Raw genomic sequence first — 124083 nt, 5'->3', positions numbered from 1 at the left:
TGCATATTTAAATAACTGAATGAATGGGTTACTTCGTTAGTAGTACTATGTTCTTATACATTCAATTGTTTGAATATTATGGGTAGCTAGTTTATATTCTAAAAATCATTCATCCTTATTTGTAAATTTGACTAAGACATAATTCAGCTGCATATTTGGACATTATTCCTCAGCAGGAGCTTACCTAAAACGAAAATAAACAAAATTTCATGATGACAAATTATAAAGCATTGGCCAAATTTTAAGGAAACAATCAAAATATTTATTAATTTAGGGTTGACAGATCGGCATATGTAATGATGAAAGTATTAGCCGCAAATTAAACTCACGTGCAGTCTCGTTTAAAGCAAATTTTATGGAAATCTAATTATGCTTAAGAATCATTTTGTTCTGTTAGTTGTCATGATTTCACATTAACTTTACCTTAACCATTTACATAATTATGTCTTTGACCAAATTTCAGCATGCATGTTGTTATCAAATGACACTTATTAAATTACTTTTCCACTCAAAGCTATTTTTGTTTTTTTCGAAACGTTCTACTGATCCACTTCCACACAATTTTTTTTTTTTTTTTTAAGGAATATTTATATATATATTGATTATTGACGGCTAAGTATTCCTATATTGGTTTTGTACGTATAAAATCCAATAACCCTTATTTTTCTTTACAATTTTATTTATTTTTCTATAGAAATAAAAATTTTATCTTTTATGAAATTCTTATATATATATATATGCACCAATAATTTTCGGAAATGCTTAAATTAAAAAATCAAGAAATTTCATCTGAAGTGTATCTGTAGCTATATAAATGCTTACAGCAACATCACTAGACACAAATAGAAGTGATGATTCAGTTGTTTAAAGTGGTCCAAAATGAAGATAGAAAAGTTTCGAGCGAAAGCATATGCTTTTTTTGCTATCACGAGGCTCCAGAATTTTATTTATTTTTTATGTAACAAACGGGACTTCGATTTAATTGTTAATAAATGAGTCTATATGTGCAATGGGACAGATATCTAAATGTCTCACTAAATGAGAGCGGCATAGTGAAAATGACATTTATCTTTGTTTACTAGAAATATTTGATTCAGTTAAAACTTAAATTACATTTGTCTCTATTTAACAGAATGAAGCGCTGAAACCTTGAATTAGAAATTTGCAATCATAAATTTTGTCTCCAAGTATTTAATAAGTGGAGTAGTTGAAAAACGTGTGTACAAATGTACCATGCATGTGGTAAATAATAGTAGTAGAAACTTATTGACCGAAATTAAAGTACTACTCAGTAGTATAAATATTTGGAAGTTGTTAAATCCATAAATGTAAATCTTTCACAAAAAGCTGTTTTCCGTCGTTGCAAAACTCATCACGCATGATATTCCATCATTGCAATTTCATTTAACAAACTCATCACACGATGGCACAGCGATGTCGCATCGTCGGTCTATCGTGGATAACCTTATATTCACAATTATTAAAACTTTGCCACTACTATTGACGAGCAACTTAGTCCGGATCAGGGTGGTCTACCGACCCAGCCTTAGACTCATGGGGCCCTCAAAACTTGATTAAATTCGGCTTTTGATTTGTCCAATCCATAAGGGTTGGGTTTGAAGGAAACGTCCCACTAATGGAGGGCTTTGTGGAACTCCATCAAGTTTGCCAATGTCTGATGGGTTTGATTATCTTCTACACGTTAAGAGGAAGTTGTATTATCTTGGAAAAAATACGTCAATCCGTAAGCACTAGCCGGGACGTAATTTATCTTGCGCGAAGAGGGTTTTATTCTACTTGACTTATAGTTTGTTACTCCCTCCGTCCCACTTTAAGAATCCCGGTTGAATTCGGAACGGGTTTTAAGAAATGTAAAGGAAAGTTGGTGAAAAAAAATAGTGGAATGTGGATCCTACTCTTTTATATTAGTTTTATAGTAGTAATAAAATGTGAGTGGGAAAAGGTTAGTGGAATGTGGAGCCTAATACCATTTATGGAATATTCCAACCGGGACTCTAAAATGAGACACCCAAAAATGATAAACCGGGACTCCTAAAATGGGACGGAGGGAGTATTATTTTTGTTATAGTATTCATTCCACTAATTGTTGTTATTTTTCTTTCGATTGTAATAGTTATATAGTACCGCTTATACAAAACTTAAAAATTTTATCCCAATATTTCTAACATGGTTCGGTGTTTCTCCATCATCCATTATTTGCAACGCTTTTATGATCATAGCAGACACGCCTTAATATGTGGTACTAAGCCCCTATCATTTTTTATTCATTTTTATGTTGTTATTTTTGTTAAAATTATCCAAAAGTATGTCCAGCTCTTACTAATTAAATGACGTAAATACAAACAAAATGTCAAAGATTGGATGCCTAGTAGGGACTGAAATTGGATTAGCAGTCGAAGAAATATTGCTACAAATAAATTAATTTTAGAAAAGAAGAAGAAAATGTCAAATAGAAGAATCGAAAAAAAAGTACTCCGTAATAGTCTTACATAAACATAGTTTTAAGATTAATAATTTAATAATTATTCAGCACACCAAAAAATAGTGTGTTTCAAAAGTATTATTGAAAAAATATGATTTCCTTATTATTTTAAAAAATGGGAGTAATGATTAGTGAAATAGATAAATTAAATTTAACAAATCCTTTTGCTGCACGTGAAAGACACATTAAAAAACAAAATAGAGAATGGTAAATAATGGTGGAATAAATAGTTAGAAGGGAGGAGAGAGAAAGTTGGAAAAGAATGGCATATAGACAAGGACAGATGAGAAAGGGTTTGGCTTTTTTAGCTTTTTAGCAGAGAGCTCAGACCCCCTCGACTTTTTCGCGGGCATTCCCGAAACCCATTTCTGCCTTCTCTGCCGCCGGTGGGCCTCTCTCTCTCTCTCTCTCCCATGCCCACTCTCACTATTTCATCGCATTCCCACGCTCACCAATATTAATACTCTACTGATTATCTCACCATTTAGATTTTAGAGTATCCACAACCCATGATCGGCGCAACGAACTCGCCGTGACAAGCGAGTACGTTTAGGGCCGATTCGGGTGTTGAACCACGAGTGGTGGTTGGACAAAGAATCCGTGAGGTGGCCCATGAAGTAATGACCTGGCAAAATATCCGCCGTGACCAACGAGGACGTTGGCCCTAAATAAGGGTCATATGTTACAGATTCAATCTCCCACATTGGTTACGAGAACAACTGATGTAGAGTATAGACTAAATAGGTCTTCTCTTCTAATAAGCTAGTTTGATACTTCCTCTGTCCCACATTAATATAGGCATTTCATTTTCTGCACTCGTTTTGAAAAAATAATACTTAAATAGTTAAAGTGGAGAGGGAGTAAAGTAAGAGATAGAATAATGTAACTCTTCGCCAATCGTCATGTCTACATAATTCCTAGTAGTTGAAACGTTATGAATTTGTTAAAACAAAATTTTACATATTTTAATTTTAAGTTAAACTGATGTCTCGAATTAGTGTGTTCGTAATCAAGTGTTGCTAAATCAATGTATAGTTGTTTAAGATATGAAGCTACGTTATTAAAATTTTTAGTTTTAAGAATTGAGTTAGAATGGAATACATATCTTAATGAAATTGTTTTTTTATTATTTCAAATAATCGGATGTGATTAATGATAATGTATATTTCTTCGATTGTACTTGTGATCAAAACTTTCATACACTTGTATTTATATAAGGGGAGTTTTGGAGAAAATAATAGAAATACCATAATGAATATTATGATAAAATAAAATGAAAAACATATGATAACCAAATAAGTACTACTATTAAAGATCATAAAATATTTATTTACACCATAATGATTAATATCAAACGACCCACAAGCACGTAGAAAACATCAAAATGAAATTTTGAGTAATTGTCACATTCTAGCCTCGTTTTCTAACCTACTGTAATTATCTCATTAATAATAATGTATTTATACATATTAATGTAGGGATGCATTATGATGGCACCAATTATAGGAAGCATTGTTTATACTCTCTTCGTTCCAATATAGTACTAGATGCGTTTCGTTTTGAGCATTTGTTTTGGAAAAAAAAACTTCAACAAATTATAACTAATGACATACAATTCTCCAAGTTTAACCTTAAAACTTGAAAGATGCTTATTCATATATATTTTTAAACTTTATTAAAGTTTGTTAATTTTGAATATCAAAATAGTAGATTTTTCGTCTAACTGAAAAAGATAGTTTTTAGACATTCATTTTAGTTATTTAACCATTTCTTTCTCTATGATATGCACACACACTGACACTGGAATTTTTAAATTATTTCGATATTTTTGTCAACTTAGCTACTTCAATTTTCTGCATATCGTTTTTAAAATGATAGCATATTACCCCATCATTCGAGTATGGAGCTTTTGCACGAAACATAGATAGAATTGGGAATTGTGAAGTAATTAAAAGAATGCTTCATATATCAAAAGCTAGCTCTTCGAACTCTCCCACTCGCCATCCTCTTAGACTCCCATCATTTTTAGTAGTATTAGATAAAAATACACCCATTTAACAAAAAAATAGGAGAGTGATAGGTTCAATTAAATGTTGTGTAGTGCTTATAGTCAAATTATAATAGGTTTGATGAAAAATACCGTATATTTAATTAAATGGGAGATTACTATGCCGACACGCCTAAGAGATGGAACTGCGCTATAAATATACACTAGCCGTTCTCTTTATAACCAATCGCTTTTGAAGTGATAGCACTTCAAATAATTAATTGTTACTAGTAGTTATGAATAAGAAAGCGACGTATTTGTACAACCAAAAGGGCCACACTAGTGTTCGTGTTCATTACTAAAACTAAATACTACCATAAATACTAAATGTGACAGTAAGCTTAATGTGATATAAATGCGATATAAATACAATCTCTTGGGTTCATTACCATGTTTGATGCATGTTAAAATGTGTTATAGGAGTATATAAAATACGTCGTGTCATATCACAATAGTAACATTGTTAAGGTCTTTTCCCTTTAACGGTGGCCGGCGATAGTGCTCGGCGGCTAGAGCAGTTCCGGCGCCCTACGTAAGGTCGGTGGAAGATCAGTTTCAGGCTGTGCGCGGAGTCTTTCCATCGGGCAGCGTGAGAACTAGGGTTTGTAAAATAATCAACGATAAGTTGGCCAAATAATATTTCCATTCATAACTGAGAATATGAACAAAAGCCCTATTTATAGACTAAGCACCCTATGGTCGATTCGACCTATTCCTATTCATCTCGGGAAAGAATTAACAAAGAAAATCCGAAACGGAGCTTATAATTATGCCCGACTCAAGCCAAAAATAAATAATAAAATATCATTGTCCAAAAAGGAAAAAGGAAAATTAAAAAATAAAAAAGAAAGCAATTAGCTAATTAAGTAAACTATTTGGAGACGTAATCTCCAAGCCTCTCCGGCGGTCGCGCATTCCTTTTAGGCTTCGACTTTGCAATGGAAGGTTGTTCTAACTGTTCTTGTTCTTCATTACTCCTACTCAGTGCACTTCCCTCGTCTACCGCCGGTTGAGGTTGTTACGTTCGGGTTGTAGGACCGTATCAAACATATTATCATCCTCTGTCAATTTATTCTTTTTGTTCCATGTTTACACAATTTTGGTTATATGGATTTTGTGGCATTTTATACTTAGGAAAAAAAATTGAATTCTGAATTTACTTCAGTTTCTAACATTATACTAGTAGTAACTATCTAAGCTCTTACCTGACGGACATGGTGGTTGTCATACACGTTCGGAAAAGTAGGACACATAAGGGGGGACGAAGGGAGTGTAGATCATCAACTATTCTTTTAATATAACATAAGCTATTTTGTCAATAACATATTAACAATCTTTTAATATAGCATAAGTCGAAGATTTATTGAAGAATGTACGGGAAATGGAAAAATACAAAGTTATTAAGAATTTATGATAATAATGCTCTAGAAATACAATGTCATGAGTTTAGATCAACCACCAAAGGACATTATAAATACAATGCAGTACAAATGTACAATCCTTTTATTTCGAAATTTATCAGAACTCTACTTTTGAAACACTCATTTTTGTCCCTTTTAGACAAAAAATATTAATGAAACAATATATAGAAGAAAAAGAGACTAAAATACACGAAGGCTTTTGCCTGTTGATATAATAATGCTGTGTCGCTAAAATAGACCTAACCTTCTATAAACTTCCCACGATTTATAAATTATATATTGTCCATGCTATGGCGATTTAAAATAATAAAAAGGTTTAATAGAAAATGTAATTTACTACTGTACTAATTAATTCTCTAAGTATGGTTTGAACAAGTATTCCTTATAATTTGGAATTTGATTTTCTAAACAAACATATAAAATTCATTGCAAGTCTTGAAAAGTCCAAACGAAATATATTATTTCTTCAATGCATTATGAAAAGACTCATATTAGTATATTATAGATATAGGTTGTAATACTCCGAACCTTATAAGTCTAGAAATTAGGGATTAGATAGTTAATTAGTGGTTTTATATTTTTGCATATGCTTTTATTAGTTTTATGCTATAGAGATATAGGAAATGGAAATATGAAAAATTAGAATTAAGAAAAAGAATGAGATAAAGATGGAAATTAGAATTAGAAAATAGATCAAAAAAAAAAATCCATCCTTCTTCTCTTCTCTCTCGACGCATGCTCCCTCCTTCACTGTAAAATTTCAACAGCTCTCTACTCCCTCCGATCAGCCACCGTGATGGTTCCAATCACCCCTCCGTGAAGCATGTAGTACCCTCCACCAATCCAAGCTTTCAATTCCTCCTATTTCCTCTTAATTTTGGAGCTCAAGTTGAAAACCACTTCTACTTAGCTTTGCAAATTAGTTAAAATTAGAGGTTAGACTTCTCCATAACCTCCTTAATCTTGTTTCTAAGCATAGTAGTGATGTTAATTTGATGTGATTCTTGTTGAGGGAGTCAAAATTAGGGTTCTTGAATTTGGGGGTTTTGTTATTTTGATGCTTGATATTGATTTTGTGTTGATGCATTTGAACCTATACTTTTATTTTAGAATCAGGAAATGAACTTTTAGAGTAATGTTTTTGATAGCCAATAAGTACACTGATTAAACAGTAGGTTTCTAGGCTTATTTGACAGATCAAAAGAATTTATTTTCGGCTCATATTTTACCAGAAGTTACTCTTAGATGTCTTCTACGTTGTCACCAAAATTCAGCCTAAACCGAGTTCATATGGATTTATTATGAATTTTCTAAAAGGACTGCCCTGTTTCTGGCGGGTTCTTAAAAAGTATTCATATATCCTAAACGAAAAGGAATTTCAAGCTCAAAATTAATCCTCATAAACCTGACTGTTATATGTTTCTTTTGCAATTGGTTTCATTGATTTTGGACTTATGAGTCGAGCGGAATGATTTTTCAAAGTTAGTGCTCTCTGCCGTAAATAGTAACTGATAGTAGGGAAAGTGATTTTTGTTAATCTTATTTGAGTAACCTATTGGTGCGAGATGATTATGAATTTGGGATGCACTTAAAATGATGTGAGTTGAATGAAATAGTATATAAAGTGAAATAGGTAAAGGTGATTATTTGATTTTACTTGTGTTATTTATAAATTGTATATATGATTGTTTGAAAATTAGGTGAACCGAGTGCGAGCTCAAGTGATAGGGGAAAGGGGCCGATGCAGGGTTAAGTAAACAAGTAGAAGAGTTTTGTTGGCGTGTACAGGTAGTGTACGCGTGTTCTAGAATTTAATTTCTTTAACTTTGATAAATATTACTACTTGTTTGTGTGGATTGTATACTTCAAGGTAAAGTGACAGAAACAGTGATATTGAAAGATGAGATACTAAAATTGTGGTTTGATATTCTTATGAGATGCAAGGTGATTTATATAGTTATATGTGTTGAATAATGTGAAAGTTGTTATGAAATAGTTGTGTTAAGCCCCATTGCTTGAGTGAATCACAGGGTATAGTTGGCATGCCATAGGACAGCAGTACTGCACACATGTTTGATCATTCGTCTTCTGGATAACCGAAGCGATGGTCTATATGATATGTTGATAGTTGACATGTACCCTATATGGGTAATATATGACAGTTGCCTTACGATGGGCCATATGGGAGATTACAGTGTCCGCTACGGACCTACATGATAGACGCCCTCATCGGGCTACTTATAGTGTCCGTGTACCCGTGTCCATCACAAAGCAAAACTTGGGGGCTGTATGTGATATTTGTTTTAGAACTAATATTTGGTGCTTTAAATTCTTTAAATAATTATGCTTCTTATCGTGTAATTATGTTGATTAAAGAAAGTACTTGTTGTAGAGGTGTGGTTTAATCGCAAGCGTTGTGTGTGATTCTTTTAAATGATTCAAACTGTCATGAATGTTTATATTTGATGATATTTATTTTGAACTTGTTTATTGATGCCGGTATAAATCGATTACGTGTTGTACGACATTACAGGTAATAAAGTGTTTCCATTGAGATAGCAATATAGATTGAAGTTTTAGAGGTTTTATTCTGGAATGCGATTACACTACGAGCTTGTTGAAGCTCACCCCCCTTTCTTCTCCCTCTTGCAGAGTATAGTAGCGAGTGGACTCGCTTGTTGGCAGCTGCACGTGTCGAGTCACTACCCTCCTTTTTGCTGGTATAGTTGGAGTTCTCACGTGGCATGCTTAGGCTAACTTTTGATTGTATATAGTTGGTTTAGAGATGTAAGGTTTTGAAACCTTCTTTCGCTAAAAGGGTTGTAAATAAGTATCAAAACCGGTTAATATTACTTTTGTCATGTATAGTAGAAAAAGGTTGTTTTAACATGTTTAGTTACTTATATAATAATGTTGTATGTTGGGTGTGTGTAGAAAAAAAAAAGTTTTGCAGGTTAAATAGGCTTTATCGATCGTACCAGAATGTGACACCACTTATTTGGTTAAAACTAACCGAGTAAGGGGTGTTACAAGTTTGGTATCAGAGCCAGGTTAGGTGATTCTCGGGCTTTAGTTGAGTTTTAATATGTATAGAAGCATGCCACATAGGTTTGAAATGTCTGTGACTTGACACTGCTGCCATTTTAATAGGATCGAGATGTCAGGTGGCGAAGCCTCTAGCTCTTTACAGGTTTCTTCTGAGTCTGAGTCTGAGGAGGTTCCTTTAGCCGACATTGCTGCTCCTATGGCGGGGCAAGATGATATATTACGCACTATGGCGGCTGCAATGCAACAGATTGCTAGGAATGTGCCACCAAGTCAATCTTCAATCGTTAAACAAATGCATGAATATCACGCTGAGGACTTCAGAGGTAGACTAGATGATAATCCAACTAAGGCTGAGTACTGGTTGGAACAGTTAGAGCGAATATTTGGCTGCATGACTTGTACACCAGATGAAAAGTTACAGGGTGCAACAACACTTTTGAAAGAAAAGGCTCACAGGTGGTGGGCCAGTGTGGCTCGTGCTACTCTCCCAGAAATGTTGACGTGGGATTTCTTTCTGAATAAATTTCGGGAGTGCTATGTTGGGGAGCAGTACTTAGAAGACCGACGACAAGAATTTCTACAATTAGTTCAAGGTAGGAGGTCTGTTCACCAGTACGAGATTGAGTTCCGACGTCTCTCACGATATGCACCAGAGATAAATTATTCAGATGTTGATATGTGTCGGAAGTTTAGAAGAGGTCTGAGGAGTATTATCCAAGCTGGACTAGTTGGATTGGAGACATCAGATTTGACAAAGTTATCACATGCTGCCAGGACTCTTGAACAACTTAAGGTTACTGAGAAAGTTGAAGAAGGCTCTATGAATCAGGAGAAACGACCTGCAGACTCATCTCACTCGGCTTCTCGATTCTCGGGGAAGAGATTCAGAGACTTTAGAGGTAACAGGGGTTCAACGCCTAGTCGATTCCAAGGCCAAAGACCCAGCCAAATGTCAGAGTTTAGGCCTAGGCAACAGGCAACTTCAATGGCTAGTACTGGAGGATCAGGATCAGACAAAGTACCGATGTGCCAACATTGTGGAAGACCTCACCCCGGTGAATGTCGAAAACTTCTAGGGACATGTTTCTTATGTGGATCCAAGGATCATTACTATAGAAATTGTCCGAGAGGGCAGAATATTCCAGAAGCTTCTGAGACTAGATCAGCGCCAGGGGTGCAACAAGGCCGGGGAATCGGAAGGGGTTTTGGAACAACACGAGGACAGAGGGCAACATCTGAGCCCATACAGAGGCCAGCCCAGAGAGCTCCTTCACGTTCTTATGCTATGAGGATTCGCGAGGACACTGATGCTCCTGATGTCATACTTGGTACCTTTACATTATTTGATGTGCCTGTTACTGCTTTGATTGATCCCGGTTCTACTCATTCATATATTTGTGATAGACTTATAGAAGAACATAGTTTGCCCTTAGAAAAGACTAAATATGATATCTTAGTGTCAAATCCCCTGGGTATGAGTGTGGTAGCGAATCGAGTTTATAGAAATTGTCCTCTAAATGTCCAAGGATGTCTCTTTTTAGCCAACTTGATGGAGTTATCGTTTCGTGAATTTGACATTATTCTGGGAATGGATTGGTTGTATGTTCACCGTGCTCTAGTTGATTGTTGTAAGAAGAGAATAATACTGTACACACTAGATGATCATGAGGTGATAGTGGTTGGTAAGAGATCAGACTACCTTGATAATGTGATTTCTGTTACTACAGCTCGTAAGCTTGTGGGAAAGGGTTGTGAGGCATATTTAGCCTATATTCTAGATACACGAACAGAGGGTCCGAAGTTAGCTGATATACCTATAGTGTCAGAATATCCTGATGTGTTTCCTGAAGAGTTACCAGGTTTGCCACCAGAACGTGAAGTTGAATTTTCTATTGAAGTTACCCCAGGCACCACACCGATATCGATGGCCCCTTACAGAATGGCTCCGACAGAATTGAAAGAATTGAAAGCTCAACTTCAAGAATTACTTGATCGAGGGTTTGTACGGCCGAGTGTATCACCTTGGGGAGCGCCAGTGTTGTTTGTGAAAAAGAAAGATGGATCCATGAGACTATGTATCGATTATCGACAGTTGAACAAGGTAACTGTTAAAAATAAATATCCTTTGCCTAGAATTGATGATTTATTTGATCAACTGAAGGGAGCAAGCATATTTTCGAAGATTGATCTGCGATCAGGTTATTACCAGTTGAAGGTGAAAGATGATGATGTGTTTAAAACAGCTTTCAGGACTCGTTATGGCCATTATGAATTCAAAGTTATGCCTTTTGGGTTGACGAATGCCCCAGCTGCTTTTATGGATTTGATGAATCGGGTTTTTCAACCATACCTTGATCAGTTTGTAATTGTGTTTATTGATGATATACTTGTGTATTCTAAAACCAGGGATGATCATGAAAGGCATTTGAGAACAGTCTTGCAAATATTGAGAGATAAGCAATTGTATGCAAAGCTTAGTAAGTGTGAATTTTGGCTGACAGAAGTTGCTTTTCTGGGTCATACTATATCAGCAGAGGGAGTTCGAGTGGACCCGAAGAAGATTGAAGCTGTTGTGGAATGGAAGTCTCCGAAAAATGTTTCAGAGGTTCGTAGTTTTCTTGGTTTAGCAGGCTATTATCGCAGATTTGTGAAGGGTTTTTCTATTATAGCAAAGCCAATAACTACTTTACTTCAGAAGAATGTGCCCTTTAACTGGAGCGATGAATGTCAGGTAAGTTTTGATAAACTAAAGGCGATTTTGACAGAGGCGCCTGTACTAATTCAACCTGAATCGGGAAAGGAGTACACTGTATTTAGTGATGCATCGCATAATGGTTTAGGTTGTGTATTGATGCAAGAAGGTAAGGTAGTAGCTTATGCTTCCCGGCAATTGAAAACACATGAGAGAAATTATCCCACACATGATCTAGAATTGGCAGCCGTTGTGTTTGCCTTGAAGATTTGGAGACACTACTTATACGGTGAAAGATGTTATATCTACACAGATCACAAGAGTCTTAAGTATCTACTTACACAAAAAGAACTCAATTTGAGGCAGAGAAGATGGGTAGAGTTACTTAAAGATTATGATTGTGTGATTGATTATCATCCAGGGAAGGCCAACGTTGTGGCAGATGCACTTAGCAGGAAATCAATTGCAACTTTGAGAGCGATGAATGCACGGCTAGAGGTATCAGATGATGGAAATCTTGTGACAGAACTTAGAGTGAGATCGACACTGATTCAGCGGGTTAAAGATTCTCAAAAGAATGATGATAAAGTGAAGATTAAGTTTGATGAGATCTCTCAAGGGAAGACACATGGATTCGATCAAAGTCCCGATGGATACTTATATTTCAAAAGAAGATTGTATGTGCCAGATGATAAAGAGTTGAAGAATGATATACTCCAAGAAGCGCACAACAGTTTATACTCTATGCATCCCGGAGGTAATAAAATGTATCGTGACTTGAGGGAATTCTATTGGTGGCATGGTATGAAGAGAGATATTACAGAATATGTGGCAAGGTGCTTAACATGTCAACAAGTCAAAGCTGAACATCAAGTTCCGTCAGGTTTATTGCAGCCAATCACTGTACCAGAATGGAAATGGGATCAAATCACGATGGATTTCGTCGTAGGATTGCCCTTATCACCTCGGAAGAAAGATTCAGTTTGGGTGATTGTTGATCGGTTAACCAAATCAGCTCATTTTCTTGCGGTAAGAACTGATTATTCATTAGAGAAGTTGGCTGAACTTTATATTAGTGAAATTGTGAGATTACATGGAGTACCTAGCTCGATTATATCTGACAGAGATCCACGATTCACTTCGAGATTTTGGAATAAATTTCAAGAAACTTTGGGTTCTCGACTACATCTTAGTACAGCTTTTCATCCACAGACAGATGGTCAATCGGAACGAGTAATACAGGTTTTAGAAGACATGTTGAGATGTTGCGTCATCAACTTTGAAGGTAGTTGGGAAAAATACTTGCCGTTGGTGGAATTTGCATATAACAACAGTTACCATTCTAGTATTCAGATGGCTCCGTACGAAGCATTGTATGGCCGTAAATGTCGAACACCGTTATGTTGGACAGAGCTGAGCGAGAACAAGATAGTGGGCCCTGAAATTATACAAGAGACGGAAGAAAAGGTCAGATTGATACGAAATCGACTAAAAGAAGCATCTGATAGGCAGAAATCTTATGCAGATTTGAAGAGGAAAGACATTGAATTCTGTGTTGGTGACAAAGTGTTTTTGAAAGTATCTCCTTGGAAGAAAGTACTGCGATTTGGAAAGAAAGGAAAGCTGAGTCCGAGATTTATTGGGCCCTATGAGATTTTAGAACGTGTTGGTCCAGTAGCATACCGACTTGCATTACCACCTGATCTAGAAAAGATACATAATGTGTTCCATGTTTCGATGTTGAGGAGATATAGATCAGATCCTTCTCATGTTATCCGGGCTGAATCGATTAAAATACAACCAGACTTGACCTACGAAGAAGAACCGGTTCAGATTCTAGCAAGAGAGGTCAAAGAGCTCAGAAATAAAAGAATAGCACTTGTTAAAGTACTTTGGCGAAGTCATAATATAGAAGAAGCCACATGGGAACCTGAAGATACGATGAGACAGCAGTACCCCTACCTTTTTGAGTCAGGTATCAATTTCGGGGACGAAATTTCCTAAGTGGGGGAGAGTTGTAATACTCCGAACCTTATAAGTCTAGAAATTAGGGATTAGATAGTTAATTAGTGGTTTTATATTTTTGCATATGCTTTTATTAGTTTTATGCTATAGAGATATAGGAAATGGAAATATGAAAAATTAGAATTAAGAAAAAGAATGAGATAAAGATGGAAATTAGAATTAGAAAATAGATCAAAAAAAAAATCCATCCTTCTTCTCTTCTCTCTCGACGCATGCTCCCTCCTTCACTGTAAAATTTCAACAGCTCTCTACTCCCTCCGATCAGCCACCGTGATGGTTCCAATCACCCCTCCGTGAAGCATGTAGTACCCTCCACCAATCCAAGCTTTCAATTCCTCCTATTTCCTCTTAATTTTGGAGCTCAAGTTGAAAACCACTTCTACTTAGCTTTGCAAATTAGTTAAAATTAGAGGTTAGACTTCTCCATAACCTCCTTAATCTTGTTTCTAAGCATAGTAGTGATGTTAATTTGATGTGATTCTTGTTGAGGGAGTCAAAATTAGGGTTCTTGAATTTGGGGGTTTTGTTATTTTGATGCTTGATATTGATTTTGTGTTGATGCATTTGAACCTATACTTTTATTTTAGAATCAGGAAATGAACTTTTAGAGTAATGTTTTTGATAGCCAATAAGTACACTGATTAAACAGTAGGTTTCTAGGCTTATTTGACAGATCAAAAGAATTTATTTTCGGCTCATATTTTACCAGAAGTTACTCTTAGATGTCTTCTACGTTGTCACCAAAATTCAGCCTAAACCGAGTTCATATGGATTTATTATGAATTTTCTAAAAGGACTGCCCTGTTTCTGGCGGGTTCTTAAAAAGTATTCATATATCCTAAACGAAAAGGAATTTCAAGCTCAAAATTAATCCTCATAAACCTGACTGTTATATGTTTCTTTTGCAATTGGTTTCATTGATTTTGGACTTATGAGTCGAGCGGAATGATTTTTCAAAGTTAGTGCTCTCTGCCGTAAATAGTAACTGATAGTAGGGAAAGTGATTTTTGTTAATCTTATTTGAGTAACCTATTGGTGCGAGATGATTATGAATTTGGGATGCACTTAAAATGATGTGAGTTGAATGAAATAGTATATAAAGTGAAATAGGTAAAGGTGATTATTTGATTTTACTTGTGTTATTTATAAATTGTATATATGATTGTTTGAAAATTAGGTGAACCGAGTGCGAGCTCAAGTGATAGGGGAAAGGGGCCGATGCAGGGTTAAGTAAACAAGTAGAAGAGTTTTGTTGGCGTGTACAGGTAGTGTACGCGTGTTCTAGAATTTAATTTCTTTAACTTTGATAAATATTACTACTTGTTTGTGTGGATTGTATACTTCAAGGTAAAGTGACAGAAACAGTGATATTGAAAGATGAGATACTAAAATTGTGGTTTGATATTCTTATGAGATGCAAGGTGATTTATATAGTTATATGTGTTGAATAATGTGAAAGTTGTTATGAAATAGTTGTGTTAAGCCCCATTGCTTGAGTGAATCACAGGGTATAGTTGGCATGCCATAGGACAGCAGTACTGCACACATGTTTGATCATTCGTCTTCTGGATAACCGAAGCGATGGTCTATATGATATGTTGATAGTTGACATGTACCCTATATGGGTAATATATGACAGTTGCCTTACGATGGGCCATATGGGAGATTACAGTGTCCGCTACGGACCTACATGATAGACGCCCTCATCGGGCTACTTATAGTGTCCGTGTACCCGTGTCCATCACAAAGCAAAACTTGGGGGCTGTATGTGATATTTGTTTTAGAACTAATATTTGGTGCTTTAAATTCTTTAAATAATTATGCTTCTTATCGTGTAATTATGTTGATTAAAGAAAGTACTTGTTGTAGAGGTGTGGTTTAATCGCAAGCGTTGTGTGTGATTCTTTTAAATGATTCAAACTGTCATGAATGTTTATATTTGATGATATTTATTTTGAACTTGTTTATTGATGCCGGTATAAATCGATTACGTGTTGTACGACATTACAGGTAATAAAGTGTTTCCATTGAGATAGCAATATAGATTGAAGTTTTAGAGGTTTTATTCTGGAATGCGATTACACTACGAGCTTGTTGAAGCTCACCCCCCTTTCTTCTCCCTCTTGCAGAGTATAGTAGCGAGTGGACTCGCTTGTTGGCAGCTGCACGTGTCGAGTCACTACCCTCCTTTTTGCTGGTATAGTTGGAGTTCTCACGTGGCATGCTTAGGCTAACTTTTGATTGTATATAGTTGGTTTAGAGATGTAAGGTTTTGAAACCTTCTTTCGCTAAAAGGGTTGTAAATAAGTATCAAAACCGGTTAATATTACTTTTGTCATGTATAGTAGAAAAAGGTTGTTTTAACATGTTTAGTTACTTATATAATAATGTTGTATGTTGGGTGTGTGTAGAAAAAAAAAAGTTTTGCAGGTTAAATAGGCTTTATCGATCGTACCAGAATGTGACACCACTTATTTGGTTAAAACTAACCGAGTAAGGGGTGTTACATAGGTGGTAGAATATTTGATTGGAAGAATTTTAGAATAAACATTAAACTCAAAAACACTTAAATACTACTATCAATTTGAAATTTTCAATTCTATACCTATTACTATTAATTATTTTCAATTTTATTAATAACAACTATAGTACTTATATAATTAATAAAAATTAGAGGGTTAATTTTATTTTATTTTGTGAAGTTATTTATTTTATTAAAATCATAAGCGAGGTGTTAATTTGTTATGAAACAACGCAGAAGAATAAACAAAAGTTGTACCCAATGTCGACCATATGGTTCTGGGTCAGCTATTTGGGTTGCAGGTAAATTTGGTGAGGGGTAATTTGATAAAAAAATTTATCAAGTTAGAAACTTATAACCATGTATGTTATTCGTATTAGTTTGCATGCTTTAGGTAACCTTATAATTGAACTCAAATACTCATTCCGTCCATGACAAATATTTTTGGTAGTGAACTGTAAGTATTTTAATAAAAAAAATTGATAAATAAAAGAGAATTGAAGAAAAAATTAATAAAATATTACTAGTATTAATAAAAAAATAAAATCCACTTTATTCAATGGAAATTTTTTATCTAAATAAATAGAAATAATTTTAATAGCCAAGAAAAAAGCATTAGATTGGCTACTGTTATTAATATTATCACTTATTTAATTATGAATTTCGATATGTCTTCAACATAAATCCCCAAAAATTAAAATAAAATCGGATAGGAGTATATAATTTGTTTTGCGGGGGACAGAGTTGGCAGCCGAGAGTAGGCCCATCACTTATATTTACAAACAATCAAAACCTTTAATTTTTCATTTATCAACTTTGTATACGTATCTTTCTTGCTACTTTCATTAAAATATTCTTTCATATTTCTATATTGTGTCTTCACAAATTCACAATATAAAAATTACTCCCTCCGTCCCAGTTTAGGAGTTACATTTAGAATCTTCCATATTTGAACATAAAATTTTGCCTAATTATTCATCAAAATTACACCCAAATGTCATTATTTGCATAAAAATAAACCAAAAAAAAAGAAAAATGTAAAAGTCAAATCATCGCACTTTCCACCAACTCACTTTATTTATTACACAGTCCATTATCTCACTTTATTTATTACACAATCCACAAATTTCTTAGAACTCGTGTCATAACTAATTGACACTCCTAAACTGGGACGGAGGGTGTATTATTCATAATACATTTCCAATCTTCATTTTAAAATAATAATTCCTCCATCTCCATGTATAATTCATTTTTATCATTTTTGATTTGCCAGTAAAAAAATATTTTATTTTGTTCTTAAAAACTTTTTCATCATTACAATAACATAATTTGAATTTCACTATCCATTGCTGTTTATACAACCTTCGAAAGTCGTAAAAGTAGGACAATCTGAACCTCATCATACTGCTTAAACGGGCAATTTTGATAATAGCGCAGACTTTTATGTTGAATTTTTCCCAACTAATCCGTGAAGAGGATAAAACAGTGAAACTGTCGGAATTATGTAATTATCCAACAGGAAAAATGAAAATCATTTTTTCCGTTGCTGAAAAAACAAAATAAAATGTAATTCCTCCGTCCCTTGTTTAGGAGTCACAATTTAACTGGACACAAAATTTAAAGAAATGTAAAGAAAAGTTGGTTGAAAGAGTTAATGGAATGTGAGATCCATTTTTTTATATTAGTTTTATAATAAAATATGAGTGAATTGAGGTAGTGGAATGTGAAACCTACTTACCATTTATAGTAAAAATGAAATTGTGACTTTTAATCGAAATAGAAAAGTGTGACTCAGAGAATGGGATTATAGTAAATGTAATGTCAGATTTGTCACGAAAAATGAAAACCCTGCTTTGAAACAGATAGGCATTGACTGTGTTTGCCCCTTCTCTAGAAGCTTATTTTACTAGCTATAAATATAGCGTAGCTGATGCTATTTTTGTACTTTTATATTCCAGATTGGCCTCATTATTTAATCATCACACATTTTCGTACATCCCTATATTTATTGCAAATTGCAATGCCCACTATTTTATAAATACAACTATTCATTACCAAATTTTATAACTATAAATTGATAATTTTAAAAACATTTATCAGTTAATGCTGATTGTAATATGATAAATTGTATGATATTTATCAATTTATAATTAGATATGGTAATTTCACAAATTGAATTTACAATTTGTTAGTTTCGATTTTTATACTAATAAAATCTTGCTAAAATAAATATTTTATAATTAGTTGTTAGTTTAATAATAAAATATAATCCGATGAATCACTATTTTTAAAACGTACTCTAATTATAAAACTTTTCAAATCTAACCTAGGGCAATAATTTGGCACCTCAATTTTGTTGACTTTAGTTAGATCTGAAAAAAAAAAATCAATCGATTAGGTATGTTTTTGTAATTGTTATAAGCGAATGAAATGTAGTCATGTAGTTGGATTACTATTTCACTTTTATTAGGTAGGTAGATAAGATAATTGTCACTGAGTTAGTTAAGATTGTGATATTGTAACTGTATGTATATAAGTATTAGGGAATGATTTTTGTCACGTAATGTCTTTACCTTTTTTTCAAAATCAGTTTCTATATCCAATTTTATGATTTTTATTTTTTTTCCCATAATTATATTTCATATCTTGACTAATGCACACTTATTATTTTTTGGAAGAAGACATAAACAATTAACATTCAACCCTTAAAAATAAAAAATCAATTTAAATATAAATTTTAAAACTGAGGCATCAATTTTATTTAATTGGTAGGGACCTTAATAAGTTTCTTGTGTTAAATCATTAAGATTACTCTCTTAATGACTTACTTTTGTGAATCTTCATTTCCATATTACTTTCTTTAACCAATTCTTTGTTGGTCTATTTATGCTACCCTTATTTGGACCCAGTGAGTTGAAAATGGGCCTTTAATAAAACATACCTACTCAGTTTAATGAAATGGGCCTTTAAAGCACCCTTAATTTAATGCCTCAATGTAAATTGGTGCCAATTCGGTAATAGTAATACTGTACAATACTGAATACTACTACTACATATAATCCATTTATTCAATATTGTTTATAACTATTTATTTATTTTACCCCTATATTAACACTTCAAATGTTTTATAAAATTAACATAGAAAAGAAAATTTCGAACAAAAAAAAAGACCTTCTACCAAAGATAATTATATGATTAATATAAATTATAAATGTATACAAATTACAAATTACAAACCTCTCTCTTAGCCAAAGACATTAATCTGTTCCCCAAAATAAAACAAACTATATAAATCAACGTACCATGCGCACGTTCCATAACAACTAGAACATTTATTTTTTTGGCAATGTGTTTGAAAATATAAAGGAACAATTAGAAATAAAAAAGGAATGCAGCAACTCTACATAGACGAGAGCAAATTAAGGAAGGTGATATTGTTGCCTAATTTTTCTAATGCATCGGTATTATTAATTAATCAACTAGCCAACTATGGCTATTGGAAATTAAACCTTACGTTGCACCCTTTCGAATTCGCCCTTTTCAGTTTCTGACTCGGCGACGGCGATAAAGTAGCCGCCGGCGACCTACACGACTCGCTCCGATTCAACGTTGTCGACGGGCACTTCAGTATTCCCTTTATAGGCTTCTTCGTCCCGCCTCCCGCCGACGACTCGTCGTCGCCTGAGTTTCCGCCTTTCTCGTTGTCTCCTTCCGACGTATACGCCGGAGACTCGTCGTCGCCGGCGAAGTAGTCGGAGAACGGATCGTCTCGGTGCTTGGCGTCGAGGAGATCCTCCATCCGGGCGCGAATCTCGGCGTCGGCCACGTCTTCGCCGGCGCCGGCGCCGTCCGGTTGGATTTTTTTGCTGGCGGGGAGCTTGAACCATCCCTCGGCGAGGAGTTGGAGGGAATTGAGATTTTTGGCGAAGGAGGGCTTTTTGGAAGGAGATTGGAGCCTCTTTTTGTGGAGCATGCCCATGGCGATGAGGCTGGTGACGAAGAGCTGGCAGATGGCGCACTTGATCTGCGCGTGGCGCTCGAAGGAGGCGGACTCGGTGAGGCCGATCATCCGCTTGATCCCGACGACCTTGCGGGCGAGGTCGCCGAGCTCGTAGCGCTTGTATTTAGGGTCCTTGTAAACCCTAGCGGCGATGTAGCCGATGTCTATTTGCCTCTTGCTCAGGCCTAGTTCGTGGAAGGGGAAGAGCTCGGTTTTCTCGGGAATGCCGAAGCCGACGAAGCGGATCCGCTTGTCGGCCAGGAACCTGTTGGGCAAGAATAGTTGGCATATGATATTAAAATGAGAACTTGACAATTCATCGGTTTACTGATTTATTAGTTGGTATCATAAAATATACTCCTACTATGTTTATAAATCAGCAAATTGATACTGATATGTTTTGTTATCTCAACTTATATTAATGAATGTTCTAAATATGATAGAATGAATAGAACAATACTTTTTTTTGAAACAACAACCGCTCGGGCCTACATTTGTGGCGAACTAAAGTATGATAGTCAAAACGTAAAAAAAAAAAAAAAAAAAAAAAAAAAAAAAAACCAAAACAAAAAAATCCTCCAAGGCAAAAACTAGCAACAATCTAACCAAAAGAGCAAATACAGAGAAACAAAAAAAAAAAGAATGATGCATGAATGTTGGAGGGAAGAGAACCTGTGGATGGGGGCGGGGAGGGACTCGCCGGCGCCAAAGCGGAGGATGACGCAGCCAGCGCCGAAGGAGAGGAGGAGGAGTATGATGGAGGGGTCGCGGGGATGGCACATGACATCGAGGCCAACAACGGGGGGCTCATCCCATGTCTTACCGTCGGGGAAGAGGAAGTCGATTTTGCAGAGAGATTCGAAGATCTTCTTCTTGAAGGTGATGCCTTGAAGCTTCACCTCGAAACGGTTAGTGCGCAGGTATACCACCCCAGCCGCCATTAATTCCAGATGATTGAGAAATTGTAATTAAGAAGAAGAAGAAGAAGAAATGGATCGATTAAACGCACGGTCTTTGCTAATTGCTAGCAATCTGTCAAAGACACTGAGATGGGCCAGCCGAGGGTGGTGGCCATCTGCGTGCGATCGATCGACTCACAACTTTCACACCACAAAAAAAAAATACTCAAACTCAAGCTCAACAATTGATTCAAGACGTAATATACAAAGGATCACCAGAATGAGGGGAAATCCTTCTTCTTTACTCTCTACCACCGTTGCCTTTTGCCTCCTATTTTTTTTCATTGGATAAGCTTCATTCATATTCTACTAACGTTTCTCCATGAATGTAGAGTTTTTCTTCTAAAAGTCAATGTTATGATTAATTTACAAATCATATTAGTAAAAGAAGAATAAAATATGAAGAAAAATTAAGTACAAACATAATAAATGTATTGATTTTTGTCATAAAAAATGACTCCATTATTGTTAGATAATCTAAAAAGGATTCCGAACAGAAAACGTTAGAACAAAGCCAATCCACCAAAATTCGGGTCAACCATACTTGAGCGGCGGGTTAATTGGATTACGCATCTAGCTAACAATTCCTACTTATCATACATTTTTTTTCGACTCAGGGATATAGTATGAACTAACAAGGACATGTTTATTTGTTAGCATTAAGTCTGAAAAAGCGATATGACTTTTTTTAATTAGATCGAAAAAACAATCAATTAGAAATCTTATTTTTAGAATTCATATTTCCAAGGAATTGATTAAATGAAAGTAATGTTGTTATAATATGAATCGAGGGAATATTACCTCCTTAAAATATAGGGCTGGGAATTCGGTCATCGGTTAACCTAACCGAATCACAACGGTTCTCGGTTAACCGATAACCGACATTCCGAGAATTTCGGTTATCGGTTCGGTTTCGATTCCAAATACTAGGCGACCATCGGTTCTCGGTTAAGGTTCTCGGTTTAACCGAGAACCGATCGGTTAGAACCGATTAGAACCGCCCAAAACTAATCACGCAACCCTTCTTTTCCTTCGCTATTCTACTCTCACGGAGCAGCACAGCCTCCTCCACACCGCGCAGCCAGCAGCCATAATTTTCGGCGCTGCTTTTCTTCACCCCGGCCGCTACTGCGACACTCCGCCATGGATCCGCGCCTTCGCCTTCTCTTCACTCTGGATTTTGGCATTTTCAGTATAATTATCAGTTCACCACTACAAACATATAAAACGTTAAGAGCAATTGGCGCAAGTGGTTGGCTGGCTGTTTTTCTCACCCATTGGCAAAGGATCGAATCCCAGCAACATGTTTTTTTTTTTTTTTTTTAATTCGGTTACATCAGTTAACCGGAACCAAACCCGAATTCAGTTCCGGTTCCAGTTCTTCATTTTCGGTCAATTGAGGACTCGGTTAACCGATCGGTCGGTTCGGTTATTTGTACCTTGAAATAAATAATGAAGGGTAATTCGATCATTTGTTAAAATCGATTTAGAAAAAAAAAAAAAAAAAGAAAGGGAAAGCGAGTTTCATATACCAACAATCAGGACTTGTTGGGCGAAATTGACTTGGCGCGGGTGATTCAGATCATCGCCAATCACACTCAGTGTTCTTCAATCATCATCATTCAAACTTGACAACCTTTTGATCTCCATTTTTGCCTTGCTTTACAAGAAACTCTGAACCACTCAACCCTTCCTCTCCGTTTATCCTTCCACAAGCATCAGTTTTTGTTACTCCATTGTTTTAGTTTATGTAATCATAAAATCAAAGTTGGAGCTTTCTTTTCTTGGTGAATAAGACTCCAAACCACAATTAAGAACGAACGAAGAATAGCGGTCATTAGTAATGCTCCCTCTATTGAAGCTCGGAACGCTTGCCCTAAAAACTCTCAGCAGACCCATCGCCGCTAGACTCAAGCAGCAGGCCGGGATTCACCCCAAATTCAGAAATACCATAGTTAGCATAGCCCAGGTATTCTACATTTTGAGATCGACAATGAAATCGTGCTTGTCTAATTTTGAAATTTTGTCTCTCTATTGATTAAATTCTGCCTTGTTTCGATTTTTACGCATCAGTGTTTTGCCCTGAAACCCCTTGATTTAGTAATTTTCGGCTCATTGCTGGGAGATTTTTTATTTTGTGCTGCTTATTTTGTGCCTAGATGAAGGTAAAAATAAAAAAATGAGTAAAATGTGATTGCAATGAGGAACTGGTTTGCTGCAATCGGAGTAGTACGTGTTATGAAAATTTTATTGAGGCCTCATTTTGTCATTCATATAGTTTAGCTTGTCTTTTGTTCAAACATGTTATTAGACCAAATTGATATCTGGACAATTCAAGATAGTTATGTAGTTCCTCTATAATTAGTTTCTGCATATGCCAAATTCTGTCAGCTATCTTGTTTGGCTTTATTTCTACCTTGATGATTGAGGAATAGGAAATTATTTAGTATATGACTGCAGAGCTGTGGCTCTTGGATGTTCATATTCCCATTGGCTTGTAGCTTTGGTTTAGCCCTATGAATCTGTAGGATTTTCTCTAATAGACTTCACTAGGCTTGTCTGTGGTATTATTCTGCTGGACACCGTAGTCATTGCATAAGACAAGTTTTGGTTTTTGTTGCTTTAATTTCAAACATTTGCTCAGCAATTCGTGGGATGATGACGTTTGTCCCACTCTCATCATTTTCTTTTTTGGTTTTGCCTTCTTTTAAAATTTCCATCTTTGTGTTCTCATCTGATTTTGTACACCACATAAATAATTTGTGCTGCATCGTATGTTCTGAATTACAGTCTTGAAGCTCTCTAGGAGTTGACATGTCTTTGTGAACTAGCAATGATTAGTTCAGGTGTCACCCAATGTGCTTGATCATCACCACATCTAGAACTAGAACTTGCTTATATCATTTATTGCTTGAACCAGGCTAATCACAGGATCACAACAACCATGCAAAGGCGCATATATGGTCATGCAACAGATGTGGAAATACGACCTTTGAATGAAGAGAAGGCTGTTCAAGCTGCAGTTGATCTCATGGGGGAACTTTTTGTCTTCTCGGTATCTTTCTTCCAGCTTCAAATTTTGTTCAGCTACTTATCTGTGTTGAATTTTCTTGAATTATTTTAGTTCTTTAATGTATACAAACTTGTTAAAAATAGCCCAGGAAAATGTCAAAAGAATACAAATTTTGCACAGATATCGTGTCTAATTCATTTTATTTCCAGCAGTTATTTACTTGGCCAAATCATGAAATTTTTGGTTTCCAATGAGAACTAACAAATCCAGTTAGTTTGAAAGCATCCTTTGCCATTGTTTTTGAGTTAATCTTCTTTTTAAAGGCTTATAATCTTTGATATTCTACTGATTTTGATTGGCATCAAGAACCATAATTATGCCTGTAGAATACTCACAACAAATCAGTAATCCAAGATTTGTTAGTCATTTTAAAAGTAACTGCAGCCTGCCATTCAAAACTGGTTTCATGGTCATCTACGGTCTACTTATCCTAAAAATGAGGAAGAAAGATAGTGCAGGCTCAGCACTTTCTGAACTGATATTTGTGAATTACCTAAGAAGGTTAGAGATAGGCCAAAATTTATGCCCATGGACATAGTTTATCACTCCATTGTTTTTAATTCATTACTGTTCGGTACCTGCCCTTACTGGTTGTTATCTGAGCTTTTCCAGAAAAAAGTCTTTCTCCATTCTATATTATGAATAGATTGTGTTGTGCTTTGGAAACTTTGAAATCTGTTACTGCATTCAAAGGTGTTACTGGTTGAACTTCTTCTATGAAATTATTGTTGGCGGCCTTATTTGAGTGGATTTAGAGTATCTGAAAATAATCGTAATGTTAATGAGTTATGCTGACAAGGAGCCATAGAACTACCTCTAGAGACTACAGACGACTCTTCTTCTACTTTCCCATTGTAATTTCAGAGTAATAGTTTCAATATTTGATAAATTGTGGAATTGAAAGGCATTTCCATTTTATACCTCATGACTAGCTTTGTAGCTAAGCCATCCATCTGTAAAAATTCAAACGCAATACATACATACTACTCCTTTTCTGATAATGTTCCAAATTACATGATCAGGTGGCAGTGGCTGCTCTGATCTTCGAGGTACAGAGAAGTGCTCGATCTGAAGCAAAAAAGGAGGAAGTTCGCAGGCATGAAATGGAGGTAATTATACTTTGGTTTTGTGCTTCTTTTTACCTTAGTTGAGTTTGCATTCATATGTGTGCGTTGAGTTTCTTTTGATTGACGAAACCTGCCATGCCTTATGTTCAATTAACAAGACAAAGCAGTCAAGCATTTCTTATTATTGTCCACATTTTCTAGCATCTGAATTGCTTAACGTACAAGCGAGCTGTCCAAACAATTTCGTATTCATACAGGTTACTTTAAAACCAGAACAACGAGCTATAGTGAAAAGCTCTGTTTCGACACATGTTTTGTATGAGAGTCATCACTACTAGTTCTGTTGACACATTATTCAAAACTGAATGCTTTCCAGGGAATGAGGCAACGGGATGAAGAGTTAGCGCAAGAGGTAGAGCTTCTGAAGCAAAAACTAGCAGAAATCGAACAAATGGCCAAGGCACGAGGCCTTGCCGGAGTGTTTAATTTAAGACAGGCCCAAGCTGAAGCCAAGCCCACACCTGTAGCTTGATCTGCTATAATCACTAATAATTCATCTAATACTGGGTGATATCAGTGGCCTCCCAGATTCACCTATTCCCTTTTTACCCATTTTTTCAAGAACACTGTAAAAGATAAGAAGATAGGACAAATTCTTGCCATATTTTTGGATGAAAAGTTAAAAAGCTGGGTGCGCCACAAGGAGTTTTTGGCATGGGTAGTTAGTTGATGGAATCATGAAAAATATTCGAAGAATTCTCTTTTGATAAATAGTGATGATGATGATGGTGGTGGAATGTAATTCCATTTTGGCCAATTGTTTAGTGATATTTGATGTCTAAAACAGGCAAAGAAAAACATTTTGAAGGTGCTTGTTGTTTGAAAGATTAATGGATAATTCGGTGGTGTATGTGAAGAGAAGGAGAATATTTGTGGGTGGGATTTAAGCTTTATGCGTTTCTTTCTACCCTCTTTTTCCCTCAATCACACATATTACAAACTTTTATTGGTGGATGAGATGCTCTAACTTTCTCCTTTAATGCAATCTGCTACATAATTATATATATTAAATGTTTTTAGACATGTAACTTTAATAATTGTAATTTTGCCCTTTCTAGTTAACTTAGAATATAAATGTGGTGGCTGTAAAACTGCAAACACGTTATCAATATGTTCGTATTCTATAATTACTTAATTTGAATAATTTCTAGGTAGGCTAGTTGTTTTCTTTTTAATCAAAGATGAATGGACCATGCTTTATGTAGCTTTCTGTTTAAAAGTCTTGAGTTTGTTTGTCATATTCAAATTTGGGTTTTACAGTTTGTTTTAAAAAATTTAATACATTTTTATGCATCGTGTTTCTGTAAATAGTGAAATGTTACTACTAATTTCTAAAACCACATGAAGACTACTAAATTTCATAGTTAACACTTAACAATAAATTATTAGAAATAAAAGGATGCAAAGTATGCATGGTCCAATGACGTTAGTTGAAATAAAAAGGTCGGTCCACTTGTTAAACAAGTCAAATTAAAATAGTTTTGATTCGTGTGAAAATCCAACCACAGATTTATCTAGTTAGATATAGGTATAATTTTATCTATTATAGAGAAATACCTTTATCAAGTTAATGACACAAACAACTAATTAAATATGCATCTTTTCCTAAAGGGATAAATTCTTTTTGATTGATAAAAAAAAAAGCGAAGGGCAGATAGAAAGATATATGAAGGGGTAAATTCGGAAGGTTGCATTGCTTTCACCAATTGCGCAGAGCATCAATTCTCTGTACCCCAATATATAAAATAGAAAATTGGTGATAAAAAGAGGAAAATAAAAACACCCTCTTCTTTTACCCACCTTTGACACAGTCGTCACGACAGTGCCCACTCTTCTCTATCTCGCCACTTCCAACCGGTAAATTCTCTCTCTTTCATCGCACATAGGCAAGGCAAATGCTTCATATCCTAATTTTTGTGATCTGATTTGTAATTTGGTATGTCTCTGTTGTTTAGGTAGAATTGTCTGGTTTGCTTGTGAATTGTTCGTTGTTACTTGTTAGAATTTGAAATTAATTTGTAGATTTAGCTTTAAATCGTTCATCACTTTGCGTGTTCTTTCCTTTTCCTTTGGAAATATGTTGGGGATTTTTTTGATTTGGTTTGCTGAGAGGGTTTGGGGATTTTTTGCTTTTACTTACTTGGATGGGTCTTTACTCTTTATAGTTGTTGCTCTGATCCGTTAGTGGCTGCTGCAGAAATTCTCTGGTATTAATTTGATGGGGAAGGGTTCGAAGAGCGCGGCATGCAAGTCCACATCACACCAGCTCTTCAAGGACAGGGCGAAGAATCGCGTGGATGATCTACAGGGGGTCTTTAGTGATCTCCAATCAGCTAGGAAGGAGAGCCGGTCGATTGATGTGGCTGTGCTTGAAGAGCAAGTTCACCAGATGCTTCGTGAGTGGAAGTCTGAGCTTAACCAGCCGTCCCCAGCTTCTTCTCTGCAGCAGGTATTCCCTGGCAAGGGGGCCTAGATTTATGCTTATATCTGCATCGACATTTCATAAGGTCGTCTCTTCTTGATTTCTGTGATGTATAACCTGGATTTTAACCGTTGAGTCAGGATGATGCCAGCTTGAGGACAATGAGTTATGCGTTTATTTCTTTCTCGTTCTTGGGATGGCACATGGCATTATCCCTTTGTTGATTGACTGATTCTCCAGTTTTCTGCTTTTATGTGTGCATTTTGGTCATCATGTAATTATTTTCACTTAGACTTCCAGCCTGCTGATCAGCGTATGGTGGTTTGAGTTAGGAGGTATTGAGTAGACTATTTCTTGTGCCTTTCATCTTCCAAATACGGTGTATTTGCAGAACTATTTTTGTCTTGGTTTTAGTTTATCGTGCAAATGATCAAAGACGTGCATTGATCACCCCTACAACTATTGAGACTTTGGGTTTGATTGAATTGAGTCAATTGATGGATGATCACTGTACAGGGAGGGAGCCTTGGTTTTTCATCGGATATTTGTCGGCTGCTGCAGCTTTGTGAGGAGGAAGATGACGCAACTAGTGCGTTAGCTGCACCAAAACCAGACCCTGATGCACAGAAGGCTGTTAATGGATATACTTCTCAAGAAGTTAGTAAATGTCTATTATTTTTTTGTTCATAGATGTCTTCTAATAATGGTTATCATGATAGTTTTGAAATATAGTATGTATATCTACCTATTTTCTAATCCGGAACTTTAGATAGGCTGCCAGCCATTTTTCACACTTGCTCCATGATATAAATTAAAAAGTTTGTTTTGTGTATGCCCTGAATGATAAAAACAGTTACTAAACCAAATAGTGTTGCTCTTGGATTATTTTAAAACTAAAAGCTAGTCCTTTTCCTACTATCTCTTCAATGAGAATATGTAAAAATTTACTCAGTATTATTCACAAATGATGTCTGTCTATTCCTAAATCTTCCTTGCTGCCTCAGTATGTGGATTTCAGCCTGAAAAGGGTCCGGAAACAAATCAAATTGCAAATTTTATGTGGTCTCTCTATCTGTAATGTTTTTTCTGATGAAAATCTGTTGAGCATATGATGCTTTGACTATTATATGTGTGACTTGTCTCTGCTGTTCAACAAGTATGTGTTTTTCCCTTTTAAATGAAGCAACATAATATTCGGGCTCTAATTTTTTCTGTAATTTTGAGTGAATACACACCTAGGAGTAGGACGCCACCAGTGCCTGGGATGCTATGATTTTTTTCAACTTTCCCCTACTATGATCTGGCTGTCCCTCTCATCCATTTTGCTCGTCCTTTTCTTGCAGAATTTTAATATTACCAAGGGTCTTCAAGAACAAGGCTTCCAGTTGGTGGAGCAATGCAAAAATGCTGCCATGGGAGTTAACATGGAAATGAACAACTTGAATGTGCCTTCACAGCTAGATTATCATTCATATGATTTCCATCAAGATTTTGAACAGCCGTATTTTATAGGCTATGATGGCACGGGGTTCATCGGTGAGGATGTTTTGCCTCAGATTTCTGGGTATCAACCAAATATCAGCCCCCCACCATCTGCTTTCTTGGGGCCAAAATGTGCCCTTTGGGACTGCACTAGACCAGCATTGGGGTTGGAATGGTGTCAAAAGTCTGATGACTATTGCAGTATCTATCATGCTGGGCTTGCACCTAGTGAAGGCTATTTTGGTAGGCCCCCTGTTGTTCGACCGAGAGGCATTGGCTTAAAGGATAATTTACTTTTTGCTGCACTTGGTGCAAAGGCGCAAGGAAAAGATGTTGGCATTCCTGAGTGTGAGGGTGCTGCTACAACAAAATCACCTTGGAATGCACCTGGTAAGTGGGTTGTTTTCTTTCTCTTATGTGCCTCCTGAATCCTGATCGTATATCCTTTTCATGTTATGCTTATTACTGGTTTAATTGTGCTGTTGGGCAGAGCTCTTTGATCTCACTGTTCTGGATGGCGAAACAATCAGGGAGTGGCTGTTTTTTGATAAACCGCGCAGAGCCTTTGAGAGTGGTAACAGGAAGCAGCGATCACTTCCAGATTATAATGGGAGGGGTTGGCATGAGTCCCGAAAACAAGTGATGAATGAATTTGGAGGGTTGAAGAGATCCTACTACATGGATCCTCAGCCGATGGAGAATTTTGAGTGGCACCTTTATGAATACGAGATCAACAAGTATGACGTGTGTGCATTATACAGACTTGAAGTAAAGCGTGTTGATGGCAAGAAGAGTCCTAAAGGGAAGTTAGGCAATGATTCTGTTGCTGATCTGCAAAAGCAGATGGGCAGGCTGAGTGCTGAGTTCCCAAATGAGAAGCAGCGAGTCGTCAAAGGAAGGGGAAAGAGCAATTTGAAGGAGGGAAGTGGGAGAATTTACTCTGGTTCGAACGCAATGGAAGCAAATCCAGGTGAAGGGCTTGAATATACAAGAGGCGCACCATACGATTATCTTGTGGAAGATATCAATGGGTACTACATAACATGATGATGGTTGTGGGAAGTGGGAACGAAAAGAGGCTCTCTATCCAAGTATATATAATTGCTCTTTGATTTCACTCGGCCTCGCCTCCAGGCAAGTGGTGAAGTTGTTTTCTTTTTTCTCTTCTTTTTTCCTGCTAAATTGTTACGTTTTTGTTGATAGGGAGTTGGTTGTAATAGGTACTGATAACATATTGGGCGACAAATGAGTGGGTTGGTTATGGTGGATACTAATTGCACTTCTTGTGCAACTTTGTAAGGAGAATTTGTTCAAGCCTGACAATTTGTAATTATTTAACCTCTTTTCACTTCTGCAATGCCTTTTCTTCACTTCTATAAATCTTTACATATTTTATGTAAATATAATTGTTAGAAAATTAAAATGATATGATTTCTTCCTCTTTACACCAGTGACACTCTTTGCAATACACGTAGAATTGTCACCAATCTTGAATTCGATCAAACTCTTGTATTTGCCGCTCTTCCTTCTCCTTCCCTTTCTCAGTATTGGCGGAGTCGATTTTTTCAATTCGTGAGTTGGCACCACTCTTCCTGCTCTTGAACGCTTAGGCAGCGTGGCAACGAGCTGAAATTGCTCAGGTTTGTATGAAGACGGCGAAGGATCAACGGGAGACGGGGTTTGCTGGTGTGATGTAGCGATGCTAGCGCTAAGGTTAAACCAGATCGGATCGAAGTCAATCAAGAGGTGTGACATGAATCGCAAAAAGTCACAACTCGGCATGACAGCGCAAAGAGGACTAGGGTTTATATCAATTTGGGGGAGGAGAAGCATATGGAGGCTTTTCTCTAAAAAAAAGTGCATACAAGAATTAAATTCTGTCATTAGAGGGCTTTTTTTTAATTCCAAGAATGCCAATGACGGGAAGACGCATATTAAGGGGCTTCACTCAAAGAACAAATAATTTGTTTGCCCAACTAGAGTTAAGTATTGCTGATGTTGTGAGTACCTCAGAAATTTATCCATGTTATAAAAGATAATTAAATATATTTGAATAAATATTATTTGACTAAATGTTGCACTGTATGGTTACACGGGGGATCACTCTACTACTTATCCTACACCATCCCTCACAAACATAAAATATGATGGTAGTGGGCCTATTACATCTAGTATGTAAAAAATTAAAAATTTGATTTAGCAATATTACCAAAATCAAGCCAAAGTTTATTCCTTGGATGTTGGTTATCGAATTCCTTATTTTTGGATATGTGTAAATTTTAAAATTTACTTTTAATATATAGATTACATATAATCAAACAAGCATAGTACTAAAAACAAGGATAAAAATCTATTCCTCAAAATAGCCTCCAAAACTCTTAAATAACGGTACACAGAGAAAGAAAAAGGAGAGGGTTGCTCGACATTCACCGCCGCTCCACTATCCTCCGCACCCTCTACAGTCGTTTCAGCCGCACAACCGCCACCGTGCCGCCTCCCCTCGCCCATACATCAATTATTTCTTCTATTTATTTCTCTCTCTCTCTACTTTTGGGATTTCAAAGTTTGAGGTTAAACAATTTTCAACCTAAAACTCAAGGTAAGAATTCCTCATTTCTGTAGCTATTTCGCCTCATATACCTAATAAGATAAGGAATTGAACAAAACATCAGATAATTGATAATTAGGAAACTTGATTGGTTGCTATTAATTAGCCCTTCCATCATTTTGTAAATTAATGAGAGTAATCTTGCTTTTGGAATAGATGGACAGAACATAGGTTTGCTGAAAACTAAGTTTATCATCATCTCGACCACTGAAGACATAAGTTACCTCTCTTTCCCCTATATTTCAGATAGAGTTTTTGTTGCTAAGTAGCTGGACAATAGGAGTTTTGGGAAATAATATTGTTAAATGAGTAGATTGGAGCTGAAGGGGAGAGTCCCAACAGAAAGTATAGTAGATTTTGCTTCTTAGTTTTTTTATTTTCTTCCTAGTAAACTGTATAAATTGACAATGTCATGTTTAGTGTATACAAATTCTAATCTTCTACCAGTAATAGTGCGTGCTCATATTTTCCAGATTGAACGGACTAATTCGAATGATTTTACAGATTAAATACTACATTTTCATGATTTCATTGACAGATCGGTAAATCGCTGATCCGGGCACGCGATTTTACACTACAGCTTTCATATTCAAGGCTCATCGTTGAACCTCGTAGCATAAACCCTGTCTACCATTTCCATGGCGTTTGCTCCTGCCATCTCTCTCCTCATCCCTCTTTCCCCTACCTTCTCTTTTCCCTATAGGCCATCTGAAAAGCCACCTCCCAAACTACTCTTTTGTCCTCCTAAATTTATTAACTCTGTCCTCTCCGCCGCTTCTTCCTCCAACAACCAACCGTCGCCCCCCTTCACTTCCGAGGAGGCCTTTCTCAATGCAATAGCCGGTTTCGGCGACTCTGATAAACTTCTTCCAGTTGTCAGGACTTACGAAAATGACTTGGCACGGCTGACCCTCGTTGGCGCCGTCGACTCTAGGCAAGCAATTACTGCCGCTGCTGCTGATGGTGGAAGCACCGCCGATGAACATATATCTGCCGGCATGGCCGCCATGGTTGTTGAGACCATATATCCTGGCCCAGTCGACGAACGCAGCACCGTTTCTACTCGATTGGTGAGTGCCTTGGTTTCAGTTATGTGTCTATGTATTCTGTTTTTATATGAATTACATTTGTAATTTAGGTATTGAATTTCAAATTTCAACGCATTATATTTTTGCTTGCCTTCCATATTCTATTATGTCCTCAATCGAAAGTAGTATATGTTAATTTGATCCATATATTTCTTACTTGTACAAATATCATTAGCTAAAGTATATTATGTTCCTCCTCCCCGTGGTCTTTTTAATTCCGTGAATTGTGGATTAAATTTTTTCTCACTTTTTCAGTTTTTGCCGACATTCAAAGTTAAAGAACAGGCTATAAAGCTCAGGAAGTCGATGGCAAAAGATATGTTTCAAGGCATCACACCAAAGAATATACTGTCGATGACATTTAGACAAGCAGTTTTGGAGCAGCTTTGGAGTCTTGAGCTGGCACTTTTTGAACCTGGAACTGAAAGAAATATGGCTGATCTTGAAAATCCAAGAGAGGTACATTTATGTATAAAAGTTCTCTTTTGTGGCATGATGCATTGAGGGTTCTTGTTTCCTGGTTGTAATATCAATATTTAATGTTTCTGTTCTGCAGGTGACGAGTTATTTTATTCCCTTTCCTATGGGCAGGTACCTGTGTTGTTAGCCCTCAGCTCATCAGATGAACATGTAATTTCTGAAATTGGAGAGGTTGTCTGTGCTGCTACCCTTGAAAACACTGGAAAACATTTTCTCTCTAATGTTGCTAATAGAGCATCCAAGAGATCATCAAGTTGGTTAGAGAAGCGTCAACATATTACATCAAAGAATTCTGCTGTTACTCTGTATAACTTGGTTGAAAATGAGGTACTTGCTAATGCCAAGACACTGCACAAGAAGTTCATCTCTGAAAGAGGGAAATATAACCTTAAGGGCTCGCAATTAAAGAAAAGTTGGTTGACATCGCCTGCATTCTCGGAACTGGAAAAAATTGGTGGTCCTGAATTTTGTGCTTGGATCAGTGAGTGTGTGCCATCGTACATGTTTGAAATTGATTCCCATGGACGTGACAATGTGAAATTTGAAGGGTGGAAGACGTTGGGGGAAAATAGATTGGGAGTTGTTGTCACTCATGCACAAATGGTAATTAGTTTCTTTCCCATGTTCCGTCGCATATCTATGTATGTGATTGCTTTCATATCTATTGTATATGATGCTGATGCTGATGCTGATAGTAGTTTTTCAAAATCTAATGTGTGTTTATGGATATTGCGTGCATTTATTGATAAACGCATAAACAAAAGGATGAATCTGCGGTCTAGCTTGTCTTACTAATTTAATGAAATCTTTATTGTGTGCATTATGAAAATAATTGCAACTTTGTTTAGAATCATTTAAGTTGCTCTTTTTTGTTTGTTGTATGTCACTAAGTTTTCTTTGTCAGTATGGATTTCTTTGGTTTGTATGTTCCAACTCAATCTGCTTTTTATACAATCTTCTGAATGCACTTTGGTCATATCTGGTGTGTGGAAATATTTTCACATTTTCCTTTGTCAATGTATTTCTTTTAGGGAAAATATCAATTTTATTTTGTTGTTTTAACCAAAATTGCATAACCTTGGGTAATTATATAAAGGTACCCAACATTCCAATTTTCGGATAATTTTGTCCTGAAAAATCTCTGGCCATTTGACATTTCTATGCAATCCACGAGGCTTTCTCAATCCGCATGGCGTTTTCTTCCCGTCCGAAACCCTAGACCGTGCCTACCACCATCCACACACTGGCCACTAGATTTGCTGTCCCTATGTCAACACACACAAACATGCAGTGGATCGTGAAATTGGCTATTCTTTTGTTCTGAGCATCTTCTCCTTCTTCAGTGGTGGCCTCATAGAAACAAAACCCTACCCTTAAATCTTAAACCTGCAATATTCTTGTCCTTAATCTTCCTGACCATTGCTTGGGCAGTTTTACTGTGCCACATCTTCTTCCAGCCGCACAAGAACAGCTTTGGCGGAGGCTTTGTTTCTAGCGTTGTTGGGAAAACTTGGGGTTAGGATTACTTTTCTAATTGTTTTACACGTCACCCGTATTTTTTAATTGATGTAAAATTCCATTTAAGTTGAGAAAGCTACGTACATTTGCCACAATGTACATCTGGGCTGGGGTGACGCATTAAAACTTGGTGGCCTGAAATATTTGTGGGATCAAAGAAGATTAACTGAAAATTGAAATGTTATGTACCCTATGCAATTACCCTAAGGTTGTGACATTTTCGTTAGAATGATGGGACAAACTTGAATATTTACCCTCATTTTATTTACTATGAATGACATTGAAGTGTTGCTAGGCTACTGATTACAAGATAGGACTTGGGAGTAGTTGAACTATTTTGTTCTTTTTACCCGATGCTGTTTTGAGTTAATTTTGGAGCGACTGTTGTCTTGACTCATACGATATGATTCCAATGGTTTGCAGGTTAGCTTGGTTGACATTCTAGATATGTTCTATGAGGATACTTTCACTCTGCCAGAAAAGACGCTCCCATGTTATACAGTTGCAAAACCATCCAAACTGGATATCAATAAGGTTCCTCATTGTTTTTTTGAGTTCCTTCAATTATCAGACAGAACACCTAGATATATGTTCTCCATCTAAAAATATGTTTAGGGCACAACACTTGCACTGAGGTGCTGTATGCACTTACACGGATGCATAGCTTGCTGATTTATACCGATATGTGTTGATTTTGTGCTGTATGCATAGCTTGCACTGAGGTGTTGTTCACTATCTACCATAGCTTGCTGATTTATACCGATATGTGTTGATTTTGTTTTCAGGGTAGTTTCATGTTGAAGACATTGTCAACTGTCCTTGTGAGTGGGATATTTTTTGTAACCATCAGTGTTCTGGGAAAACTTTGTTTACCTAAGCTGCTGCCTATCAGAAAGAGGTTTATTCAGCAAAATTCTCAATCCCCATTATGTGACATTGTTCATGTTCCAGATCATTCTCTAGAACCCTCTGAGGTATGCTAGAAATGAGGTTATTTAAATGTTTTCTATCATAGAAGCATACAGAATCTGCTTCATCTGAATTACATTCACTACCTTATGTTCTTGTGTTGATGATAACAAACCACTGTCTCCAGTTTTTGAGGTGTAAAGTTGATTATCATTTTCAATCTCTATAAGTCAAGTATATTGTTGTTGTTGCTGTAGTTGGGTTTTTTAGGACTTAGTTTTTGGTTTTCTGACCATTTTTTCTTGATTATCTGACTTCGCTTTTTACATTCAGTTGGAAACATGCTGTGTGTCAATTATTAGACGAATCAAGGATTCTTTTGGTTGGTCTGGAGAAATAAGCACACCATCTAGTGCATGTGCATGTATCGGGGAACTTCCTAAATTCATGAGTGAAGGGGATTATAAAAATTTCAGTACGTCGGACATGTCGCCCACATCTATGCCATTACAAGCTAGTGAAGAAGAGATGAAAAGACTAGAAGACATCGCTAGTTATCAGGTACTTTTTCTAATTACTTTCTTTTTGGTTCTTTGTTTCCATGTTGAATAAGAAACTTTGAAAAGATTTAGTTTTTCTGAACATTGTAAAAAAAAAAAAGGTTGGCAGAAAGAGTACTGTAACGTCCTTCAGGTTGCATTTGGATATCGAATGTATTAGTAATGCATGTGAAAGCTCCTAAATACCAAGGATATAAAATCCACACAAGTCACCCTGAAATTAGTTCAAAAGAGAGTGATGGATTTTAAATCCTTATCGCTACTATGCATTTTCAGGTCAATAAATCAAAAAATAGCCTTATAGAGCAGTTTTTTTCATGTGATTCATAATTACCAACGTTGATGAACTACTTGAATCAGGTAATGGTGTCGACGGATGGGAAAATCATAGGGTTCCAACCCGCTAATCGAGTCGCTGTTAATAATTGGGCTGCAAATCCATTGGCCAAAGAGCTGCATGGTGGGAAAAAACTATCTCCTGGTATAAACCATATCCCAATTCTCACATACTACTTCTTCCATATTGGTAACCATGTGGTTTGATTAAGTTTGTGTAACTTTGTTGCAGGATTGTTAGAACCTGGTCTCAAGATTCGCAATCCGAATGGCATGGTCGTGTTGGAGCTATTGATATCATTAAATCCTAAATCCTATTTTGCATTAGTTAGGGCTGTTGATATCAGCTCTACAAGTGTTGAAGGTTGAACTTCCTTAGTGTGATATTGAACCATTCTCAGATTTTGTAGAATATGTTTTTGTAGATTTTGCATTATTTCCATTGATTGTTAGTATTCAAATTAAATTAACGAGATTGTTTCTTTATTAGTTCCCGATGAAATTACAAATACCTGATAGTTTTGTTTTCCTTTCTTTGGTCAGGGCACAAATAAATTTACGTTGCCAAATAAAACAAATAAAAAATTTACGTTGCCGAATACTTTGCTACATAATAATCTTCCGCCAAAAATTAGGAATAACCTATCTGTCTATACATAAATTGAAAGGGAATTTTAGAGATATTCATATTCACAAGAATGCTATTTTATTCTTTTATTAATAGATCTCTTAATTTTGCAATTATATGAAGCAACATGATTTGGAAGGTGAAACAATTACTATGACACATTTATTATTGATTATATTTATATTGGGATCACTAAAAGTCATTTAGACTAAAATCTTCTAGTATAAATTACACTTTTATTAATTTAAGTGTCACTAACACGTGAATTAATTCTGTTCTGTTATAATCAAGTGAACACGTGTATTTTAAATGTGGAGAATAAAAATAAATTTCTGATACTAGATTCATTACAACAAAGGTTCCCCTCAAAAAGTAGTCTCACGCGCCCCCAATTCAGACTCACTTTCCTTATCTAGGGTTTTGCAAAAAAGCTCCCAGAATCCGATTCAATAGGTTTATCGAATCTGCTTCTCTATCTTCGTCTCAATAGTCGCTCATTATTCCTTTAAAAAGTTATAAGCACAGAACACACAGAGAGAGAGAGAGAGCGAGCGACATGGGTAGAGGAAAGTTTAAGGGCAAGCCGACTGGCCGTCGCCAATTTTCCACCCCCGAGGAGATGAGTAAGCTTTCTACTGCGATGCATATGATATTTGATTTTGACTGGGGAGGTGTTGTGTGTATACGTGCAGGAAAAAAACTTCATTATGATCCATGTTTCTTTGGCTATTTTGTATGTGAATTACCAATTAATTTCCTGTTCCTGGACTTTTTAGTTGCTTTGATGTGATGCTGCTATTTTGTGTGTGACGTTTATTTTCCCCGGAAGGAACATTTTCGTTTGTTTGATCCAATAAAATTTGAAGTCTTCAGATATTTAGATTGGAATATTTAATTTGAAGACACCTTCTCTCTTTAATAACAAAGAATGGTGCGGAAATTTGATGGATAAGTAGCAAAGACAAAGAGGCAGAGGAAATATGGGTAAAAAGTTAGTTTCCTTCTCATCGTATCATACTATCTAGAAAGCTACTGATAAATTCCTTACCAAAACGAAAAGGAAAAGGTTTGCACCAGTAGAACACTGCCCATTTCATTGGAGTTAGCCAATGTTGCAAGCTCACAATTGGTGCTGAATTAGTAAAAAAGTCTAGATCCATGATGTCTGCCAACCATACATGATGGGTTAACCACACTTAAACTAGGTGTGACAACTGACAAGCTCAAAGTTTAGCAGAAGAAATAAGATGTCTTTTCAACCGAAATCCTTGATTTCAGCGTAGTTGATGAGCTGGACTGCTAAGCTAGTGGAAAAAAAGTTACTTTGAACGATTTTTTTCCGTGTTTCAAAATACGGTTAACCAACATGTTAACTAATCGATTACGGTAAATTGGATCAAATTTTGCTTGTTTTTACCTCTTAGAGGCGTTATTAAACTTGAGACCGTTGGCCTCAGGAATACCTGGGGGACGATCCAATGTGTCTTCATGTTTTTTTCCTGTTACAGAATTGCTGTTTTTCCATGTACTGCTCATCTGCAAAAATTTCACCATTTTTTAATTCTCATTCTTTTCAATTACACAGTTGCTGGTAGTTCTGCTCGTCCCCGCACTTTCAGAAAGGTACTATATCTATTGTTTTCCCACAAGTTCGTTAGTATCACGCTGATGAACTTCACTCCTATAAATGTGCATTGTTGCAGATTTGGAGTTGTATTATCACATTATGAAATTTATTTGCAATGAGAAAGCATGGCTAAAGAGAACATAATGGTTATTATATTAGCTATCTGTTCACTGAGTTGCATCTAGTTAGTGTTAGTCAGCACATTCGTAGAGTTTCCGATTAATATATGTGCATAATGTTGTAATGAAGCTGATAAGGTGGATCTAATTGGTTTTATTATTTGATTTTTTTTTTGAAAACAGATAGTTGTTGCATAGTTGTGAATTGGGTCATGGATCCTTATGAGTTAGCCAATATGCTTTTAGATTTTTATGTTCATGTACACTAGCCTAGCTGCCTAGGTAATACCAATTTTTCTGTTTATGTAATATCAGGTTTTCTATTCATGTATTATATCCATTATTTCTTTGTTAATATATTTTGAACTAATTGGTGGCCACTATGTTGTAACTTGGAGTCTGTTCCTACTTTCTTATACGCTTGCCATTATAGTAAGAGCTTCAATCTTTTCTCATTCTGGGATAAGTGTTTTTTTGCTACAGGAAGTAGAGGATGTTGTAGAAGATGAGACATCTGATGTAGAGTCAGAAGAGGAATCTGAGGGTGAACCTGAAGTGAGTATAATTGTGCCCCTCTTTTCCTGCAAAGTGAAAAGCCATTCATTTTCGTAGCCATATTAATTTCAATAAATGAGTAGACAAGTAAACATGCTCACCTCATCTCTGCTAAATGCTGCTAACAGAAAGTGAAAGGTGCTGAGGGCGTCATTCAAATTGAAAATCCCAACCTGGTGAAGCCAAAGAACTTGAAAGCACGTGATGCAGATGTAAGTTATACATTGGAAAGCCATTTTTCTTGGATGAACTCATGAAATCTATGTATTTTTTATATTTTTTCCTCTCCGGGTATTATGATATTATCACTTCCTCATCAACCACTAAATTGGTTTTTCTCTGCTCTTGTGCAGTTTGATAAAACAACGGAGCTTTCAAGACGTGAAAGGTTACTTTCTTGAATTTTCTTTCTTAAAACTGAGGACTTCAGAAATCTTTCTCTAGTCATTTCATCCTCATTATTGACTTGTATTCACAAGTATTCATACAATTAGAAGTTATGTTGCTTGAGGGCTGCTCTAAGCTACTCTACACTACTATACATTAATGGGTTAATATTCTGATGGTTCAGTATTTAGAAACTACTAATTCAGTGCTTACTGAAGTACTCAACATTGCTCTTCTCTTTACATCAATGAAGTTTCATTCCTTGTCTATTGCTTTAGAGAGGAGATTGAGAAACAGAAAGCTCATGAAAGATATATGAAGCTGCAAGAGCAAGGGAAGACTGATCAAGCAAAGAAGGATTTAGGTAATGTTAAATTCTTTTAAGAATATGTTTCATTCATTGCATGCTCTTACACCTTCTCATAGGAGTGCAATCTGGCCAAGTAGTGGCAAGTTTGAGCTCTCCATTACATAATTCACATTTGTTATGTATAAATAGTCAAAAAATTATAATTTACAAATTATGAATATCTTGAAGCCTGTGAGCCTGTCAAGCTTGGTTGATCTCGACTCAATGAATTTGGTGTTGTTGATTGTCAGTTTCTTCTCATGCTAATATCTTGTTCTTTCCCAAACATACAGAACGTTTGGCTCTTATTCGACAGCAAAGAGCAGATGCTGCTAAGAAACGCGAAGAGGAGAAAGCTGGTAACTTGTTATTTCTATTTCTGTTTGCTTTCGTCCCAGTTTTACCTGTAGCTGATAATGGTTTGTTTCTGCAGCCAAAGATCAAAAGAAGGTGGAAGGTCGCAAATAGTTTTGACATGCTGCAGCTTCAGTAAATGATACTGATTCTAAGCTACTACTATGGTATTATGATACAGTTTTCAACTTTGATTCGAACACTATGTATTCTACTGTTTTATTTCTATCAACTTTGATCCACAATAGACATTCACTTACATAATCTGGAAATACACTAAATCTGGTGCTACACTTTATTACTAATATTCTCTAGTGTTCAATTTATTTCATTTGCTTATGATTCTAAATTACTACTCTCTGTCACACTATTACTTGTGAAATTCTTTTGTACAGTTTTATGTACATCTTCAATGTTATTAATTTTCGTTTTGATGAATATTCATTTCTAGTGAGTGTTATTTTAACCTAAAATAAATAATTTTTAAAAATTTACCTACATTTCTAATGAGTGCTTATTTTGTATTTTGACAAAAATGGATAAATGCAACAAATTAAAATCTGGGCTTTAACCGTATGATAGATTGATTTGGGCTAATATATTGGGCCGCTTAAGCCAGAAGAATGTATGTTACAGCGTAGCAAAGTTCTGAAATACAAGTATCTACGAGGGAATATGATAATTTGATTATTTTGTGTTTTAAAATAAAAAATTCAAAGATTATTTTAAATGTAGATTGTCGGTCTTGTACAATAGAAAAAGTGGTTAGATTTTGATGAGGTGGGTGTCAGGGTAAAATGTAGGTAGGGTGAGGGGGATTTCCTTTAATCAAATCCGAAATCACAAGTCATATAACCAAAAGTCTATCAGAAAGAGCTTTCAAACTTGTCCCATTCATGAACTACCCACATTGGGAAAATCGAAACCATTTGTCTCACCTTAAATTATCCACATCGCAACCCATAACTCTACTCCACTGTCCAAACAGACATCCCACTCTCTATCAATTTTTATTATTTATAGTACTTAGTTAAAGTACAAAAATTATCTTTTATTTTTTTAAGGAAATTGTAGCTAACGGTTGTTCACAATTTAGGGTACATCCCTCAATCATGATGGGGGAGTTTAGATGTTTAACAAATTGCACATGAATTAAGAAGATCCTCCATATCCAACCAAATGAAACCGAGTTCCACAAATTGATTGTTTTATGACTTAATCCAACACTCGGCCTTTCCTATTGTGTGAAGAAATTTTGTTACATATTCATCCGTCCCTTTGTAGCTAAATTGTAGGAGTATTTCTTTTTGAATTGTTCCATTGTAACTAGTCATTTCCTTTTTCAGTAAAAAAAAGCTATACATAATTAGCAGATTGCTGGGTAGGCAGAATGAACCCCCTGTCCACTGAGTTTGTTCTGGCCTGGTATTACCAACTCAATGAACTATTGGGTTGACAGAAAGAACCCGGCGGAATTCGGATACTGAGTTTGTCCTGCTTTTACCTGTTTAAAAAAAACGAGCATAACTTTCTCTACGTAGTTCCAATTGAGACATGCAAGATATCCATACAAATTTCTTTCAAAGACGAAGGGGGTGGTAGCTTTAAAAAATTGACAAAACTCATAGATTCCACCATGCACATTGCACATGTGGTCATCTCAAACAATCACGTGACATGTGTTGTACACTCGTTGGGAACATGACACAACTTAAATATACTCCCTATGTCCCATAGAAATAGGTTGTTTGAGATCGACACGTGTTTTAATGTATAATTGATAAATTAAGAGAGAAAAAGAAAAAGTAGTTGAAATTGTATAGTGGATTGTAGGATCCATAAATGAGATAAAGGAAAAAGAAAGAGAAAAAGGATTCGATAAATCGATATGGACTATTTCTATCAGACGGATGAAAAAGGAAATATGGTCAATTTCTATGGAACGGAGGGAGTAATTATTTTACCTAAAAAAGACAACTTAAATATAGTTGTTATATAGTTTTTTTTTATATTTTCAATCAATAATTGATTTTTTATTTTCTTTTTAAATGTTTGTTCTTCTCTTTGAGGCGGAAACCAACTATTCTTGTCTTTTTTAATCCCTTCTTATATATACTCTGCTTTTATACAACTATTTTCACGGGCAAGGATCCCCTATTGTGCACAATAGTCACCATGCTATTATGTACACACCGTAGAAAATATAGGAACGTCAAGAAGATTGAATCAGAAATATCGACAAATTCTCAAATTTTTTTATAATATAAGATGTTAACATTTTAATATTACAATTTAAATATTAAATAATACTATGAGTGAAATAGCAGCCCCTGCTATGCTATTAGCCAACCATGGGATCCAAACCCCTATTTTCACATCTCAATCATTTTTTTTCAAATTTTAATAATGTACTTAACTTTATATGTTTGATTAACTTCGTATTTTTCAAATTTCTAATATGCATTTAAGTAAGATATAACTATACACCATTTTGCAAATAAAATAGTACTACTATATACTAGTAAGAAAGAAAGAAAATTAAAAAATCTAAGAGGTCCTGATTATGGTTTTTTTTTGGCAAAATCCTGATAGTGTTTTAATCGCTAGTCTTAATTTCAAATTATGTTCATACTACTCCCTCCGTCCCCGATTAAGAGTCATACTTTTCCATTTCGGTCCGTCCCCAATTAAGAGTCACACTTCATTTTTACCATAAATGGTAGTAGGTCTCACATTCCACTAACTCACTTCACTCACATTTTATTATAAAATCAATATAAAAAAGTGGGTCTCACATTCCACTAACTTTTTCAACCAACTTTTCTTTACATTTCTTAAAACCCGTGTCCGGTCAAACTGTGACTGCTAATGGGGGACGGAGGGTGTAATAAATAAACCAGTACTTATTTATTTTGGGGACCTTATTTTAGGTCGGCATAGATAAATTTTCAAACCCAACAACTGCAACTGACGTAGATAAGAGAAAAAGGAATTTTTGCAGTTCTCATTGATGTATCAAACTCAAACCCTCAATCAATCACACAAATGTATTCGCTTTTTTCGTATCTGTGAGTGCAAAATCACTGTTGCTATGACACCATTGCACGTAATCATTCTGCACCACTCAACCCCTACCCTACTACTTTTAACACACTTCTAGTAGCATTTCTTTTATTTCCACCATGTTCCTCCTCCTTGCTTCAAAACCATCCATTTTTCCAAACAAGTAGTGCTCCAATTAAGTTTGCTTCAATTTTACACAATTTAATTATATACACATTCCACTACCATCCAGTTGTAAATACTAATTAGCAATTCATAATTCTTTGAAGGGGAAAAAAAGAAGAACAATTGAGTACTGGAGACTAGAGTTAACAATACAGTGTTGACAACTGACAGCAAGCAAACTAAACTAGCTTTGAATGACAACACAAATGCATGCTAAAACAGTTGAATCACTATTGATATATATAGTTCAAACTCCTGGCCTACAGCAAATCAGGTTTTATATTTATATCCAAATACCAACACATGATCAAGAGAGTGAAGACATTCTTGAGCAAGTACTCAAACATTGTCCCATTTGAGTTACTTTGATTTGAAAAGACACACATAAATAAAAACAACAAACAGTTTGGTTCCTAAAAACATGTAGAGAGATTGTTCCCAACATTGATGATCCAACAGTAGGTTCCATTATGAAGAAAATGATAAAACCTTACAAATCTAGAAACTCCCATCTACCACCCTTCCTCAGTTGCTTCCAAATCTGTGTCACATACCACAATACATAAATTTCACATTAGATGATAAATTAGGGGTAAAATTGGGAATTAGTACTTACCAAATTTTGAGGAAGGGGCGGAGGAGATAGTAGAATGCGCCGTGATGGAGGGGGTGGAGAGTGAGACCCCACTCGTCCGTCAGCACGGGCTGCCCGGACGAGTGGAAGAGCGTGGCGTCATCGCCAAACGCCTCGCGGACGTTGAACGGGCCGGCTCCGATCTCGAAGCAGACGTCGTTGATGAACACGGTGGATTTGGTGGGGCCGCATTGTTCCACACCTGCACCGTCACACATCAAATCACCGTCACCTCGTCGTGTGTTCTTTCATCTACTTCATCATCATTAAATACAAGTTTTTTTTTTTTTTTGTTATTAGAGTTAGTGTGGGGGAAAAGCAATGCATAAACAAACAAGTCCATGCAGACGTTGGGGTAAAGACAAATCTATCCTTGTCCCTTTCCATTTGTGACATTATTGTCCTTCCTACTCATGCCAAAAAGAGTGTTTACCATATCAATCACTTCCATGAATGACTTGTGTTGCGAATTGTCAATTGACATCAACAAACCCTAAATTGAAATTAAATTAAATTAAATTCTATACCTTGAAGAAGATGATGGGTGCTGGGAGAAGGGACACAGAGAGATGGAGGGACGAAGGTGTTGTTTGTGAAGCTGAGCTGTTGATGCATCTTCTCTTCGTCTTCGCGTTTCTTGGTCATTAGCATGAGCTCGCTGAGGAGAAAATTGGGGGTCTGATCCGCCACAGGGAAGCAAAGCTCTTGCGCGTGCTGCACCGGAAAGTAGAAGGGCTCGGCGAGGAATTCGGCCGGGGAATGGAGGAACGGTTGGTTGACGGAAGCGGTTGGCGAGTTGAGGAGGTCAATGACGGAGGAAGGGCAGACGGAGATGGATTTCTCGCTTGAAGACTTGTCGGAGGAGGAGGAGGAAGGAGGGGGAGATGGAGCGGGTGGCTGAGGCTTGGAGGTGGTTTGGAGGTGGCGCTGCTTGTGCTTGCTCCTTGATTTGCGGTTCTGGAACCAGTAGAAGACGTTGGCGTCTCCGACTTGGCCGTATTCCTGCAATTGAGCCCTAATTCTGCGTATCTCATCTCGGGGAGGATTCACCATCCCCGAGTTGAAGATGCCTTCCAGAATCCGGATTTGCTCGGGCCGAGGGTTCCACCGCGGCTTTGGCTCCGGAGTTCTCTCCTCGCAGGCGTGCCCTACTACAAAAAAATTGAACAATTAGGATTTTGAATTTGTGTATAGTGAATTAGTAATTAGGTGAGAATGTATATACCTTGTGCATAGGGGGTTTTGTTGGAAGAAAGTAGGGAGGAGTTGATGTCATGCTGCCATTGGAGATGAGGGGGTTTGGATTTGAACATGCTAGGCCAGTGTCGGTTTGATGAAGCCATGATTGGAGGAGAGGAAAGTGAAGGTTTTGGAGAGAGAAGGGATTGGAATTAAAGTGGTGCTAGAGTTTGAGTGAGAGTGTTGTAGTAACTTCTAACACAACATCTCTTCTTATAGCCTGGTTGAAATGATTTTGGTATCTATCACCTACTCCTCCTGCGATCACTTCCACAGCATTAAATACCAATGGTCAATATAATAAATAAAGAAAAGAAATGAAAAATTAAAAATGACAAAACCGCAACAAGAATAACCTGCAAAGAAAAGAAGCAAAAAGGGAAGGGAATTAAATAAAAAGGGAGTACAAGCCCATACCCTTTTACCATACGAAAATGCATTAAAATCTAATAGAATACTTGTTGTTTACTCATGCAAAGAGAACATTGAAAGAAGCACATGCTGGGGCTTATATTGGAATCTTCAACAAGAGAGAGAGAGCCCTAAATGCACGAGGGTGGGAGGGGGTGTTGTGTTGCAGCAGAACTGATGATATTCAACTGCAAACAACACACACATATATGAGAGAGAGAGGGGAGATGGGCTGTGTCTGATCACTTTGTCTCTTTGTTTCGGATTATATATATCTTGTACATATGTGTGGGTGTGTGCAGCTTTCAATGGAGGCCTGTAATTATATTTTGAGGTAGATTTTTTATGAAAATAAATACATGAATAATTCAATGGTGCAAATAAGATTACATGTATTGTAAGTATATTATGAGGTTGTTGGTGGGAGGACATCAATTAATTAAGATATCTGAGGACCTTGAAAAGTCAAAGCAGTAGTCATATAGGGTTTTGGGGATCGGTGGTCGAAAAAGAGAGACATATAGATAAGTAAAGGGGTAATTTGTGGAGTATTTTAAATTTTATATTTTCGATCAATTCTGATTCTATACGGGCGCGTATTAGTTTTAAGTACTTGTTGTAAATTATTGAATTTTGTTCTATTTTGCAATCAATTAAAATTTATGTGCTAATATAGTTTCGTGTCTTATTTAAATGGTAGTATTATCGGACATCAACCAATACGACGTCATGTTTGCAATGAAAAACAATTATACAAATAAGCTCATTTGTTGTATGATATATGGAGTATTAAACAATATTAGAGCCAAAATTTTGATTCGTTGCACAATTAAAACAGATTAATAATTTCAATGTACAGACTAATTTTAAAACAGTTATGCAAAATTGGAATTAGATTATTGGGTTACGAATGATTTATATGAAAATTAAGACTGATATCATGTAATATTATGTACTAAATACTATTGGATATACTGTTACACTTTCCCTATATGCAATGAATATCGCTAATATTATGGTTTCATTAACTTGCATTGGCGTAATCTAGAGGATATATTTTGTTGTTTTAATTGGTTATTAGTTGGAATTGAATGCAATAATTGCGTATATTGACTCAAGGGGAGGTGCATGGATAGAGGCAAAAATTATAACTTGACAAAGAAAGTTGGAAGGGCTTTTTTACTTTTTGGATGATCCAATAGTGATTGGTTGGATTTTGTAGAGAAGATATGTGAATGTGTGTGCGTTTGAATTTCCAGATATTTGTTTGCATACTTTGATGGTTATTTTGCACTTTGCAATTCCCAATGAAAGTGAAACTGTTAAAGTTAAGGGTAGTAATTGTTTGGTCAATTTGGTGTCCGTCTACTTCCGACATTCAATTTAACCTTAATCTTATGCAGATTCTGTATTTTTGTATTTCATTGTTACTTTGATGCATTATCTGCATACTATATTATTTTTTGTTTTAGGTATATATGCTGTTTAGTGTTTAGGTATGAAGAGCAAAATAAAAATATAAGTAATTTTAAGTTTTAACATTTCTTGCTCAGGGCAGAAAAACTACAATGTTAAAGATATATTGAAATTTGACTTAAATAAAAAAATTAGTCAATGAAATGCATGGGAATGAAAGCAATCACGAACTTCATTCAAACTACAAAGATAAAAAACAAAACAAACCAAAACAAAAACTAAAATACTAAAAATTAGTCATCATAAGTTGGTCAGAAGAAAGTCAAGCCTCTAAAAAACTATCGACAAAGTTATCTCACATTGAGACAGCTTTTCACCCATTCTTTATTAGTCCAAAATGTTACACATTCCCATTAGAGAAAGGAAAAATTTCCTACCAATTGAGTTATGTTTCGTCAAATATCTTTAATATTTTAACAATGAAATCATTAACCAATTTTCATTTTGTAAGTGGTTAATAACCACTAACTATAGCCCAAATTAAGCCATTCTCAAAAATTTAAATATAGTCAATTTCCCACAAAATCGAATTATTTGAATCGGCCTATATAGTTTTCATGTAGCTATAAATAATCAAACAAAAGCAATTTGTACATAGAGAAAAAAACATAGGACATGCGCGCGCGCATCAAATAAATTTGGTGGAAGATCTTGTGCACCATTAAAATGATTCAGTTGAGATGGAGCCCATTGATGGAGTAGAAAATTCAAACAAAAATAACTAAAAAAGTGAGAAATATAGTTTGGGTCAAAAAGGTGGCAGATTCTGGGAATGGAGATGGACAAGGAAGTGACATGGAAAAGGAGCAAAACGCACAATCCCATCACATACCCATCATCGCTGCAATTGTACAATACTTACCCACTTCTCTCTTCTTCTTCTTCCTTCTTCATTTTTTCTTTTTCAAAATCAATTACTCATTCAAACTCCTCTACATCGAATTGAACGTGTGCAGAACTGCAGTTCAATAATGTTAATGTAGACATTCATATATATTCAATTAATACTGTTTTTCCTCTTTCATAACGCTTGCTTCTTCCTATTCTTTCAATTTGTCTCCTACAAAAATAGACTCCAAATAATTCCATACCATACCCCCTTTCTCTCTCTCTCTCTTAAATTCAAGTGTGGTTTTATGTAATAATAATATTATTGCATTGTAGTAACATTAACTTGTGAAAAAGATTTACTTTTGTTCTTGTGTCTGTATATATGGTAAGCTAGTGCCTATGGTGCCTATGTCCCTCCCTCCCTACCCCTTTTTAATGCAACAAATTGACTATGCATCTTATCCTTCATTAATATTCAATCCTCTCCTCTTCTTCTATGGACTGATGGATGATCAATCCAAATTTCCATCTAATGGATATTAATAATTGTCCAAAAACTAGAATGGCAACTTATAAAAAATGTATCCAAATGCATAGCCATCTACATAATTTAAAGTAAAAAAAACACAGAAATGTATAAGAAGATGGCTATGTTTAATGAATATTGCATATTGGTATTTAGAATTGATTTGGATTATTGGAGTAAGATAAAATGGTGTGTTGCAAGCGCATAATGCGGCAACAGCCTTCACTAAATGCAAACGTGGTGTTAGTAAATGCTGAACAGGTCTAGTGAATTTGGTGCACATGCAACTCAGAAAAATATTGGCTTCTTTAATTTAATACTATAGTATTTGTTCATCTGTTCAAACACCAAATGCACATTAACTTGATCACAGTTAAGCTGTGGCACTGAAATTATTGTGAGCGACAAACAAGGATCAATCCATTTTTGTTTAATTGTTTTGGGAATTAAGAGCCAGAACTTGTCATTCTTCAATCTTCGGTTTCTATCGATCTATCTATCTTGCATTCCCTTGTAGACATTTACGGTTTGGTTTGTAAAATGAACATGTAATTAATGTGCTGTAGTTGCAATTTTATGTAATTGGATATTTTAATTCAATTCTAAAATCTTAATTGTATTGTAATTACAAATAATTTATACTAGAAACATCTAGATATTATGTAATACAAGTATGCATATACTACTATAGTAATCTAGAATTATGCAGTACAAAGTATATAGATATTTATAGTAAATATCTATAGGGGAGCATTAAGCTCCTTTTAACCTTTAAGATACTATTTCCTTCTTAATCACTTTCATTAGATTAGAGTAGTGGACGGTCAAGATTAGATTTATGAATTTAATCCCGTATTGCATTATGAGTAGTATTCTGTGCATTATGAGGTTATAATAGTAAAAATGTAATGTCTGGAAACGTTTCAAAACGGAAGGTCCGATAATTAAGCGGGTTTTTCATAGACCTTCCAACTTCTTACTCTCTCTCATTCTATCACGTCAAACCACGATCAAAACAACTTCTCTCCCTTTTCAAACCCATTCAAACCCTAGCCGCCGCCGACAACTAGTCTCCCATTCGATTCTCACTGTGAAAATCGACCGTGAGTGGACGATTGCGAGTCTCAAAGTTCCGATTTTAGTTCGCGGGCACCGTCGGACAACAATTCATCTCCGATTTTCATAAAGGGTAAGCTTATAAAGTCGCGATTTTTAGTTTGATTTCTTTGAAAAAATGTGGAACTGTGAGCATTAGAAGATGGGTTATGAATATTTGGATGTTTATTGTTGGTTTCTGAATTGTATTTGGTTTGATGTTAGTTTTTTGGGTTGAATTCGTCCTGAATTTGTCGATTTTGCTTTAGGTTTGGGTATAGGTTATATGTTTGTTGGTTCCGTAGACGAATGAGCTATCGTTCTGTGTAAAATCTAAAATGGTTTCTGTTGTTATTGTGTTTGTTAGCGTTGGGATGTCGAAAAGAGGTCGCCCATACAAAAGTCAGCCGACGCAGTCCGAAGGTGAGAATGTTGCGCCATTTTAACACTCTGCAAGTTTCTTGTCTTCCATTTTGGTGCATTATTCAGTTTTTTTTTTTGTGCATTTGTATCATTATTATTAGCATTATAAGTTTATTATATCTCTGTTCAATTGTTGCTTGAAGTGTTGTCCTTTGTTGTCACATTATTATGCACATATGTTGCATTATTTGGTTGAAAATAAACATTATTTGTTCATTGTGTTTACGGATAATAATATGTACATTGGTTACATTGAAACAGTTTCAAATATGTACATTATTTGGTTAATAATATGCATTATTTAGTTGAAAATGTACATTATTAAGTAATGGTGTGTACGTTTTTAAGTATAAGCTAAACTGTACTATTTCTAAGTTTGAATCTTTGTATTAGTTACCCAATTTGTAACAGTAAATATTTGCATTATTATGCTGATATTATGCATTAGATAGTAGACATTTTACATTATTGAGAAAAGGTGTCTATCTATGCATCGGATAAATTGATTTTTATGCATTATTTACTCATTTGTTAACATTAATGTGCAAAATTTTGTGCATTACAGAAAACTCATGGAATACATGTCTCTTTCTTTTTTTTGGTCAGCAAGTAAGCAGCGTCGCGTTGATTTTGATGAAGCAGTAGATGATGTAATTCTAATTGTATTAGCCCAGAAGCTTCGGCATAGATTATCGGAGGACAAAGCAGAGACCAGTACATCCCGTAAAGAGTGGATAGGATGTATGGGGTGGAGAAGTATGGGGAGTGATCGTATTGATACTTTATGGATATGATGTTTTTTGGGATTGGAACACTGTTTTTTTTTTTTTTTTTTTTTTTTTTTGTTTTGATAGCTTAATGTTGGAAGTGATAATATCAGACTTGTTGGTTAGTTAGTTGTGAACAATTTCAAGTTTTATGAACTTGTGCAAATTAAGCTTCAATTGTGGAGAACATTCTGGTATAACGAACACTACACATAAAAACAAAACAACATGCATATAAGAATTTATAGTCATTATATGCCATAAATCGTACATTACGGAAAAGAATGAATGCATTATACACTGATATTCGTACATTACATAAATCGTGAAATACAATACAGCAGGCCCTATTAGAAAATAAAGTCTGAAATCTTTTGATGGAGAAAATTAAGCTACTTACCATAACTAAATTAAATGTGAAAGACAATAAGGCCCTTTTCGATTATTTTAATGAATATAATTTAATTAATCAGACCCTATTTTGGGCCATTAGATCTTGCAAATGGATGGACAAGATTAAAAAGGAAAAAGAACAAAATATGGGAAAAGTATATGAATACATCCCAATATCTATATCTATATAAATATATAGATATATTGAATAAAAAAGAAAACACTAGAAGATTCAACAATCCAAAAAGAATGTATATATATGAGTTGTCGTAAATATTTTTTAGAAGTGAATGAAGTGTTTCTAAGTTAATGACCAAAATCTTTCCATGCCAAATTAAATCGAACATATATTTTATAAGTAAAAAATTAACTATAATTTGACATACACTTTTAAATGATTTTTTTTCATTTATATCTAACACTCCATATTTGTTTGAAAAAATAATATTTAGTTAGTTAAAATTGATCTTTATGAATTGTATAAAACGAAATCAAAACTTAATCATTTGTCACTAGATTACAAAGCAAAAGAATTTGTATCTATCTCACTATAAGAACGCTCATAAGATAAACAGTAATAAGAAAATAAAAGATCAATTGATTGGATTTTCAATTTAGCCTTAGATGTATTTCATTATGACAAGTATTGCATTTTTGTGTGGATCAGTAAGTGCTTTTATAGATGTATAAATGTATTGTCCGGGGATCATTGTGCAGAGTGCTTAGGAGAAGGAAGGAAGAATTCTTCCAACTATTTACATTTAGAAATAGTACTATAAAGTTTAAATTGATGAATGGAGAATTGGAACATAATTTAAAATGCAAACGTTCTCAATATTAAACAATGAATTTAAAATTGAAGATTCCATTTTCAATTTAAGTCTCCAATTCTATGATGTCAAACCCACTTATATTTTTGAATGATTCGTGTCTTTGATTAAATATTATTTACTAGTATAACTTTTCATATATAAATTGAGTCGAGTATAAAACCAATCTACTTTATGAAAATTAGCACAATAAAATAATATTTCATTCATGATCCATATATATTAGAGAATGCATTCCAAAATTGGTCTGCAGAATGCACCACCTTTTAAGTTCCTGAATTTGAAATAATGTCGCTATAAGTCTTTGAAAAATGCAAAATATCATTTTAGATATTTTTTTTTACCACAACGCTTTAAAGGGTACACATATCACATTTGCTACTTTATTATTTTAATTGAGAATATATATCTTTACATTAATCATATTTTTGCATACATAATTGGATAGAAAATATTTATGTTATAGATAGATTTATTATAAATAAAATATTTTTCATGTATCAATATTTATATACTCCCTTCGTCTCTGAAAAATATGAACTATTTCCTTTTTATTCCGTCTCTGAAAAGTGTGAACTTTCTAATTTCAAAACTCATTTCTCTCTAATGAGGAAAGACTCATTCTCCACTAACAATACTCTAAAAACTCTCTCTTTCTCTCTCTCTCTCACTCTTACTTTTCCAATTATGCATTAAACTTGTGTCGAACCAAATGTTCATACTTTTATTTAACTCTATAAGTAATTGTGTTAAATTTTCAAATTACTATAATTGCGTTATGATGCTAATATTTCTTAACTTGCTAACTAATCAATGCAGTGCATTAAAATGTCAACACAATCACATTAAAATGTTAACACAAATCACATTAAAATGCCAACACAAATTTGCGTTGACATTTAATATAACGTGTTGACATTTTAAATATCAATGTCAACACAGTGTATTAAAATATTAACTAAATTTATGTTGACATTTTAATGTCATCCTATTAGCATTTTTAATACACTATGTTGATAAGTTATCATAGTTAGCAATTTAAGAAAGTTATCAACATAATTTGTGAGAGGAGATAAAAGGTAAACAATTTGTGTCCTTTCAAGCTTAGGGGTAAAAAAAGACCACATGTAATAGTTTACATTTCCATAAATAGGTGATAATTTTTTTTTAAAATATAAGGATTTAAAAGGTGCAAAATGCATTTTCAGACATCAAATGTTCACTTCATATTTTTATGTTTATTATAATTAGTATAATATCCACATGATGAATGCGAATCCCCTTTTTCAACTCAACAATAAGCTTAGTTAATACTCCGTCCGTCCTTTAAAAGTTAACAAAATTGTACGATAAGAGTTTTAATGCGGAATTAGTAAAGTTAGAAAGAGATATGAAAGAGTAAGAGGGAGTGAGAAAAAGATAGTGGAAATAATATTAGTGGATTGTGACATTATTAGTAGTGTGTGTTTTGTTTAAAACTTTCTTTATTTAGACTTTTTCTAATTTTGGAAGACGTCCAAAATGGAAAACTAGTCTACTTATCTGTGGACGGAGAGTTTTAAATATTTTTTTTGTCAAATTAGACTTGTAAGATAGGAGGTAATATATTATTCTCTCTTTTTGAATTTTGTTCTTCAATAAAAATATTACTTCCTCCATCCGCCAGTAATTGTTATATTTTTCCTATTTTGTCTGTCCGCTAATAAATATCTCATTTTATTATATTTCGCATGTGAACTCCACATCACTCACATTTTATTATAAAATCAATATATAAAAGTCGGACGTATATTTCGCTACTTTTTCTACCACTTTCTTTTACAAAGTCAAACAGTTTCTTAAAACTCGAGCTATTCAGAAATGAGACAATTATTTATGAACGAAAGGAGTACCATGAAGAAAAAAAATAAAAATTACTATCACTATTCCAAATGTAATTGTATATATAGTAAACTTCTATTCGTAGTGACGCGAATTTTGTTTTCTATTAAGAATATTTTAAATATTTTTTACATCTCTTTTATTACAATGATTTATATATTAAAAATCATATCATCTATTAAAATAATTATTTTTATTGGTGAAGATGCAATATACATATTTCTACATGCTCAAATATCAAATTTAAATCTTGAAAAGCGAATCTTAATAAAAACAAGAAAATGGGAATAAAATTTGACTAGTTTCAATTCATGGAACGAGTCCAAGACCGAAAAACCATTGGTTGCTAATTGGGTCGAGCTGCAAACTTCAAAACAACATTAATGATTTCATACCACAATTTTTAAAATTTAAGAAGCTGTATCCCTTTTGTAACGGATCGTGGGTAAATTTAGTACTCTAATTTACCTTTTCATATCCAATTTTCCCTCCAAAGTTTTAGACGTTTCTTGTTAGTGCCACTTTTTATTGTCATCACTTCTCTCCTAAATTTTCTACGATAATTTTTGTCGTCCTAATTTTAATTATATTGTATAAGTATTTAGTGGACTCCAGATTCACTTTATCCTCTCGTTCTTTGGAATTCATACTTCCAATATTTATTTAGGAAATTAATGACCTGCCATGATCCGCAAAACACGGATTTCCCTTTATTAGACCTTAATAATATTTTTCTAATTACTAGGAAATTGAGATGCACCAATACATATACTATTCCGATGGTTTTTAATAATATGCAGGAACTGGGATCAGATGCCCATATAATTTATAGAAAATCTAAGAATTTTAAGAATCTTGTGAGTGTTTGATTAACTGTCATCAATTATATGTATATATTGGTAATAACAAATGTTAGTTATAAACCATTGTAATCAGTTCCTTAACAAATATACCTATTGACTAGAATATTTGTAACATAACATGTCTACTTCAAAGAGATAGGTAAGTTGCGACATAATTTTTAAACCAACTAGTATTTTTTATTTAATTTGACCACAAGGCACGATCAACCAATTTTATTGTTACTCAAAGAAAAGGCATATTTTTATGTGTGATGGAATTAATGGACAAAAATAGTAGGTACTCCATTTGATAGAAAAAATTCGTTGCACTTGTGGGCCTTGTGGCCACTTTTTTTTTTATGAAGAAAATGGACTAAATATATTGCTAATGTCTTAATTCGCCAATAAAAATTAAAAAAAACAAATATAGTGAATCAAGTACAGAATTAATTCAAAGAATATTGCATCTTCTGAATATTCCGGCCTTTTTCTTGATTTTCGGTGGTCGCAAAACCACTTTTATTGCTGTGTCAAATACAGCTTTCACGTTCTGCAACAATGAAAAAATGATTATTAAGAATCTTCCTAAATTAATTAATTCATAATATTTGTCATACAAATAGTAAAACATATTATAAATAATATACCTGCAAATATTGGAATTAAAAATTGTACTTATAGATTTTAATTTATCAATTTTAATAATTAAGTTATATTACTACATAAAAATGATAATAAATTCTAAATATTTAATTAGTTACCTGTTGAGTTTTTGCACTACACTCTATATAAGCTACTGCTCCGATCATCTTCTTCAATTCTTCTCCCTGTTTAAAAATTCAAGAAATGTCAAATTTGAAGAAATGAAAATATGGAAATAACTTTTGTTATACCTGCGCATTTGTTATAGGATGAGCAGCTGGATGGTCGATTAGAAATTGCTTATCCTCTCTCAAATCTGGTGGTCCAATTCAAGTATGCAGATTACATGTTTGTTGAAACGTCTGAAAGAGTCCAACACTCATTTCGAAAGGTCAGATTTATATCTTACCCATTTTGGTTCCAACAAGCACAATCGGCATAGTTGGAGAATAGTGCCTTAACTCTGGAATCCACTGTGATCAACACAAAATCATCACACACTGGAAAGACATAATAATGATAGAAATGAAGAAAAATGTCCAACTTTCTTGTAAATGTTCTCATAGCTAGCTTTGCTGATGAGAGAAAATGCAAGTATAAACACATCAGCTCCTCTATAACTTAGAGGCCGCAGCCTGTTGTAATCTTCTTGCCCTATTTCATCAAATCAAGTAACATGTTATCAAATTTCATCACTAAGCTTCATTCAACCAATATTGTAAATAATTAAATAAGCATCAAAACCTGCGGTATCCCAGAGGCCAATGTTGACTGTGTTTCCATTGACGACGACGTTGGCGCTGAAGTTGTCGAACACCGTTGGAACATAATCCTGCGACGCGACGAAAACAATATTATGGTTTAGAGCTATTAATATCTAAGTTTGTGGATGTATTACCGTTGGGAAAGTATTGCTAGTGTAAGAAATGAGCATGCAAGTCTTCCCGACGGCGCCGTCGCCCACGGTCACACACTTGATGAACTTAGCCGTACTCATTTTTCTTTTGTTTTAGGTTGCTTATGCATCTAACATGTTCTTGTTTATATATCACACTCGGTTTGATCTGAGATTACAAATTGAGATTGAAATGTATGATGATTTGTTAGTGGACAATTATAGGTATCTTTGAGTTTAAGGATGGAGAGGATTGGGTGCAATGGAATTAGTGGTGAGAGTTGGTTGATTAAGTGATGAACAAGCGATGGAGAAAAAACAAATGAGAAAAGAGAGAAGGTGATCAAAAATAGAGAAGGTTGCTTAGTCTATAACTAATTTGCCATCATTATGATCATTTCTCAACAAAAATGTATGAATTCTTAATTGTGAGTTATCAAGCCTGTCTATCTCATTTCGATAAGTCATCTACTTTAATAGATCACTTCATACAATAAAATTTACTAATAGCATATAAAAAATACCTTAATCTGTCATTGTTAGATTAATTTATTTTATCCCTCATTGTTTCTTAATCAATTTATATTTCCTATTTTATCACACATTTTGTATCACTATTTTGTGAACCTCACACGTCATAATTCTCTACTTTATACTACAAATGAAGAAGGATGTAAGAATTTTAGGGGATGAATTAGAAATGTGATTGGTGAAGGAACCTATAGAGGTTATTGGAAATTTAGTTATTTTGTATTTTTAAAAATATATAAAAAAAAAGTATTTGCATCAGCATGTCTACCAGGAAATCACAAAAATATATTTTCAATTGTAAAAAAAAAAAAGAGAATTAAAAACACAAAAAGAAACATAAAACAAAAACTTTAAAAAAAAAAAAAATTCGAAATCTGCGTGGGCGTGGTGTGGATGCACTGAGCTAGCTAGCTATACGCGTCTTCTCCTTCCAGCGTTGGGGCCCCACCTGCTACACCCTTTTTGGTTAGCAAATTTGCTTCATAGTTCATACTCTAATGATGGAAAAATGTCGCCATCTTCTATCACTATTGAATATCTCATTTTTTAGATTTTTCATATTGAAATTCCACTATATTAAGATTACAGACTACTACTATCTTTTTTTGATGATACCTCAAATTTTGATGATTGTTTGCCACCCGCTACTATAAAAGGGCATTGTTGATATACCTGAGCTCTGAAGCCGGCCCATATAGAAACCAAGCCCATATTTTAACGTGTCGTCTTTACTAAATGGACTTGATTTCTAAGGCCCTATTTGTTGCATAAATCCCAGGATATGATTATTTCATCGTCATTGGGAATTATAGTTTCTTTTATTAAAACTCTTCATATCCGGGGGTTTTTAATAAAAATAATTGATGTTAGGATTTTATTATTTATAATTTGGGCTTGTACTTTTTTAAGTTCGATTTGTAATAAATATTAATTAGAATTTAAAATATTAAATAACTATATAGGAGTACTTTTTAGATAAATTCTATTCAAATATTGCATTTAATGACGGGCATAGAACGTTATGGAACCGAGAAATTGCAACGTTTTGGTGTCATTGGGTCTTTTCCCTAGTAATCAACTCTTATATATTAATCGATTATATTAATATACTCCCTCCGTTCCCTCATAGTTGAGGCGGAACTTTTCGGCACGGGGTTTAAGAAATGAATGTTGAGTGTGTTAAATAAATAGATAAAAAAGTAAGAAAGAGAAAAAAGTAGAGAGAATAAAGTAAAAAGTGAATAAAGTAGAGGGAATAAAGTAAAAGAGATTAAAGTAAGAAAGAGAAAAAAGTTACTATATATGGAAATGACTCAATTATGGTGGAACTTTTCGAAATGAAAAAATGACTCAACTATGAAGGAACGGATGGAGTACTACTATATAACTATTGAAACATGATTTTACTTGAAAATGATGTACATTCCGAAACACATGGACAATGTATTACTCCATCCGTCCACAAAAAAATAGAATAATTTGTGTATGACACGAGTTTTAATATAAAATTGATAAAATAAGAGAAAAGAGAAAAAATAAGAGCGAAGGAGAAAAAGTAAGTGAGAAGTAGTGTTACTGGAATGATGTGTTGGGTTATTATTTGTTGAAAACTTTTCATAAATGAATGTGCTCTATTTTTTTTGGACGATCAAAAATGTTAATTGTGCTCTATTTTTTGTGGATGGTGGTATTTTTGTATAGGTACACTACTAACACCACGTACACTTGGGATCATATAATATAAATTCGATAAAATTTCACTTAATTTGTGGAATTACGTGGACTATATATCGAGTATCGACAAATCCAAAACAATCGTTATAGACTAGACAAGTTACTATTGTATATACATGAATAATTACTATAATTGAAGATACCAAAAACACAAAACTAATTCCATGTATGTTGCAATTGAATGAATTATATAATAAGTAGTATATTTCTCATAGTGAGCAGTACAAACTCTCCAAATAGTCATTCCCAAGATCCTCTAATTCTAAAACATGATCATGATCATAATCAACCCCTCTTGATCTCTTGTGCAAAGGCTGTTCGCCTTCTTCGTCATGTGCTGCCCTTTTCACGGTCTGGAGAGGGAAATTGAGACGAGTTTTGGGACCTCTAATTCGCAAAGCCGCCTTATCATACGCCAACGCTGCTTCCTCCGCCGTCTCAAACGTCCCCAGCCAAACCCTCGCCCCTTTCTTCGTCGAATCCCTTATCTCCGCCGCGTACTTTCCCCATGGCCGCCTCCTCACTCCTCTGTAATGCTTCCTGGCCTCCACCGCTGTGGCCTCGGTCTTGGCAGCAGCGCAGCCATTTAGTTCTTCGGTGGGAGGAGTGATTTCTTGTAGAAAGTGGTCCCACGCTTCGGCTCCCATCGATATCCATCTGCCTAAACTCGGAAGCCTCTCCAACATCTGCATCGATCCATCTCTCTCGAGGCTAGGCAAACCTTCCCACGCCTTTGAGGTTGATACGTCATCGTCTTCACCTTTCTTCGCCACGAAATTCGCCCATACATTTTCGAGAATTGCTTCAGATGATTCACTCTCCGCTCCCATAGTTAATAGTTTAATCTACGATTTCGGACTTTGAAAAAAAAATATGATCCTTTATGATACAACAGCTGTGGTTATATATATATATGTATATGACTTTTATCCACCTCGGGAAGAGTAAGAAACTTGTGTTGCAAGTTATTGGTAGCAAATTTCTAGGATGATTCTGAAGTTTTAGATAATCTAGTATGACAAGTCTGCGTGTGATTAATTACTTGGAACATTCGATGTATAGTAAACATTTAGGAGGATTGTTTGGTGAAGAAGCAATATTTTGATGTTAAGTACTTATTTTTCATATATGTAGCTAGGATGTTATAAATTGAAAAAGGTGCACGGGGTGACGTGCTGCTGCTTGGTTTTTATTAGCTAACAATTAACTGGACGATCCATCTGCTTAATTGTTAAGATTATAGATTGTGTGATGAGGAAAAAGTAGCTAGGAGAAATATCAAAAGTCAATCCCACGAATATACATGCATTTGCCCGTGTTCACACATAATTTAAAAACTGGTAATGTTGCTGACCGGTGTAAAATTCTAATCGCTATATATCTTTGCAGTCCCAGGGCGGACACAGAAAAAGTTAATAGTAAAACCTAGACCTGCCCAAGGTTTACCGAACCAAGCAACCAGCGGTTAAAACTAAAACCATAACCGCCGGTTACGGTTACAAACCGAAACCGTGAGAATTTATTCGAACGAAAACTGTCGATTTTTGAACCGTAGTTCGGTTTTAAGTTCAAATATTTTCGAACCGAAACCGTGCTGGAACCGCCGGTTCCGGGTGGTTCCAAATTGGAACTGTGAAAAATCGCCGGAAAACCGTGAAACCATGCCGGAACCGAAACCGAAACCGACGGTTTTGGAACCGGAACTGTTACCGCGAAACACCCTCGCGGTTCGGTTTCGGTTCGGCAATTTCCAAAATCGAAACTAACCGCCGGTTCTGGAATCATGGGCACCTCTAGTAAGACCATCTCCAAGGATACACTAAAACCTAAAATGAGATATGTATATAGCTTCAATAGTAGTACTCAAAAACCAATCTAATTTTTGGTTTTTTAGAAAAAAATACCTATCTTTAGGTTTACACTAAACCAAAACCTTAAAGTTTTGAGTAAAAAAAACATAATATAGAAAATATTCTTTGAAGTTTGAGTTTAGTGTAAATGGTTGGAGTAAAATAATATTTGATTTGACATTTACACTAAAATGAGTCTGTGTTTAGTGTAAATGGTTGGAGATGCTCTAAGAACTCCAAGTAGGAAGTTCTCTCCTAAAATGCTACTCCCTCTGTCCCGGCTAAGATGACACATTCCTTACCCGGCACGAGATTTTAGGAGTTATTGGTTAAAGTGTTTAATTGGAGAGAGAAAATGTGGGTGTAAGTATTGAAATAGAGAGATAAAAAAGATGAATATTTTAACAGGAGTGATAAAAAGTTGTTGGATGTATTAATTGGAGAGAGAAAGTTTCCAAAATAGGAAATGTGTCATCTTAGTTGGGACAAACTAAAAAGGCTTTCTCGGTCCGAGAAATGCATTATCGGAACTGGGTTGGAACGACAAGCAGCTCTAGATTCGGGGGCTCTTGCTATAGCTGAACGCGGGGGAAAGATCATTTATATAGATATTGACAAAATCCTTTTCTCGGGGAATGGAGATACTCTAAGCATTTATTTTCTTTCTTTATTCTCGAATAGATAGAATAAAGTACAATATTACTAGAATATATGGAAAAGGACTCCTAAATTGTTCCGTCTCGTTTAAGATGACACGTTTTCCTTTTTAGTTTGTCCCAACTAAGATGACACATTTCCTATTTTGAAAACTTTCTCTCTCCAATTAATACATCAAACAACTTTTTATCACTCCTATTAAAATATTCATCTTTCTTTATCTCTCTATTTCAATACTTACACCCACATTTTCATCTTAGCCGGAACGGAGGGAATAGTTTTTGTAGCTGAGTTCTCCTATTTGGTCTGTATCGTGAACCAATCAATCTTATGTCTTGATTTCTTGTATTGCAATAGGCACTTGATAAGCTATTATACACCCATATTGTAGAGATACATGCAGAGTGTAAATGCGATTCGGATGTCAATCAAGATAGCACATCGACTTATGGGTCGGTGGACTGATTAAGCTAGAGTTTTATCGAGTTAAAAATTATGAATTTGAACCTTAAACGTTCAGGTTATCTCAATTAGCTAATCGTGCTAAAAGCTCACAATGAAAGTAATACTCCCTGGAAGTATTATTTTAGTCCTCAATGTTCTCATAACAAAACGATGTTAAAATCTCATTCATTATGTGTCTCACAAACTATACACATATACCAACTGATATTAATGATCAGAGATCTGGTAGGATTTTCAATCCTCACAGTTTTCATTTCAAAACAAAATCTCATTGGAACCACTCCCAATTCAAAATATAAACAACCGTGTATGTAAAAATCAAAATATTGAATCAAATATATTAGATTTAAAACCTGCTACATAAAAGTTAATGAAAAATGCAAGGGATGCGGCGGTGTGGAAATTGGAAGGTTTACTGATTTGCATATTGCAAGCAATAGCATGGCATCACTTTGAACTTAAGCCTTCTGATACATATAGAATTACTGCACACGGTTCTTGGTGGACATTAATTTATTTAAATACAGATCACACGCTTATAGATAGTAGTATTAATTATACTTAATATCACGAATTATGAGTTTTGGATTTTAATATAACCAGCTCCCACCGGATTATTTGACGCAAGTATTTTGTACATTTTGAAAAGTCACAAAAACTTATAACCAACATGATCAGAATCAAATTAATACTCAAGTTTTTATCAGGTTAAAGAGATTTTTATGAAAAAAATTTAGAATTTGAGAAGGAGCATAAGAAATGTGGTAATCATATTTATTTCTGAAGCAAAATCTAAAAATCCTACGCAATCAAGACTCCAGTGATTGAGTCATGTTCACGCCAAGAAACCGTGTTTAAATTTCAACGGATTTTAATTCACTTAATTTTGGGTTATATTAATTTAAGCTTGCCTAAAACTCATTCTTTAAAAAATCCTAGATTCTAAATCATGAATCTAAAATATTGGCCAGTTTAGTATATGTAGCATGAATAAGATGTGACACATTATTATATTAATATATCAATTTTATAACTATAGTACGTAATTCGTGGTTTGATACAAAAATATTAAAATTAGTTATAATTAACCTTTTATTAGTTATGCAATCTGAGAGATGATATGCAAAATCCCACTTATTAATATTTACACACTTTTAATTTATAAAGATCTGCGTATTTTATAAATTATAATAAACAAGATATTATGGTATTATACTAGTATTATAAATTATAATTGATTAGTTCAACTTGAAGACATGACATAAACAATCCCTCGACAGCGGACAGTTGCCTTAATTTATTTAGCCAATAAAACTAATCAGCCTTTTTCAAGAACAAAATAAAATCACATAAATGGTAAGCATTCCAGCTGTTTTCCGCTGTCGTATTTATCTCTACATTTGAATTGAAGTAACATACATTATGATTGAAAATTAATTACACCTTATGTTCTTGCACCATAAAAAAAAAAGAATGATAAAATTGAAAGATAAAACGATGAATGTTCTGGAGCTAGGAATAGATTCAAAAAAACGGTATTTCCGAAATAATAATGGAAACAAAAGTAGGTAGAAATTATGAACTACAAAAAATGGATGGATGTTGCACATAAAGTATAGCCGTTGCATTTAAATGAAATGGGACCATTTCTCTGAGATTTTTAAATTTTATTTCTAATGGTGTGGAGTCATTTCAACGAGTGTGGACCTTCCTTAATTTATTCGTTTAACTGAAGGACTTAGTCAATCTTGTTACTAGTTTTCTACAGTTTAGCATTTTAGCCAGATAAAATTTTATGTGATAAAATTATATCTCAAGTGATAATTAAATCTATCAAAATGACTTTGTTTTGATGATAAATAGTACTACTACTGCTACTACTATTAGAGCATCCGCAATGGTCGGCTAGCGACCGGCTAGCCGATTCGTCGCGCTGGCCGATCGGCTAGCCGAACCATTGCAGTCGGCCAGCGTAAAATCGGCGAGCGGATCGGCGTGGGCTCGCCGATCGCTCGTCGCTGGCCGAAACGCTAGCCGATCGGCTAGCCGCCATTGTGGAGGCCCGATCGGCCAGCGCCGATTTTCGATTTTTTTTTTTTTTTTAAAAATCATATATAAACGCGATTTTCGTTTCATTTTCATTTGCACCACTTGTTTTAACGAGTTTTCTCTCTCTCTAACTTTTTGTTCAAGAGCATCATCGAGCGATGGATCACGCGGGTGGTAGCGGTAGCGGTAGTGGTGGGGATCCTGAGGAGTACGAACGGAGGATGAACGAGGCTATGGAGGCCTACATGAACCGCGGGATGGAGCGGTACATGCGTATGGTGGAACAGCAGGCGATACCTCGCCCTCCACGAGTTGTCCACCACCGAGCAGTGATTGATCGAGATCACGCTGCTGCACATCAGCGGCTGTACGACGACTACTTTTCAGAGAACCCGCGGTTTCCCGCCAACATGTTCCGGCGGCGTTTCAGGATGCGCAGGGAGTTGTTTATGCGCATCGTTAGGGCATTGGAGCGTCAATATATGTGTTTCCGCTTCAGGCACGATGCGGCTGGCAGACCCGGCCACACCCCTATCCAAAAGTGCACGGCGGCAATCAGGCAGTTGGCCTACGGAGGCGCGGCAGACATGTGGGATGAGTACCTCCACATCGGTGAGTCGTCAGCCCTGAAATGTCTGAAGGAGTTCTGTGGGGGCGTGATCAGCATTTTCGGTGAGCAGTACCTTCGAAGCCCTACTCCCGAAGATTGTCAGAATTTGATGCAGATGCACGGGAAGAAGCATGGGTTCCCCGGGATGTTAGGCAGCATAGACTGTATGCATTGGGAGTGGAAGAACTGTCCGACTGCCCAGAAGGGGGCCTACACGACCGGCTACAAGTCAAAGAACCCCACGATAATCCTCGAGGCCGTAGCTGATTACCGGCTGTGGATCTGGCATGCGTATTTTGGGGTAGCCGGGTCGAACAACGACCTCAACGTCCTGAACTCGTCTCCCCTCTTCAACGAGAAGTGCCAGGGCGTCGGTCCAGCCGTCTCATTCGTGGCCAACGGCAACCGGCATGATATGGGCTACTACTTGGCGGATGGGATATACCCTCGGTGGCCGGTCTTTGTGAAGACGATCCGACAAACAAGTGATGAAAAGAAGGCCTACTTTGCGCAACGACAGGAGTCGGCGCGCAAGGACGTGGAGCGCGCATTTGGTGTGCTCCAGTCTCGATGGGCGGCAATCAAGGGCCCAACGCGTTTGTGGGATGTCGGATGCGTTTCCGAGATAATGTACGCCTGCATTATCCTGCACAACATGATCGTCGAAGACGAAGGCGTACAACTGACTAGTTGGGTCAGTGACGATGAAGCCGGTCCAAGCCACGGAACGGTCACCCCTAGTGTACGACAGGGGGTACCCCTCGATGAAGCCGGCCGACTCAAGGAATTTGCCAGCATGCGCCAAGTGGATGCTCATATTCAACTACAAAAGGATATAATTGAAGAGATGTGGGCACGGAGGACTGCACGACGATAGTTTTTTTTCTTTATTATGCATGTACTTTTTTTTTAATCTATGTAACTTTTTTAAATGCAATTAATGAATTTTCCCGTACACGTGTCTAAATTTAATTCCGTATTTTAATCGTAATTTTAATTCCGTAAATGTAGTATATTTTGAATTGTTTTTATTGCGGCTGGCCTATGGCTGGCCTAAATCTGACGTGGCAGACGGTTTTTTTAGTGTTGCCGACGTGGCAGAGGAGAGAATGGCTGGCCTATGGCTGGCCTATGCACCATTGCGGATGCTCTTATACTACTTCAATTCGTGCCCTCTCCAATTTGAAATTTGGACGTCACAACGTCTCAAAAAAGAGCAAGAGGTAGAAACACAATTGTATATATGTTTAATTTGTAGTAATTTTTTTGCCAAATATTGCAACAAATCGTTAGCAATCGAATTGGAATAAGCATAATAAAATTGATGTTGAATTGCACTCGAAAATGACCAAGAATATGAATGAAATGAAATTACCTGCTACATAATCTCAAGTTTCCGAATCTCGTTTATTAAATCGTCCAAAAGTTGCCTTTAAAAATTAACAATACTGTCGATATATTGGCAACGAAAAATTCTATTACTAATACTGGAAACAAAAAGATATATCCTTAAGGGGATAGAATTATATCCATACTCAACTTTAAATTTTAATCGAAAACAACTACTACAAATAAATTCTCCTTAAGATGATATAATTTGACACAAACAAAATAATTGAAATTAAATAAAAAACTTAGAAAACAACTAAAAGATTAACTCATATTGCAGATACATCTTCATTGTAAAATGCCTCACACATGCATCAATCATGTTATACATGGTGTTGCAGACTATTTGTTACCCTTGCTAGCATTAGTAGATTGTGGAGCTTGATATAATTAATAAAATTGATAAAAGTGATAGTGGCGCGTGTATAGATTATTATTGGAATACTCATAAAATCCTGTGTCGATCTAAAAAGAAGTCATTTTTCCGGTGTCAAGGGAATGTACAGAAATTGTGCACCCAACTATCTTATTTATTTATTTAAAATTAAAGAATACATAAGAGCACGTCGCATGATTGATAGAAACCAAAATAACAGGAGTATATTACTATTGGCAAAAGTTATTTATGAAAGAGGGCTATATATACATACATAGAAGCAATGGTTTCCTGAATCCGGAAAAAAAACAGTTTAGATTCTTTTTCCAATCATGTCTCTCTCCGGTTCGTTCCGAACAGTTTCCGTGCTATTCCTTGTTCATTTAGTGGTTCTAGTCGTTTTCACACTGCAACCTGCAGAAACGCGGAGGTTGGCTGCGGTTAACACTACAACCTCTGCATTTTTTGTGTTCGGTGACTCTACAGTTGATTCTGGCAACAACAACTACATTCCAACTGTTAGTCGGAGCAACTTCCCGCCCTACGGCAAGGATCTTCCCGACCACATTGCCACCGGAAGGTTTACTAACGGCAAGCTCGTCACTGACTTCTTGTGTAAGTATTGTCCTATTTTTCATTCATAATTATGTTACAAAATTATATAACATACACAACTATAAAGCTCAACTCAGTTGGTAAGATTCTGCTACGCCCAGAATTGAGATGTACTATCAGTTTCTTTTTTTCTATACTATTTAACTTGTGATGTTAAACTTTCTTACAAGATTACTTAATTTGTAGTTATATGGTTAAACAAAAAGTACTACCAAATCAAGAAAGTTTTGAGTTATACTATATCAACTAGTTTGTACAAGTACATGAAGAAGTCCATCTGATGTTATATATGTGAAAGTGCAGCTTCTTATGCTGGGATCAAAGACATGATACCACCCTACTTAGACCCAACGCTCACTGTCGAAGACCTCAAGACCGGAGTTTGTTTTGCTTCTGCCGGCACTGGCTTCGATCCCCTTACTGCCCAAATCAATGTCTCTCTCTCCCTTTAATCTCTATCTCTCTCACACACACATGTGACATGTACTATATAGTTTTGACTTTAGTGGATTTGTGGAAATGCAGGGGGTGATTCCTATACAAAAGCAATTGAAATATTTCAAAGAGTACAAATCAAGAATGGAGGTGGAGATTGGAAAGGAGAAAACGAGAAGGCTGATAAGTAGTGCTTTTATTCTAATAAGCGCGGGTACTAACGATTTTATGGTTAATTACTATGGGCCCACCCAAATTCGAAGCAAAACCTACAATATTTCTGGCTATCAGGAATTCTTATTACAGCAAGGCCAACAACTCATTCAGGTACACTATACTATACTTTCTCCATCACATTTACATAAACAAATACAACTATCATTCATTCCAATTTCTTGTACTATATTATTCTATAAGTGTTAATAACTATAACAATAATTTTATTACAAAACAAGTCCATAAGTGCTGCCAATGACAGCTTTGCTTGATTAAAGAGTGTGTACTATCTGTTGGCCTGATCATCCATCATAATTTTCATATTTATGAGGTGGGCCATATTAAGTAGAATATGGTTATTTTTTTTTAAAAGGGAACGTGTTAGCTTGAAAACCAAAAATTTAAAGACCATAATAAATCGGAGAAAAGGGAAGAGAGTGAACAGAAAAATAAATAAATACTACTACCAACTATGTGGAATGTGGACACATAAACAGATTCAATAAAAGGTTTCAACCGCTTCATGAATTCAGATGAGGTTTTAAATATGATGTACTTATGTGGCATTATATATACGGCACGATACATTTTTTTTTATTTGTTGCGGAAATACGGCACTATAAATATGCATTCTCGATAAGGAAAGGAGATCGTCTATAGCCAGTCAAATAAAAAATACGGTTTATATTCCAATTTTTTAAAGTTTTAAATTTATTTCAGTATATCTAAAATATTCTATATACGCTTCATATGTTTTCTATACTTCAGTATCAAATATATCGCCCAGTATCAAATATATCGCCAAATTAAGAGTAAAGGTCAAATGTGGTCCCTAACATATGACTGTTTTATCAATAAGGTCCTTAACATTATCTTTTTGATTATTTGGTCTCTCATAAATAAACTCGGATTCGAATCAGTCCCCACTTAACAGAACCGTCAAAAAATAGACGATGACCGCAATTTGACTATATTAAATTACTAATGGTAATTAATTATACCTAATTATAATTCTTTTCCTATTAGCAAAATTAGAAAAAAGATAGTATCAGTTGCAAAATGAAATGAATAATTTGTAATTTAATAGGAATTAAGAATTATAAGGTATAATTAATTACCATTAGTAATTTAATATAGTCAAATTGCAATCACCGTATATTTTTTGACGGTTCTGTTAAGTGAGGACCGATTCGGGTCCGAGTTTATTTGTGAGGGACCAAATAATCAAAATGATAATGTTAAGGACCAAATTGATAAAACGACCATATGTTAGGAACCATATTTGGCCTTTACTCCCAAATGAAATAGCACTATTTCACACCAAATTCTAAAGTCATTAAGAGGTTTATATATGTGTAAATTCTCATCTAAAATATTAAAAAATCACATGTTTTGAATACAGTAATCTAGTGAAGAAATGCTGATACTTGCAGTTGTTGATGGATGTTTTTGTGACAATATATAGCTAAAAATCTTAATTTTATTGAAGTAATATTACAATTATTGAGCAACAAAAATGAAAAATTGGTTGAATTAAATGGTAATAGGAGTAATAAAGGAGGGTTGTTGGTTGGTGCAGGGACTATTGGGATTGGGAGCAAGGAAGATTGCCTTTGTGGGATTGCCACCAATAGGATGCGTGCCAGCTGTCATCACGCTTAATTCGGACAACGCTCTTACTCACCGCGGCTGCATCCAGCGCCTCTCCGCCGTCGCCCGCCGTTATAATACTTTGCTCCAAATCAAATTGGCGGCTATACAAAAGCAGATTCCCGCCTCCACTATCGTTTATGTCGATATATTTAATCCCATAGATCGCATGGTCAAAAACCCCAAACAATACGGTAACAATCTCTGCCCCATAGGAATCTGGTGCTCTGACATGATAATGAATTTGAAAAATTGCAGGATTTGAGAATGTGAACATGGGTTGCTGTGGAAGCGGAATGATTGAATTTTCGGTAATGTGTAATAAGTTCTCTCCAGTCTGCTTGGACAATTCAAAGTATCTCTTCTGGGATTCCGTACACCCAACTCAAGCCGCTTACTATTCTGTTTTTCTGGGCCTCCGTCCTCTTGTCGATCGATTTATGCACATTTAGCTATTTTTGTTTCAAATTTACATACTTTTATTTATTTTTGTGCACGTGTGTAAAGATTCTACTTAGCTTGTCCAAATGTAATATCAACAGCGTATTGTATTCTAAAATAAGGAGGTCTTCACAATTTAATGAAAATTGAGGGACAAGAAAATTCTTATACTTTAAAATCCAATCTCTATTTTTTCACCCTTTAAGAGATAATATTATCAGACCCCCTTATAGTTACATTGAAAACTATAATTCAGAAGGGTAATTCTAAAATTTGGTATCACACACGGATGGAGCCACATTGGTACCTAATATATAAACCCTAGCTGATCAGTTATTCAATACATACTGTATATTATGGAGTATATTGATTTATAGAGCATACTATTTGATTTTTTTTACTGTTTAACTACACACACATCTAATCTAATTCATGTTAGGCTTTATTGGGTTGGATCGCTATCAGATCAACCCGATAACGATTCAATCCGCATGATTTGCCACCCCTAGCTTTAAGATCAAATCTATACATTGTTATCAGTCAATACATTATATCTTTGTATCGAATAACATGCCAAATTCGTGGGATCCAATCCCTTTTTCCACAACGAAGTGTGATGATTTTTGCCTTAGATTTATGGTAAAGCGAAAATAGGTCTTTTCTCACTTTTCATACAAGAACATTTATCACTTAAAAGCGTGATTAAAGCCAGTTAGAGATATCCTATAATACTATTGAATAAAGCTTGATTAAAGGCAGTTAGAGATTTCCTATAATACTATTGATAAATTATTTAATAGTTTGGGATGATCTCTTCTTGATTCATATCCACTTAAAAGAAGTAAAATTAGATAAATTACACTATAGCATTAAACATATACTACCTCGATTCCTTAAAAATAGTAGTATTAATTATTTTTATTTTAGTCTGTCTCTTTAGTAAAAAAATTAATTTTTTTGTTCGAAAACAGACCCCACAATCTCTAACACTACGTCTATTATTTTTTTCCCTTCATCTTAAATTATCCATTTTTTCTCATTCTTTCTCACTATATTAATTCTTATCTTATTTTACAATTTATGTATTAAAATCCATAACGTTTTAAAAGTTTCTATTTTTTCCAAAGATGGAGATAGTACTCAATCATGAAAAGTAAAGTAGAGATTGCCTATCAAATAAGACGGTGGCAAGTCTGCCGTTGGAGAAGGAAATCGATCCCTTAAGGTAAATAGTTGGCCTTTGACGGCTGTTACCGGCAGATGTTGTGACTTGTGAGCAATTGGGTGTGTGACTCAGGTACGACAAAGTGGCGGCACAGATAATTGTAGTATTAACTACCAATATCATTCTGTAAGCCGACACCATGACCAATTTCTTTCAAGGGTGTTCAATTGATGTTAGAATTATATACAATATGTGATAAATTTGATAGGATTCAAAGTCCCTACTTATTATAACTAGCTACTTAGCAACTACGTATACCTCCAGTTCATATAAAGTAATTTAATTATTAACGGCACAAGTTTTAATGCAAACAATAAATAAAAAATACTTAAAAAAATACTAGTTGAAGTGTTGAAAAATATGAAGAGAAAAAATTAACTATAAATAAATAGAAATTAATTTTTTGAATAGTCAAAATCTTTTTTTTTTTAAAAAAGCATGATTATTTGTTATAGACAAAAGTATTGAATATGTTCGGGCGAGCATTCAATGTTTTGTGTCTCACAATGAATTACCTATAAGAATTTTACTAAATTATATGCATAGCTATTTTTAACTATAAATAGCTTAGGAAATACTCCACCCGTCCCAGATAATTCGTCCCAGTTTTCCATTTCGGTCCGTCCCACATAATTTGTCTCATTTCATTTTTACCGTTTTTGGTAGTGGACCCCATATTCCACTAATTCATTCCTACTCACATTTTATTATAAAATTAATATATAAAGATAAGACTCACACTCCACTAACTTTTTCAACCCACTTTTAATTACAATTCTTAAAACTCGTGCCCGGTCAAAGTGACCCCAATTATCTGGGGACGGAGGGAGTATATTTTAAAAAATGTAATTGTAATGCATCGTGATCGGTAGAAGTAATTTAGAAGGCCACAAGCCCATAATGACGAAACGAAGGTGTCGGTCAGTCGGAATATGATCCATCCTTACTTTTATATGCTTACACATTTTGATTACCTAAGCATTAATATTTTATCTAGAATTTGACATGGAAAACACATTTTGATTTTTTAATAATGCTACAGTGTTTAATGATAGATTAGTCCAATTTTAGATTGATGCAGTAGAAGTTAAAGCATGATTCCGTTGTAGTCTAGTTGGTTAGGATACTCGGCTCTCACCCGAGAGACCCGGGTTCAAGTCCCGGCAACGGAATTTATTTTTTTAATTTATCCCTTTTTATTGTTTGAGTCTAGAGTCTTCGTAATCTGAAATAGATGATTCATTTTTTTGATTTACCCCTTTTTATTGTTTGAGTCTAGAGTCTTCGTAATCTGAAATAGATGATGGAATAGGATAAAACTCTGGAATTTTATAAGTATATATAAAAGAAAATGAATTAAATATATGGAAATAGATGAATTAATGTCATTTTATTTCAAAAAATGAAGTTTTTACTTTGTATAGAATAAGATTTTGTCTCCGGGTTAAGTATGTACAATGCACGAAAATAGTTACTGTTTAGATATCAACCTTGGTCTGATATTAAAAACATTTCTTTAAAAATATCTACTTAGACATGCTAACATTTTCTACCCTAGATGATAGTACTTAAAGGCTACAATCATTTCCCTATGTTTTTTAAAATCATCATAGAAACATATACTATCAAAATCTTTTGAGTCAAATTCGGGTTGAACGGCGGTAGAAAATGTATATGCATATAACAAAAATATAGTTATATACATGAAAACTATAACATCCATATAAATTGTAAAGGTGTGAGTGTGATGCTATTCATTAACTAAAAACTATAACAAAAATACTCCTCAGATGTCAAAACATCACATTCTTTACATTGTTCTTGATTGTAGGTAGAGGTCGAATTTCTTTGTTCTGCTTCCTAGTAACACACTGGCAAGTATCTGAAGTCGATCCATTGTCTGAAAAAATTGTGCATTCAGTATAATAACATGCTTGAAAAGTAGCCAGATGCGCCAAATATAGATAACTAATTAGTACAGCCGTGAAGGTGAACACAGAAAATGAAGAAATTAATTAATTAAGGTCATTACTTATAATAGGATTATTCCAAAAGAAAAATAAGTTTTTATTCAATAGAGAATCAGATAATCCCTTCGTGCTTTGCAAAAATGCGATATACGTACGATGCACATAAATAGTTATAGTTAAAAATGAAACTTAAATATGGAATAGAACATATCATTAATTTCTGTTAATGAAAAAATATAAATATAATGGGATGTAATCACTAATATAATCACTCAATTTGATCAATTTTGTTAATCCAATTTTTTCCTATACGGCCATCCCCATTCTTCAATTTCAATGGAATCTTAGTTATGAACTTTAGCAGTCATTGAATTTGTGAACATATATATATTAACAGGCTGGTAAATCAAAAGAGGCAAGTAACTGAGTAGAAGATTAACAACTTTTATATTAAAATGTAATTCAATTGTCCTTACATTCAAAAATCAACCTCTTTTTTCATCTCTGTGTAAGAAGTAAGAACTAAGAAATAGATTAGAAATAGAAAAAAAATGAATTATATAGACAAAACTTGATTTCTGAAAGCAGGGGCTAGTATATGATAAAATCTTACTGTCATATTTAATACTTAATTTTTTGATATTAGAGGCTGGCAAGTATTGTCGTTGCTTAACATCTCTGCTTGATTTTGGGAGACTTCTATATATTGTTCCAACCGTAGCTACAATTTTACCTTCTTTAGATTTGTTCGTCGATCAAATCTAATTGATTATAAATTCAATTAGTCGAAATTAACAACTAATAGATTTCGCATATCCTAATTAATCATCAATTAATATATAATCAATTTACTATCAATTCATAAATTATTTGGCTATTATATTGAATACCGACCGAACTTGTGTACGCAATTTTTTATACTACTACCATAGATTTGAAGTAAGGACATTTTTATCATTTCAAGCCCTATCTATAATATAGTCTCGATAACTAGTAGTACTATTTTATTAATAATACCTATAAAAGTCCTATCTAACACTATCTTGATTACTGATCGTAAATCCTATCTTAAGCTATGCTGCTATAGTCATTCCAAAAAATCAATTGTGCCCCCATCTACCTTATTTATTTATCAAGAATACGTAAGAGTACGTCGAATGATTGATTAAAGCAAAAATAACAGTGTATTATTATTAGCAGAATTTATTTAGGCAGGGCTATATATATGCCATAGGTGGAAGCAGTGATTTCCTGAATTCGGAAAAAGCAGTTCAGTTTCCTTTTCCAAGCATGTCTCCCTCCGGTTTGTTCCAAACAGTTTCCATGCTGTTCCTTGTTCATTTTGTGGTCCTACTCGTTTTCACACTGCAAACTGCAGAGGCGCGGAGCTTGGCTGCGATTAACTCTTCAATCTCTGCATTTTTTATCTTCGGTGACTCTACAGCTGATTCTGGCAACAACAACTATATTCCCACTATTAGTCGGAGCAACTTCCCACCCTATGGCAAGGATCTTCCTGACCACATTTCCACCGGAAGGTTTACTAACGGCAAGCTCGTCACTGACTATTTGTGTAAGTATTATCCTATTTTCATTCATAATTATGTTAGCAAAAATAACATGCACGACTACAAAGCTCAACTCAGTTGGTAAGATTCTGCGACCTGTATGCCCAGAATTGAGATGTACCATCAGTTTCTTTTTTCTATTTAACTTGTGATGTAAAACTTTCTAACAAGATTACTTAATTTGTAGTATATGGATAACAAAAAAGTATTACTAAATCAAGAAACTTTTGAGTTATCCATCAACTAGTTTGTACAAGTACATGATGAAGTCCCTATCATGTTATGTTTGTGAAAGTGCAGCTTCTTATGCCGGGATCAAAGACATGATACCGCCATACTTAGACCCCACGCTTACCGTTGATGACCTCAAGACCGGAGTTTGTTTTGCTTCTGCCGGCACTGGCTTCGACCCCCTTACCGCCCAAATCAATGTCTCTCTTTCACCCTCTATCTCTCTCACACACAACACAAAAATGTGACATGTATTTTGAGTATGGTGGATTTGTGGAAATGCAGGGGGTGATTCCTATACAAAAGCAACTGAAATATTTCAAAGAGTACAAATCAAGAATGGAGGTGGAGATTGGAAAGGAGAAAACGAGAAGGCTGATAAGTAGTGCTTTTTTTCTAATAAGCGCGGGTACTAACGATTTTATGATTAATTATTATGGGCCCACCAAAATTCGAAGCAAAACCTACAATATTTCTGCATATCAGGATTTCATATTGCAGCAAGGCCAACAACTCATTCAGGTACTATTATACTATACTCTCTCCTTCACAATTGCATGAACAAATTATGACTAATTTCAATTTGTTATAAAACTATATTAATTACAAGATTTCAGTTCCATAGTGCTGTCGATGACAGCCTTACTCGAGTAATGAGTGTGTACTATCTGTTGGACTGTTCAACCATCAGTAGTAATAACATTCATATTTATGAGGTGGGCCACATTAAGTAGAGTGTGCTAGTACTTAATATGGTTAGTTTTTTTAAGGCAATTGTTAGTTATGAAAAACTATAAAGTAGGGAGTAGTACCTAATTTAATAAATTGTAGGAGTAGTACTAAATTTAAAGACCATAATGTTGTTATGTTCCAAATCAGAGATAAGGAAAATAATGAACAGAAAAGAAATACTCCCCAACTATGTGGAATGTAGAAATAGAAACAAATTCAATAAGATTAAGAGGTTACAACCGCTTCATGAATTCATCATATGATTTTTTAAATACATTTATGTGGCATCATATATACGGCACCATACATTTTAACTAACTTTTGTGGAGGTACGACAGTCCATACATTCTGGATAACGGAAAGAGATCGCTCATAGCCACTCAAATAAAAAATTACTACTCCCTCCGTCCCGGAATATTAGACTCACTTCTTTTGGGCACATGATTTAAGGAATTGATATTTAAATAGTTAAAGTGGAGAGAGTAAAGTATAAGAGAGGGAAAAATTAGGGGAGAGAAGAGAGAAAAAAGTAGGTGAATAATAAAATAAGATAGATGTTTTTTGCTAAAAAAGGAAATGAGTCTAATATGTTGGGACATCCCAAAAAGGAAAGTTGGTCTAATACCTTGGGACGGCGGGAATATCATTCAAGATTTTTGGTAGTACTAGATTTTTAAATTTATTCCAATTTTTTCAAATATCAATTTTATACATGTTCTCTAAAATCATACTCCAATAATCCAAAATCCACCACAAGATTAATCATTTGGCGTCATGTTATGGAGTTGACATGTGAGAGATTAATGTGTAAATTTTCTGTCGAAACGTCTCAAATATGATCAACGCATAAAATTTTGTTGCAATAGAACATACTCCACTTATTTCAAGTCAACACTTTGATTTGACACTGAAAATTAATCTAGCAATAGTACGTGATTATGATTCAAAACGTTAGGTAATTAATATTTTAGCCGAAAATTCTAGCGATAGTATTTGATTATGTTTCAAAACGTTGAATAGGTACAAAATTAATATTTTAGCAAAGAACGAGATAGATTTCAAATAATTATAAAAAAACAGATAGAAACTATATTGACTCTAGAAACACATTTTTCTTTGACTATTATTTTACCCATTTTTAGGGGTTTAATTACGAGTTATGAACAAGGATTTTTTTCTCAATATGAGTTGTCTTTCTTAAATCAATAGGGCGGGCGACTATATACATTCTTAAACATTCTAACGTTATAGCATAGTAAATATACTAGTATCAAGTATTTATAAAATAATTAATACTCCAAGACTACTATTCAATAATAATATAATAATATATGCAATATGAAGTGCTAAAAACATAGTATTATGACGGAATAGATAATTACTCTCCATAATAAAGTAATCAGCTAGCAAAAAAATTATTAATACATGCAGTTGCTGGTGGACGTTTTTGTGACAATAACTCGAAATATTAATGCTATTGAAGAAATATGATGCTACGATTATTGAATATTGAGCCACATAAATTAAAATTGATCTGAACTACTCCCTCCGTTAGCGAATAGGAGTCCCGTTTCTCCATTTTAATCCGTCCGCGAATAAGAGTCCCGGTTCACTTTTTTTTTACCATAAATGGTAATAGGGTATCACCTTCCACTAACTCATTCCACTCACATTTCATTTAAAACTAATATACAAGTGACCTTTATTCCACTAACTTTTTTCCACCAACTTTTGTTAATATTTCTTAAAATTTGTGCCGCTCATAAATGAGACTCGTAATGGTGGACGGAGGGACTAAATGTTAGTAGTAATAATTTGGTGGATGTAGGGGCTATTAGAGCTGGGGGCACGGAAGATTGCCTTTGTGGGATTGCCACCAATAGGATGCGTGCCAGCTGTCATCACTCTTTTTTCAGACAACGCTCTTACTCACCGCGGCTGCATCCAGCGCCTCTCCGCCGTCGCCAGCCGTTATAACACCCTACTCCGAAGCAAATTGGCGGCTTTACAAAAGCAGACTCCCGCCGCCACTATCGTTTATCTCGATATATTTAATCCCATAGATCGCATGGTCAGCAACCCGCAACAATTCGGTAACAATCTCTTCCCAATAGCCATATGGTGCTCTGATTAATTTTACATGATAAGGAATTTGAAAAATTGCAGGTTTTGAGAATGTGAACCGGGGTTGCTGCGGGACCGGAACAATAGAACTTTCGGTGTTATGTAATTCATTATCTCCAGTTTGTTTGGACGATGCAAAGTATCTCTTCTGGGACTCCGTACACCCAACTCAAGCTGCTTATTATTCTATTTTTCTGGGCCTTCGTCCGCTTGTCGATCGATTCATGCACATTTAGCTACTTTGTTTCAAATTTACATATGTGTGTAAAGATTCTCATTGAATGTGATTCTCTATATACTATGTGGAAATACTATTCTCTTCTCGTTTGTTATCTAACTCATGCAAAGTCAAGCTTTGTCTCGATTCAGATTTCAGAGATAACCGAATAGAGGGAGTGAGAGCTGGGTTTGGGTGTGTTCTGTTCTACTCATTTTGTCCACTTCATTGCGAGAGAAGAAAGAAGGAACGTATTGTTGTGGAGACAAACAATGATGATAAATTAATTAACTAATTAATATCTGATAGACGAGTTAATTGATTGATTAATTAATATGTGGTGGCCAATAATTAAACAGCTTGCATTTCTAATAATTTAATTTTATCAATCAATTAGTCATTTTTTAATATATTAATTAATAAAATATATTAGATATAATCTTAATTACCTACCAAACAACCAAAAAATCCCAATAGTATACTAAATTTAATCTTATACAAACCGAAAAACTTATCTTATATTAGTAATATAATTATCTACCACTATTAAACCAAACGGATTCTAATAGTACCAAAACATCTACTATCAAGATTTGACATGGCAAACACATTTTGATTTTTTTTAATTCCCCAAATATCAATAATTCTACAGTTCTGACTTCTGAATGGTAAATAAAAATCTCAGAATTACATTGACACAGTAGGAATCATAGCACAATTCTGTTGTAGTCTTGTTGGTCAGGATACTCGTTGTGAGAGACTTGGATTAAAACCCCAGAAAATAACTGCATTTTTATTTTTTATTTTATGATTCTTAATATTCTGATAATAGATGCTGGAATAGGATAAAACTGAATAGATGAATTAGTGCCATTATACATAAAAGGATTATTCCAGATTAAATATGTTTTTTTTTTTTTTTTTTGTTGAGAATCAGATTTTTTGTCTTCGTGTGAAATATTTGCAATGCACAATAATAGTTACGGTTAAAAGTTAAAACTGATTTAAATAGATTAATTAATGCCATTACATAAAAAAAAGTTATTCCAACATATGAATTTTTTTTGTTGAGAATCAGATGGTGTCTTCGTATGGTGCTGCATGTGCAATGCACGAAATTAGTTATAGTTAAAACTGATTTAAAGAGATGAATTAATGCCATTACATATAACAATTATTCCAAAATATGAAGTTTTTTTTGGTTGAGAATCAGATTTTGTCTTCGTGTGATATATGTGCAATGCACGAAAATAGTTATGGCTAAAACAAAATGTGTTGAATCTCTGTCTTTGATTAGATAAAATTTTACTTGAGTATGACAACTATGAAAAACAACATTATGATGGCCATATGACCACTGTGTCAACTATGAAAAGCATCAATGACGCACAGGATTCTTACAAGGATAGAGTGGTTGTCCTAGTGATTGGCTGCTTGACATCATTTCAGAAATTTGGAGCTATTAATACAAGTCAAGAGTAACAAGATTTGTGTTTAGGCTTCATTGAATTTCTAGAGTTTAGCTCCATGCAGAGTGCAATTAAGGCTTCTCCGATAGCTATGGTGATCGCCAAACTGTTGTGGAAATAAAGAGAACAACCACCCTAGGTGGTCGATTTAATCCTTCATGTGGAGGATGTCGTAATGATGGCTTCAAGGCTTGTGGGAATTACAATGGCGGCCGGATCTATGTCAGAAGTGATAGCTTTAGAGGTCGTGGCCGACGCAGTGGAGATGGTTACCAACAAGGAAGGAAGAGAGAAGGGCGGTTGTCGTTCTAGTCCAACACAAAATACTGCTTCAACATAAAAACTGTGGACATTGGAGGCAATTTGGACAGTGTCTGATACTTGAACCGCAACATGTTTTAATCCTAGTAGGAATATCGTAAATTTAGCAATACAGAGATATACCACATGTTAATCAAAAGAAAATTAAAATTTTACTTTATAGAGAATTAGATTATTTCTTCGTGCGCTACAAATGCGATATATGTGCGATAGCACAAAAAATAGTAAACCCTAAACTTAAACATGATAGGGTGAAGATAATTAATTCCTCTCAACAATAAAATTTAAATATGATGGGATGTAATAACAATATAATCACTCAATTTAAATTAAATTTTGTTAATAAAATTTCTGCCTGTATGGCCATAACCATCATTAATTTCTCTCAACTATAAAGTTTAAATATGATGGGATGTAATCACTAATATAATCATTCAATTTAAATTATTTTTTGTTAATCAAAGTTCTGCCCGTATGGCCATAACCATTCTTCAATTTCAGTGGAATCTTGGTTATGGTCTTTATCAGCCATTAAATCTAACAAACTGCGATGTTAAAAGAGGCAATTAATTTGATAGATTATTAACAACTTCCATATTAGTAAAACGTAATCCATTTAAACTCTATATTGCAAAAAATGCAAGTGCACTAAAAAACCAACCTCTTTTTTCATCTATTTGTAAGAAATAGAAAAAAAAAAAATAGACGAAACCTAATTTTCTGAAAGTATAGGCTGGAATGTTCACATCCAGTAAATGAAATTACTACAACAAGTATAGGCTGGAAATATATGCTACAGTGCTGAAGGATAGTATTGCTGAGTACTACAGCTAGTATCTTAGAATTCAACATTGAATGAAATTATTAATATTTATATACATTTTAAAGGTAAGATTTTAATCAGTAATCCGTTGTAGTCTAGTTGGTTAGGATACTCGGCTCTCACCCGAGAGACCCGGGTTCAAGTCCCGGCAACGGAAATGTTTTTTTAGTTTACTCCTTTTTATTGTTTGATTCTTCATAATCTGAAAGTAGATGATGGAATAGGATAAAACTATGGAATTTTATACTAATACGTTGGAATATGTTTTTATTGGTTTTATTCTTTTAGCAAAAAAAAAAAAAGAATATTCATTGGTAAATGTTTTGTTATGATTAACTTTAAATGTTTGTGTTTTGCACCGCACCAGCATTAATTATTTAATTTTGAATTAAGTAATTAACTGAAATATCTGTAAAAATATATAGTCCAAATCCCATAAAAGGCTTGTTACAAGAAAAATGAAGAAGTCTATTTGAGGTTTTTAAGTTTAGGTGGCCGACTTTAGAGATGAGTGCAAGAATGAGTAGATCTTGTGATATATGATCTCAGGTATCTCTCTGTCCAATCACCATTTGTACTCCTGAAAATATTAACGATGCATTAGACTCACCACAAATTTCAAGCATATTAAGAATACAATTGTGTATTCCACCAAACAAGACTTACTTAGATGATTCGAGCTGCATCGTCCCCGGACCATCATTCACCAACTTAACCTTTAGACAGAAAACAAGAATATTAGTGTTTTGAGCACACCCACACACTAGGGCCTAGGCCATGGTTATAATTATAAGTGATGACACAAAGCTATGGATCTTACTTCCATCATTGCTCCAAATACACCATCTGCATCGAATGAACAATCAGTGGTTAGTATAAACCTTGTTGAATTATTTCTGTGGAAGCAACACATTATAGCCACTCCTTAAAACTAAAGCAGAACTATGTATTTGCTTATCGATGGAGCGTGTGAAGTTAGCTAAGCTTAAAGAGTAGTACACAGCTTGCATTTCTAATAAATTGATTTTATCAATCAATTAATCATTTTATAGATATTAATTGACAATAAAGTAATATTAGACATTATAATTATTTAGCTAATTAACATCTTATAGACGAATTAATTATTGATTAATTAAAATGTGGTGGGCAATAATTACACAGCTTGCATTTCTAATAATTTAATTTTATCAATCAATTTAATCATTTTGTATATATTAATTGATACTCCCGCCGTCCCCTAAAATTTGTTACCATTTGACTCGTCACGGGTTTTAAGAAATGTAATAGAAAATGAGTTGATAAAGTTAGTGACACGTGGGTCCTACTTTTATATATTAGTTTTAAATAAAATGTGATTGGGAATGAGTTTTTTTTTTTTTTGATTGGGAATGAGTTAGTAGAGTGTAGGGTCCATTACCAACCAATTAATATTAGACGTACGAAAAAAAATAGGTGACAAATTTTCAGGGACGGAAGAAGTACAATAATATTAGACATAATCTTAATTACCAACCAATTAATAAAAGAGATATTGGTCTCTAAAATCATGAACTTTGCTCAAATTTTGGTATTTCTCATGAACTTTAAAATTGGCCTATAAAATCACAAACTTTACATTTTGTTTGTTATTTTCCATGGCGGCTCAATCATCATATCCAACCAACTTCCGTGCATTTTTATCCTACTTAGTACTACTAAATCAACTTGATTTTCGATATAGTCTTTTATCCTACTTGCCACGAACTTAAAAAGTAATCTAAAATATTATAAACATTTCACGATTGCCACGTATAATATGATTTTTGCCGAAGATTTCTTATTTAGGCTGCCATGGGAAATAACAAACAAAATGTAAAGTTTGTGATTTTTTAGACCAATTTTAAAGTTCATGGAAAATACCAAAATTTAAGCAAAGTTAATGATTTTAGGGACTAATATCCCTTAATAAAATAAAAGCTAAAAAGTAGTACTGATTTAATCTTATACAAATCAAAATGCAACTTATCTCATACTATATCTTGGTATAATATTACTCTCTTCGTCCCAGATAATTCGACCCAGTATTCCATTTCGGGTCGTTCCACATAATTTGCCCCATTCACTTTTATCATTTTTGGTAGTGGACCTCATTTCCACTAACTCATTCATACTCACATTTTATATAAAACTAATACTTTAAAAGTAGGACCTACATCCCACCAACTTTTTCAACTCACTTTCCATTAGATTTCTTAAAACCCGTGCCAGGTCAAAGTGTCCCAAATTATCTGGGACGAAGGGAGTACTATCTACCATACTAAATGGGTATTAGAAATTACCTAAACATCTATCAAGGATTGGTTAGGATATCATGGCACAATCAATATGGTTGATCTGCCTTTGGGTGCAACGGAAGATAGAGTTTGTGGCACAATCGACATTGAGAAAGCTCTCACCGAAGGTGTGAAGGCATTCGAGCTCGGCCTCCTGGCAAAAGCCAACAGAGGGATTCTGTATGTGGATGAGGTTAATCTTTTGGATGATCATTTAGGGGGTGTTCGGTATTAAATATGTATCATGTTTGGTTCATAAGATTGAACCCTACAACTTAATCCTAGATGGATAATCTTATGATAATTGGTCATAGTCTCTCGCCTTCAACTAAAATAATACAACAACTTAATCCTAGATGTATAGTCTCATGATATTAGTCATGTCAACCGAACACCACCTTAGTGGATGTTCTGCTAGATTGTGCTACCTCGGGTTGGAACACTATCGAGAGAGAGGGAATCTCAATTTTGCACCCAGCCAGGTTCATACTCATTGGATCTGGAAATCCGGAAGAGGGAGAACTGAGGCCACAGCTTCTTGACCGTTTTGGGATGCATGCCCAAGTTGGGACAGTGAGGGATGTTGAGCTCAGGGTCAAGATAGTCGAGGAGAGAGCACGATTTGACAAGAATCCTAAAGAATTCCCGGAGTCCTACATCGCAGAGCAAGAGAAACTCCAGCAGCAAATTGACTCAGCCAGGAGTGCCCTTTCCTCCTTTACAATAGATCATGATCTTCGAGTAAAAATCTCCAAGGTCTGCGCTGCGCTCAATGTGGATGGATTGAGAGGTGATATAGTTTCGAATTGGGCAGCAAGAGCATTGGCTGCTCTCAAAGGGAGAGATAAAGTTACAACAGAGGATATTGCCACTATAATTCCCAATTGCTTAAGACACCGACTTAGAAATGATCCTCTGGAGTCAATCGACTCAGGCGTACTTGTGATTGAGAAATTTTATGAAGTTTTTGGCTTGACGGAGGTAAATTTTCATCTTATTTTTCAATGCAAGGTTTATTTTTGGTATGAAGGTTTGTGTACTTGGCTATTCAATTTTGGAGCTGCAAAACAAACAGATAAAGCTCTAAGCATTTTGTATTGTATTGGTGAAACTTTGAATTGAATAGACAAGAAGTTAAGATGCTATAATCCAAGAATATATTTGGCGCACATAAAGCACAAGCATAAGCAATTTGAGACATAGAGGGTGTTCAATTTGGAAGATTGTATCCGAGGTAAAATTTATAGTGTTTTTGGTTCATGAGATTCAATCCTAGATGGATAATTATGGAATAATTATTCATAACTAACCCTATGACTAAAATAATCTCACAACTCAATCCTAGATTGTATTTTGGTATTATTTGATATTGCAAACCGAACACCCCTATAGAATTCATATATTCGTTCGCTTCCTCGAACATATTTGTTGGACAAAAAATAAAGCAATGAAGAACTTTAATCAAGAGCCTATAAAACAGTAACTTGCTTTGGACAACATATGAAAAACAAAAAGGAGTTAGAAAACTTATGTACATAATCAATTCTGTTGGAATAAAAAGTAATTAAACTTGATTTTTTAGTAGAATTATCTAGATTTGATAAATATCTCGACATTATATAGAATTCACTATTTAAGAAATATGTAGATTTTTATAGATAAAAATCTAGATATTTAGAATATAAAAGTATTAAGTAGATGATTCTAGAATAGGAAGTGTATGCCTATAAATATGGGTAAGTTGAAACATTTTGTATAAGTTGAGAAAATTTGAAAATTTGTATAAGAAGAACCCTTTTGATCCAGGACTCCACTTAGATCCCCGTTGAAAAGTGTATCCAAAGACATAATATAAGAGGGTATCTATGTTACTCCGTATAACTATTCCAATGAAAAGTGTTATATCACTTACCACTTTATCCATTTGAAGAATCAAGAATTGAAGAAATAGATTCTATTTAAAGAATAAGAATTGAAGAAATAATAATAATAATACAATTAAATTGGAGTACTCAATATTAAAATCAGCAGCCTATATTGAGTCTCATTTCTTGAAAAAAAATTAATAGTATACGAATTTTCAAAAGAGTAAAGATTCAAAAATAGCAAAAGAAGAATTCGGAAAGAATTTAAAGCTTCGAAATTCTATGAGTGCAAAAAAAATCAATAATATGAATTGAAGGAATTGAAGGAATAACTTATGTGAGATATACAAAAGAGTAGACACAAATGTAAACTACATACAATTTCATTTTTTTGAAAGGAGAGAAAAGTGAATATGGTAACAAAAAAAACATGTGAATGCGGTTAAAAGGGGAAGAAAATATAGGGTTACGTTCATTTTCCCAAATCTACGCAATATTACCTGTCATTTTCCAAAACTGAGATTAAATTAATAAGGGTCTCCTTGATTTCTCAAATCAACAACTAATAAATCTCCATTAACCCTATTTCAACAAGGTATGGTTGACCATAGACATGAGATGGTGGAGCATTAGAGAAGGTTGATCCAAGGGGGTGTGAATATCCAGTATTGAAGGGTAAGGTAGAGAAGCTAGCAACAGATTGGTAGTAGTATCCAAAACTCACAAAACCTCCATCGAATCCAGAACTCACAAAACCTCCAGAACTCATGAAACCTCCGTTGAATCCAGAACTCATGAAACCTCCTTCTATGTCGATCATAGATACATAAAAGCAAAATCAACATTTTAAACATTGAAATATTATGTGTCGACATCATAATCAACGAAACCAGAACTCATGAAACCTAATTCTATGTCGATTATAGATATGTAAAAGCAAAATCAGCATTCTAAACATTGAAATATTATGTGTCGACATCATAATCAACAAAACCAAAACTCATGAAACCTACTTCAATGTAGATCATAGATATGTAAAAGCAAAATCAACCTTCTAAACACTGAAATCATAACAAATGATTTCTGTGTCCGACATCATAAGATCTAGTGAATGAAAAGGAGATAAAAATTATGAAAAAACAGAAACAGACAGAATAAACCCTAACAATTAGCTGAAATCAGAAACAAAACCTTGATTTGGCTGCTGGAAGTTAGCGACAACGAGATTACCGAGATCATCAAATTTGAGAACATCATCAGCGAAATCAGCATCAGCATCAGCAGACTGATCTGATTTATCGAATGAAAACAAATGAAGCGATTAAATATTTGAAAAAAAAACAGAGACAATAGAATCAACACAATCAAATAGGAGAAATCAGAAACAAAACCTTGCATGAGAGGTTGATTTGGCTCCGCATTTTCCATCGAGAGTGAGATCGAGAGTGAAAAAGACGAAAGCAGAGAGAAATGCGGTGGCGGGTGATTTTCGAAATGTGAGAGTAGATATTTGAATGTGTGGAATTGCGCGACTATGTGTGTATGTAAAAAAGTGAAAAATATAAATAGTATATAACTGAGGAAATCAATCATTATTTTTAAATCAAATTGTACAGATGATTACTGAATAATATATTAACAGAAATGTATTAGAAAACAAAAATTAGTAAAGTAATTTACATTATTGACTAACTAGTAAGTATAAACTAATAAGTACTAAATAAATTAGTAAATAAAATAAAGTAAATAAAAACAGGCTCAAACCATCCGCATCCCTGTCTCTTATCCGTTTCTTAACCGTCTCATCTCTTAACTATTCATGGGTCCCACTGTACTTTTCAGCTCATCTCTTAACTAAGAGACAACACCTGCATCCCTCCATCTCTTAACTATTCATTCAATTTCATTTTTTATTTTTAATTCCAACAAATTCAATTAATAAAAAACACAATTCATTATATAAAATAAAATTACAATTTAAATACCTAAAAGAATAAAAAAGACATAATTAAAAAACTAGAAATTACAAATTACACACTTAAACTCAAATAAAAAAAACTGGAGGCAAAGAAGCAGAAAAAGGAGTTCTCTAGTGACGATCATCTAACGGTTGCCAAATTTTGCCCAAATGTGCTCCATTAGATCCTCCTGGAGTTGGGCGTGGGCGATAGAATCACGTGTCCTTACCCGAATAGACAACCGCTCTTGCAAAGACAGATGCACTCCCGTTCGAGGCGGACTACTTGCGGTTGAGCTTCCCGGGGTTTCAGGGTCGAACTAATTTTCCGCCTCAGGTCCTTTGTCGGCGACAATTATGTTGTGCAAGATTATGCACGTATACATGATGTCGACCATATTCTCCATAAACCACTGTCGAGCCGGGGCTTTGATAATGTTGAATCGAGCTTGGAGAACCCCGAACGCTCTCTCCACATCCTTGCGAGCAGACTCTTGCTTCTGCGCAAAAAGAGACTGCTTTTCATCCGCAGGCCTGTTGAACGTCTTCACGAAGGTTGGCCACTTCGGATAGATGTCGTCGGCAAGATAGTACCCCATTTTATACTGGCGATTGTTAGCGATGAAGTTGATGGCCGACGCTTTACCATTCAAAACTTCAGCGAAGAGGTCGGAGTTGTTGAGCACGTTGACGTCGTTGTTCGAGCCGGGGACCCCGAAATACGCATGCCAAATCCATAGCCGGTAGTCGGCGACGGCCTCGAGTATAACGGTGGGTGGGTGCCTTTGTGGCCGCTCGTGTATGACCCCCTCAACGCCACATGGCAATTCTTCCATTGCCAATGCATGCAATCGACACTCCCGAGCATCCCGGGGAATCCGTGCACTTGTTCATGAAGTCGGAGCAGAAACTGACAATCTGCGGTGGTTGGCTTCTTCATAAATTCGTCGGTGAAGGCTGCCCGGACGCCTTTGCAGAAGTTCAACAAACAAAGTCTCCCAGTGGATTCTCCGACGTGCAGGTATTCGTCGAACGAATCCGCCGTTTGTCCAGTAGCAAGCTGACGAATCACCGCAGTACATTTCTGGAGCGTAGTGTGGCTAGGACGGCCAACAGCGTCGATCCCTTCTCTGAAGTACTCTTCCCGTCCCGCCAATGTATTCGCGATATGCAAAAATAGCGAGCGTGACATACAGAAACGACGACGGAAGTAGATATCTCCCCATACCGGGTTCGGACTGAAGTAATCACGTTCCAATCTTGCGGCGGCTTCCTCCCGGTTATGATGGATGTAAGTCCGGCGTCGCCTTTCAGGAGGCGCGACGGCTTCCTCCTCCCTACGTCGATCTTCTTCTAGCGATTCTTCCATTGTTCGACGCATTTGCTCAAATGGACCCATAATAGATTAAATTTGGGAGAAGAAAAAAATAAAGGAATGATTATAGAAGTGATTGGAGAGGAAAGAAAGAGAGATGAGAGAATAGATATGTGTTTGTGTTTGTGCGTAAAATGGAGAATGGAGAAGAGTATATATAGAATTAAAAAAAATTAAAAAAATTAAAAATAAAATATGACCGTTGAACGGACATATTACCGTTTTTTTTTAATTTTTAAATTTTTTTTTTTGGAAAAATTGATTTTTTTTTTAAAAAAATATGAATTATGACGTCATAATTCCGACGCCCACTCGCGGGTCGGCGAGTGGGCATCACGCCAGCCGCCCGCGTGCGCCACATGGCGCCGGGACGCGTCACGCATCAAGACAGCTCATCTCGTCGAGACGAGATCGAGCTAGCATCGCGCAGCGTTGCGGATGCCCTCAAGCAATGAAAAACGCCAATCAGCGCTAACTAGAATCGAACTATTTACCAAGCAACTCAGCTGCATCATTTCTTGTATTTTTTTTCTATTAATATGTTATGCATACCCAAAAAAAAAAAGAAAGAGTCGGTCATCATGATTGGAAATTCTAATGACATAGTAAAATAGAATATGTAAATAAACAAAAAATTGATTAAGAAAAGTGGTGACTGCTTCCAAAAGTGATCACAAGCAGAGAGGGACCCACTGCCAACTACTTAATTTAGTCCATCCGCATTCATGTCTCTTATCCGTCTTTTAATCGTCTCATTTATTCACTATTCATGGGCCCCACTGTACTTTTCAGTTCATCTCTTAACTAAGAGACAACACCCGCATCCCTCCATCTCTAAACCATCTCATCCCTTAACTATTCATTCAATTTCATTTTTTATTTTTAATTCCAACAAATTCAATTAATAAAAACACACTTCATTAAATAAAATAAAAATTACAATTTAAAAGCCTAAAAAATAAAAAAAATACATAATTTAAAATCCTAAAAATTAAAAAAAATACATAATTAAAATACTCTAAATTAAACTATAAAAACTACTCCGCCGGCGAATCATCCCCCGAAGTCGGCGGTGCACCCAAGTTAGATCGATCCCGAATACCAAGTTGAGCTTTCAGATGCTCAATTCCGTCCATATGGGCTTCAAATTGGCGAGGATTCATTTTTGAAGTGTCAGCCACCGTGGCGACCATGTACATGGACATTAGGCTGTTGTAGCCCGTGCCCGCGCCGGGGCCCGAGCCCTCGCCCGTGCCCGTGCCGGGGCCCGAGCCCTCGCCCGCCTGGCTTGATTCGCCGCGGCCCCTCCCCATCCCCCTCTCTCTCCCCCTCGCTCTCGCCGCCTTCGCCGCCTTGGTCCCTTGCGGCCGACTCCGTGAACCGGAAGAAGACCCCCCTGCATCATCAGTTGGCGTGCTCTAACGTGAGGTGTTGCCTTCACCGCCATCACTAGACGAGTAGTGGCCACGCGCCGTGTGCTTCGTGCGTTTCGAGCCCGACTCGACACCGCCAGCCCACCTTTCAAGGTGGTGGACTTGCGACTAAACATCGACAAACTTGAAATCTTTACCAACGTCGTCTTTGAAGACTCGCAACGCCGCTCTCAGAATGTCGGCTCCACTGGCTCCGCTTTGATAATTCGCCTCTTCTACCTTGTATATCACGCAAAATTTTTTGACATCTTTGTCGCATCGGTCCCAATGACTGCGGAGCATCTTCACGTTGCGGGCAAAGGTGTTCTTCGGCCTTCGTGGGTTGTAAACTTTGGTGACTTTTTTCCAAAAACACTTGTTGGTTTGTTGATTCCCGACGACAAGATCGTACAAGACGCTGATCCAAGCGTCGTACAGAGCCAACGTCTCGTTTTGGTTGTATGGATGACGGCTGCCGTCCTGCACAACCTCGTTTCGGGGCTTTGTGGAGATGGGTTTTAATGGAGCCCTAATTGCAAATTCGATTTGAAATCCCATGTGGAGAAATTGTTGAGCTCAGGATTTGATTTTTTTTTTTAAGGGGAAAGGAGTTGTTTTTGGGTAAATTGAAGAATAAGCGAAAAGAGAAAAATGGTTTTTTTGCTCTTTGATTTGTGTTTGGGAATTTCTTTTTTCTCTTTAATTAAGGAGAACAAAATCATAATTAAAAGTTAAATTTGGTCAAAATCGGGATTAAACTCGTTGACCGTTAGTTTTTAACGAAAATGTTGACGGATGACTAAAATGATCAAATTTTCATATGTTCAAGACCACAAAATCCAAAAGATAATGTTTAGGACCAAAAACGTAAAATGACCATATATTCAGGTCTAATTTGGGCCTTTACTCTTTTTAAAAAATATTAAAAAAATTATGATCTTTCATAAAAATGGTAATAGTGATGAAAAATAACCCATTTGTCTTTCATGGAGTATAATTGTAAAATAATCCGGCATTTAAAAGAGTACAAAAAAAAGTCATACGGAGTATATGTTTTTTTGAATGTTGCATGCAAAAATAAACAAAACTTCCATTTTCAGGCAAACTCTTACAATAATTTATTTTGTTGGACAAAGGGTGAATACCGTTTTCAATTATCAAACTTAAATCAACATTGTTCTACAAGTCGAATAGAAATTTCCATATAATATAAAAGCAGGTGGTTCGTGACTTCGTCTTAATTTGAGCTCAAATATGTATTTTTATCAGAATAATGTCTTATTGCTTCTCTAGTGAATCATCATCTTATCTTTATCCTCGACATTTTCAATTTGCGCCTGTTCTATTAAGATGATTGAATTAAATCAGTTGACCATTGCCAGCCAATTCAAGCTTTTACCTCTAAATTCTCAAATCATCTGTTATTTGAATAAAACTTCATACCAGAAGGTCCAATACATGCGAGGTGCACTTAGAGCATGGTCTCAGATATGAAAATTAACTAATTGTACCATGCTTGAAGGAATTTCAACACTCCAAATTCAGTATTCAATAAAACAATAGCAATTTGTTAGTTTGCTCTGACCATATCGATAACAGTAACATTGAGGGATATTTTAAGTTTAGGTGGCCGACTTCATAGATGAGTGCAAGAATAAGTAGATCTTGTAATATATGATCTCAGGTATCTCTCTGTCTAATCACCATTTGTATTCCTGAAAATATTAACGATGCGTTGGACTGAGATAGCATAAATTTCAAGCATATTCAGATTATCACAGTTGGGTATTCCACCAAACATGACTTACTTAGATGAATCGAGCTGCATCGTCACCGGACCATCATTCACCAACTTAACCTTCAGACAGAAAACAAGAATATTAGTGTTTTGAGCAGAGTTATAAGTGATGACACAAAGCTACGGATCTTACTTCCATCATTGCTCCAAATACACCATCTGCATTGAATGAACAATCAGTGGTTAGTATAAACCTTGTTGAATTATTTCTGTGGAAGCAACAAACAACAGTATGGACAACATCTCATGGCTGACAATAGCAAGCGATCAACACGCAACCTAATTGGGCAGAGAAAGATAATCATTTTGCGATTTTTGTCCAAGTTCAGAAAATACTGTACTTAAAAATTATTGACAAGACTTTTGTTATGGTAATAGCATTCATTATAGCCGCTCCTTAAAACTATAGCAGAACTATGTATTTGTTTATCGATGGAGTGTGTGAAGTTTAGCTAAGCATAAAGAGTCGTACACAGTAAATAAGGAAAGCATTACAAGGCCTTATTTGACAATTCTTTTGCATGCTATCCATCACTATAAGAACCAAGTTAATAAGTAGTGATAGATACAAAGTTCACCTTTAACTGCATCTGCACGGTAAGCTTTCTGAAATCTTTCAACTAGAGAAGCATAGAATGATTTAGCTGCAGCGGGAGGCATCGCCACATGAAAATCAGGTTTGTTGCCTTTTAATACCCCATATAACGTAAACTGACTAACTGCACTAAATCAAACCATAGCGCCATCAGCATCCAACACGATAGTTATCAAACCAAACTGGAATCGGCATAAAAGGAGTGTTACCTAATAGAACTTTGTAATTTTTTTGCATAACCTGTCAATGAGCATCAAGCCATTAGCCATCACCCTTCAAGCAAATGCATAATAATCTCATGTTCTTCAACAGCTATTACCTTCTTTTTCTTTGTACAATATTGTCTAATGTAAAACAGAATGGCAAAACTGCCACACCTTCCCACCTATTGTATTTTGGAAAACTCTTCCACAAACATCAACTTAGACATTATTTTTCAAGTCATACAAACTTGCTACTCTCTCTGTTCTGCTAACAGTGATGCAAAATTAGATTTTGTTCAGCAGAGTGAATGTTAAACTTTCAAAGTAAAACTCAAAGCGAAGGGAGTGAAAATGTGTAGAATTCAACAGCAAATATAAGGTCAATGAAATTACATTTTGGTCCCAAGCTTTCCCAGTTTTTTCGTTTGGAAACAATCTCATATTCAGCACTTTGCGACATCTGCACCACACAAAACACATCAAAACGAGAGCTCCAAAAGTAACACTGAAGATAAAATAAAAAATTCATCTTTCCAATTCATACGTACATGTATTCAGCGTCAGATTCAACATCAGCCTCATGAAGCCCGACGAGGACAAGCAGGCCCGGCCCAATCGACGATATCAAGCGGCCTTCCACCTGCAATCGAACTGAGGTGAGCAATCGTAATCCAAGTACATACGACACCGTTTTGAGTGGGTGAAAGTGAGGGAGAATGTAATTGTAGGTAGACCTCAACGCTAGCAGAAGCTACGCGCTGAACCACGGCCCTCATTGATTTGATTGTTTGGTTTCTTCTTCCGCTGGTGCGCTTAGGGCGTAGGATAGCAGAGCGGCGTAGGGCAGTAAGGTGGTGTTTGGTTTGTAGACAAAATGCGGTTGGATGTTGGATTTGCATAAACCCGCCATAATTTGGGAACATACTTCCTAAATTTCTTCTTCCTAGTTTTCTAATTTCATTACTTCAAATGAAAATTTAAACGGCCCATCTATTTAAGCCCATTTAGCCTATTATATCGATCTATTTTAGTGGTGCCAATCCCTAAAATTTCGATCATATTCATTAATTAACATTGCTTCTCAAAAACTCTTTTATTTCTTTTCTCTTCTTTTGTCCATTATCGGTTACTAAATTACTCATCTTCTATGTTATTCAAAGATTCTGTTATTATTCCAACCGTCCTAACAAAGATTTTGTTATATGACATGAAATTTTATGTACCTTTTATTTTGCGTGCAAAGATAGAGAATAAAGTAAAACTGATTAATTAATAAAAATAAAAATATTTTTATTTTTAATAATTGATCATTTTTAATGATTCAAAGAGAATATATGATGATCTATTTGAATTAAATCATAAGATTATTTTAGTAAAAGATGATATCTACCACTTACTATTATATAATTATCTCTCTAAAATTAGGTTTGTATACTTAATCATGAACCAAACACAATGCATTTTCAATCAAGAAATATAATCTTTCAGAGAAATGATCACATGACTTGGATTCTAATTAATCAAAAACTAGTTAATAAACAAAATTGCTTTTTTGTTAATTTTGTAGATATTTAATTTAAAGTTTTTATATTTTCCTAAATAATAGTACTAAAATTTAGTATAGGTCTTGTGATAAAACAATGTCGAATCAATTCAATTTTACAATTGCAACCCTTGGTCATAGGATTGCAATCGTAATTATTTTCCGGCGGTGTTACTTGTATTTAACCAAATTATTTCAAAAAAAAACCCGAAGAGTAAAGAATGTCAAAATTCTGGAAGCCGGGAACAGAGAAACCTCGATTCGTCGAGGATGATGAAGGCGGCGTTTTGTTCTTCACCTCCGCTTCATCTTCTTCCTCAGGGTGAGTATCTTTTCTTCTGCTTTATTTCTTCCTTCCTCTTGACTATTTGTCGTCAGCTGGTTTAATTGCGTGCGAAATTAGGCACGGGTACGCGAGTGTGGAGAGACAGAGGCAGAGGCTCCCAGTGTACAAGAACAGGACTGCCATTTTGTATTTAGTGGAGACGCACGCCACCACAATCGTCGTCGGAGAAACTGGCAGTGGAAAAACTACTCAAATCCCTCAGGTTTTACTGTTTTAATTCACCCTTCTGCTTCAGTTTGAGCTTAATTAAGCTGATTATTGATCTTTCCTATTGTTGATTACTACTACATTTGGAGTTTTTGGTGTTGTGTTAGGCATTCTTCTTATTCTTGGGTATTGAATATGGAGTTGTGCTTATTGATGCTAATGGTTGAAAATACAATGAAACTGGGCAGTTCTTGAAAGAAGCTGGATGGGCGGACAGTGGACGGATGATAGCCTGCACGCAGCCAAGGCGATTGGCAGTTCAGGTATGATGCAGACTCCAGATTGTTTTTTGGATGCAAGAAACTCGGGTTTACTTGTTCACTTACATTATAACAATCGAGGTCTATATGGTGTTCAGTCAGTCGCTTCAAGGGTTGCGGAAGAGATGGGCGTTAAACTTGGGGAAGAAGTTGGTTACACAATTCGCTTTGAAGATATTACAGATGCTGTGAGCATTTATCCTATCCTTCTTGTGGTCTTATTTCTGTTGATTTGTTGTATCATATGTTGTTTTTTTTCATCACGCCTTTTGCTGATAAGGGAGTAGACACATAAGCTACGCCTCATTATGCAGCAGTTCCTCCAACTTGGTTTACAATCTACATATAAATTGACACTAACAATGACTTACATTTTCTGGGACCAGGAACTAACACGGATAAAATTTCTCACTGATGGAGTCTTGCTAAGGGAAATGATGGATGATCCTCTATTAAGCAAGTATAGGTAAGTTTATGCCTTTTAAAGATTGTATGCGAGCTTCACTAACTTGGCTAGGCAAAACACTGTGTGACACGCTGTGTTGATGAGTGATTAGACTTGAATGGCACTTGCTTGTATTTAAATTCCTGGGGCTCATCCATTGCTTCTGGATGCACAGTGTTATCATGGTAGATGAAGCTCATGAACGGTCTCTTTCAACCGACATTTTGTTAGGTCTCCTGAAAAAGGTACGTTTTTTATCCTGCTGGTTCTTATGTTCTCCACCTTTTTTCATGAGATACATTTTTCTGTTTGGTTTCATATCTTCTATTGAAGTTGAAAGCAACTGTTTGAAAACAGATTCAACGGCGTCGGCCTGAGCTTCGACTCATCATCTCATCTGCTACAATTGAGGCTAAATCAATGGCTGCCTTCTTTAATAGCAGGTTTTTCATTGCATCTGATCTGAATAACATAAATATAGCAGTTAGTTATGACTGTTTGGCTTCAAAAACATTGGTAAACCATATCTGTTGCCCCTTATTATAGTCATGATATCCCCTGCTCCCTATAGTATACAGGTGAACTTATATTAATTAGCTTCATTTTGTTGTTATAGATTTATTACACTTATCCTTATCAAGCAGAAGTTGTGTCACTTGATATGGCCTTATTGTTTAATCAATTGTGCTAGTAAAGCTTTTTGGGGTGAAAAATGAGTTTTGCATTAGTTGTTTTCTTCTGTTAGGAGGCATGTGCTCTTTCGAACCTAGTCTAGTGATGATATATTAGTATTTTATTTTGGTTGGAGTAACACAATATGCTCTGACCCTATTTCTCTTTAAAAAATGGCTCTAATCAGTTCTGATAGTATTTAGAAATATCAAAACATGTGTTAGTGCACTATTGTAGCTTTGTTGAGTAAAGCCTAATCATAAATTCATGAGAATACATAGATACAAGGTGCTCTTGCTTGGTTTTATTGCGTAAATCAGTCTGAATATGTAGTTGTGTTAAACTCCACAATTCCACTGTACCTGCTTGATGAGACCAGTTAATGCTTTTATGCCAGAACAACTTCCAAGTTCATTTCTTTAAGGGCTATTGTACTTTACTGCTTAATGAAAGTTGTAAATTGGTGGGTTCAAGATTTACAGGTCTGAGAATAAGATCATATGTAAGACGCTTTACCTTAAAACTTCTAAATTATTCTTTGGGTTTTCTTGACACTTTGACCTAATTGGTGTATGACTGCAATGATGCTAGTTTGAAGTTGCATAACCACATTTATTTGATCATGGAACTGTTCAATATTATATTTATATTAGCAATTCCCTAAACTTATCTTCTTGAAATTCTGAGCTTTATGCTTTTTAAAATTTGATCAAAACTAGCCGAAGGCTTCAAGGACGAGATGTTGAAGGACATGGACCAAAGAAAGAGTCCGCCATTCTCTCTGTCGAGGTATATGTTCTTGTAATCATGCTTTTGGACACACAAGAGCAGAGCTACCCTTTGCTACGCAGACACAAACTCAGACAAACATAAACATACACACATGCATACACACCATCTAATTTTTGGTGATTGTTGATATTTATAACCGGATGTCTCAAATTGGATTGAATATATAGGGTAGAGGATTCAATGTGCAAACCTCTTATGTTGAGGAGCCGGTTTCAAATTATATTCGAGCTGCAGTTTCGACCATACTTTCTATTCATGACCAGGTACGCCGAGGACTACCGCCAGATAATGTCTTAGCTGATTTGCATGAACATAGATGCACATGCAGAAAAGTAGAGAGTGGCTCAGAATAAAAATTTGTCTAGTTAGAATTGCCCTTTTCCTATATGTATGAATCTATATATCTGTTGTGAGTTATATTGGATAAAGGCTAAGCTGATTTTCTACCAAGGAAGATTTGAAGACTGTAAGGCAGGTTCCATCAACTTGAATTTATGCCTCACAAGATGCCATCAGTTCCTCTTTACAGTGATTTACTAAAATTTATTGCATTAATGAATTATAATTTGCATAAGAGAGATCATAATCGTGTGTCTTTCTAGGAGCCAATGGGAGACATTCTTGTATTTCTTACTGGTAAAGATGATATTGATGCTGCAATGCAGTTGCTTGCAGAAGATTCTCACCACAGAAACCAAGGTAGTTCATGTAGACAGAACGAATTGATAGGGTTCACTTGTTTCATTATGCACTTGAGGCCATAAATTGTTTTATCTAGAAAACTTTGTTTAAGCATTTGAAGAAGTGTGGCTTCTATGGAATTTTCTGAAACAAGAGATAGACATGGTTTATTTAATCATTCGCTCAGTCTCTATCATCTGATCTGTCTTAACTAACAACTTTCTTAGTGTATTATTTTTGAAGATAACTTCCGCTTGAATCATGCAAAATTTCCCTACCCCTGATCTTATTAACTGCTTGAAAATTTGTACCCATCTTCATTACTTAGATTGGTAAGTGGTTAATTTATCCTATTCATTTTCTTCATTCTGTTTTATTAATCTCGCTTCTGTTTGTTTGTAGGACTGATTGTTTTACCTCTGTATTCTGGACTGCCGCGTGCTGATCAGGTTATTGATTCTTCCTTTTCTGTTGAAAAGAGGGGAACATATTGGAGTCTCAGCCTTCATCTATATAACTGAATCTCCTAACTGTTTATCTTTTCTAATCTTCTCACTAGGATCTTGTGTTTTCTCCAACTCCTCGCGGGAAGAGAAAAGTGATAATATCAACAAATATAGCAGAGACATCCTTAACATTGGAGGTAAAATATTCATTCTAAAGGGCATTCCTAACACTCCCCTGATTCTAAGTAGCTACTGATCCTTGTTTCTACTCTTCTCTAATCTTATTTCAGGGCGTTGTCTATGTTGTTGACTGTGGGTTCTCAAAACAACGGTTCTATAATCCTGTATGTGTTTCCAGTACTCTCTTGATTCTACATGGAATATATTCTGACAAATCATGTGGTGCTATATGAATGCAGTAAATTTTAAGGGCTAAGAAGCAACCCATATGTTCCACTCATTGTCAAATGCAGAATTAAATAGGGAATATGGATAGGAAGCAATGAAAGTTAATAGATGTGAAGTATGCAGATAATGACAACCTGAGTGCATCTTTTGTCAAGCAACAATAAAATAGAAGTTTATGATTTTTCACCTCAAGCTAAAACTACATTGGCCTTTTCAACAGATAACTGATATTGAAAATCTGGTCGTGGCTCCAATATCAAGGGCTTCAGCCCGACAACGGGCTGGAAGGGCTGGGAGAGTTAGACCAGGAAAGTGTTACAGGTGCTGAACTAAACCCTTGTCTTCTGATCTAATACAACTATTGTCTAATTTAACTTGGGATGGATCTACTTACGGAAGAAAAAGAATAAATGAATGGTTTGAATGATTTCCTTTTCTTCACTTTAAATAGGCTCTACACTGAAGAATATTATGTAAATGAGATGTCTTCTGATGGTGTTCCGGAGATACAGAGGTCAAACCTTGTTTCGTGTGTTATTCAGGTATGTGTTTATTATAAATCATCTTGAAGCTAAATGTTGTTTGAATCATGAAAATTGGCTGTACATCTTACTATCGAGCAAAGTATCCTCATTTTAGATAGATAATAACATGAGTTACTGCACTCAATTTTATTACTTCAAATTGTTATATGTCCATCATCATCTACTAGTCATATACGTAAACGTTGCTTTCTCTTTTTTTTTTTTGGAGAGGGCAGGGAGTTGAATGATCTAGTTGGGTATAATTCTTTTGTGTTCCTTTTGTACTATTCAGTCACATGCCAACCCTGGCAGTGATTTCAAGAACTTCTGATGATCCCGTCATGCGTTGAATGATTTGAATCTTTTATGTTTTATCAATTTAAGGCTTCGTAGTGACGTTTTATTTATTTATTTTAATTTTCCTTGATAGTTAAAAGCATTAGGGATAGACAATATTTTGGGATTTGACTGGCCATCATCACCATCGCCTGAAGCACTGATCAGAGCACTTGAAGTGTTGTATTCTCTTGGAGTTATTGATGAAGATGCAAAACTTACATCTCCTACTGGATTCCAAATTGCTGAAATTCCACTAGTAAGTTTCTGAAGCCCAATCTCCTTATATTGCATCAATGATGATTTTGTATGCTACCCAATTTTGTTTTCCCCTTTTTCAAATTAAATTTGTGATGGAAGAATATAATTATTCTGATGCACAAGATGATCATTGTTTTATTATGTGAAGTGTACTGGAGTAGGAGGGTCATGTAAGGAGCGTTGTGATTTCAGTAAATTACTCCCTCCGTCCCACTCTAAGTAGAGCATTTTTAATCCGGCATGGTTTTTTATGCAGTTTTGTTTTGTGAATTGGGTAGAGAGAGAATAAAGTAGAGATAGTGACGTTTCTATTTTAGGAAATGTGTCAATTAGAGTGGGACATTGAATAAAAGAAAACTTGTCACTTAGAGTGTGACAAAGAGAGTATTATATATTGAGGGGAAGTCGTGTTGTAGAAAATTTTTTAGAAACTTTGAGTTTCATTTGCAAAGAGCAAGATTCTGGATGAAAAAGGGCAGGAATTATTAATTTATTTATTTTTTTTGAAAGAGAAAACAGGAATTCTGATGCATGAGATGATGACATAATCATTGCTATTTATGTAAAGTGAACCAAAGTGAAGGGGGACCATGTTAATTTTTGCTAAATTAGTGAATATCAAGGGTATATATTTTTGTCAGGTTACTGCGATCACTACATGAAGAATGATTGTTCTAAAATTGTGCGGGATTCTTTCTGGTGCTTTAATTTACCCTTCCGGTATCTAAGCTCATGAAAAATAATTTCAATTTCACATTTTTGTGAGGCTGCCACCTCTGGCAGAGTATGTATGTATGTATAAAGTAGTGTCTCGATGGTTTCGTCTAGATAGTTAACATTTTGTTGCATAATTTATCGTAATCTTTCCATTGCTAAGCAAATGTATATGCAGGATCCGATGGTTTCAAAAATGATTTTAGCTTCAAATGATTTAGGCTGTTCTGAAGAAGCCATCACTATTGCTGCTGTGTTGTCCTTACAGGTTTGTTTTCTTCTTTCTGCAACTTCTATTAAGTTAATATCTCTGCATTGCATTCTGCTATTATTTGATCGCATAATTCAGATTGCGAAAGATTCCATTTCTCACATTTCTTCCTTTTTGCTTCCCATCTTTCTTCGTCCCCATGAAGTCGATCTGGTATTCAACCAGGGGATCAGAAAAGGAATTGGATGAGGCCAAATTGAGATTTGCTGCTGCTGAGGTGCTTTCTTGTTCTGCTCATCCATCATATGCTCTGCACAATTTTTGACTTGCAGGTTTTAATATTTTGTATCTCAACAAGAAGTTCTGAGCTTTTGAAATATCCGTATAGTGCCTTCCAGTTACTTATAGTTAGATGGTTGTTATGGAAGATGGATGTACCATTAAATTGAACCGAAGTATCAGACTTTGTGTGAGAGTTGCTTATTTATATTGGTTATCCTATACGTATCTTGCATCATACGTATTGGATTGTGCTGTTCCGGATACTGACTACTTAAAATTTTAGCTTCAGGAGAAATCAGATATGCACATGCTGTACTAGTTATTATCAACAAGTACTCATAGGTTATTACATATGGAATTGTCCACTAAGTTATCTGATTGGCTAGTGTAACAGAAATACCATTAGTTAGTCATGGATTTGTTATACTTCTTTCTGTTTTTAACATTAATGTCTTACCTTAAAAAGAGACCAACTGTAATTGGTTTTTTACCATTCAGCTTTTACGGATCGGGTGAATTTATTATTTTCGTGTTTTTAAATTGAGAATTAACAACATATTTTTTTGCCTATCCTCTCATAACATTCTTACTCTCTTAGAAATGATTTTTCATATATTTTCTGGTTCTGCTCATAATTTTGCAGGGTGACCATGTTACCTTCTTAAATGTATATAGAGGATATGTTGAGTCTAATAAATCTTCGAGTTGGTGTCACAGGAACCACATAAACTACCATGCAATGGTGAGTATTGTAAATCGTATACATTAAAAAATTTCAAAATTTCAATGTGCTCGTCTTAGATTTTGGTTTGCGTTGCCTACAGAAAAAAGTTGACGACGTTCGAAAACAGTTGAGAAGAATAGCACAACGTTTGGGCATATCCCTTAAATCTTGTGACGACAATATGCAGGTTAGTACAGGGGGAACACCTGCTGATTACTTTGTCGCATAGCTTAAAGAACAATCAATTTTGTCTTACCAGCCAAAGATAAAGTCCCCTCACATAATTTTCCTGCACCTAATTTTCCTCATGGTGTTTGTATTGCTGGACCTAATTTTCTTAAGCATTGTTAATTCATCCACTCATACATGTGCTTGCATGATTAAAATAATAAATGATTGCTATGTCACTGGTAATAATAATATTGATTTCAACATCTTAGTACTGCTTGGAAGTGCAAAGTTTAAAGACAAACTTGGATTAATTTGCTGCTCAATGTTCTGTTGTGTTTGTTTCTAATAAAATGCAATACTTTCCTAATTTCTTTAATGGGTTATTGGATTCGGCAGGCAGTGAGGAAGGCAGTTACTGCTGGTTTTTTCTCTAACGCTTGTCGCATAGAAGTAAGTGTTATTTTTCTAGTTAACAGATCTTAATATCAAACTCACTTAATTGGCGAAAACTTGTTGGCTCTGAGCATAATTTGATTTGTGTCCCTTATCTGTTGCTTATATTTAGGCCTTCAGCCATAACGGCGCATACAAAACTATACGAGGTTCACAAGAAGTCTATATTCACCCTTCGTCTGTATTATTCAGGTTAGATGGTGTTATTTATTTTCTTACTATCTCATTGCTTATTTTTTACAAAATTGATTTGAGATACTATGTTATAGAAATTAGAAGAATAGAAGTATCACGTGTGTTCCATATTGAAGGGTTTTGGTATGTATTGTGCAGAGTGAATCCAAAGTGGGTGATCTACCATTCTATTGTCTCGACTGAGCGTCAGTACATGCGCAATGTCATCACTATAGAACCCTCGTGGCTGCCAGAGGCTGCTCCACACTTCTACCACCGCCAACAGCTTGATCCTAGATTGCATTCCTAGTGTTCCTTTGACAGTTAACCTTATGCCTGATCTGTGCTCCTTTCGGTTGCTCACTCCCGCCATTTGCGATGGTCTGCCTGAAGATGTATGCATCGCGCCTCAGTGAAAGAGCTTAGATAAACCTCATGCAAACTTGTTTCGTCGCAGACCTCTGTGAGATTGCTAACTCGGAGCGGAAGAGGCAGAGTGACAGAGTGCTGATTCCTTGAGGTGGTGGTGCTGTTACTTAGTCGGATTACCTTTACAATTCATCAAAATCAGGAGTGTCATCATCGTCACAGTGAAATCAAATGTATTAGGTGGAATGGAGTATCAAATGTGAGTTGGTATCAGTCAATTTCTCCAAAATGATTAAAAAAGTTATATTCGGGTTTCAAGTCTATCTTGATTCTATGTAAGAATGAGCATGCGCGTCACTGCTTACCCATTCATATTTTTACTCTATTGATCCACAAAAAGTAAGTCATTTTAGTTCGACTAACAAAACTAGACTATTTTCCTTAATAATTCTCTCAATCCACTAAAAATAGATTCATTTTGTTCCGATCAATCTATCAAAAATAGTCTAATTTCTATTTAGAAAAATATTTTCACTAACTATTTTTCATGAATATGAGAAATATTATTTTTTAATTATGTGAGAAAGGATCCTATAACTTAAAATTAAGATCATTATTCATTTTTTTATTAAAACTAGAGGTCTGCCCACTTGGATCTTTGTCGTCCAGAATATGCTCAAAGAATGACAGTTGGGGGCTGCAACAAAGTTATGTTTCCGAAGCAATAGGCAGAGGATGCCAATTGAGTCGTTAAATATTGCAACTTTGAATATTGGGGGTTAGGTAAATATCGCTTTCGGAGTTGCTGAGTTTGTTAAATAATGCAACATCTCACGCTATAATAAATACTCCTGCAGTATTCCCGCCTTACGTAGTCTTTGGTAGATTTTTCTGACCTGGCGGCTTAGACCGAACGCTGCATGCGCCAGCTTGTTGCACATAAAATAATGATAAAACCAGCGTAATTGGTAAGACGTTTTTCCTTTAATCCATATTTGAGTAAAAAAAAAAGGCATAACTCAATTGATAAGGCGCTTTGTCTCGACCAATAAATAAGAAATTCGGGTAACTTGTTGCATATAAACAAGTGGTTTAATGACGTGGATTCCAGCTAAGCTGCTGATTGATCAAGTCCAGCAGCCCATATATATAGTGGTTGATATCTAAATGGTTGGAGTGGAGATTAATTAGAAGTAGCTAGGATGGGGAAGATGAGCATAATTAGTGTGGTGGCTCTGGTTATAGTTGTGAGCATGCAGGTGGGTGTTGGTGATAGCCGTTTGATAAGGGAGATGGGTTTGGGTGCAACGGAGACGTGTGAGCCGACGTATGGGTTCTTGCCATGCTCGAGCAATGCGTGGGGGCTGTTCTTCCTGGTCATCATCTTCGAAATCCTGATAACCTTGGGCAGCCAATACGTTGGCGATGGATCGGACCTCTTCTTCCAAACCATCGGACCGGGCATACTTGGCGCCAGTGTGTTTCAGTTTCTTGGCACAATCCCTCAGATTGTCATGGTTCTTTGTCAGTTCCTTCTTTCATTTCCTTCGCCTTTATCTATTTCATATATTCTGTTTATGCCTACTTTCATCACCCATTAGATTTCTCATATGCCTACTTTAAGTAGAGTACATTTTATATGCCTGGCTCTCGTTTTGCTTTTGTATTATTTGACAAAAGTATTGAATCACATTCTATAAACTTCTCTTTGAATTTTCAGATATTTAATGCCAGGTGAATTTAAATAACAAAATTTAGGGAAATTTAGTCAATCTCAAAAGATTTGCAAAAAAAATATTAATTCACAAAATTTCAATTTTAATGAAATGATGTCATTTTGAACACTACTAAAAGACGTTATTTTGCATAGAGATTAGAGATGAACAATTGAAAGAAAATTAAAATTTGATAATTGATGTTATTACTCTTTATGACATAGACTGATCACAATTTAAAAATTTTCATGATCACATGGATTCGTTGACAGGATCTCAGTGCCGATTCGAGTAAATTTTGATGAATTTAAGTAATCCCAACTTGTTGCCATGTCACAAATCCTTTGATCTCCAAATACAATAGATTCGATTTCATTGCATGATTCCATCTTATAACGAGGGTAATAAAAATCAGACACTATATTTTTCTTTAAAAAATTGAATAATATTTTTGGGTGAGTTAGATCATTTATAATTTGCATAATATTTTACATAAAATTTAAAATAGAATTCAAAATATAAGTTTAATAAGCATTAAGCCCCTTGAGCTCCCCTATTTAGGTTCGTCCATGATTATATCATTTAACAAAAATATCTCAATGACTCAATCTTAGTATAATAACAAAAAAGTACACAACATTAGCTTAAAAATTATCAAGCCAGATTATGTACTAATAAACATGCATGTTGCAAATAGGAGTTCCGAATAAGATTGCAAACATAAAATCTGTTGTATCCATGTCTATTTGATGTCTTAGGAGCATAATCTTGATCTAACTATACAGAACCAGAAGCCATAGTTAAAATAACATTACATCTCAACTCAACCTAATGAAAAATTGAAAACACTCTGATTGTTGTAAAATAGAATCAAAATGCTGAAAGTAAATACTTAAATTAAAGAACAATGAAGAGCTGCACACTACAATGGATTGGCTTGTTTGAGCCAAACATTTCTTTTATAGGATAGTATTGATTCTAGGGATATTTTCTTGCTTAAACACATTGACTATTACATAAACCTTACTTACTTCTTTGGCTAAGGTTTACTCGATTATGTAGATTTGGGTTTTGTTTTCTTCTAATTTCTATCACTGGTATATGTTTGGTTTTGGATCAGCAACGGTGCTTTCGGGAACAAAAGAGGCTGCTCAAGAAAGGGCCGGTCTTGGGATGGGATTGGTTGCTGGATCAACCGTTTTGATTCTGACTTTCATATGGGGCGTTTCCATTATCCTTGCTAGCTATGATCTCTCAGAAGCTCCCACTCTCGACAAATCGGGAAGCCAGAAAACCACACCACAAGGTGCCATTTTTTCATCTTTGATCTAATCTTCTTCATGTTCATCTAATTGCTAAACTGCTCTCTCTCTCTTGAGCAGGTTATGGTATTGTAACAGATGTCGAAACGAGCTACACTGCACGGATAATGCTGATACCCTTGCTTCCATTTCTCATCCTTCTGCTAGCACAGGCTTTCAGTTCATCATCAGTGAAGAGAGTATTTCTTCTCATTGCACTCATTGTCTCAGTTTTGTTGCTTGTCGGCTTCATTTTGTATCAGGCATTCCAGCCTTGGATTCAGTCTCGTAGATTCGAGTACTTGATGAGCAAATATGCAAAGGACAAGCTGCTCAGACTCTTGTCCAGGAACGGCAGGCCTGATACTCGAAAAATACAAGAGTAAGTAGATCAGTGTAACTTGTATTAAGCCAACCTTTCCAATTCCTCATCAGTTGTCATTTGCAGCCTGTTTAACCAAATCGACAAGGACAGAAGCACGTCTGTATCAGCAGCAGAACTCAGAGTGCTTCTCTTGGGTGTGAGGCTGGATGAAGATGACTTGAGCACAGACAGGGATGTTGAGAATGTGTTGGAGTCTTTTGATACCACCGCAGATGGACGTATCAACCAGGAAGAGTTCATCGCAGGCATGACCAAATTACTCGATGATCTGGCTGAGGAGAGGCGAAACCGCATCAAAGGAAGTAGAGCCACCAATTCTCAGGTAAATGTAAAACTTACACTTCACTCATATTTCTATAAAAACTGACTGAAAATGCAGTTGCTGATCCTAAACTGTATAATGCAAACCTCAGGTAAGTGATCCATCACAACAGGGCTTGTTAGTTAACAGCAACAGCTCGAACGTAAGCAAAAGCCAAAGTTCTCAAACCACTTGGCTGAACTATCTGCAAGCTCTTTCCTTGGTGATTTTTGGGATTGCATTGATGTCTGCTTTCGCAGAGCCACTGATCACCAGTGTCGTGGGTTTCGCCACAGCAGCAAGTCTGCCTAATTTCTCTGTCTCATACTTGGCCATACCCTTAGCTACCAACTACCGAGTTGCAGTTCAAGCATTTGCTTCATCCGGAAACAAGTCACAGAACTCCATTTCTTTGACACTCTCTACAGTAAGTTCGTCACTTGTTCAGTCAATATAAATGCATACATACATGAAGATATCACTTTTTCCATATTCTGAAATTTCTATTTTTAATTTGTTGTGCAGCTTTACAGTAGCGTGTACATGAACAACGTGGTGAGCTTGATTGTGTTCCTTGCACCAGTTTATGCTCTTAATCTGTCCGTGGATGTCTTTGCAGAAGTATTGGTAGTTATCACGATGAACACTGTGATGACGGCTCTGACAGGCTTCCGCACCTCATTCCCTAGCTGGTTGGGTTATGTCGTTGTGATGTTATACCCGGTTTCTCTGGCATTAACCTATGTTCTTACTTATGTTCTAGGATGGCCTTAGAAAGACTGTGGTTATAATTATTTGTGTAAGATATACTCCATGTGTTTACTTTTAGTTTTGATGTGAGTAAATTTCTTCACTGTAATAATAATTAGTGTAATTAAGTAGAAAACATTCTACATTTGATATGCACTGGCTGCCATCAGTTATATGCTAATTGTCTCCCATCATATTTTATGCAAAGTAATCAAGGAATTGATTCTCTAAATTATAAAAAGAGTTAGAAGAAAAAGCTGTTATATTTCAAGGAATTAGTACCTCACACACCTTGGAATATAAATAAAAGTGAGGAAATTCCAATCTTTTTCTGCAAGCTCTCATAAGGCCAACCACGTGTTCTTCGCGAATGCATGCTTCACTTCTTAATAGTTAATCACATAAGAATTGTTCTTCATCCATGATTTTGTGTCCCTATTAACGAATAAAATCTAGATCTTAATAAATTAGCATATAAATCAGCTATTTGTTTTTGCTAAGCATATGCAAGCTGCTTTCACTAGCCTTTTAATGGCTATCCTCGTAGCATGTCTAGTCTTTTACATAATTTTGTCTGTAACTAATACTGTCACCGGTCGTATTCTGAGGCTTAATACTTTGGATGACTTAATCTCTGATGGGGTTGATGCTGATGTGATTCAAGCTCCCTTTTTGAACCCCGGGAGCTCTCCTAGTAGTCGATGTGTGCACAGTTATGGCTTCTTCCCATGTGCAGACAACATAGGGGGCTATATCTTTGAGATAGTTGTCTATCAGTACTTGGTTATTATTGGCGGAAAGCTAATCGGCCGAGGGAGCAAGAGACTCTTCAACATCTTAGGTACTGGTGTATATGGTGCTACTGTTTTTCGTATACTCACAGTGTTGCCAAAGATAGCTATGGTAATTGGTAAGTCATTTCTCATTCTTTCTTTCTTTTCTTTCTTTTTTTGAATGGGAAGTAAACATGGTTTTTTGTTGTTATTTTCAGTATCTGGAATTCTCAAGAGCAAAGAGGGTGCTCAAGATTCTGTTTCATTCGGGGTAGGCGTATATGCTGGATCTACCGTCTTCAATCTCACATTAGTATGGGGAATGTGTGTGATAATTGGCAGAAAGGAGTTTCTTGTGAAGTCTGGTGATGCTCATCATCATTCCTCATTCAAGGAAAAACTATCAGAACTGAAAGGTTTTTGTAGCTTTTCTTTAACATGAGAAGAAATTTTGGAACTAAGAACTAAGAGATGTTTCATTGGTGCAGATACGGGGACAACAATCGACAAAAAGACATGTTACACTGCTGGAATCATGCTTCTGTCTTTGATCCCTTACTTCATAGTGCAAGTGGCCAATATCTTCGACTCATCATTTGGAACGCGAATGGTGATCTTGATCGCCCTCGTGGTCTCAACACTGATGCTACTGTCATACTTCTTGTACCAGATATTCGATCCTTGGATTCAGGAAAGGAGTTTGGAGTATTCCAAGTATGAGAATCTGCTTGTTGGATTTCTGCAGCACGTGCAGAGGCACGCCAAGGAGAAGCTCGTTGATGACAGTGGCCAACCTAACATTACGGTTATCAAAGGGTGATTTTCATACACGAACTCATTTACTGGTTTCTGTATTAGTACAGATGAATAGATAGACTTATGCTTGCAGGCTGTTCAATGAGACGGACAAAGATGCTGACAAAAGCATAACGTTTCATGAATTGGAAAAACTGATTCACGAGATTCAGTCCGGGAAAGTAGAGGTGGAGAAAGGCTATGCTATTTCAGAAATGTTGAAAACATTTGATCTCAACAGAGATGGAAGGATTGAAGAAGACGAGTTCGTAGAGGGATGCTCGAAATGGATCAATGAAGCTGCGGAGCTAGCTGGAAAGGGTGACTCTGATGCAGCAGGATTCTTGCGAGAGGCAAGTGTGTATGCTAATACAACATTAGTCCTCTCATGATCTTGAATTTGTAAGAGTGTAATGTGCACATTTTGATCAGGTTGTTGAACCAGTTTGCAAGAAGAAAAGATTTGAAAAGGCTGATATTGAGCATTTAATGGCAAGAATATTGAAGCATGCACACAGTGAAGAGCTTGAAGCAGAACAGCTTGTAACAGATGACGGAAAGCCTAATATGGAACGAATCAAAGCGTATATATACATCACATATCTCCTCTATCATCTTTGCTCATTCTTATCCATTGCAGTATATTTAACTACTCCCTTTTCCTTTTCTTTCTGCAAAGTCTGTTCAAGCAATTCGATACAGACAGAAGCAACTCGCTGTCGCGGCCAGAGCTGGAGCAGTTGATCCACACTACAGTCACCAAAACTGGAGATTCTCAACTGCATCGTGAAGAAATGGTGAAGAAGTTCGTGGAAGATTTCGATATGGATGGTGATGACATTGTTGACGAGCAAGAATTCGTTCATGGCATGACTAAATGGCTTAACAAAGCCATGGACGTCACTAAATGCAAAGATGCAAAGAGATCAATCGATGAATTTGACAAGGTACAATAAATCTTGCATCAAATTAATCTAGGCTACTACTACTATTTATATATTAACACTAACACATGGAAAAAGTGCAGATTATGTGGGGAGAAGTTGACAATCTAGTGTATGAAGTTGGTCGGAATGAGGACAGCCGTTTGAAGCTATTGACATGGAGTTCCACAAAATCCATATTTCAAGTGATGTTAGGCATTGCTATACTGACCTTTCTCTCTGGACCTCTGAAGATCAGCATCCAACACTTGTCACATGCCATCGGCGTGCCTGCCTTCTTCGTCTCCTTCGTTGTTGTCCCCATATGCTTGAATGCACTCTCAGCAATATCAGCAATATTCCCAGCAAGCCAGAAGAGCTCAAGAACCTCTTCTCTGACATTCTCAGAGGTATCGATTCAGTGTGGTTTCTTTATGTTTTAGTATCGAATTTATTTCATCAGTGAATGTTTGATTTTGTGGCAGATATATGGTGGAGTGGTGATGAACAACATCATGGGATTGTCAACACTCTTAGCAATTGTGTACATAAAGGGACTGGAATGGGATTACTCAGCTGAGGTGCTAACAGTTTTGCTGGTGTGTGCAGTGATTGGAGTTCTTGCATGTTCACAAACTACATATCCACTGTGGACATGCCTCTTGGCCTTTTTCCTCTACCCATTCTCCTTGCTAATGTATTATGTTTTCCAGTATGTGTTAGGCTGGAATTAAAGTAAGTAGTTTTCCTATTTATGTAATTTTACTAGTACCAAACATGGTTAACAATAAAACAAGTACTATCAATGATGATTATAAAGATTAAAAATCAACACTTGTGATCATTTAATTTGCGCTAATTGGGTAATGTGTATAATTTTGAAATGAACTTAATCTTCCATTAGTTTAGAATTACAAACAACAATCAACAATAATGGTATTTCAATGACGACTTCTGCCCCAGAACGTGGGCTTATGCTCTTGAAAGGCAGGGGGTCGTTGATAGATAATTGATGCAGCTTTGATTAAAATTGAGGCAGTCAGAGCCCATATTGTGTAACATCTCTTTTCCGTTTGGTAATCGAAGTAGTGCACCAAAAACCTTTCTCCCATCAGCTCTATCTTCTCCTCTCTTCGTTTTTCATTCTGGACATTATTCAACGACCAAAATCATTTCAAATTAATTTAAAGAGTTAAAGACCAAAACTGAACATATGCCCATTTTATGATTTGGTCCTATACTTTATCTTTTGAATTTTTGCATCCTGAACATTTCAACTCGGATCACAATTGATCATATACTAATAATTTCATCAATTTTCAAACGGTTTTAACCCGATTTTGACCGATTCTTTTGACAGTCCCTTTCGGGTTAAAATCGTTTAAAAATTGAGTTAAAACCTTTTAAAAAATTGACGGAATTGTTAGTGTAGACCATGAGCATATGTTCAGGACTAAGTATTGACATTTACCTTAATTTAAAATAGTAGTAAAAAAAAATAGGCAACCTTGAGAAACATCTCTAGTGGAACATCGAATACTGATTCCACCTCGGAGGCATTAAGGACAGGGGAGAAGCTGCTGATATCCCAAACTATTCCGATCACTGGAAATACAGTAATATGGCGCTGCAATTTGCAAATTTGAATCGATTTCAAATCGATTTGAAATTCGAATCTGAGAAATAGAGGGATTGATTAAATAAAGGCGGTACCTTGGTGTAGAAGGGGGGGAGAATGGAGAGAATTTCGACAGTGGAAGGGTCCAATCCGATTTCTTCGTTGGCCTCTCTGAGAGCGGTGGCGGCGTGGGTGTCGTCGCCTTCTTCCCACTTGCCGCCGGGCAAAGCAACTTCACCGGAGTGAGAGGAGATGGTTGAAGATCTCTGGGTGAGTATGACGCGAAGATGGCCGTCTTTTCCTTGGAACAAGCAGATCAAAACTGCAGCTCGATTAGTCCCCAATTCGCCGGCAATTCGTGAATAATTGGTGTCGTCGTGGCGGCGTAGTCTTTCGGCGATTGAGCGGAGGTCGGAAGTATTGCTGCTGGAGCTCATGCCTTTGCTTCTTTCACTATTGAGTCGGTGCAATAATTTTGTGATCCAACACATTTATAAGTCAATGAGGATCACTTTATGCTCATTTATGACACATTAGTTTTATGGTGTATGCTCACTTTAGTGACAAACATTTTTTTTTTTGGGCATTAAATTTTAATCCACACTCAATAACTGATGGTGCATTTAGCATGTCCAAATTGATTGCTTATTAAGACTTATTTGGTAGTTATCTAATCTATTGATAATCAAAGTTTTTTTTTTTTTTTACCATATGTGTACCGAACCGGCCTTTAGCGGAATCCCAGCTCCCGTTAGTATAATCAAAAGTATATTAATCCAACATATAAATGTTGGGTTAATTCATGCATCTAAATCAATCTTACATGAGTATTTTTTCATTAACATTTCGTAGTATCTGACTAAGAAAACATTCTAATGTATCACTATTAAATAGGTTCGTTATATTTTGTCACTTTTCTTGTTATTTTTGTCTATGTTTCATTGAATTCAAGGATTATTCTACTTTATCCGTCTATTTAAGGCCCGGACCATGAACTCAATCTTTTACAGCTTTCCGTGACTACTATTATCGCTCACTACGGTACTTTAGTACCTTCCCTTCTCGTTGCTGCTTTCAGGACAGCTGCCGGGGAGCACGGTATACTTACGTTGCATGTCGCTTCGAATGAATACATCCCTCCTTCGGTCCTCTTCTTCCTCAGATTTCTTCGTCTTAAATTCGCAAGACAAAGATCAAACAATATGCGAAATAATTACTGTTTCAGAAAATAGTTATATGATCTACGTTTAGGGGATTTGAATCAGGACTTTTCATTTCGCAGGTGACTTTTTAATTGATAAATGAACATAAATTTAAAAGCAGTGTCATCATGAACTTGAACCCTAAACCCTTGGCATCATACATTCACAAATTGATCGTCGTGGTTCTGTTGAGAGGTGTAGGTGTGTTCTGTTTATTATCTAAATCCTTATAGTACAACTTCGCAACCGATCATTAATAACCACAACATACTTCTAGCTCACTAAAATATCTACCAAAAGCTATAGCTCATATAATAAACAAAAAGAAAACAATACAATTTACAAACGAAACCATCTCACCACAAAATCCTTTCATCGGTTTCCAAGTACAAGACCAACATAAATATATACGCTTCCAAATACGAATACTGAATTAACGATTAATTACATATATTAATATATATGACAATAACTTAAAAAAATCACAGTAATGTAAGAGAGAAAAGAGAGTATTTCCTGCAGGCCGAGCTCAGATCAAATCCCCTTTCTGCTTCAGTTTTTTCCTTTTGACAAACTCATCTGCAAATGCACAACCCACACTTAGCAAGTCAAACCGTAAACACAACTCGATTTTCCCGTTGATCTGATATCATATGCATTTGCTAACTTCTCCTGCAACACTTCAGAATGAAGCAACTGGAGTTAAGAGCTTTCCTTTTCATTCTTCTTTTCCTTCTCTTCACTCTTCACGCTCACTTTTTTAACAGCAGCTGCGTCGTAAGACAGTTTGCGTGCATTTCTGGCAGCCTTCCCATTAGGAGAGATCAATTTGGCCTTTCCTGGCGCCTTGCTCGTAGGGGAAATGGTCTTTTTAACTGCCTTTCCATTAGGAGAGATCAGTTTTGGGTGTCGGGTGGCCAGCTGTGTTTTTTGGGGGCTGTTAAGCACTTCAACTCGGCTTTCCCAAGGCCGAGCAGCTATCCAACGATCCATCCAGCTCCAGCCCCAGTTTTCTTTACTGAGTTCTTTATTGCCTGGTCCGAAACTTGGGATTGTGTTGGCCCTCCACTGCACGCGTTTTTTTGCTCGTTATTTCTAGGTTTGAGAAATGAAAATGAAGTCGGTGAATACTAGAACTCGACAAACCTGATGAGTAAAGGCATATGCCAGAGCTCGCTCCCTTCTCACCGCTGCTTCTTCTCTATGATGTATTTTTGCAAGAGCTTCACTCACTGTTTCAGAACCACCATTCCACTCCACCTGTCCCACATTCAAATAAGGATAACATCATGTGGTGCACACTTCGTTTCAAGTGACAAAATACGAGGCACATTATTCTACTATATCTAAAAGAACCACTTTAAAATCAGAAATTGAGATATATCAGGGGAGATACAAGGCTTCCTGTGCACGAATCCTACTATTGATGCATGTTAAGAAACGACATTGATGCATCCTTCGTTTTCTCCTCTTCCCGGGTAATAACACTATGTCCTGGGTCTCTAACTTAGTTACTTTGTCCCCACAAGGAAATGAAATGAATCAAAGAATGAATATTTCATTTAGTGAAGCATTTCATTCTTTTTGAGTTTTTAGTGTTTTTAGCCATAATGTACAGACATAAGGAGAAATCTTGGCATATTTCCATATTTCTTATTATCATAATTGATGGACTAAGTCACAGTTGATTTAAGGCCTTCCCCTACGTAATTACGTACAAACCTCATCAACTATTCCATAGAGAAAGACTGTTGTATTACCTCAAAGTCATGAAGTTTTGCTTCTAGCTTCAATTGATTCTCCAGCTTCTTCTGCTTAAGCCGGCCTTCCATAACCATATTAGCACGACGTGCTCTAATCTGGGCCTGTGTCTTGGTCCATGAGTGCAGGTGACTCAATGTAGCCGAGGCTTGATTCTTAATGGAATCACACTGTACCAGCTTCTGTAACCTTACAGTTCCTCTCATTCGACGAAGACTTCTCCGTGCCTGAAGCAGGAGAGGAAAATACAGTCAATGATAGAGTTTGAGGGGAAAAAATCACTAGACTGACAAATGACATTAGTCAGGAATCCATGCGTCTATTATAAGCAGACACTCGTATATCATTTTACTACATAAAATTATTGTGCACATAAAATGGCGAATATTATCACAATGATCCTTCATACTATGTATTAGCACAAACACAGTTACTAGGTAAGAAAAAATAAGTCATGAACCATGTACTAAAACGATAGCGATTGGGAGCAGGGATAACATACAGCATGTGCACGGTATGCAGTCTGAATCATTCTAGCAGCAACATATTCTCTGGAGAGACCAACACTGCCCTGATTGTCGAGACAAGCACCATTGGCTACTGTTATACACCCTTTTAGAGAGCAAAGATCCTCTTTGCAGCCATCTATGTGTTCAAGGGATGAATATCTCTGCTCAACAATATGGAAAAAGATAACAATATCAGAAATTGCGTCCTATCTTCTGTAAAAAACCTTGTGTAATTGTATTCAATCAGGCAACCGAAAAAACAACAGCATGTAAAAACTTTCACCAAGAAGAAGGGACCGAAAATCTTCAGATATCTTGAACTTGAATAGTCAAATAACATGTCATGATGTTGCCACTCCCAAAACATGGGAGGAAAATAAAACAAAGAAAACCAAAGATTTGGATTAGAGCTTCAAACCTTGACTTTCCCTGATTTCCCACCCTTCACTTTCTTTTTGCTGATTATATTCTTAAACCAAACTCCTGAACCCATGCTCAATGCTCAAAGCCTCGAACTAGTACTGCAATACCCTATAGAAATCATAGATCACATCAATTACAGCAAAGTATACGAAATAGCTTCAGTGCACTTGCTCACTAGTCTAATAAAATAGTACTTCAATATAAAACAAGATGTTAGTATCATATGACATAGATTGCTTCATTTCTCAGGAATCCACAATATTTCCTCTAGTCAACTCAAAAATCATCAACCCGAAACGATGAACGAGAAAATTCTATAAAGAAGAAAGCTTGTGTTCCATCTCAATGATGGAATTACAGTGTGTACTTCCACATGTGAATAAAACTGATACTATTAATTTGTTCTGTCTCAGTTAAGAACCAAAGTGTGTTCTCAAATAAAGGCTAATCATCACAGGGATCATTAAACCTTGCATAAAAGCAAATCATGGGAAAGAAAAGAAGCTGATAGTTAGTGGATCAGAGAACATCAAGTTCTCAAAATGAAACTGGGATTTCAAAGATCCAGAATAAGATCAAGAATGTCAGATTCAATTTGTTTGTTTCAATCTAACAGTCCACATAAAGCAAATGCAATATAACTTAAACTGATTCGGATCCTATCAAGAATCACAATAAAAACACATGTTTCTATCAGTAATAGTTGAAAAAAGAAATTTAAATAAAAAGAGAGGCACATTTTGCTTATAGACACAACAAAAAAACATTCTTGAAAGGAACAAAACAACGTGGGCAATTGAAGAAGCAGACATACCAAAGAAGTGGCCTCCTCCTTTTGGGCAAAAGGGTTTCTCTCAGAGCTGACAAAATAACCAAGCAAAATACTAAGCAGTGATGGAGATTGGAGTGGGAGAGACAAGTATGAGTGAAAATGAAGAAATACAAAGGCTGGCTTATATGCACAGTGCAGACTTGAAGTAGAAGGTTGAGAGGGAAAGAGAAAGCACATAAAGTGGGTAGCTTTGCCATGGCCCAGCGGCTGCTGACCTCAAAAACAGACAGACTTGAAACAATCAATCTAAAAACGTAGCAACAATTAGAAAATGTCGCTTTAGATTCCAATTATTTGAAGAAAATTACATGTATTTCCCCAATCAAGAGGGTTTAACCGACACCCCAAAATCCGAATCTGCGTAATATAGTTTTATTTTCCGTATAAATATATGGTTATAGCGACAGCCTACTAACCAATTTCTTCAGTATTTTGTCGAAATATAGCAACTTGAGTCTTGATTTAATTTGTTTTGCTAATTAAATTGTACATACATATCCAGAAACTAAAATAAATTATTAATGACTTAATTAATTGTTTATAAAATTATGAAAATAGGTATCTTTTTATTTACCTCACACCTTTAACTTTGGTAATTACACAATTTCATGATTTGTTATTCTAATTTTGGAAAGTACTTACAACCAAAGAAACTTGAATTTAACTAAACTTTGTAATTTTACATGCAATCAATCCATCATTGAATGATTTGAAATTTGAATCATACCCATTTAATTTAATAGTACTATTCGATAATAGTTGCTAGACTTCTCAAAAGAACATGAAATTTCAAGTATTTCAACTCCTCAGCCATATAGTATATATAGAAATAAATGTTATGTAGCATACTTTTATATGAGCGTTATTCTTGAGAAAAATAAATCGAGAAACCCAATTGCGAAAATTATTGATAGTTATTAGTACTTATTTATAGATGTCTGAAAATGATATCGAAATAACAAATCCTTACTTGTTTTGTCATAACTGATTAGCAACATGTCATTTAATATAGTGAGCTGGTATTAAAAAAATAAAAGGATATTTACTACTATAAACAATAAAAATACCTTCAAAAAGCGCGTTGGAAAAAAGTTTAATAGAGATATTATCACCAATCAATAAGATACAGTTACTTGAAAAATGGGAATATATAATTCCAGCATATAATTAAAACAAATCAACTAAAATGGGCATCTCTGTTTGGTGAAAGCAATGATTTAGAGGTGAGCATTACTTATATTTGCCGTAAACTGGCAACTGGCATTATCATGGTATTAAATTAAATGTCTTACTTTTGAATAATCAACTCATTTTTCAGAGGAATAATTAACGCCTAAGTACTTTGGTTTTTCCTTTAAAAACTCATAAGTAGTTTAAGTTGTTGTAGGTTGATCCGAATTGCATGTCACGTTGTTCTGAAGAGCAACTTACTAGTTTTGGAACAGCTGGAACACCAATCTTGTTGATTACTTCTTTCCTGTTCTTAAAAAATGGATCATTTCAATATTTTAAAATAAATCAGATGAATTCATATTAATTGAAATGCAGTTTGACTTCTTCAATAAAATACTCTTAATTTACTATGCAATCAACACTTGCTATTATTATTTAAAAACTAAAGTCGGAAATTAGTCTTACATATAGGAGTACTTGTTTTACTACTTTAGTCTAGAACATTATGTTTGATACCTTTGTGTGCATAATCAACAAAATATAGAACATGTCTTTCTTCTTTCTCATTCGAACACTCCACGAACTATACTTCTCTGATTCCTCTTTCATTTTTCTCATTCGAACACTCCATAAAATAATTGACCGGTGATTTGGAAATCGTCTTCTCCATGTGCTGGGAGTCGCCGCCCCTCTTTTACCATTCCCCGGCTGCACACGCGACATCCGTCTCTTCTATGCGAGGAGAACAAAGTTCAAACACAATATCAAAAACATCCCTCGATTAAAAATAGAAAAAATTTAGTTGTTCTCATATTCTTTTACATTCTTAAAGCCTAAGATGCAATGAATTATGAAGGTATAAAAATGATAAAGTTGAACTAAAATATAGTACCTCGAGGTGAAAGAGTAAAAAAATCACCAACTAAGTTGAAAAAATAAAATCAAATTTGTTTAAAAATAAACAATTTTTATTTGGTTATGTCAAACAGCAAATTAAGGTGGGTGATTGAGTACAAATTGTGGAAATTATGATTACATAAATTATGAAAGAGGGTTGTAGGTTTTGAGGAATACTAATATTTAGGTGCACCGTGCATGTTCGTCTTTATCTGAAATAAAGTAATCACAAATATAATTGGTCGATTTACCTACAAACAATGATTCTATAAGTCCAGATATATCTCCGCTGTTCAATTCTTTATTTAATTTTATTTATTTTATTGTTTGCTTGTCTTAATATTTATCGAGATTTAAGATTTTAGCCACAAGAATACATGCTTTGTTATTTATAGCTGAACTGGAAGTAAAGTAAACTACACTGGAAAATTAGATAGGAAACAGAATCAAGGCTAATCCTACCTGTAAATAGTATTGTGTCTTTTATTTTCTATCAATAGATAGAATAACATCAGCAGATTATATGTATTATATCATATCACTCTAAAAATTGCAAATTAAGATGAGTATTTGAACAAATTCTAACCTATTAACTTCATTCTACCAAATGAGTATATTCTTGGATTATAGCATCTTGACTTCTTGTCTATCAACATTAACTCAAAGTTTCACCAATACAACACAAAATGCTTAGAGCTTTATCTGTTTGTTTTGCAGCTCCAAAATTGAATAGCCAAGTACATTTCATACAAATATAAACCTTGCACTGGAAAATTAGAAGAAAATTTACCTCCATCAGCCAAAAACTTCGTAGAATTTCTCAATCACGAGTACGCCTGAGTCGATTGACTCCAGAGGATCCTTTCTAAGTCGGTGTCTTAAGCAGTTGGGGATGACAGTGGCAATATCCTCTGTTGTTACTTTATCTCTTCCTTTGAGAGCCGCCAATGCTCTTGCTGCCCTATTCGAAACTATATCACCTCTCAGTCCATCCACATTGAGCTCAGCGCAGACCTTGGAGATTTTTACTCGGAGATCATGATCTATTGTAACGGAGGAAAGGGCACTCCTGGCTGAGTCAATTTGCTGCTGGAGTTTCTCTTGCTCTGCGATGTAGGACTCCCGGAATTCTTTAGGATTCTTGTCAAATCGTGCTCTCTCCTCGACTATCTTGACCCTGAGCTCAGCATCCCTCACTGTTCCAACTTGAGCATGCATTCCAAAACGGTCGAGAAGCTGTGGCCTCAGTTCTCCCTCTTCCGGATTTCCAGATCCAATGAGTATGAACCTGGCTGGGTGCGAAATTGAGATTCCCTCTCTCTCGACAGTGTTCCAACCCGAGGCAGCAGAATCCAGTAGAACATCCACTAAATGATCATCCAAAAGATTAACCTCATCCACATACAGAATCCCTCTGTTGGCTTTAGCCAGGAGGCCAGGCTCAAACGCCTTCACACCTTCGGTAAGAGCTTTCTCAATGTCGATTGTGCCACAAACTCTATCTTCTGTGGCACCCAAAGGCAGATCAACCATATTGATTTTGGTGGAAACAACAGGGAGCTGTTCACCTTTCATGACTTTGTCACGTACTTCCGGCCCCTGCACTTCAGCATCCTCTGGATCCGAGTTAAATGGATCCCCATAGACTACTCTGATTTCGGGGAGTAAATCGACTAAAGATCTAACAGTGGTAGACTTCCCAGTCCCCCTATCACCCATGATCATCACCCCTCCTATCTTGGGATCAATCACATTCAATAAAAGGCACAGTTTCATCTCATCCTGCCCAACTATAGCTGCAAATGGATAAACTGGCCTCTGGTTCTCCTTGGAAGAAGTTAGCTTCTGAACCTGATCATCCATAATGTAGTTTTTCACTTGTGCAATAGATTCTATCTATATTCTGATAGCCAATTAAATGAAATGAGGAACATATGATTTTACAGTATTATGACATTACTTATCCACAATTACCAAAAATGAGAATCAATGATTGCCGTTAAACACAATTACATTCATATCTACAGCATCAAAGCATGCAATTTTTGGGGGGAAAAACACATTTTAAATTATAGAATGGCAGGAAATTAGTACCTCTTCTTGAGCGGGAGAAGTGGCAACATTGGAAATAGAGAGATGTAAATGAGAGCGCCCTTTCTTCAAGGGGAGTGCAACTCCCCCATAGAATTTCCTCCCTGAACTTAGCCCTACGTCAATTAATTAAAAAAAACACTCCAATTAAACTTCTATTTGCAGTATTGTTCAAATTTATAGAAACGGGAAGTTGAAGCTTAATCGGAAGCACAAGAGTTGAACATTGTAAAGATTGAAGATAAAGTTGAAAAGGAAATGTACCAGGAGAGGGGTGGAGGGAGAAAGAGGGAGTTGGTGATGAGTGAGAAGAAAGGGGCCTGGAGGCAAAGATTGGTGCAGTGGAGGAAGCTCCGATAATCCCAGCCATGTTGAAGTTGAAGTCAGTGTGTGTAGTGTGTTAGTTGGAATGGGATTTGGAGTGGCGGAAATCTAATTGGGAGGTTGTATGGGTTTGTTGTGTTGTGTGTGGTGAAGATAAGGATCAGATTTCCTAACGACCCATCCACATTGCTAATTAACTGACTTTGAGCAGAATTGAAAATTGATGCTAATTAAATGGGTGGGGCCCACCAATTCTTACTTGATATCCAATATTAAGAGAGTTGTATTTCTGTAAGGATCACCTACGGCAAACCCTAAGGGCATCCACAGTGGGACGCCCTATGCACCGCCACGTCAACATTTTATCCTCTGCCAATCCACCTGCAACGGGGCGGACTATAGCCCGCCCTAAGCCACGCCCTAAGCATTTTATCTATTATTTGAATATTTAAATACTTCAAAATTTGGAAAAAAAAAACTTCATTTTATTAAAATTAAAACATTACAAACTTCTTCAATCATGTCAGTCACGAGCTGAATATGGTCTTGTTGGCTGCGCATTGAGGTCTGTCGTTGTAGAACCTCACCGAAGCCCATCGGTAATCCTCGAGCGACAGGCGGGGTCGCCGTGCTGGAGCTAGGTCCGGCTTCATCATCCACCCAATCGGTGACATGTCCAACTTCTTGTTCGACTATCATGTTATGCATGATGATGCATGCATGACGTCGGCGATGATTTCCTTGTACCAGAAATGCGTCGGACCTTTCACGATTGCCCACCGCGATTGGAGCACCCCAAAAGCCCGCTCCACATCCTTCCGCCAGACTCCTGCTTTGCCGCAAACAAGACTCTCCTCTCACCAATTGGGCAGCTGGTCGTCTTCAAAAAAACAGGCCACTTTGGGTATATGCCATCGGCCAAGTAGTACCCCATATGATGTTTGCAGCCGTTGGCAGTGAACTCGATGGCCGGTCCGCGACCCCTGCACTGATCCGCGAAGAGGGTGGATGAGTTGAGGACATTGATGTCGTTGTTCGACCCGGCTACACCGAAGTAGGCATGCCAGGTCCAGAGGCGGTGGTCAGCGATGACTTCCAGGATCATCGTAGGGTGGCTGGCCTTGTAGCCGCTGGTAAATTGGCCTCTCCACGCCGTCGGACAGTTCCTCCACTGCCAGTGCATACAGTCGATGCTCCCTAGAATCCTGGGGAATCCGTGCACCGTCTCGTGCATCCTCATCAGCCTCTGGCAATCATCAACAGTCGGGCGTCGCAAATATGTGTCGCCAAAAACCTCCACAACTATCTTACAAAATTTCTTGAGACATTCGCGGCCAGTTGTATCCCCGACGTGAAGGTACTCGTCGAACATATCCGTTGTGGTGCCATAGGCCAACTGCCAGATCGCAACCGTGCACTTCTGCAACGGCGTAAGTCCGGGTCTGTCAATGTCGTCTTCCCGATACTGGAAGTATTCATTACGTCCCTCCAACGTGTGCACAATGCGGAAAAAAAGATCTCGGCTCATTCTAAAACGGCGGTGGAAAATATTCGGGACCCACCGTGGTTGCTCGGAAAAATAATCTGCGAACAGACGTTCGTGAGCTACGTCGTGCTCGCGCGGGACATACATCCGACGTCGTATCGGCCGAGGAACCCGCGCCACCGCCGCCGCCTCCCGTTGCATTTGTGCCAAGCACTCCGCCGCGGCTTCATTAACGGCATCGAACAAGGCTCGAGTCAAGGCCCGTCTGCAGTCATCCGATGTACTCAAATCGTAGTCGCCGAGATTCTTTTTTGAGAAGATGAGAGAGAATAATTGAAGAGATGTGAAATAGTAGTGTGTGAAATGGTAGAGATGATTGAGAACAGATCCAAACTTTATGATTGAGAAAAAATCCATCGTTTTATTTGTATTAAAATAAATTGTCCTGTAAAAAATTTATGGCAGTCGGAATATCGACGTCACAACTGAAATCACATTCACATGTCGATTAAGTAATGAGTGTGTAATTTTGTGTAATCAACTTGTAATTCGCATATTGACATGTAATTTTAGTTGTCACGCGTTGATATTCGATCACTAGAAATATTTTGCAGCACACTTTATTCTAAACAATGAAACATTGGGCATTAAATGGTTATTACCTTAACGGTGGTAAACGTCCAAAACGATGGGACAAAATGGACTCTTTACCCTTTTTATTTACAAAATTAAAATTGTACGTCAATTGATTTGGTAACGTGTTTAACTCAGATTAAATTATATGTTCAAAAATAAAATATATGATCAAGTCTGACTCTGAATGTTTGATGTCTGGATATGGCATCATACATTACGCTGCTAGTTTGTTTACAAATGGTTTACTTTATACAGTTCTTGTCTTCTGCATCAGCATCTACTCAAATTGTATTGATGCATTGCTGTAATTTTGGGCTTGTTCAAGTCATTAACCAACCATATTTGCATTTGACTTGCAGAAAGCTGCTTTTGGATTTTTCATGTTTAGTTTAATGGACACATCATCCGCACAACTCATTTCCTCAAATGCAAATGAGGCTAGCTCTTGAACTAATTACACAACGTCAAAATATTGTGGTTTTTGAATCACTTTTCTCTCACTTCAAATGAATGCTATATATATGTTCACTTACTACCTTATCTATATCACACTTGCATTAATTAGACAGTAGATTGCTAAGAAAAATTAACCATCATGAAGTTTTCCATGTGGCTTATAACTTTGTTGCTCCTATTTTCATCTGCAGTGATTGCGGCTCGCCCTGTTAAGCCTATAACAATGGCCAGACGCGCATTCGAAGCTCAGTTCAAGATGACCCAGAGTAACGGCCATGAGTGGCCTGAGAGATCCAGTCCCGGAGGGCCTGATCCGCACCACCACCGCAGGCTTACGATGATCTTCCTATGAGAATGTAATAGTACCATCTTTTTTGAGAGTGGTTATTAATAATGTACTTACATCTTTTGCTTGTGATCAATGAAGGATGCTAATGTTTCTCCACATGAACTCAGGAAGATAATTTTCTCACAGTTTCATATTTAGGTTTATTAATTTAAACCATGTTATTTGGAAATTAAGGTGACAAAAATGGACACAAGATTATAATAAATTAAACATTCAGCTTATTTTATGTATCCGTACCAAGTTGCGGGAAAAAAAAATGAGCTTGTGTCTAAAGAAAAGGTAAAAAGTTTACATTTTTTAGGCATATATCAGGTGAAATTCGATCCCATAGAGACTAGAGAGATTTTCACCACTTGGATGACGCTAAGGGGCAATATGATTATTTTAAAGAATTTCCTTAAGTCCATAAGAAAACATCTTTTTGGATAATCTACTTAAAAGATTCATTTATCTCATCATAATTATACACATTTTGAGTTTACCCGACTAATAATTCCATATACATTTATTATATAAATGAGATAATAGTCATTTAAATCACGAAGTTTGGTCAAATTATGATCTATCCCATGAAATTTAGAATTCAAATATTAAATCACAAAATTTCAATCTTTTCACAATTGTCTCTGCCATGCACAAATGGACATCTTTTGTAATGTTAAAAATAACAATAATACAATAAAATAAGAAGATAAATGAGAAAATAAATGAATATAAAAGAAAAAATATTTATTTTAATGAAACATGTCATTTTGATGATTGTAAAAGATGACATTTTGTGCATATAGATGAGACAATTAAAAAAAATTGAAACTTCATGATTTAATATCTACAATGTTCATGGTACAAATCAAAATTTGACCAAACTTCATCATTTATGACCATTATCCCTTGTATAAATCATGGTCATAAGCCAATCGAGCCGCCACTTGAAAACAATAGGTTTGTCGAATGCGAGTAAAAGTAAACCAACTTACAAATGCGTCCATCTGCACTAGTCCACCAGCTTTTATAAAGGATAATCACTTTCGAGCTCCATTAAAATGCAAAAGATTACCTAAATAATCCATTATACCAAGTGCACATTCTTTTTGAAAAGGAACTACCATGCATATATATATTGCCTGTGGCAATTCAGGTCCCTCAGTTGCACGATTATTTGAGTCGTATTGCCTTTTGGGTTGTCAAGAAGAGG

At 35.7% G+C, this 124083-nt stretch overlaps 17 protein-coding genes, 1 long non-coding RNA gene, 2 other non-coding genes and 1 pseudogene across 28 annotated transcripts; 13 read left to right on the top strand and 8 right to left on the bottom strand.

Annotated features, from left to right (window-relative positions):
- Nucleotides 1–6672: 6672 nt before the first annotated feature.
- On the top strand, nucleotides 6673–8860 carry LOC125197823 (uncharacterized). Its single transcript, XR_016136695.1, has 3 exons — nucleotides 6673–6906; nucleotides 7672–7759; nucleotides 8624–8860. It is a non-coding gene; the product is annotated as an uncharacterized LOC125197823 (long non-coding RNA).
- A 10660-nt stretch (nucleotides 8861–19520) lies between these two features.
- LOC125209103 (uncharacterized) lies at nucleotides 19521–21446 on the bottom strand. Its single transcript, XM_048108706.2, has 2 exons — nucleotides 20930–21446; nucleotides 19521–20522 (listed from the first exon to the last, which is right to left on the bottom strand). Exons 1-2 carry the CDS (start codon nucleotides 21196–21198, stop codon nucleotides 19751–19753), a joined length of 1041 nt encoding a protein of 346 aa, XP_047964663.2. The 5' UTR covers nucleotides 21199–21446; the 3' UTR covers nucleotides 19521–19750.
- Nucleotides 21447–22724: 1278 nt separating this feature from the next.
- On the top strand, nucleotides 22725–26303 carry LOC125212719 (Optic atrophy 3 protein (OPA3)). Its single transcript, XM_048112955.2, has 4 exons — nucleotides 22725–23185; nucleotides 24137–24271; nucleotides 25312–25398; nucleotides 25733–26303. Exons 1-4 carry the CDS (start codon nucleotides 23060–23062, stop codon nucleotides 25886–25888), a joined length of 504 nt encoding a protein of 167 aa, XP_047968912.1. The 5' UTR covers nucleotides 22725–23059; the 3' UTR covers nucleotides 25889–26303.
- Nucleotides 26304–27129: 826 nt separating this feature from the next.
- Nucleotides 27130–30677, top strand: VOZ1 (vascular plant one zinc finger protein). Of its 3 annotated transcripts, XR_007175034.2 has the most exons (6): nucleotides 27130–27273; nucleotides 27614–27865; nucleotides 28355–28495; nucleotides 29182–29710; nucleotides 29811–30454; nucleotides 30541–30677. XR_007175034.2 is itself a non-coding variant. In XM_048114656.2 (5 exons), the coding sequence occupies exons 2-5, from the start codon at nucleotides 27635–27637 to the stop codon at nucleotides 30365–30367; spliced, it is 1458 nt and encodes a 485-aa protein (XP_047970613.1). In that variant the 5' UTR covers nucleotides 27130–27273; nucleotides 27614–27634; the 3' UTR covers nucleotides 30368–30677. The 3 variants fall into 3 exon arrangements, 2 of the variants coding, with proteins under 2 accessions (XP_047970613.1, XP_047970614.1); XM_048114656.2 differs by having other exon boundaries at nucleotides 29811–30677; XM_048114657.2 differs by having other exon boundaries at nucleotides 27169–27307; nucleotides 29811–30677.
- Nucleotides 30678–31718: 1041 nt separating this feature from the next.
- LOC125216524 (deneddylase) lies at nucleotides 31719–37348 on the top strand. The gene is made up of 9 exons (XM_048118265.2): nucleotides 31719–31919; nucleotides 32467–32998; nucleotides 33272–33475; nucleotides 33608–34099; nucleotides 35438–35548; nucleotides 35800–35988; nucleotides 36257–36484; nucleotides 36844–36964; nucleotides 37052–37348. The coding sequence occupies exons 2-9, from the start codon at nucleotides 32567–32569 to the stop codon at nucleotides 37186–37188; spliced, it is 1914 nt and encodes a 637-aa protein (XP_047974222.2). The 5' UTR covers nucleotides 31719–31919; nucleotides 32467–32566; the 3' UTR covers nucleotides 37189–37348.
- Nucleotides 37349–37804: 456 nt separating this feature from the next.
- On the top strand, nucleotides 37805–41145 carry LOC125210801 (uncharacterized). The gene is made up of 8 exons (XM_048110395.2): nucleotides 37805–38070; nucleotides 39033–39070; nucleotides 39677–39748; nucleotides 39877–39960; nucleotides 40102–40136; nucleotides 40414–40499; nucleotides 40778–40843; nucleotides 40918–41145. Exons 1-8 carry the CDS (start codon nucleotides 38004–38006, stop codon nucleotides 40950–40952), a joined length of 483 nt encoding a protein of 160 aa, XP_047966352.1. The 5' UTR covers nucleotides 37805–38003; the 3' UTR covers nucleotides 40953–41145.
- A 3135-nt stretch (nucleotides 41146–44280) lies between these two features.
- LOC125216297 (WUSCHEL-related homeobox 9-like) lies at nucleotides 44281–46567 on the bottom strand. 3 transcript variants are annotated; one of them, XM_089067615.1, is made up of 5 exons: nucleotides 46357–46567; nucleotides 45926–46206; nucleotides 45228–45851; nucleotides 44683–44902; nucleotides 44281–44607 (listed from the first exon to the last, which is right to left on the bottom strand). In XM_089067615.1, coding segments are annotated over exons 2-5 (963 nt in total). In that variant the 5' UTR covers nucleotides 46044–46206; nucleotides 46357–46567; the 3' UTR covers nucleotides 44281–44606. The 3 variants fall into 3 exon arrangements, with proteins under 3 accessions (XP_088923741.1, XP_088923740.1, XP_047973932.2); XM_089067614.1 differs by having other exon boundaries at nucleotides 45926–46197; XM_048117975.2 differs by having other exon boundaries at nucleotides 45228–45848; nucleotides 45926–46197.
- A 9129-nt stretch (nucleotides 46568–55696) lies between these two features.
- On the bottom strand, nucleotides 55697–57198 carry LOC125216945 (rac-like GTP-binding protein RAC2). Its single transcript, XM_089068661.1, has 7 exons — nucleotides 56955–57198; nucleotides 56801–56888; nucleotides 56601–56710; nucleotides 56466–56529; nucleotides 56308–56372; nucleotides 56176–56241; nucleotides 55697–55964 (listed from the first exon to the last, which is right to left on the bottom strand). Exons 1-7 carry the CDS (start codon nucleotides 57051–57053, stop codon nucleotides 55866–55868), a joined length of 591 nt encoding a protein of 196 aa, XP_088924787.1. The 5' UTR covers nucleotides 57054–57198; the 3' UTR covers nucleotides 55697–55865.
- Nucleotides 57199–59383: 2185 nt separating this feature from the next.
- Nucleotides 59384–60091, bottom strand: LOC125216944 (Integrase-type DNA-binding superfamily protein). The gene has a single exon (XM_048118737.2). The coding sequence runs from the start codon at nucleotides 60044–60046 to the stop codon at nucleotides 59426–59428; it is 621 nt and encodes a 206-aa protein (XP_047974694.1). The 5' UTR covers nucleotides 60047–60091; the 3' UTR covers nucleotides 59384–59425.
- Nucleotides 60092–66804: 6713 nt separating this feature from the next.
- LOC125212436 (GDSL esterase/lipase At5g45960-like) lies at nucleotides 66805–70147 on the top strand. Its single transcript, XM_048112607.2, has 5 exons — nucleotides 66805–67227; nucleotides 67531–67661; nucleotides 67753–67989; nucleotides 69458–69722; nucleotides 69787–70147. Exons 1-5 carry the CDS (start codon nucleotides 66945–66947, stop codon nucleotides 69978–69980), a joined length of 1110 nt encoding a protein of 369 aa, XP_047968564.2. The 5' UTR covers nucleotides 66805–66944; the 3' UTR covers nucleotides 69981–70147.
- Nucleotides 70148–72293: 2146 nt separating this feature from the next.
- Nucleotides 72294–72366, top strand: TRNAE-CUC (transfer RNA glutamic acid (anticodon CUC)). The gene has a single exon. It is a non-coding gene; the product is annotated as a tRNA-Glu (tRNA).
- Nucleotides 72367–74399: 2033 nt separating this feature from the next.
- LOC125212437 (GDSL esterase/lipase At5g45960-like) lies at nucleotides 74400–78128 on the top strand. The gene is made up of 5 exons (XM_048112608.2): nucleotides 74400–74737; nucleotides 75033–75163; nucleotides 75249–75485; nucleotides 77524–77788; nucleotides 77862–78128. The coding sequence occupies exons 1-5, from the start codon at nucleotides 74455–74457 to the stop codon at nucleotides 78053–78055; spliced, it is 1110 nt and encodes a 369-aa protein (XP_047968565.2). The 5' UTR covers nucleotides 74400–74454; the 3' UTR covers nucleotides 78056–78128.
- Nucleotides 78129–80733: 2605 nt separating this feature from the next.
- Nucleotides 80734–80806, top strand: TRNAE-CUC (transfer RNA glutamic acid (anticodon CUC)). The gene has a single exon. It is a non-coding gene; the product is annotated as a tRNA-Glu (tRNA).
- Nucleotides 80807–83016: 2210 nt separating this feature from the next.
- Nucleotides 83017–84051, top strand: LOC125209167 (magnesium-chelatase subunit ChlI, chloroplastic pseudogene; annotated as a pseudogene).
- Nucleotides 84052–91064: 7013 nt separating this feature from the next.
- LOC125213421 (D-Tyr-tRNA(Tyr) deacylase family protein) lies at nucleotides 91065–93259 on the bottom strand. Of its 2 annotated transcripts, none has more exons than XM_089068113.1 (8): nucleotides 92904–93259; nucleotides 92718–92809; nucleotides 92563–92629; nucleotides 92176–92206; nucleotides 91950–92090; nucleotides 91505–91530; nucleotides 91382–91431; nucleotides 91065–91313 (listed from the first exon to the last, which is right to left on the bottom strand). In XM_089068113.1, the coding sequence occupies exons 1-8, from the start codon at nucleotides 93090–93092 to the stop codon at nucleotides 91298–91300; spliced, it is 612 nt and encodes a 203-aa protein (XP_088924239.1). In that variant the 5' UTR covers nucleotides 93093–93259; the 3' UTR covers nucleotides 91065–91297. The 2 variants fall into 2 exon arrangements, with proteins under 2 accessions (XP_088924239.1, XP_047969919.1); XM_048113962.2 differs by having other exon boundaries at nucleotides 91065–91288; nucleotides 92904–93250.
- Nucleotides 92688–102615, top strand: LOC125213419 (RNA helicase family protein). 2 transcript variants are annotated; one of them, XM_048113961.2, is made up of 24 exons: nucleotides 92688–92825; nucleotides 93926–94034; nucleotides 94116–94260; nucleotides 94454–94528; nucleotides 94624–94713; nucleotides 94912–94991; nucleotides 95146–95215; nucleotides 95328–95413; nucleotides 96362–96431; nucleotides 96602–96697; nucleotides 97037–97133; nucleotides 97518–97564; nucleotides 97675–97758; nucleotides 97852–97905; nucleotides 98190–98290; nucleotides 98421–98511; nucleotides 98924–99088; nucleotides 99983–100072; nucleotides 100221–100292; nucleotides 100941–101039; nucleotides 101122–101208; nucleotides 101589–101642; nucleotides 101758–101837; nucleotides 101979–102615. In XM_048113961.2, the coding sequence occupies exons 2-24, from the start codon at nucleotides 93934–93936 to the stop codon at nucleotides 102127–102129; spliced, it is 2085 nt and encodes a 694-aa protein (XP_047969918.1). In that variant the 5' UTR covers nucleotides 92688–92825; nucleotides 93926–93933; the 3' UTR covers nucleotides 102130–102615. The 2 variants fall into 2 exon arrangements, with proteins under 2 accessions (XP_047969918.1, XP_088924238.1); XM_089068112.1 differs by having other exon boundaries at nucleotides 92708–92825; nucleotides 93854–94034.
- Nucleotides 102616–103356: 741 nt separating this feature from the next.
- Nucleotides 103357–106821, top strand: LOC125213906 (sodium/calcium exchanger NCL2-like). The gene is made up of 6 exons (XM_048114698.2): nucleotides 103357–103712; nucleotides 105024–105209; nucleotides 105286–105586; nucleotides 105653–105911; nucleotides 106003–106317; nucleotides 106416–106821. Exons 1-6 carry the CDS (start codon nucleotides 103391–103393, stop codon nucleotides 106662–106664), a joined length of 1632 nt encoding a protein of 543 aa, XP_047970655.2. The 5' UTR covers nucleotides 103357–103390; the 3' UTR covers nucleotides 106665–106821.
- A 263-nt stretch (nucleotides 106822–107084) lies between these two features.
- On the top strand, nucleotides 107085–109963 carry LOC125213905 (sodium/calcium exchanger NCL2-like). The gene is made up of 8 exons (XM_048114697.2): nucleotides 107085–107550; nucleotides 107632–107829; nucleotides 107902–108229; nucleotides 108303–108561; nucleotides 108641–108792; nucleotides 108888–109155; nucleotides 109236–109541; nucleotides 109617–109963. Exons 1-8 carry the CDS (start codon nucleotides 107145–107147, stop codon nucleotides 109863–109865), a joined length of 2166 nt encoding a protein of 721 aa, XP_047970654.1. The 5' UTR covers nucleotides 107085–107144; the 3' UTR covers nucleotides 109866–109963.
- A 12-nt stretch (nucleotides 109964–109975) lies between these two features.
- Nucleotides 109976–111235, bottom strand: LOC125213909 (nudix hydrolase 15, mitochondrial-like). Its single transcript, XM_048114703.2, has 3 exons — nucleotides 110845–111235; nucleotides 110639–110758; nucleotides 109976–110276 (listed from the first exon to the last, which is right to left on the bottom strand). Exons 1-3 carry the CDS (start codon nucleotides 111184–111186, stop codon nucleotides 110073–110075), a joined length of 666 nt encoding a protein of 221 aa, XP_047970660.2. The 5' UTR covers nucleotides 111187–111235; the 3' UTR covers nucleotides 109976–110072.
- Nucleotides 111236–112266: 1031 nt separating this feature from the next.
- On the bottom strand, nucleotides 112267–115792 carry LOC125213908 (protein IQ-DOMAIN 10-like). The gene is made up of 6 exons (XM_048114702.2): nucleotides 115459–115792; nucleotides 114640–114752; nucleotides 114215–114382; nucleotides 113712–113939; nucleotides 113098–113211; nucleotides 112267–113019 (listed from the first exon to the last, which is right to left on the bottom strand). Exons 2-6 carry the CDS (start codon nucleotides 114712–114714, stop codon nucleotides 112654–112656), a joined length of 951 nt encoding a protein of 316 aa, XP_047970659.1. The 5' UTR covers nucleotides 114715–114752; nucleotides 115459–115792; the 3' UTR covers nucleotides 112267–112653.
- Nucleotides 115793–117052: 1260 nt separating this feature from the next.
- On the bottom strand, nucleotides 117053–120092 carry LOC125213907 (magnesium-chelatase subunit ChlI, chloroplastic-like). 3 transcript variants are annotated; one of them, XM_048114699.2, is made up of 4 exons: nucleotides 119902–120092; nucleotides 119641–119753; nucleotides 118337–119397; nucleotides 117053–117381 (listed from the first exon to the last, which is right to left on the bottom strand). In XM_048114699.2, exons 1-3 carry the CDS (start codon nucleotides 120005–120007, stop codon nucleotides 118342–118344), a joined length of 1275 nt encoding a protein of 424 aa, XP_047970656.1. In that variant the 5' UTR covers nucleotides 120008–120092; the 3' UTR covers nucleotides 117053–117381; nucleotides 118337–118341. The 3 variants fall into 3 exon arrangements, with proteins under 3 accessions (XP_047970656.1, XP_047970657.1, XP_088925206.1); XM_048114700.2 differs by having other exon boundaries at nucleotides 117053–117378; XM_089069080.1 differs by lacking the exon at nucleotides 117053–117381 and having other exon boundaries at nucleotides 118171–119397; nucleotides 119902–120091.
- Nucleotides 120093–124083: the final 3991 nt, after the last annotated feature.

The sequence above is a fragment of the Salvia hispanica genome, chromosome 3 (assembly GCF_029641045.1).
Source record: "Salvia hispanica isolate PSC_SH4W2 chromosome 3, Shi_PSC_v1, whole genome shotgun sequence".
In the NCBI taxonomy this organism is placed as follows: domain Eukaryota; kingdom Viridiplantae; phylum Streptophyta; class Magnoliopsida; order Lamiales; family Lamiaceae; genus Salvia; species Salvia hispanica.
This window is presented reverse-complemented; position numbering and strand designations above follow the sequence as displayed.

Coding starts and splice junctions, on each gene's coding strand:
- LOC125213907 (XM_048114699.2), bottom strand. CDS start 120,007: ATGGCTGGGATTATCGGAGCTTCCTCCACTGCACCAATCTTTGCCTCC. Junction 119,754..119,901: donor CTCCCTCCACCCCTCTCCTG/GTACATTTCCTT, acceptor TAATTGACGTAG/GGCTAAGTTCAGGGAGGAAA. Junction 119,398..119,640: donor CTTCTCCCGCTCAAGAAGAG/GTACTAATTTCC, acceptor ATGGATGATCAG/GTTCAGAAGCTAACTTCTTC.
- LOC125216944 (XM_048118737.2), bottom strand. CDS start 60,046: ATGGGAGCGGAGAGTGAATCATCTGAAGCAATTCTCGAAAATGTATGG.
- LOC125212436 (XM_048112607.2), top strand. CDS start 66,945: ATGTCTCTCTCCGGTTCGTTCCGAACAGTTTCCGTGCTATTCCTTGTT. Junction 67,228..67,530: donor GCTCGTCACTGACTTCTTGT/GTAAGTATTGTC, acceptor GTGAAAGTGCAG/CTTCTTATGCTGGGATCAAA. Junction 67,662..67,752: donor CCCTTACTGCCCAAATCAAT/GTCTCTCTCTCC, acceptor GTGGAAATGCAG/GGGGTGATTCCTATACAAAA.
- LOC125216297 (XM_089067615.1), bottom strand. CDS start 46,043: ATGGCTTCATCAAACCGACACTGGCCTAGCATGTTCAAATCCAAACCC. Junction 45,852..45,925: donor CAAAACCCCCTATGCACAAG/GTATATACATTC, acceptor ATTTTTTTGTAG/TAGGGCACGCCTGCGAGGAG. Junction 44,903..45,227: donor CACCCATCATCTTCTTCAAG/GTATAGAATTTA, acceptor GTGACGGTGCAG/GTGTGGAACAATGCGGCCCC.
- LOC125213905 (XM_048114697.2), top strand. CDS start 107,145: ATGCAAGCTGCTTTCACTAGCCTTTTAATGGCTATCCTCGTAGCATGT. Junction 109,156..109,235: donor CAATCGATGAATTTGACAAG/GTACAATAAATC, acceptor GAAAAAGTGCAG/ATTATGTGGGGAGAAGTTGA. Junction 109,542..109,616: donor CTTCTCTGACATTCTCAGAG/GTATCGATTCAG, acceptor ATTTTGTGGCAG/ATATATGGTGGAGTGGTGAT.
- LOC125216524 (XM_048118265.2), top strand. CDS start 32,567: ATGGCGTTTGCTCCTGCCATCTCTCTCCTCATCCCTCTTTCCCCTACC. Junction 36,485..36,843: donor AAGACATCGCTAGTTATCAG/GTACTTTTTCTA, acceptor TACTTGAATCAG/GTAATGGTGTCGACGGATGG. Junction 36,965..37,051: donor TGGGAAAAAACTATCTCCTG/GTATAAACCATA, acceptor ACTTTGTTGCAG/GATTGTTAGAACCTGGTCTC.
- LOC125209103 (XM_048108706.2), bottom strand. CDS start 21,198: ATGGCGGCTGGGGTGGTATACCTGCGCACTAACCGTTTCGAGGTGAAG. Junction 20,523..20,929: donor CTCCCCGCCCCCATCCACAG/GTTCTCTTCCCT, acceptor CTTGCCCAACAG/GTTCCTGGCCGACAAGCGGA.
- VOZ1 (XM_048114656.2), top strand. CDS start 27,635: ATGGGGAAGGGTTCGAAGAGCGCGGCATGCAAGTCCACATCACACCAG. Junction 28,496..29,181: donor ATGGATATACTTCTCAAGAA/GTTAGTAAATGT, acceptor CTTTTCTTGCAG/AATTTTAATATTACCAAGGG. Junction 29,711..29,810: donor ATCACCTTGGAATGCACCTG/GTAAGTGGGTTG, acceptor GCTGTTGGGCAG/AGCTCTTTGATCTCACTGTT.
- LOC125212437 (XM_048112608.2), top strand. CDS start 74,455: ATGTCTCCCTCCGGTTTGTTCCAAACAGTTTCCATGCTGTTCCTTGTT. Junction 74,738..75,032: donor GCTCGTCACTGACTATTTGT/GTAAGTATTATC, acceptor GTGAAAGTGCAG/CTTCTTATGCCGGGATCAAA. Junction 75,164..75,248: donor CCCTTACCGCCCAAATCAAT/GTCTCTCTTTCA, acceptor GTGGAAATGCAG/GGGGTGATTCCTATACAAAA.
- LOC125213421 (XM_048113962.2), bottom strand. CDS start 93,092: ATGTTCCCAAATTATGGCGGGTTTATGCAAATCCAACATCCAACCGCA. Junction 92,630..92,717: donor GAATCTGACGCTGAATACAT/GTACGTATGAAT, acceptor TGTGTGGTGCAG/ATGTCGCAAAGTGCTGAATA. Junction 91,432..91,504: donor TATTTGGAGCAATGATGGAA/GTAAGATCCGTA, acceptor TTCTGTCTGAAG/GTTAAGTTGGTGAATGATGG.
- LOC125213908 (XM_048114702.2), bottom strand. CDS start 114,714: ATGGGTTCAGGAGTTTGGTTTAAGAATATAATCAGCAAAAAGAAAGTG. Junction 113,940..114,214: donor CTGCATACCGTGCACATGCT/GTATGTTATCCC, acceptor CTCCTGCTTCAG/GCACGGAGAAGTCTTCGTCG. Junction 113,212..113,711: donor CAAAACTTCATGACTTTGAG/GTAATACAACAG, acceptor AATGTGGGACAG/GTGGAGTGGAATGGTGGTTC.
- LOC125213909 (XM_048114703.2), bottom strand. CDS start 111,186: ATGAGCTCCAGCAGCAATACTTCCGACCTCCGCTCAATCGCCGAAAGA. Junction 110,759..110,844: donor TCCCCCCCTTCTACACCAAG/GTACCGCCTTTA, acceptor TGCAAATTGCAG/CGCCATATTACTGTATTTCC. Junction 110,277..110,638: donor CACTAGAGATGTTTCTCAAG/GTTGCCTATTTT, acceptor AATAATGTCCAG/AATGAAAAACGAAGAGAGGA.
- LOC125210801 (XM_048110395.2), top strand. CDS start 38,004: ATGGGTAGAGGAAAGTTTAAGGGCAAGCCGACTGGCCGTCGCCAATTT. Junction 38,071..39,032: donor TTCCACCCCCGAGGAGATGA/GTAAGCTTTCTA, acceptor TCAATTACACAG/TTGCTGGTAGTTCTGCTCGT. Junction 39,071..39,676: donor GTCCCCGCACTTTCAGAAAG/GTACTATATCTA, acceptor TTTTTGCTACAG/GAAGTAGAGGATGTTGTAGA.
- LOC125212719 (XM_048112955.2), top strand. CDS start 23,060: ATGCTCCCTCTATTGAAGCTCGGAACGCTTGCCCTAAAAACTCTCAGC. Junction 24,272..25,311: donor GGGAACTTTTTGTCTTCTCG/GTATCTTTCTTC, acceptor TTACATGATCAG/GTGGCAGTGGCTGCTCTGAT. Junction 25,399..25,732: donor TTCGCAGGCATGAAATGGAG/GTAATTATACTT, acceptor AATGCTTTCCAG/GGAATGAGGCAACGGGATGA.
- LOC125213419 (XM_048113961.2), top strand. CDS start 93,934: ATGTCAAAATTCTGGAAGCCGGGAACAGAGAAACCTCGATTCGTCGAG. Junction 99,089..99,982: donor AAATTGCTGAAATTCCACTA/GTAAGTTTCTGA, acceptor ATGTATATGCAG/GATCCGATGGTTTCAAAAAT. Junction 101,040..101,121: donor ACATAAACTACCATGCAATG/GTGAGTATTGTA, acceptor CGTTGCCTACAG/AAAAAAGTTGACGACGTTCG.
- LOC125216945 (XM_089068661.1), bottom strand. CDS start 57,053: ATGAGTACGGCTAAGTTCATCAAGTGTGTGACCGTGGGCGACGGCGCC. Junction 56,242..56,307: donor ATCCTATAACAAATGCGCAG/GTATAACAAAAG, acceptor ATTTTTAAACAG/GGAGAAGAATTGAAGAAGAT. Junction 55,965..56,175: donor GTAGTGCAAAAACTCAACAG/GTAACTAATTAA, acceptor TCATTGTTGCAG/AACGTGAAAGCTGTATTTGA.
- LOC125213906 (XM_048114698.2), top strand. CDS start 103,391: ATGGGGAAGATGAGCATAATTAGTGTGGTGGCTCTGGTTATAGTTGTG. Junction 105,210..105,285: donor CCAGAAAACCACACCACAAG/GTGCCATTTTTT, acceptor TCTCTTGAGCAG/GTTATGGTATTGTAACAGAT. Junction 106,318..106,415: donor TTTCTTTGACACTCTCTACA/GTAAGTTCGTCA, acceptor TTTGTTGTGCAG/CTTTACAGTAGCGTGTACAT.